Source organism: Pseudorasbora parva, chromosome 20 (assembly GCF_024679245.1).
Source record: "Pseudorasbora parva isolate DD20220531a chromosome 20, ASM2467924v1, whole genome shotgun sequence".
Lineage (NCBI taxonomy): Eukaryota > Metazoa > Chordata > Actinopteri > Cypriniformes > Gobionidae > Pseudorasbora > Pseudorasbora parva.
Window position 1 is genome coordinate 7,538,449 of NC_090191.1, and position 144,179 is coordinate 7,682,627.

The 144,179-nt window shown below is 42.8% G+C and overlaps 1 protein-coding gene across 2 annotated transcripts; it reads left to right on the plus strand.

Moving 5' to 3' along the window:
* The first annotated feature begins 6,478 nt into the window (after positions 1–6,478).
* LOC137049209 (NACHT, LRR and PYD domains-containing protein 12-like) lies at positions 6,479–85,709 on the plus strand. Of its 2 annotated transcripts, XM_067427670.1 has the most exons (14): positions 6,481–6,645; positions 26,138–26,215; positions 26,291–26,425; positions 33,483–33,530; positions 35,775–37,596; positions 37,770–37,943; positions 44,045–44,218; positions 45,145–45,312; positions 45,417–45,587; positions 45,691–45,861; positions 45,967–46,134; positions 70,112–70,285; positions 73,294–73,340; positions 85,031–85,709. In XM_067427670.1, the coding sequence occupies exons 2-14, from the start codon at positions 26,158–26,160 to the stop codon at positions 85,549–85,551; spliced, it is 3,831 nt and encodes a 1,276-aa protein (XP_067283771.1). In that variant the 5' UTR covers positions 6,481–6,645; positions 26,138–26,157; the 3' UTR covers positions 85,552–85,709. The 2 variants fall into 2 exon arrangements, with proteins under 2 accessions (XP_067283772.1, XP_067283771.1); XM_067427671.1 differs by lacking the exon at positions 44,045–44,218 and having other exon boundaries at positions 6,479–6,645.
* Positions 85,710–144,179: the final 58,470 nt, after the last annotated feature.

Sequence of the window (144,179 nt, forward strand, 5' to 3'; positions counted from 1 at the left end):
ATGGTGTAGTAAAGTGTATGTAGAAGAGATGGAAGTAAATGAGTTTAAGATGAGTCAAACAGTGGTGATTCCTGAAAATGAACCATGGAGTTATTCAACTCCCTTTGTAGATTTACATTTGTTGGAAATAAAAAACAAAAAAAACAAAGGGAGAAGTAGACATGTCTTCAGCTTTCTCTCTACATCTTGGAAAAAAATATTCCCAATACTTACAAATATTTACAGATGGCTCAAAAGATCCAGAGCTATATGTAGCTATATATCCAGAGAGATAACTGGAGCTGCTTTTTTAGTTCCCGTTTTTTTAGTTTTTAGTAATCTTGAATTATTGCGGTGCAACATGTGATTGAATTTGTGCACTCACACGTGTCCACTGTGGTTTCGGACACTACAAATGGCTGTCCCCTCAAATAATGCCCTAATGAGGGTATAGGGGCGATTTCAGCCATACACATTTCAAAGACCCTTTTATCCTCAGCAGTCTGAGGTAAGGGCGCAGAAAATAAATGAGCCAATTTCTCAAATGCACTGAAGTTCAGACAATGTAGCCTATATTCACTTTTCTATTTTTATTTTTTTATTTTTTGGAACCAGTCATTTTTATGCTTCCATTCCATCTTTAAGTTCAACTCAGCTCAGCCTTTTGAGATGTCATTTGAGGTTATTTACGTTTTTTCTGGATTTAAAGTTTAAATAAAGAGATACAATATTTTGTGCACTTTTTCATTTTTCCAACACTGGTGGCATTTGATTTGTGCCTGTTTGTGTTTCTGGATGATATTGCTGATGATTTTTTACATGTGCAATTTAAAGCACAGAGAGAGCAGTGCTGAAGATAGCCTACATTTAGTTAGGTAGAGACTAGGCCTATACCTGTAAATGAACATAATATTATGTTATGAGATTTCTCTTTTGTTTTTTAACCAGGAGGGTTTGTGTTCATTGATTGTTACTGTTTATCTCAGTTCAGCAGAAAAAGCACTTTAGTTGCTAGTAATGTTGAAATTAATGTATTTTCAGTGCAGATTAGTGATGTTACGTTCGTGAACAAATCGTTCATTTTGAACGAATCTTTTAGGTGAACGAATCGTTCTCGTTCACGTAGTCTACTGACTCATGTTTCTCGTTCACTGAAATTCCTCCCTCCACCGCAGCATGGCGCTATTAGCAGCGAGCGCATGCGCAGCTCTGTCGACTGTTTCATTCTGTCAAAGAATGACAAAACCTCAAGCCAATAGCGTTCGAGTATGAGATGTGACGGAGCATGTGATTTGTTGAATTCAGTGAACGAATACGCCCTTTACTGACCGAGAGGCTTTGAGTCTGACTCTGAACGAGAAATGTCGTTCGTGAACGAATTGGTAGGCTATATGTCGTTCGTTCGTGAACGAAATGAACAGCTCGGCTCGTGCAGGTGGCATATTTGCAGCAAAGAAAGAAATGTACACTTTACCACTGTAATGAAAACAGTGTAATAATGCAGGTTGATGGTTAAATGATTACTACAGAGTAAAGTAAAGTGTGTTTATATTTTATTTTATGTTTGAACCATTTTCTTCATTACGTTTGAGTCATGTCATGCACTTCTCTAAAAACTTAATAACAAATAAAAAATGTGACAGTGGCCTATGGTTAAAAAGATCTCGTGTGTCACGTCAGTAAATAGCATTCTGAGCTACTGAACGAACTTCACTGACCGAGTTGCTGTTTTGAGTCTGAACGAGAGAGAGATCTCGTTCGTGAACGAACTGGTACTTCTCGTTCGTGAACGAAATGAACCAGCTCTGAACGAGAGAGAGAGATCTAGTTTGTGAACGGTCATTTGGCATGCGTGTCAGTCTCGTTCAACAATCAGCAGATGCAAAGCACAGTTATAGACAAACCTCATGTTTATAACCCCATGTTTACCATAATCCCAGATATATGAATGTCTAAATGTCTGGGCAAACAATTAAATGTTAATCATGCAAGAAAACATGCTTTGGTCATCTGAACCACTTATTTAGACTTATTTTATTTAATGAGTAGATTATGTACATTTTAATAAAGCCAAATCAGTTTTTTTGTAAGTAAATACGTTCGTTGACTTAAGACATTACACATAATACACTCTTTTTCGTCACCTGCAGTCATATTTATGTAATATTTAAACGAATCAATGAACGAATCTGAACGAATCATTTTGGTGAACAAACTGAAAATGAACGACTCTTAAAAGAATCAAAATTTCCACCACTAGTGCAGATTGATGAAGGCATTTTTTCATTCATCATATTTTTTGTCAGACATGGCTACTGGTTGAATTAGATATTTTGTACCAATGCAACTTAAACAGAACGACCTCAAAATGAAGTACATTTTGTGAAGGTTTACCTATGTTTGCTTTAACAATATGAAAAGACATGTTTAGTGTTTTGTACACTAATTTCTTTAGTCTGGCAAAAAGACATCAATTCATGTTTTTAGGTATATAATTGTCTGGACCTCGGCCGGTGAGGAAGGTTTTTTTCTGGACCCCAAGCTATTTTAGTTGAAGACCCCTGCTCTAAAACATCAAGAGTTTGATACTGACACATCCACTCACACACACACACACACACACACGCACACTTATACACACACACCTATGAAAAATTTAACCTATGAACCACATTTTGAATTTTTAAAAATCACAGTTTCATCTGAAAATTATAAAACTTGGTGACTTTTCTAGCATTAGATATGTAAACACACACAAAAAATGAGGGCATGATTCGGGCATGCTAAGTGGTCATAAAAAAATTACTTCCACTTGTGCTCTTCGGTCAAAAATGACCCCCATAGGAAATGAATGGAAAATCTGCAAAAACACAAATATTTGCAGAATATTTGTGTGTAATATCTACAAATCGGCCACAATGCTGAAAAAAAGTACACAGCAGTATAGGGATGACACTCTAACGCCCATTTCACACATACTCCGTCTGCAGTGCGTGTGCGGTGCGTATTTTTTCCGTACCCATGTTAACGGATTACAGCTTTCACACTGCACCCGGATGCGGTCCGTCAGTCCGTTCCAGGTGCGTTGTGTCTGCAGCAGTGCACGGATCGTTTTCGTACCGAGTCTAATTTTTGCTGCGCTGCGCTGCTGCATTTAAGTGATAGAACATTGTTTGCATTAAAATAAACATGTACTGACGCGAAAATCTAGTAATTTCACCACAGATGCATATCATTTAAAATATACTCTTGTTTCAAAGTCAACAAATGCCTTTTTTTTCTCAAGTAGGCTAAGGAAGGAAACGACACCTTACCTGGCATTTAGGTTAAAAAAAAAGTGCCATAATGAATAGCACTCGTAGGCCTACTTTCTTGGAGGTGGAAAGCAAATGACCTGCAGGATTTCTTTTAAAAGGGTTTAAAAACGAAAGAAAAGACAAGAGTCGGCTGTTTTTGAATAGCTTATTGTAAGTTTCTAATTTAAAATGTTTGTGATTTTAGGCTATAACCTATGTTTAAATGTTTTGCCACTTGTGTGAGCTAAATCTAAAGTATATAAATATGAATAAATGAATTGAATAAAATGTTGTTTAAATGTGGTAGGCTAGCCTACGTTAACCTGACTTCTATAAAGAGTAAACAAAGAGAATTGCAATTCTGACGAGTAACAACTTTTGGATTTTAAATAAAAAAGAATCAATGCTGTGTTTGTGGTGTGCAACAGCGGATCAGTTGCGGACTGCAAACGCAGCATATGTGATAGCACAACAGGGCATGCGGATCCTCCAACGCATACGCGACGCAACACACACCGCACACGCACTGCAGACGGAGTATGTGTGAAACGAGCGTAAAACATCAGGAGTGTGATATTGACACATCCACTCACTCACACACACACGCACACACACACACACACACACCCATGAAAACTGAACCTATGAACCACATTATGAATTATTAAAAATCACATCTTCGTCAGAATGATATGAAACTTGGTGACTTTTCTAACATTAGTTATGTAAACACACAAAAAAATTGAGGGCATGATTCGAGCATGCTAAATGGTTGTAAAAAAAATACTCCCACTTGCTTCTTCGGTCAAAAATGAACACCATAGGAAATTAATGGGAAATCTGCAAAAACACAAAATCAAAGAAAAAAAATTTCCATTTCTAAACATAATATTTGTTTTTTTTAATATATATTCAAATCCAGCTAAAAAAATGTTTATTGAAAGTGTTGAAAATTGAACTTGGGAATTCACAAACCCCTCGATAGAGACCTCTAGTGGATTACACCCATGGTTACATAATTTCTTAAATAATTCCAAAAGAGGGCACTAATCTGTCTTCAAAATAAGAAGACAACCAATGTAACCCCTAAACGACAATGAATACAGTTATGGTGTCTTTACTTAACCATACAATAGTTCAAAGAGCAAAATAATACAATTGCATATCTTACTCAATATTTTACACCTGATACAGAAAATCTTGGATTTCAATAGGTTGTCCTGACTTTTTTTCACATGACTTTATCCTACACAAATATACATATACATTATAAGTAACTCTATCATCTATTAAAAGAAAATAAAAAAATAAAAACATTCTCATTCTCATTATTACACAAAATTACCGTTACTATGTGATTACAAACATCACATGATTTGACATTAAAAATACATAATGGATGGTTACATGATTTTTAATGAATATAGCCCTCACGGTGTAAATCATGGAAATTCTAAAAACATCAATAATTTATCAGAATAATTAACAAACATTGAAAGAGAAATGATTGTCAGAAAGTTTTCAACAAACGTTGCAGACATGTTGAAGAATATACCAGTAGATTGACAAGCCGGGAACAGTTTCCAAAACATTTGCTGTTCTCGAAGGCCACCAATGGAAGGGAAACACTCAGAAGGGATTGGCTTGCTTACAGCAAAATCACAAATGCTTTGAACTGTATTTCGTGCTTGCTTTACATTCACAGCTCTCAGCCTGTAGAAGCAGAAGTTCCTTGTCGGTTTGAGGTGTTGAAATTATTGATTTCTGAGCTCAGAAGAAAACTCCACCCTCCACAGTTCTATATGAAAATGCAGAACTGAAAGGAGTTTCAAAACAACTTCTGCTCAAGGCACATGTTCAGTGGGGAAAAGGACAAGAAACATCTACATCGTCATTATTAATGGTATGTGAATACTGCTTGATATAATATTGGTAGATACAGGTTCAAAAGTGTCATTTATCCATTTACATTGATCTAGACTTAAACATTAGTCACGAAAGGAAAATTACTTGGTAGCCAAAGTTGATGGTTGTGTACTTTTAAATCAGTTGGTTATCTTTGTTGTGTTTAAGTGATGTAAGTATGGCCTAGAAATTTTTGGGAAAAGTTGATGCTCGAAATAAATGTATTGCTAGATATGCTAGTTTTTTTTTCCAGAAAGAGAAAGTTTAATGGTACTTGCTACAGGCCTAGTACAAAGTCATCTTGAGTATGTGTGTAGTTCATGATGAGCGATTTATCCAGTATGTGGATGGTAAAGTTACAAAAGTCAAAAAATAAATAGTTGAGAATAGTTTTAAAATTCCATTGTTTGAAATTGTCATTGTTAATTTTTCTAATGATAAGAAATGGACATTATAATAGATATAGTATTATGGTCTTAAACTATGTAGTTGAAAGACTTTGTATGGTCAAAGGTCATTTGCACAGGAGTACAATAAGGAGCCATAAGGTCTTAAAGGACAACTCCGGCGAATTTTTAAGTTTATCTTGATCGTTATATCTTTGTGGGTACAGTCTATAGAAAAATAAACAAACCGGATTGGTGTGCCAGAGCCCGCGGTCCGCTAAAACGGCAGCTTTGGGGGCATAAACGTAAAGGGTGTCTTTGTGCCTCTTAACAGACACAAAATGCAATTAAAATGTTTGTTCAACATGAACAGGGCCCTTACATTACAACGAGATGCGTTTAGCCACTTAGCCATTGTTTAAATTCACCTGTTTTAGGCACTAGCTGTGTCTCGCGCTGAAGTCCCGTGGGAACTCCATTGTAGCCGGAAAAATAGTCCAGTGGGGAAGAGCGTTGTGTGTATGAAGAGGCTTTGCTCATCAGCTCGTCGGTTCTCAGTATTGAACATGTCCAAGAGAAATGGTTTTCAATTCTGTACTGCTGATCCAATGACCGCTGCTCATTCAGTTACACGCACATGCTCAGAATCAGCTGCTGCTGAGTTCATCAGTTCTCTCAGCAAAACATGTCTCAGTTCAGTGAATGGTTGGAGTTACAACATATAATTCAAGACATTGGTTGATTTCTATTCGGAGGGACTTGTCACTCATGTCAGAAAGTGAGTAACTAGAATAACGTGTGTGGTCAGCGCTGATTTGAGACGCGAACCGTTTAGAACGATTCAGTTCGCCCGGTTCACTAAAAAGAACCGGTTAAAAAGAATGATTCTTTCGTGAACCGGACATCAGTAATGATCCGATTGGGCTCACAAGTGAAGAAGAAATTGTTCGTGTTTGTGCCTTTCCAAATTGTGAAAATTTTCAGCAAACACTTGACTAACTTACACAGACACAACACAGCCGGGCCAGTTGAAGAAAAATGCCATTCCAAGGTTAAAGACGGGTGCAGCCACTGTGGAGGTAATGTAAATTTTATTTATCCTTCCATTTGGGCACACACAGCTTGAGGAAAGATGTGCAGTAGCTTAATAAAATAATTGTGCTTTACACACACGACGCTCTTCCCAACTGGACTGCCTTTTTTTCCGGCTACCGCTGAGTTCCCACGGGACTTCAGCGCGAGATACAGCTAGCCGTCTAACACACTGTTTAGGTGAATTTAAACAACGGTTAAGTGGCTAAACGCATATCGTTGTCATGTAGGGACCTGTTGATGATGGACAGACATTTTAATTGCATTTTGTTTTTGTGACATATGAGGACACAAATGTGTATAATGACAACAGCCAAACCGTATAGAAAGTGCTGCTTTTTTTAAAATTTCTGTGTTCGTGTGGACAGGGCCTTAGATTAGGGTGGTCACAATATCAGATTTTTCACTGCACAATTATATTTATAATTCAGTCTGTCCACAGACACGCTCTCTGTCAAACTTAGGCCGGGGACACACTGCAAGCGTGCCGTGAGCGCCTCGGCTGCGTGGCGTGTCCGTTTTTATTTCGGCTCCCATGTTAACTGGTTAGCGCTTGCATACTGCCTGCGTCAGCCGCTCGGCTCACGCGCGGTCCGAGCCGCGCGGAAAACGTGTGCATGCTTCAAATAGAAGAGACGCCTATTTTTCACGCGACACGCGAGCGTGTTGGAAGCGTTTCTAGGTAAAACAGCATAGGAAAATATGTTTATATGCCATTTTGACACGAATACATATTAATAAATGACATTTTCATGTTTGAAAGTCTTTAGGTTAACATAAATGCAGATATAGGCCTTCTTGTAATAATAAAAAACAACATAATTATCGATTTTGAAATATTAAACCTGTCAATACAGAACGAAATATTCTGTAGCCTATTTTGCCGTCAATACCATATATATGTATGGTCAAAATAGGCTACTGCCGACGTTGTCTTTGCTGTATCAATAGGCAATATATTTATATTTAACATGAAGTATAGGGCTTCCCAGCAGCAGCAGCGCCGCATCAGACACGCTTCTGGTGTGCAAAGACAGAGAAAACGCCAGGCAGCCGCCCCGCGGCTGACACGCAGCAAAAACGCCACGCTTGCAGTGTGTCTCCGGCCTAAGATTGCACATTTGACTACCTCACTTTGAGCTTCTTGATGTGAATCGCTGACTGTTAAAGGGGTCCTTGTCCCAGGTTAACCTGTTGATTTAAAAAAACTTAAACAAACATACACCCATATCACTTTTACTGTGTATTGTTGGCAATTTAACATCTGTGTACACATCAGTTTTGTTTATAGTTTGTTTTCTTAAAGTTTGTCTCTAATTTTCTAAAAATAAAAAAATGTCAGCACATACAACAGTTCATTAAATAATTACATCCTCCACAAACCTAGGAGTTAAACTTCCTGTTTTACACTCTGTACAACCAAACCCATGATCTAGTTTTTTAAAACAACAGGGCAGGGCTGAAACTGTAGGAACTCTCAAAAGGCTTGCAAAAACTGCAGGATATTGTTGAGAACCTTGAAAATATCCTTGCAATGCCAAGAAGATCACTGGCTGCTGTATCTCTGACAGTGACGGAGGAATTAGGCCATCCTGGAAAAAAAAAACCATGGGGTTCGCCGAAGTGCAGAAACTTCAGCTTCTTAACACAGAATTGGGAAATAAATAAAAAAGGAAGAAGGTTGTATTACATATGCAAGAAGCTTTAACAGCATGTTTAACAGTAATGAGGAACACCGAAAAAAATGTGGCAGATGATGATAATAGTAGATTTTCAACTGGTGAAAATAGGGGCAGGTTCTTAACCTTGGTGCAAAATAATGGATTCTATTTACACCCTAGCAACCTACAGTTCCGATTTATCCAAATATAGATATAGTTCACTATGGTAGGCCCCTTGTAATAGAACTGATTTGGTTCTGGAGTTGTGTCAGGAATAAACACTAAATTCCAGGGTGAAACTGGTGCCAAATGCACAATTTTGAACCATTGACAATGTCAAATTCTTACAGATGTCTCTTTAGGGTGGTTGATTATTCCTGGGACAACAATCTTCTGTTAATGAGCAGTGTACTAAAGAAATGATTCTCCTTAACATAATAGTTCACACGTCAGTACTGACTCTAGCTATCATTTATATCTTAGGCCGTGTCAACCAAAGTGTTTTTTTCACATGGCTGGCTGGCGTGTTCAATTGTTTTCAATGGGAGCGCTACGTTTTAACGAACACCATGAGCCTTAACGAGGTTCTGAGCATTTAGAGTAAAAAAAAAAAGCTCATTATGTCACTTTTCACTCAGCCACCCAATCACAGTGGAGTAGGAGTGGGACAAAAACAACACCGACCAATCGCCACATTCTGCAACGTCAATAGATAAAAACAAGCGGCATATAATATCAACAAAATCATTTAAAACAAGAGCTAGAGGAAACACTTTAAAATGTATATGTATTTTTTTATATAGAATCCATACAGAAACAAACTATCTGTGAAATTCTAGTAATACTTCTGCAGATGTTCCGTATCATAACAAGCAAAGAGTCTGGAACAACTGGAAGAAAAGAGAAGAAAAATCCTGCGCTGACAAAACACTGTCAAGCGCCGACAGTGAGGCGTTTTCTGCAGGGCACCTAGTGTTTTCAGCCGGCTAAAAGGCTTTGGTGGACACACGGCCTTAAAGCAGCACTAGGTAACTTTTGCTCTCGGGGTCCCCCTACAGTTGAGAAACAGTACTGTCCTCTACTACTGTCCTACGTCAGGGGATGAGCATGTGCATTTGTTGACATAACAACCATTATAGGGCGGGTAAAGAAATTGTCACTCTATTTGTGGCGCAGGTTGGGGCAGGTCATTAAAAACAAAAAATCTGTGTATGTTGCATGCAATTCCTTATAGCCTATATTAAATATTTGGGAATATCTATTTCATATTTTATTAGGTTCTTTGATAAGGTTACAATACGACGGCTGTAGCAATGTAACTTGCGTGATGTCCCCAAACCTTTGGCGTCACATTTGCCATTTTGGTGGCGTCACCAAAGCGGGTAGCTAAGCAGATCCTGCCAGCCAGCCGAGCGAGTCAAACATAAATGAGTTTAGTGAGTGGGAGAAAGATAGTGAAGAAGTTGCCGAGAGAGACGACTTTTGTGCTTTGTAAATGTTGAAAATAGGGATGCACCGAATCCAGGATTCAGGTTCGGATTCGGCCGAATATTGGGCTTTTTGACTGGGTTCGGTTTCTGCCGAACCTTAGAATTTTTTTACACCGGACCGAAACGTACTGGTCGAACATGATGCCGCGGTTGATTATGGCAACGTGTTTACTAGGTGGACCGCTCGAATGCAGTAGGCTGTGAGAGAGTGAAAATGGAACTTGTGAACAGAAAATGTGTTGTTTGGCAGTACTTTCAGTCACAAGAAGGCAATTCAAGTCGAGCTATATGTTCAATTTGCAATGCCGATTTGTCTCGTGGTGGCAAAACCCCTAAACAATAGCCGCTGGATGTCCGGTTTGCGAACGAATCGTTCTTTTTAACCGGATCTTTTTGGTGATCCGGTCGAACCAGTTCACCAAATAGGACTGAATCGTTCTAAACGGTTCGCGTCTCAAATCAGCGCTGATCTCACAAGTTACTATAGTTACTCACTTTCTGACATGAGTGACAGTCCCTCAGACTAGAAATAAACTAATATCTTGAAGTATATGTTGTAACTCCAACAGTTCACTGAACTGAGACATGTTTTGCTGTGAGAACCGGTGAGCTGAGATACTGCATGCGTGATAGCGTCGTCTTGAACCGAACTGTTTCTCTCGGAAAACGGATGCTGATAATATATGAGCACGGGTGAACCAAGGATTTGTGTAAATTTATGTTATGACGATGTAAGTTTATTTAATCTGTGTAAAACATCAGTGTTTGCACGACAGTGGCTGAGTGCTTTTGCAAAACATGAATTAAAAAATGTATCCAAGATGATAATGATTACAATAATAATTATTACTATACTAAGTTTTGATTACAAATACTTTAGATGAATGTGTTTGAGTGTATTTTCATCCGCTGGGATGATAGAAATGACATAATTACGTAAGGACGTAAAAGAAGCGGTGATCGGTTTTTTTGTGCATGAAGGAATCTACAGACAGCAATATGGCACAGTCATCCTGGCTGGCATAATGTTGCCTTTTAAAAAAAGGCTAAATTAAATAAAAAATACACTGCTGTGAACGTTGTTTATGTCAATAATGTGTTTACTGTGATAATGGACTGAGGATGGGATTTGGATTCGGTATTTGGTTTTGGATTCTGCAGAATCTTAACCAGTGGATTCGGTATTCGGCCAAACCTCAAAAATCTGGATTCGGTGCATCCCTAGTTGAAAATATTTATCATTATCTTGTTAGTATGACCTGATTTACGGTTTATATTCGTTTACAGGGCAATGTTTCGAAGCACTTTCAGGCTGACATAAAGGCTGTTTTCATTTACATTACAATGCCTAGTATGTCTATTTAATGGTCGCAGGTGCGGAGCGTGGCGGGTTGTAAAAATATATACAGTGGTGCAGGCGGGCTGGGGTGGGCCAAATAATTTCATAAAAGCGGGACCGCGGGATACAAAAAAAGCAGGCCTACTACCCGTCATCCAGTGCTGATGCCCTGGAGTACCCCCTCAGGGGAAGCCAGAAGAGGCCTGCTGTGTCCCAGCAGGCCCTCAGGGAGGCCCCGCGAGGCCTACTACCTGTCATCCAGTGACTGAAGCCCAGGAAGGCCTACTAACTGGGCTTGTGGCCATGCCAGCGACGAATGCTCGCTGGCAGGTTGGATGAATGCTGGCCGCTCCAAGTCGGGCTGACAGTGGCTTGTCTGCTGGCTGACGAAGAACTGGACATCCAGTAACCACCTGGGGATTCATCCCCAGGGAAGCCATAAGGGGCCTGCTACAACTTACGTCACCTGCCTCCAGGGCGGCCGTCTGATCATCCAGCGGTCCGCCGTCCGTGCAAGGGCGTCAGCCATGGCAGTGTTTCGGCTCCAGGCGAGCATCCTACCAACCCATGCTAAGCTGATGGTTGTGAAGTACAGCTCGACCCGAGCCCTAAAAAGGTAGAGCAGAAGACACAGAGCAAGAAGTGAAGCATTCAACACATGCTACCAACCGGCCGTCCCTCCCAGAATAAGGCCAGGGGCCGCCTAGAAGTGGCGGCCACAATAAGCTCTGGGGGGTGGGGTTAGCAAAGCAAGTCTAACTGCGCACAAGCGAAGAGATGCCTACCCCCTCCCACGACCCCTGGCAAAGTCGCAATCCATTCTGCTACACACCATTCTGCATTAATAACAGCCCCCAAATGCAGCGAAAGGGGGGTGGGCATTGGCCGGACAACCCTGAACTGAGAGGAGGCCGGGTAGGGATATAAGCTCCTGCAGATCTACTGACAGGAGCCCGGGGCAACTTGCCGGAGCAGCTTGCAACCGCAAGACCCTGCCGCCATCCCACCAGCAGCCTAGGCCAACTTGATGCAGTGCCCTTGTGAGGGCCAGCCAGCATTGATCTGAAAAAACACAAAAACCAAGGCCCTAAAAAGGGCTGGGACAAACCTTACTGCAGTTCATGCGCTAGCCTGACCTCATACACTCTACAATCTAGATATTTCACTAGCAGAGGTGCTAACGCTACCCAGGGGTGGCTATGGGCCTAACAGTTCGACTAGGAGAATGCACATAAGTCTATATCGACGCTACATGCCCGCGGGCATGCGCGGTGGCCTCAACTGTTCATATTCACATATCCAGATGAGAAACTGCCTACCACAGACCACAGTGCTGCACTAGCAAAACATACAGCCTAACATAAACACACTGTGTTTATCACAAACATCGTTCTAGCCACCCCACCGGGGAATAACAGGCCCAATCTTCTCTGTAGAAACTTGTTTCCCACATCCATCATCCCACAAAACCCCTCAGGGGAAGCATAGAGTCCAAACATACGGGAAAGAAAGAATGTTTTCCCTATAAAGGGGACTCACCCGCTCTCCTTCGGTGCCTCATCGCTTTCATGTATCATGCATGCTTCGTCGCACCAAACCTGAGGGGGGCGCTTCTCACATACCTGCCAGACGGGACCTAGAGTATTATCACTTCACGGCCCCACCACAGGCCGATTGCAAGAAGTGCCTTGGAAGATGCTGAAGAAGAGGAGAAAAAGTCAGTTGTAATTCTTAACTCACCACCAGGGGAAGACCATATTTTCATCCATATCATCCATGCCAACCGCGTTGTGATAAACCTTTCCTCTTCTCCGGGAGTCCGCCTCTTTGCGCCCTGCCCTCAACCACGGGGCGCAGGAGAGGCGATGTTGGCCCTCAGGCCCCGCCACTGGTCTATAACCGCGACGCCTCCCGCCTGCCTGGGACCGGGATCTCAGCGGCGTGCAGGTCCTCAGACACCATCGCACACACTTTCTCGATTCTGGCCCTCGGGGCCTGCTATCGCTGGAGTGGCGTGTGTCCGCCGCCCTGCATCAGGGTTTTTATTTATTTTATTTTATTTTATTCCCTGATTGAGATCCCTCAGCAGACCTTCCCAGTATACTTGTAGCACCGACATTGTGTATAGAGTAGCACCGGGCTGACCCGCTGCCATGTATGCCCTGCCATCGAAAAAACGTATCGTTAAAAAAGCTCAGATGGCAGGGTTGGAGCTCTCAGTTTTCAAACTGGACATGGGTTCTTCCATGCCCTCCCGATCTCAGTAAGGAGATCAGAAAGGAATGGAAAGCTCAAATGAGCCGATGATTTTATGGCGGGGAGAAATCGATCGTAAGTCTAATACAAGTGATCTCTCCTCTAACGCGCCCACATGGCAGCCGCAGCCCTTGCAGAGCGTACATAACATTCATCGGCTCCGCATACACTTTCAGGATGGCTGCTAACTAGTTTATCTTCTTCCCAGCCATCCCTAAGAGCATTTCTCATAGATCTCGTCAGCCGCCAGATCGCCAGAAGGAACCGACCTCTTGTGATAATTGGCAAGCCCCATCCGAGGAAACATGACGTGCGTCCGCGCTCAGCCTCGGCGTGAGTGGGACTATGTCACTTAGTCTCAGATGCAACCATCCTCTTACCTCAGGAAGAGAGTTAGATGAGATACTGTGTTTAACAAATGCTCCCGTTGCACACAAACAAACAAACAACTCCATAAGAGCTTGCCTGTGCATGCTCTTAATCCCAGGCAGAAATCAAATGAATTTGGATTACCTTTGACTTGAAGCATTCAGACAAAACAGTCCCTGAAGACGAAAAAGCTAGTGTCATGGTTGCAAGGTGTCGCCGGTGAGTAGGATTGCCATGACCATAGTTGCCAGGGTCGCGGTTTTCCTGCACAATTGGGCTATTTTATTGTCCTCTCAATTGGGTGAGAGTGTGTCTGGGCTATGAGTTGCGGGTAAAATTACGGAGCCGCGGGTTGCGGTTTTTTGGGCTACAATTATAAAGCACCGCAGCCGCGGAAAAATATAAGAGTCAAAGAAAAAATAAAATGGAAAGGTTTATTAGTGTGTTTTGATCCCCGGGAACGAATTAACTTGGCAACAATCGCTCCGCGTGAGGAGACACGTCACTTGAGTATTTCACAAATCAAGCATCATCACGTCACATGAGTTATTTTTTTTACGGTGTATGGTTATGCTTTTGGTGGTTGAAGCATCGGTTCGGTTGTCCGTGGATGAACAAGCAGCACTATAAAATATCAGATAAATGGAGAAAAATCATCACCATGAATGCTTTCTCTCTTTACTGCTGAAATCTATTCAGCACATGAGAAGGGTGGGGAAGAGAGCATAAGGTCCAAAAGAAGACAGCCCTGAGATTGTAAACTGTAGCCTACACACACAATTTTTTTTGGAAACGACTATTTTGATTGTTTTTTAAATAAGTATCTTCAACAAAGCTGCATTTATTTTATTAAAAATAAAAAAAGTAATGTTGACTGTAATATTATGAAATATTATTAAAATGTAAGTAACTGTTTTCTATTTGAATATAGTAAAGTGTAATTTATCCTGTGATTTAAAGCTGTTTTCAGCATCATTACTCCAGTCTTTAGTATAACATTATCCTTCAGAAATCCTTATAATTTGATTATTTGCTCCTCAACAAACATATATGATTATTATCAATGTTGAAAACACGTTTAGGATAATTTAATTAATAGAAAGTAAAAAACAAACAAACAGTATTTATCTGAAATAGAAAGCTTTTGTAACATTGTACTACCGGGGGGTAGGGGGTGGGTAAACAAAGAAAGGAATACATTTATTCAGCAAGGATGCCTTAAAAATTAATTAAGTGACGGTATAGACATTTATAAAGTTGCAAAAGCTTTATATTTCAGATAAATGCTGTTCTTTTGAACTTTCTATTAATTAAATAATCCTGAAAAAAACAGTTTTCAACATTGATAATAATCATAAATGATTCTTGAGGAGCAAATCATAATATTACAATTATTTCTGAAGGATCATGTGACACTGAAGACTGGAGTAATTCAGCTGAAAATTCAGCTTTGAATCACATAAATAAATTGCATTTTAAAATATATTAAAATAGAAAAATTATTTTAATTTGTAAAAATATTTCACAATAATACTGTTTAGCTGTATTTTTGATCAAATAAATGCAGCCTTGGTGAGCAGAAGAGACTATCAGTTTTCAAAACCAAAAGTTTCCAAACTTTATATATATAATTTATATATAATATAAATATAATATAATTATATAATAATAATATAATTTATATAATTTTATATGTAATATAGTTTATTTGTAGGCCATTTGTGGGAATCCAGTGGTTGTCTAATTTGATTGGACACTGGAAAATTGGGCTAGTTTTCATTCCATTTAGGTGGGTTTTGAGTTCTCATTGGGCTAGAAATATTTCTGGGACCTGGCAACCCTGGCCATGATTTGATAGTAGTTCAGACACCGGTCACGCTGGAGGCGTTTCCCGTAGCGTCAACTGACACAGCTCGAGTTCCCTTTCGAAAGGGAACTATATGATACTTCAATTCAATGTTTGAGTAGTAGGTAATAAACATATATCGTCAATATTATAATATCAAGCTGCCATAGATGAATCTGCAAATTTGAAAAATCGATTTGCATTATAGTTTGAGGCAAGACAAATAAACAAATATCACAGACATGTTAGGTATTCTAAAATATGATATGATTTTGTACATCTTATGTATTTACTTGTGTTTACGTGGGGGTGGTGGTGGAAGTGACGTATATGCCGTAAAGCAGTCGAATTTTGTTGTTCTTTTTGTTCTCGGGTTACTACCCGAAACCTGAAGTTTAAAAGTATGAGTAAAAAAGATACAGACCCCGTCAGGCTATGGCAGACATGTCTTTCAACCCATTGTAAGTCGATGTATCATCATAAGAGTCTTGAAAATATATTATGAAGGTTGAAAAGTTATCTAGAGCTACTTTAATGTGAAATCTGAAGGAAATAAGGGAATTCTTCCTGGTGTGTTCAGACACGTTGCTATTTTGAGGCAACTGAAAACAACTGTGCCACTGACCAACTATAACCGGGTCTTCAGTCAATAGCGCAACTTTAAACTTCCTCATCTCATGATCGAACAGAAGATCAAGTGTGTCTTTGTGTTGGTACACAATACACTCTGCGCATGTGAAGGATGCTATTTTCTGTGGATATTAGAACATGAGTAAATTACAAAGCCTGGGTTACATAATGAACAATAATTTCACGGCAAATATAGAAGCGTATTTAGATTCTTGCGAAATGAGAGAGAGGAGTCTAATGCTGTTGCATTTTCTTTTTAAATGAATTAATTTTGGCTTGACATGTTTATAATGAATGCCACTGTGAGTGGTGGGGGGTTGTGTCCAATCTTAGATCTTTGAGGCTTAAACAGTTCAGATAAAGCGCTCAAGTTCAAGATGTTACCCGTAAACAAATTCAACATTACGTTTGGTTCGTCACAATCGATCTGAAAGATTCATTGCTCTTGGGGACAAAAGCTTACCAATTTCGCGTTCTCCCATTCGGCTAGCCTTGTCACCGTATACAAAAGATGCAGTAGATGCAGTAGTGGCTCCACTGGGACTTACATTCACATTTTGAATAACAAAGACAATTGGTTAATACTAGCACAATTGGTGAAAGATGGTGCTTCAACACAGAGACAATGTGTTAGCTCATCTAATTTCTCTAGGGTTGAGATTCAACACCAAGAAATAATAATAAAAAAATAATAATACATTTTATTTACAAAGCACTTTGCATTTTAAAGAAAATCTCAAAATGCTACAAAGGGAGGGAAAAAAATTGTTAGAAGCAATAAAGAATTAAGTTAAAATCAACACAACAATGTAAACACAAAGAAATGTAAACATTGGAAAACGTTCTAAGTTTTTAGTCCCGTTTTAAAAACGTCAGTCATTTGTGGAGCCCTCAAATGTTCAGGGAGGGCTTTCCACAGGCGTGGAGCAGCGGCACAGAAGGCTCTGTCCCCAGTGGTGCAGGTTTTAATCCAAGGGAGATGGAGCTGATGAGCGCTTGTGGAGTGCTAATAATCCTCAGCGTATCTGTCCTCTGATGACATTAAAGAGACAAGGGCGCAAAGCTGTCCAGATAGCAGGGATGGTTTCACCAGACCAGGAATAAACAAACATTCGTTGAGCACTTCTGTGGATGTAACGAGGCCGTCGTAGGAGTCAAAGTTATTGAATGACTGATAAACATGATGGAGCATCGTTGGTGATGTAGACTGCTAAAAAAAGGCGTTGGCAGCCGAGTGAAGTCATCTGAGATGGTAAAATCCATACAACAGTCCCAATTATATCTCTGACTGATTTGATAGGTCACGGTAATAAAAAAAAATCATAAAATTAAATAAATCTAACATTATAGTTTACTTGATTCAGGTGGAGAAGCGGCAAACAGATAACACCAGCGTCCTCTCCCCCTCGTTGCTAGGCAACAAAAAGAGAAATGTTTTCTGGGTAGGAGTTTTCCTTCTCCTACCCAGACAACGACTTATCTTAGGTTTGTTTGGGATTCGGTCACGATTTGGGCACAACTGCTTCCTGCTGAAACTGAGACCATTTAGCATACCCTGAGCAAAATGTTCTTGTATCTTACTGATAGCGCCACATTGGCCAAACAGAGTGTGGTTTTCAGAGATAATGGCCCTCATTTATCAAAAGTGCGTACACCAAATTTCCAGCGTACACCTTGCGTACACCCAAACCCACGGTGACTTTGAGATTTATCAATATGGACGTTGGCGTACGGCACGCTCAAATCCTACGCCAGCTCAGGAGGTGGTGTACGCACGTTTGAGTTAGTGGGAAAATGCGCAGAAAAACAATTCCTAACACAAAACGCACTGACAAGATATGCTATATGACCCACTGTTAAAAACCACAACAACAACATTCAGTGTTTATTTTTGTGCAACATGAACGTCAATGTTTAATTTGTGTGACTTTACCAAAGAGTTTGATTTGTAGGCATATGTATTCCTACAGTCGCGAGCCTGTGCGCTTCACCGGCCCGCCTGGCCCAGCAGCTGCGCACGGACTGGGACTAAAATAATTCAGACTGACAAAATAATAAAAATGACCTTCTTCTTTTAAATAATAATAAAATCAATAAAAACGACATTCTTCTTCTAAATAACAAGCGTCATTAATAATAATAAAAATAATAATAATAATAAGAAGAAGAAGAAGAAGAAGAAGAAGAAGAAGAAGAAGAAAAAGAAGAATCTTACAAATTGTCATGTAATTATTAATGTGAATGAATACTCCACATCACATCATCATCACTGTCGTACACCCCAATACATGCCGTGATACGAAATTAAATGCTAATTGTTTCAAAACGTGCTGTAAAATAATGCATTGGGATGGTAATTTCTTATCCAAACAGCTTTAAACTGCTGGGGTGCGCTTCTCAACCCCCACACTATTAACAGCTCGTAATGTTATAACGTATTTCAAACTACTCATATTATTACTCATATGAGCTCGTATTTCAGCTCGTAATTACTCGTAATTTGGGTCCATATTTTGTTTTTGTGGGTGCCTTTATTCCCACTCTTTATACTCTTAAATAAAACAATTTCGTTTTTTTTTCCACTTCCCTGGTGATCTCGATGGGTGCGTCTCAATCATCTCAATAGTTCAGTAGTCAGAGCACTGATCAGGGAGTCAGCCCATTGACTTATGTCCTAATCAGTGCCCTGACTAGTGGACTAGTGAGATGATAGAGCGCGCCCGATCTCCACGTCGGAGAAGTTTCGCTTCTTTGCCGTCTTCCGTGTGTTCATGGCGTAAAATGAGGGCGTGCGGGAGGCGGAGACTTGACTATATAGGGGCGTGTTATTCTAATGACGATCGTTTTCAGCCGCGGGATTTATCAAGGGCAAGTATTGCGTACACCTGAATTGCAGAGGTGCGCACAGTTTCATAAATCAGGCGGTGAGAGGAGTGTAAGCATAATCTTACGCCAACATATACGCCTGTTTCTACGCAAGATTGATAAATGAGGGCCAATATCTCTCCTCAGCGGCTCCCACATACCACACCGTCAATGGTTCGTTTCTTTAGCTTTACGAACCAATCAACATGCGTGAATACACTGCGTGATTGTATAAAGGCCTCAGAATTATCTTGTCTTAATAGGTTTAATAAGACAAATGACACAGTACTCGTGTTGTATTACAAGGGAACTAACAGGCTTTTTATAACCTTTGTTCCCTTTCGGGGAACTCGAGCTGCGTCGAAACGCTGTGAGAACGCCTCTGCGTTAATGCGTCGTGAAGCGCCTGTAGAACCATTCCATCGGAAAATCGATCGATCGTCGGCGTGATGACGTCATCGACCGGAAGCTATAAAGCGTCCGCGAAAACAAACAGGAACTAGCTTCTGAGCCTTCAGCAAGCGATCTGTGTGAACCTGTCTGTCTCTTTGGTGTTTTTGTCTGTCTATTGAAGAGTTTTCATCCTTTTTGTTAAATATTCCATATATATTAACAAAACAAAGAGAAAATAAAATAGATAGAGATTATGGGAAGTGAAAGCAGTTTTAAGAGGTGTGTTCATCCCTGCCCACGCTACATCACGGGTGGGTATACACACTCTCTTTGTGTTGCCTGCTTGGGAGCGCAGCATGCCCAGGCAGCCCTCGAGGGGGCTGCTTGCGAGCATTGTGAAAAGTTACCGCTGAGAACGCTGCGCTCCCGTCGGGCACTCTTTGAGGAGGGTGCCTCGGCTCGTGTTCCCCGCGGCTCTGGTCCCGTTGCCGCCGAGGCGGAGCGGAGGCTGCAGTCGTGGGGATCACAATTGGATGTTGCAAAGGGGTTAGAGACGGGCGCTGCCTTATCTCTGCCCTCACCTGCACCATCCAGCGGCTCTTCTCGGGGCATGGAAGCATGCATGGTGGTTTCTTCCCCCCTGAGTCGCCGGTGCTTCAACTGTCCAGCTCTGAGGAGGTGGACGTTGAAAGCATCGAGACTGAAGACTCGCCACTTCAGTCCCCTGCATGCGAGGAGCTCGTTGAGGTTCTGACGCGAGCGGTGGTCAGGCTTAACATCGACTGGCCAGCTGAGAGATATGAGGCAGGAAGCAAGCGTGCAAGCAAGCTAGACGAAAGATTCCTGCCTTCTCACGCTTCAGAACCTCAGCGACGGGGCCTGCCGTTCTTCCATGATTTGCACACTGAGGTGGCAAGATCATGGAAGAGACCGGCATCGTATCGTGTTTTCAGCCCGCAGACTTCGGTCTACAGTAATATCGCCGGGCTGAAACAGTACGGTTATGGGGCGATGCTGAAGGTTGAAGAGACGCTCGCGAGCCATCTCTCGCCTTCCTCGGCGTCGTCCCTTAAGGCCCCGACTTTGCCCACCAGACCTCTTAAAACAACGTCGGCGCTGGTGGGCAAAGTGTACTCGGCAGCGGGTCAGGTGGCTGCATGCCTGCACACGATGGCTATCGTGCAGGCATATCAGGCTGACCTGCTGAGGGATTTGTTTTTGGCCTTGTTTGTTCCGTTGCTTCTATTACTCTCCCCTTTTTTGTAAGTCGCTTTGGATAAAAGCGTCTGCTTAATGATTAAATGTAAATGTAAATGTAAATTTGGAAAGTAGTGATGTCGTGGGGGGTGATATAGTAGCTGAGTTACGTACATCCGCTGATTTAGCTCTCCGGGCCACCAAGGAGACGGCCAGATGTGTTGGCCGCTCTATGGCAGCCTTGGTGGCCACGGAGAGGCATCTCTGGCTGAACCCCACTGACATCAAGGAGAGGGAGAAAGCCTTCCTGCTTGATGCGCCGCTTTCTCCTGGAGGCCTCTTCGGTGACACAGTTCACACTGTCACCGAGAGGTTCCAGGAGTCGAAGAAGCAAGCTGCGGCGCTCAAGCAGTTCCTCCCTCTCCGTGTCCAGGTCCCTGGGGCTGCTGCTGACATCAAGCAGCCCAAACCGAGTACGAGCGCCTCGCACAGGGCAAAACAAAAGCAGAGCGTCGCTACCCGAACTCCCCCTCAGCGTGGGGACGAGGGGCGGCGCTCACAGACGAGGCCTTCGAGGGGCAGGGCTGATCTGAGGACAGTCCTGATCGCCAAGAAGGCCTCGTCTAAGCGTTCCTGACGCCAGAATCGTCAGGACGCTGAGGGTGGTTCCCCCCGTAGGGAAACGGTGTTTACCCCTGCCAATGGTACCCGTTTCCCTGCGGCACCCTCTGGGGGCCGCGCTGCCAACCCCGCCGCAATGCCGGGGCGCAGTCGGTCTCCGCGGGCCACCCGAGGGTGGTCCGCGCCCCTCTCGGGGGGCCCCCGAGCAGTCAAGTCAGTCGTTCCCTGCCGGTCCGCCGCTTCAGGGCACTGTGCTTGTTGCTCAAAATACACCAGAGGCCAGCCTCGAGAGGCTGGTTCCCTTAGTAGATTTTCTAGACGAGTGGAAACGTCTATCGAACATATCTCGTTGGGTCCTGCAGATTATCGAAAGGGGGTACGCCATTCAATTCAAAAGGCGGCCACCTCCTTTCAGCGGTGTCCTACCTACAGAGGTGGGCCCGGAGCAGGCTCTGGTAATGGCACAAGAAGTAGAGACACTCCTGCAAAAGGGGGCTATAGAAAGGGTTCCTCCTCCCGGCAGGGAGTCTGGGTTTTACAGCCGTTACTTCATCGTGCCGAAGAAGGATGGGGGCTTACGCCCGATATAAGATCTGCGTCTATTAAATCGCTCAGTGGCCAAGCTCAAGTTCAAGCAGATCAAATCAGAGGATTGGTTTGTCACCATAGACCTCAAAGATGCGTATTTTCATGTCTCCATCCTTCCACATCACAGGAAGTTCCTGAGGTTTGCCTTCGGGGGAGAGGCATACCAATATCGAGTACTTCCTTTCGGTCTAGCTCTGTCACCCCGCACATTCACCAAGTGTGTGGATGCAGCTCTGGCGCCGTTGCGTCTGCAGGGCATCCGCATATTGAATTATATCGACGACTGGCTGATTCTAGCGAATACAGAACAGATGGCGGTTCAGCATCGAGATGCTGTTCTCGCGCACATGTCGAAGCTGGGGTTGAGGCTGAACACCAAGAAGAGTGTGCTTTCTCCGGCTCAGAGGACCACTTTTCTAGGTGTGAACTGGGATTCGGTAATCATGCGGGCGCAATTATCGCCAACACGCATAGCATCGATCCTGGCAGTAGTCAAAGAACAGAAGCTAGGCCGGGCCGTCACTGTGAAACAGTTCCAGAAACTGTTAGGTCTCATGGCAGCAGCGTCCAACGTGATACCTCTTGGCCTACTGTACATGAGGCCACTGCAGTGGTGGCTCAAAACAAAGGGATTCTCCCCGAGGGGAAATCCACTCCGCACGATCAAAGTCACGCGGCGATGCCTAAGTGCTCTGGTCATGTGGAAAAACCCGGGGTTTCTATCTCAGGGTCCCGTGTTAGGGGCTCATGTTCGTCGCGTAACGCTAACGACAGATGCCTCTCTCACGGGCTGGGGGGCGACCATGAGTGGTCGCTCATCCCAGGGTCTATGGCAGGAACATCAGCGGCACTGGCACATAAATCGGCTAGAGATGCTCGCAGTGTTTCTGGCATTGAAACAGTTCCTGCCCGACCTCAGGGGCCACCATGTGTTAGTCAGGACAGACAACACATCGGTGGTCGCCTATATAAATCATCAGGGGGGACTGAGGTCCCGTCCGTTGGACAAATTGGCACATCGGATCCTCCTGTGGGCCCAAGGGAAATTGCTGTCAATCAGGGCAGTATATATCCCGAGGGTCCTGAATCAGGAAGCAGACAGCCTGTCGAGGCAGGGGCCCGAGGCCTGGGGAATGAGGTGGTGGAGCTCCTATGGAAGGTATATGGGAAGGCAGAAATAGCAGTTTTAAGAGGTGTGTTCATCCCTGCCCACGCTACATCACGGGTGGGGATACACACTCTCTTTGTGTTGCCTGCTTGGGAGCGCAGCATGCCCAGGCAGCCCCCTCGAAGTTTTCTCTGTCAGCGCAGCATGCCCGCAGTGGTTTTCTCTGTCCCATCCAGCCCCGCTGGGGTTGGATGCCATGGTACAGGAGTGGCCGAGGCTACCCCTGTACGCCTTCCCCCCGATTGTCTTGCTTCCAGGAGTTCTGGAGAGGGTATGCCGGGATGGGGCCCAAGTACTTCTGGTGGCTCCGTACTGGCCGACCAGAATATGGTTTTCGGACCTGATATCTCTCCTGGAAGGCTCTCCGATGGAGATTCCGACCAGGAGGGATCTACTCTCTCAGGCGGGTGGGAGATTCCTGCACCCACGCCCAGAGTTGTGGAAACTGTGGGCCTGGCCTCTGAGGGGGCCAGGCTCATAGAGGAGGGTCTCTCAGCCGAGGTTGTTGAGACCATCCTTCACTCCAGAGCTCCGTACACGAGGAAGATGTACGCTTTGAAATGGAAACTTTTCTCAGCATGGTGCAGAGAACGCCAGTGGGACCCAGTTAACTGCCTGGTTGGTACAGTGCTGGAGTTTCTGCAGGCAAGGTTCTCGGCAGGGTTGACCCCCTCCACAATAAAGGTGTACGTGGCAGCCTTGGGTGCCTTCCACGTCCCTTTGGGTGGAGTGTCTTTGGGAAGACACCCTTTGATTACACGTTTCCTCCGTGGTACTTTAAGGTTGAGGCCGGTTATGCACTCGAGGGTCCCAGCATGGGACTTGGCCATTGTCTTGCGGGGCTTGTCTGAGCCTCCGTTTGAACCCTTGGAGGAGGTTTCGGACAAGTTCCTCACCCTTAAAACTATCTTTCTTTTGGCCATCTCATCTCTCAAAAGAATAGGAGATATTCAGTCCCTGTCAGTAGGGCCCTCATGCCAAGAGTTTGCGCCGGGGATGGTAAAAGCTTTTCTACATCCCAGGCCGGGTTACGTCCCCAAGGTTCCTACGCGCCCACGGGGCCCCATTACTCTCCAAGCCTTTTGTCCTCCTCCTTTCACGACGTCAGACCAGGAAAGATTAAATCTGCTGTGCCCTGTTAGGGCGTTAGATACATATGTCCACAGAGCTGCCTTGTGGAGAAAGACCGATCAATTGTTCATCTGTTTCGGAGCCCCTAAGAAGGGGGCTCCGGTATCTAAGCAGAGAATGAGCAAGTGGGTGGTCGAGGCCATCTCACTTGCTTATGAGGCGGCCGGGCAGCCGTCTCCACTGGCTGTCCGGGCGCATTCTACCAGGGGTATGGCTGCTTCTAAAGCACTTTTGTCGGGGGCTTCCCTCCATGATATTTGCAATGCGGCAGGCTGGTCGTCGCCGCTCACCTTCGTCAGGTTCTATGAACTAGATCTGGCATCTACTGTTGGGGCGCAGGTACTCTCGTAGTCGTGTGCGCTTCGGCTTCATACATATGAGACACTTGGTCCTATGGCGATGTGGGTATAAGTGTTCTCACAGCGTTTCGACGCAGCTCGAGTTCCCCGAAAGGGAACGTCTCTGTTACGTATGTAACCCTAGTTCCCTGAGGGAACGAGACGCTGCGTCGCTTTGCCATACTCCCGGCATGTCCGTGATCACTTACTTCAGGCTTTATCAGAAGCTAGTTCCTGTTTGTTTTCGCGGACGCTTTATAGCTTCCGGTCGATGACGTCATCACGCCGACGATCGATCGATTTTCCGATGGAATGGTACTACAGGCGCTTCACGACGCATTAACGCAGAGGCGTTCTCACAGCGTTTCGATGCAGCGTCTCGTTCCCTCAGGGAACTAGGGTTACATACGTAACCGAGACGTTTTCCTGTTTCATTCTGTCCATTTCCATCTGACACAGGTATGTGTGACTCGTGTGTATGCATTTTGTAAGATTAGTTTTGTTTGTGAGTTAGTTAAAATTTGTGCACAATAATACATTTCTAATGTATTAATGAGTATCATAATGAGTTATCAATCACTATAAACATTTCTCCTTTGAGCCAATTACATACAGAATGCTGCCTCCATTGAAAGTGTGAGTAATGTGTGAGAAAAAAAAACCTTTAAGAAAATGTCAGTGACATTACTACATTACCTACACTACTATATATAATGTTGAATATAATGTATAATGATGCAATTGGGAATAAAACAATACAATAATAATAATAATAATAATAAAGAAGTAAAAAAATGTTTTTTAAATATGGTCTTTTAATATTAATATATATATATATTGTATCGTGAGTTTAGTGTCATGATATATATTGGATTGTGACATGAGTGTATTGTTACACCCCTAGCATTCGCACAAAATGTGTAAGCATGATATGTGAAGCTGAAGGTGTCGTTCTTTATCAGTGCTGTCACACGGCATGCTTGAGCATCTCAGGTGAGAGTGTGTCTGTAGAGAACACGATGTTTGATGAGAGTAGCGAAAGGAAAGGTTGTACATAAGTACATGAGACCTTTTGATATAATACATACAATATTACTTCTATACAGAGACATTTAATAACTATATTTTATCAAACCCGATTCCAAAAAAGCTGGGACACTGTACAAATTGTAAATAAAAAAGGAATGCAATAATTTACAAATCACAAATTGTATTCACAACAGAATATAGATAACATATCATATGTTTAAATTTCTCAGCTTGAGCGTCTCCTTAGTCCCCAGACATTTGCAGACTGCCACACAGTGGTAAACATGGCCATATCTCAACTTTTTTTTAGATGTTTTGATGCCATGAAATTTAAAATCAACATATTTTCCCCTTAAAATTATAAATTATCTCAGTTTAAACATTTGATATGTCATCTATGTTGTATTCTGAATAACATATTGAAAATTGAAACTTACACATCATTGCATTATATTTTTATTCACAATTTGTTCATTGTCCCAACTTTTTTTGAATTTTTTTTTGGAATCAGGTTTGTTCTTAACAGTGGAGCTAAAGCTTTTTCTTCATGTCAAACAGCGGTGAGTCAGTGAAGGACGATGGCATCTGTTGATCAGCATCGTGACCTACTAGATGAGCTGAAAGACGATAAGAAAGGTAATGAAGGAAAGAATATCAGTAATGTTAAAGTTGTCATTTAGGAAATGTGATTAATCTCTGACTCTGTTTCAGTCGAGATGTGCAGCAGCGCTCACACTGGAGTCTTTGTTGATCTGAATGCTCAGACGGGGGCAACTGTAAATGCTCCTGTACTCGCTGGAAACACCATCACATCAGTAATCTTCAACTACAACACTGCAGGAAACGGTACTGTCACTATAGCTGTGCTTCTGTAGTGTAATGAAATGATGTAATAATACTTTGTTACATTACTTGAGTATGTTTTAGGCATAAATCTTTATTCTGATTTCAAAATGCATGCTTTGACATTTGTAATACATATGCTGACATGTCTCGTCCGCCTGCTAAGCTGATGTTCACTACTATAATAAATATGAACATAACTTTTTAATCAGCAGGGGAAATTCCTGACATTAAACAAATAACAATTTACATGTTTAGGACCTTTGTGTTGTAAGAATGTACAGATATAAAAAGATATAAACTTCAGATATAAAAACGGTGTCTCCTTAGGTAGTGCTTTCTCAGTAGAAGCTGTATTTTACTTGAGTTTTTATATTTCTTTCAACTTTCATGAGATAACAAGAAGGGCGGGGTCTAGACAGAAGACAAGAGCAAATAGCCCAGATACAACCCAAACCAAAGGAGTGGTTACCAGACGCTCCTTAAGGACACAAACAAGGGTGGGCCGTGAGGGATAGACCAGGGTGGGACAGACCAGGGAAAAATAGGAGGGACAGACCAGGGTGGGACAGACCAGGGAAAAATGGAAGGGAAGAACAGAAGGGAAAAGACAGACCTGGTAGAGACAAATTTCATTAGGCCAAGGCGGCCCTACAGAGTTTGATAAGCAGAATCCTCTCCAGACTTGGTGCCATCTCTGGACTCTGGTGCGTGACTGATTATAGCAGAGCAAGATATCTGGGAGGCTCGGGCAGAGTAAGGCACCTGGGCAGCGTGGACAGAACAAGGCGCCTATGTGGCACCGGCAGAACCAGTCGCCTGGGCGGCGCAGGCAGGGCAAGGTGCCTGGGTGATGCGGGCAGGGCTAGATGCCTGGGCAGAACGTCTGGGATGGCATCAACCTCCGGGATGGTCTCTGGGCTTGGGACCACCGGACTTGGGACCACTGGATTGGAGACCACTGGATTCGGGACCACCGGAACTTTCACAGAGGGATCCTTCCTTCTCTTCATCCGTTTCGGGACCACCGGACTCAGGACCAACGGAGTCGGGACCACCGGAACAGTCACAGAGGTGTGCCTTCCTTCTCCTCCTCTGTTTTGAGACCACTGGACTGGGATCACCGAAACAGGGACCACCAGACTCACGGAAACAGAGGAGCCCTCTGCTCTCCTCCTTCGGGTGCACTGATCAAAGGTTTAACCATAGCTGCATTCTGAGGAGATGGCAGCTTCATTGACAACCCTCCCCGCCTTCCGAATGACCAAGTGTCAAACAAAACAAATGTCCCAAAATCCAGGTGATCTATTCCTCTCATGTACCATTCATTGATGGGCTCATCAAGGGGATAATTGAAAAGGTCCTTAAGAGCTCCATCGTTGAGCCCCAGCCCCTCAGCTGCACAGCTAAAGTCCAGGGCAAACTGCTTAGGATCCTCCAAAGTACCCTTATATAGGGTCTATGATTCGATTTCAGTTTTATCGTCACTATAACATATTTTGATTATATAACTGTTATATGTAAGTGTTCTAAAATAGAAGCAAATAACATGTGAAATTATACATATAATATACATATACTGTGTCTAGATTCAATGCTCCCTCTCAGTCTATGGTCTGCGTCTGGACGGCTGTGGGAATAATCGCCATATGAAAGAGTCCCAAATCTTCAGTCTTTATTAAGAAGTTAACAAAATGTATACTTCTCTTAAAAAGTGACACGCTCATCCCTGATGCTGCCTTTCAGCGGGCGCTCAAATATAAAACCATAGAAGGAAAAATTTCACTGTTGGAAAAAACAAATATGGAATATAACCTTGAAATAAGAGGAAACATATAAGGAGTTTATTTTATTTAACCTAAGTTATGGAAAAATACAAAAGAAGCTATGTGACATTTAGTCACCCATACATATTATCTATGGTGATTGAACATAATGAAGTGAGTTGTGACTTGTATTACACTAAAGAGAATTAAAGGGAGGGCTATATGAGGCAACTAAATCTCAGTTTGTTTTATGGTCAAGTGGTTCATAGGAGACATCCTTTTGTCAGGGTTCTGTCACTTCTGTGTAGCGTATTCATGGGTTTGTGACAGAGCTTTGACAATCCTGGTTTGGTCTTGTTTTTGTATGAGCACGTGGCTGGTATTTATCTTTGCTGGCCAAACATTCCTTGTGCCATCCCAGCCAACATTGCCATGTGGGCCCCATGTGGGTTTTTGATGGGCTGTCACTTGGCCCCTGCATGGGCAACCCAAGTGGGGCCCGTATAATTTTGTCCATCGGCTCCACATGGGCCCCATGTGTGTTAGCCCACGCTCTAAGTGGGGCCCATTTGTGTGTTCATTATAGGGGCCAACATGGGTCCCATATGGGTTCTAATAAATGGGGCCAATGTGGGCCACATACAGATCACTTATGGGGCCTAAATGGGTTGATGACGGTCTCTTGATGGGCTCATACGGGGCCCATATGGGTAACCCAGGTAGCACCCATTTGGGGCCTTCATGGGTCTGCCCATATGGGTTGATGACGGGATCCAGATGGGTGTTATTTAGGGCTCTTATGGGCCACAATGGGAATATAGATGGGCTACCATATTTTCTGTTTGGGTTATCTTATAGTAAACCCCTAAATACAAATATTACACGTAATCCACTAACTACACTAAATGTTAAAAGTATTCAATGAACAGAAACCAGTAGTTCATGCTTTAGTTTATTATGAAAGGTTTATTTGGAATAATTTGAAAATGACAACATTTACAACTTTATAATACAAAAGTACAGTCTAAAATAATGTATTTCACAAACAAATAAAAGAAAAACAGTGCAGCTCCTCGCTCCTCTGTCAGTCATCGCTCTCCAAACAGCCCTTTGAAAAGACGAAACAAATGAATCAACCATTGTGCCACCTTTTGGTACCCCACGTCAGACAAAAACAGATGGCGAAGAAACGACACACGCTAACTGCAAAATAATTCAGAATTAAGGTGAAGAATTAAGTGTGAAGCCATCAGAAACCCTTTAGTCTCCAGCAGCACAATTTTCCAGAACTGCAACCTACCTGGAGTCTCCAGAAGTGAAGGTGTCAGGATCTCAGAGACTTCAGTTAGCTAAAGAATCCTAAAAAAAATTACCCCCACTTAATAAGAATCACAAGCAGATGTGTTGTAAAATACATGATTATGGTTATGGTTATGGTTACAAACCTGTCTTGGAGTATCACCAGCCCTGCAAATGTTGTATGTCTCCCTATACCTGACACACCCATTTCAGGTTTTTCAGTCTAATGAGCTCATGAGTTGAATCAGGTGTGATAGATGTGGGAGACCATAAATAATTAATTATAAAGTGAAGATCGTGGTGTAACCTACTAAAGCCTAGTTCACACTGCCCGATTTTTGCCCCGATTTTGAGTCGCAGACAGGTTTTGTGAAATCGCCGACAAATGCCCGAGATCACAGGCAAATCGGTGCTCGTGCACGCGAGTGACAATCACGCAGTATGAATGATCAAAGACGCGATCAGAGAGAATCGCCGACGAGTCGCAGACGCCGGTGAGATATTTGGCATGCTAAATATCTGGACCTGTCGGCGATTCAATCTCCTGCTGTGTGAACAGCGTTCTGACTGAAAATTACACCGACAGCCAATGAGAGAGTGAGATACAGGGCAGCAGGAGGTTCAGGGAGGAGTTATAAAGCAGAATTTCAGTATTTTAATAGATATATTTACAATTCTATCAAACAGAAACAAAGGCCAAACATTTGCACATCCAGCCACAGCAGCAGCACATTATAATAATAATAATAAACTTTATTTTATATAGCGCCTTTAAATGTTACATCTCAAAGCACTTTACATAGAAATACACATAACATTACAGGCATTAAAAAATAAAAAATAAAAAGACAGCAACAAAGTAGACAAATGAATCACATAAAAGCTATCCTAAAATAATATGTTTTGAGTGATGATTTAAAAACACTAAGGGATTCTGCATTCCTAATCTCAGAGGGCAGGGAATTCCACAACTTAGGAGCCAAAGTAGAAAAAGCCCGATCACCCATAGTTTTCAACCGTACTGTTTGGACAGTTAAAAGACCAGCTTCAGAGGAGCGTAAAGCACGTGTTGGTGTATAGAGAGTTAAAAGCTCACACAAATAATTAGGGGCCAAATTATTCAAGGCCTTATACGTGAGCATTAAAATTTTAAAATCAATACGAAAACTAACAGGAAGCCAGTGCAATTTTTGCAGGATTGGAGTAATGTGCTCCCTTGCATTGGTCTTAGTTAGAATTCTAGCAGCTGAATTTTGTACCAACTGTAATTTATTCAGTGTAGCTTTAGAAACTCCAGCCAGCAATGCGTTACAATAATCAATGCGTGAAAAAACAAAAGTGTTGATTAACTTTTCTGCCACAGAGAAGGTCAACATGGGACGTAATTTTGCAATGTTTTTTAGATGAAAAAATTATGTTTTGACTGTGTTACGAACCTGATGGTCAAATGTTAAGTTGGCATCAAATATCAGCCCCAGATTTTTCAGTTTAGTTTGAAATTGTAAAGCAGAGCCATCCACACTTAAGGTTATGGACTCTGCTTTACGCAACTGATGAGGTGAACCAATTAACATTACTTCAGTTTTGTCACTGTTTAGACAGAGAAAATTTTCAGACATCCATTGTCTAATCTCAGTAAAACATTGAGAAAGAAAAGACACAGGCATATTGACATCAGGTTTTGAATGTATATAAATCTGAGTGTCATCGGCATAAAAGTGAAAGTTAAGACCAAGAGTTCGTAAAAGTTGGCCAAGTGGAAAGATATAAATATTAAAAAGTAAAGGGCCCAAAACTGATCCCTGGGGAACACCAGAGTGCACTACACCGACCTCAGACCTGCAATCACCCATCACAACAAACTGCCTGCGATCAGAAAGATAGGACCTAAACCACTGTAATGCAGTTTCAGAAACTCCAAAGACGGTCTGTAGACGGGTGATTAAAATGGAATGATCTATAGTGTCAAAAGCGGCACTAAGATCAAGAAGAATCAGTAAAGACAGACGACCAGAATCAGAAGCCATTAACAAGTCATTAGTGACCTTAACTAACGCTGTTTCAGTACTGTGGAGTTTGCGGAATCCAGACTGTAGTGGCTCAAAAAGGTCATTGGAGGAAAGATGAGAAAGCAGTTGAGAAGCCACAGTTTGTTCTAAAATTTTGGCGAGGAATGGAAGATTTACACAATTATTTATTTACCTCAAACTGTCTTTGCAGAACAAAATCCTGGCTCTCTCTGTCTCTCCAACAATTTCTTCCGCCATAATCTTTTTTACTTTTTAACAATTCCAAGTCTCGTGCGAGAACTCTGGTCTGACGCACGTGTGCTCTCGCGTTGTTTACGTGTCACATCGCACGTGTGTTTGGGAAACGTAGTTTGCACACCGGAGAGCGAGAGAGTTGTCGGCGATTCTTCCTCTTGTTCAGTCATGCAGTGTGAACTCCTCTGTCGTCAAACCATCGTGCAGTGTGAACACAGCAGTGACTGAATGATACCCCAGATAGTCATGCAGTGTGAATAGAGCAGTGACCCGACGAGTTTGAAAATCGTGCAGTCTGAACTAGGCTTAAGAATGAGTATTACCAAATCCTTCTGAAGGCACTACAAATTATTTGTAACAGTATTCTAAAGTGTTACTATATTTGGTATCTTTTGTGCATTTGTTATTTAAATTAGCACTAAATAAAAAGGGGAAAAAGCACAGGCAGCTGAGTGAGGAGATGGATAAAGCTCCTCAGATCTCATTTCTCAGTGGAAACTAGTTTTTCTGTGACAAAATAAACATTTATTAAAGATCTATTTAAAATGAAACATTTGAGAATGGAAATATTTCCCTCAATGTGCACACTTTTTGAATAAAAGCTAAAATGGCCCCTGTATGGCGCTTTTCTGTGATCACAATACACTTTTTTATTGCCTTTTTTCTCTGTATCCACAGGCTCTTGATGCCTGTTACCACTAAATGGCATGATCTTTGGTCAAATTGCAATTGTGCTGGCCTTTTTAGATTTTGATTAGATTGACGTCACATTGTGTCAAAATAACAATACAAATTATTTCAAGGGTGATATTTGTGTGCTATCTATCCAATCAACCTTTGGAACTGACTGTGTTTGCACTAGTCTTGACTGTGAATGAATTAGACCACTGAGTTGCCCATTTTCAACCCATGTACTCTTTTCCCATTAGTGAACCATCTAGGTCCCACATAGGGAGCCCAGCTGGGTTTGTGGGAAGAACTACATTTATTAATATACAAAAAATCTCAAAGTGCTACAGACTTAAAACAATCAACAAAAAAATTTAAAAAATAAAATGGAAAAATTAAGAAGTTATGTATAAACTTATGAAATACTTAAATTGCAATAAATGTAATCAGTTGTTAGGTTTAGGCTGTGACCCATGATTGTACAAAAACAAAACCAACTGCAAACAATAAAACATTACAATTCTAAATATAGCCCAAATGTGGCTATAACTTTAACAACTTTATCCAAGATGGGGCCCACATTCAGCCCATCAAACTGCCCACCCTGAGCCCATGCCCAGATGACGCCCATGTAGCCCAGCTAAACCCCATGTGGGGCCCACATGGACATGTTGGCTGGGATGTGCTCTTGTGTCTATTGTCTTGACCCCTCCCCTCATTACCTGAATATTGATTAATTTGCCCCTCCTGTAATTTGCCCCTAATTTGCCCCCCTGATCACAAGCCTTGTTTGTACCCTTTTTATTCTCATTTTGTTTCCAGTCCTGTGCTGGATCATTGTCTCCTGTTTCTCTGCCCTGCTTCATGTTCCTGACCCTGGTGTTTTGTCTTAGTTTAGTTTAGTTTGGTTTGTTTTGGTTTAATTTAATTTACTCAATCTTTATATCCTCCTGCATTTGATTCCTCACTCCTTTGTATTGGACCCAACCGCGATAGCTTTAGCTTCAGTATTTTCTTTTGTGTATCTGTATATTTGTCTAATTTTTATCTCTCTCCTCACAGAGCCACAAACAATCCCAGAGACAGCAGAGAAACTCACAGAAGAGCAAGGTACAGTCTTAACAGTGTCGACCAACACCAATAGACATGAGCGCAATGTTTTGTTCTGATAAGCATCTGTTATTGTTGGTCTGTTTATTTTCACCCAACGTTATCTTCATTCACCATTTGTCATGAGCAGGAACATGATCTGGTGATTACTCAGTGTCAGTCTGAACTAGTCTGTTTAAAATGTTACAGAAGTGATTTAAACAGGTTGTAATTTAGCTGTTTGTATTTTGAATTTGGGAATAAGTCCAGGGACTTAATGTACAGAAATCTGTGTGTTTCATCCTAAATTTTTGTGTACGTCTACATACTCCAGGCAATTACCGGATGTGACTGGCAATGACCAAGGGAGCCAGGCAGAAAAACTTTGGGAACCACTGCCTTAGACACAAGCACTCTAGACGAATAGATTCCTTCGAACACATGTCTCTGTACTGAGTTTAAATTTCAGGCATTACAAAAATGTATATGAATGCCTGGATAGAAAAAAAAAACTCTGATTTTAATACCCTTCCATGAGTGTAATATATTTGTCACAGGGTTATGGGGTGTTGGCTTCTTGTTTTTAGGTTTTCACGTTCACAGTCATGTTTTGTCATGCACTTCCTGGTTTGTGATCCTGCCATGTGCTCCCTTGTCTTGTGTTCTGTTGTGTCATTGGTTTATTGGTTTATCATTGTTCACAGGTGTCTCTTGTCTAGTCATTAGTCTGTGTATTTAAGCCCTCATGTTTGCTATGTGTCTTTGTCTCTTATTGTATTTGCAACCTGCTGTTGGTGAGTTTATGTTAAGTCCATTTCAAGTCTTTTGTTTGTTTTTTGCCAAGCCAAGTCTGTTTCACTGTTTTTTGAATTTGTTAATAAAACTGCATTTGGGTTCATCAACCTCGCTTGCAGTGGAAATCCGTTACAGAATAACAGACAGTTCAATATAGACCCAGAGGTTTGTCTCCTGCGTCTCTGCCAAGGCCATCGATCCATTGAGGACTTTGTATAGGAGTTTTGTGATCTCTGATACTTGGTGGAGTTTAATGATGCTGCCTTAAAAGGCATGTTTCTTAATGGACTGAATTAATCTTTAAGTTATCTGATGCCTGAGACCACAGTGTCATGGACTTTGACCCAGTATATAGACTTTGCTCTGTTGCTGAGTGGGTCGTCCTTCACTGTGGGTACTGTGGATGAGGGACTCCACGGTCCCACAGCTCCAGCTCCAACCCACGAGCCCACAGATCCAGGTCCGGCTCCAGCCCACGTCCAGGCTCCAGCCCACGAGCCCGCTGCAGTCTGACAAGAGCTCGGTCCAATTTCAGCCCAAGAAAATGTTTTGGGGGGGCAAGGGGCGCATTGAGGCCTCGAAGGCCACACCGTCGTGGCCCCTTGACCTGCTGTTACCGCCATGGCCCCCTGACCTGCTGTTACCGCCATGGCCTCCTGAACTGCCTTTACCGTCATGGCCTCCTGAATTGCCTTTACTGCCATGGCCTCCTGAATTGCCTTTACCGCCATGGCCTCCTGAATTGCCTTTACCGCCATGGCCTCCTGAATTGCCTTTACCGCCATGGCCCCTTGAATTGCCTTTACCGCCATGGCTGCCAATGTCTGCGCCTGAGGGTCTAGGACCATGTCCACGCCCATGCCACAGGGTCCAGGCCCGCCCACGCCACAGGGTCCAGGTCCATCCACGCCCCGTGCCACATGGCCCACCATCCCTCCCCCTATGATGGGGGGGGGGGGGACTGTCATAGGGTGTTGGGTTCATGTGTCTTGTTTTTAAGTTTTCATGTTTTGTCATGCACTTCCTGGTTTGTCATGTGATCCTGTCATGTGCTTGCATTCAGGTGTAATTGGTTTATTGATTTATCATTGTTCACAGGTGTCCCCTGTCCATGTATTGGTCTGTGTATTTAAGCCCTCATGTTTGCTATGAGTCTTTGTCTGTTATTGTATTTGTAACCTGCTGTTGGTGAGTTTATGCCAAGTCTTTGTTTCATTGTTTTTAGATATTGTTACTAAAACTCCATTTGGGTTCACGAACCTCGCCTGCAGTGGAAATCCATTACAATATTTATTAAGATGTAGTATATTAAATGGAAGATCTGAGGCCTTGGGGCTGTAATACTTTCAACAGTAATTCAATTACAATATGTTGAATTAATTTTCAGATCATGCTGATGTGAAAGCTTTGTTAGGTTTCTTTTTTTAAATAAAATATGTTTTATTAACTTACACCAATCTTTTATAACAGATGATTTAATTCTAAAAAAATTCCTGGAAACTCACAAAACCAACATGAAGAAGAAAGCAGAGCGTATCTTTGAGTGCAAGAAAGAAAATGAAGCACATCTCAAGGCTGTTTACACAGAACTGTTCATCACAGAGGGAGATATGAAAGATGTCTATCAGGAGCATGAGATTCTGAAGATTGATGATGCTTTCAAGAACAAACCAACACAGGACAAACCAATAAAATGCAATGATATATTTACATTATTACGGGGGGAAAATGAAGAAAAGATTGTGCTGACCAAGGGAGTCGCTGGCATCGGAAAAACTGTCTCTGTTCACAAATTCATCCTGGACTGGGCAGAAGAAACAGCCAATCAGGATATAGACTGTGTTTTCCTGCTTCCATTCCGAGAGATTAACTTAATGACAGATGAAGATTTCAGTCTCCATGAGCTTCTCCTGGAATTTTATCCTGAACTGGAGGACCTGGAGAAATCAAAGTTATATAAGAATTGTAAGCTAGCATTTATATTTGATGGACTTGACGAGAATCGTCTGCCTTTGAATTTTAAAAGCAGAACATTGAACAATGCTGAGAAAAGATCATCTGTAGACATGCTGTTCACAAGTCTGGTCAGAGGGAAGCTGCTTCCATCAGCTCTCGTCTGGGTGACCTCACGACCAGCAGCAGCCAATCAGATCCCTCCTGAGTATGTGGGTTTGTTCACAGAGGTGCGAGGATTCACTGACCAACAGAAAGAGGAGTATTTCAGAAAGAGATTCAGAGATGAGACCCAGGCCTCCAGAATCATCTCACACATTAAGTCGTCTCGTACTCTCTACATCATGTGCCATATTCCTGTGTTCTGTTGGATCACGGCCACAGTACTTCAGAATATTCTCAAGGATATCACAAACAATACAGAGAATATCAGCACAACACTCACTGAAATGTATATCCACTTCCTACTGATACAGATGGACATGAAAAACCAGAAGTACAATGAACAAGAAGAAAGAGAATGTTCAAAAAACTTGCAATCAAATAGTGAAATGATTTTGAAGTTAGCCAAGTTAGCATTTGAACAGCTGAAGAAGGAAAACATTGTGTTCTATGAGAAAGATCTGAAAGCATGTGGTATTGATGTGAGTAAAGACACTGAGTTCACAGGAATGATTGCTGAGATCTTTAAGAAGGAAGATGGACTTCATGCGAAAAAGGTCTTCTGCTTTGTGCATCTGAGTGTTCAAGAGTTCCTTGCCGCAGTGCATGTGTTCCTCTGCTACCTGAAGAAGAACACGCAGGAGCTTCAGTTTTTCTTTGACGATTCACAAACTACAGCCATACAAAAGCTTTGGTTCTTCTGTAGAAATGTCACATTTCATGACTTAACAAAGAGGGCCACTGATAAAGCAATGCAGAGTCAGAGAGGACATCTGGACCTATTCCTGCGGTTTCTGATGGGAATTTCACTGGAATCCAGTCAAAACCTGCTCCAATGCCTACTCACACAGACTAAAGACACCAGTGTGAGCATCAGAAAAATAAGTGCACACATTAAACAATTACAAAAAAAGGACATCTCAGATGAAGCTTCAGTCAACCTATTCTACTGCTTACTTGAGCTCAAAGATCATTCAATATATGAGGAAATCCAGAGATACCTCAGTTCAGATGCACATCCAGGAAGAGAACTCTCATCTTCAATGTGCACGGTGCTGACCTATGTACTGCTGATGTCAGAGAAGGTACTGGATGAGTTCAACCCAAAGAGGTTCACATCATCACAGGCCGGCTACACAAAACTCATTCCAGCTATGATATGCTGCAGAAAAGCCCTGTGAGTAATTTCACTGATCACTGTTTAATCAAAGTTTTTTTACATTGTTAAACAACTGAATGTCAAAATACTGTGTGAAATATCTGGTTGTTCTGGTTATGAGGGGTATAATGTGTTATTGCAAAACAACTGAACATCCAAAAATAATTTGGATAAATGTTGTGTTTTGGCAGATTTGACAGCTGTGGTCTTGATGAAACATGCTGTGAAGCTGTTTCTTCAGCTCTACAATCATCAAACTCCCATCTGAGAGAGTTAGACCTGAGTAGCAATCACTTGAATGATTCAGGGGTGAAGCTGCTCTCTGATGGACTGAAGATTTCACACTGTCAACTGAACATACTGAGGTTTGGCATTCACTCTTTTACTATGTTCAAATATGTGTATGAATAGCTTTATATATCTGACTAGCAGATATTTTCCTCAGTCTATACTTTAGTATGAATGTATCAGTGGTGTTTTCTCCAAGCACACAAGGCAGTTTCGGTTTTCACAAAAACAGCATGCATAAAAGAGAAAATAATGTGTGGGACATACTTGATGTTAAAAAGGATTATTTAAACACAATAAGCCACAAAAAAGATCTCAATACATTACTCGCTCTGACTAACACACAGCCAAAGAGTGTGCACAGAAAGATGCCTCTTAGACACCATGCAATCCTGAATTTAGTTCTGTTTAGTTAAAACCTTAGATTCTATACAAATAGAGTAGAGTTATACAAATCATTTAGTTTAGTTGGAGAACACATTATTATAAAAAATAAATAAAAGCGTCTGTGCAATGCAGCACTAGTCAGATTTCACCTCGCTTCGCCCATTTCGCCTCACTCTTGACTGTCAAGATGATGGCGGAAAATCTGGATATAAAGCAAAATTTAAAAGCACCTATTTATCAATATTTTGGATTATTTAAAACTAATGCTAATAGGGAACCTGCAAATGATTAGTTTTGTTTTCTAGTTGTTGTATTTTTCATTAAGAAAATTAATGAACCCATTGTCACAGTGTGCCACGGTTTGTTTCATGCTCTTATTTTGTCATGTTCACTGTAATGTTTCCTGGTTGTCATGTGATTCCCATGCCCTCATGTGATCTTGTGTCAGGTTGCCATTGGCCCATTTATTTTCGTGGTTTCTTAGTTCGGGGGCAAGTTTAAGCTCAAACTGGTGTGCAAAGTTTTGTTACAGTTTCCGGTTTGAACGACCGGTTGGTTTTCTGGAAGCCAAATCAGCAGCAACATGTATGTACATAAACCATGCAGTATTAAAGAGACAGCTTGCACGATGGTTCCAACTAAAGTAATCTCTAAAGTGTCTGCTGCAGCTCAGTATATGTAACAATTGAAGCTGTTAGAAGACATGTTTGTCATAATAGTTTTACAGGAAAAACATATCAACATGATGATGTAGTTGTTTATATATTTTCCTTAATTACAATTGCAAGTTTATTTATATATCAAATTGCACTGCAAGGGCAGTAACTGTAACATCCAGCGTATATTTTCGTAAAAATATGTTGGGAGATTAAGCACCATGGGTTTTAAAAGTATAACATTCTTAAAAGTATAACGGTTTTTTAAATCTTATGTTTAACAAGTTACATTAAAACTCAGGACTCATACTCAAAAAGTGATCAAAAGTCCACAAAAGTCAAAAAGTGCACAATTTAAACTAATGGTAAAAAAACAAACAAAACAAAAAACTAACAGGCAAATCCATAAAGATGGAGACTGTAGGACAGGGGTCGGCAAGTACATTTGGCAACGGGCCCCAAAAAATTTGCCACTAGATGGCGGGCCAGAATATAGTTAAAGGATATTTTGATAAAAAAATTAAAAGAATATTTGAATAAACCCATTAATGGCATGTTTGAGTGCTCTTAACGAACTATGTTTTATTATTTACACTTTCCATATTGTGAATAATAAATGTATTTTAATGTGCTTGTTATACATGGAACCTATTTATTGTAATAATTATTTGATGTCATGTAGCAAACTTTTACTCTCATAATAATTCCTTGGCATCCTCACGTAGTAAACTGCATTTTTTAAATAGTTTGCATGCTGGAGGTAATAAACGAATATAATAAATAACGAATAATAAACGATTATTTAATCGAGTGCAGAGTGATGTTAACATTAAGATAGCACTATCAAAGAGTCTAAATTGGGAAGTTATCAGCGAATAAAGGGAATACAAAGAAGAATGGGAAGACATCTGTGCATGCATCCTACCTGGTTTTGTGAATGCAAAGCTAGTCTGTCTAATCTGCAACAAAGTTGTCACTGTTTGTAAAGAATATAATATCAGACGGCACCACGAGGCGAAGCATGGCACCTTTTTTGTTGGTTCTTGTCAATATTTTTTGATAAAAAGGAAGCTGAATTTGAGTTGTTATTGTTCACGTGTTGTGCTGATGCCCCGCGATATAGGCAAACGTTTCAATGTGTAGTGGACAGCACATTCCAGGGCCCAGTTTATGGCCGGGCCCCTCTTTGCCCGTAAAAGTGGACAAAGGGTTGCTCCATTTTGATTGGATCCTGTTGGACTAGCACAAACAAAATGTCCAACGGCATCAGATAAGGATGCTTGGACAACAGCCAGACACCGCTTTGAGGGCAAGAAGAAGACCTCTAGTACCAACCCCAGGAAGGACAGGACTTCTCATTGGTCCACATACAGTTTCTGCCCTTCACCCATCTAGAGATGGATCCCTAATGACCTGGTTTGTGACGGCCATAAACATTCCTCAGGACCTCAGCAGTAGTGGGTGAAACAACTATTGTGATAGCTATTTGTAATGCAACATCTTACACAAATTCAGCTGTTAATGAACAAATTAATGAACACATGACAAATTAAAGTTCAATTTTTTCCATCATGTTTGGTGTCTATTTGTTTAGTATATTGCCAAGGGTATTCTGATGGTGGTTTGGAAAGTGAGAAATGCATTGATGAACTTTAAAGACACTTTAAAGACTTCTAACTGTGTACAGTATGCAAATGAGTTCCACAGGGGAAATAAGGATGGGCCACATGCCAGCAGCCAATAGCAACACTGGAGTGGAGAAGCCCCACATTGCAATCTCCTCCTATTCGGAAAAGGATAAAGGTTTCAAAAACCCTTTCAATAGACACTCCTTGTTCTGAGTCTCCATGTGAGAGACAAACAGTTCACCAGGTTCTGAGTCTGTCCACTGAGGATTAGACTGTGACAGAGCAACCAGGTACTGAGTCTCCTCATCCGAGAGACAAACAGTTCACCAAGTTCTGAGTCTGTCCGCCGAGGATTAGACTGTGACAGAGCAACCAAGTTCTGAGTCTCCATGCGAGAGACAAACAGTTCACCAAGTTCTGAGTCTGTCCGCCGAGGATTAGACTGTGACAGAGCAACCAAGTTCTGAGCCTCTGGTTTAACCAGAGAGACAACACAAGATCCGAGGATCTGAATCTACAGTTTGTGAGGCAGTGACAGATACGACAACGTTCTGAGCCTCCAGCCTGTGAGGAAAGAGACATTAACCAACACTACGTTCAGAGTTTTAGTCCAGCGAGACGACTACAGCACGTCCCGAGTCTCCATGCTAAAGAGACCAGAGCAGATTGACCAACTTCTGAGTGTCTGGTCCAAAGAGGCAGAAGACACACAGAGACATTTGCAACAAGGTTAAGCTCAGGAGAGCAAACTTTCACTTCAAGGTTCCTTCGTCTGCGTGTTCCAGATTAAGGAACTTCTGCACCTACTTCAGGGCCTCATCTGCGTGTTCCAGATTTTAGGACCCTTTGGTGCCCCAGGAGATCAGGATCCCACAGATCTTCGTGTTCAAGGCTGTTGAAACAGATTCCAGCTCCTTTCTTCACTGCACTGTCTCCCAGCAAAACCAGTGGAAGAAGTCATCACCATCGGACTGCTTACTCAACCACGTGGAACGTAAATATCACTTAACCAAACCTCTTTCTAGAGTCCTTGGCATTGTTGTATATTATTAGTATATGATTTTGTAATTTACATTACAAGTAATATGACTGGTGCTAGTTAATAACAAATAATCTTTCGTTTATTTGTTTGATACATAATAAGGTTCTTCACCTTAATTTCAGAGAAACAACAGTTTATCTTTCCATAAGATAACGTAACTCTTCTATAGCCACACTTAACTTACTCACATGTATTTCATGCATTTTACGCACTTTATTCCTTTATCATTCATTGCATTCATTTAGTAGTTGTGTTAATTGTTCTGTTTATCTTTTGTTAATAAAAGCGGTGACGTGAGTACCAATCACTACCTTACTTAGTGTCCTTGGGTGGACAAAAGTAAAAATCACTACAAATGGTTCACTGTTCACTTTATCATACCACACATTTAATGATGGCTCTTTATGAGGCGTGTATAGCGATCTACTGCACAGACTCTTGAATGTCTTTCAGAACTTTTCAAATTGAAAACTCTCAACTTATTCCAAAATAAAACATTGCTGCATATTTTTCACTGGCCACTAGATGATCCGAGCATCTCTTGGAATGTCTGGAGTTTACCTGCACAGTTTTCATTAGCTCGCCTCCGTTACCCTGCAAATATATTTCAGAACCAGCCGCTATCAAAACAACCAGATTCAGCAGATGCGGGCGCGGGCGCGGGCCAGATATTATCGCTGGTGGGCCACTTTTGGCCCGCGGGCCACCAGTTGCCGACCACTGCCGTAGGATCATGGGCGGGGAGATTTAAAATGCTCTGCACATGCACAGATCTTGATTATATGTGAACATCCAAAGTTAACACTGTGCTTTATTAATAAACAAGTGATAAAGCATATCATAAATGAATATGAACAACATATTTTAGCATTAGTTGCCCAACACCAGGTTTTTATCCCTCAGTAATTTGCTGTGTAACCTCTGTTAGTAAGTGTCTGTTAAGCTTGCTCATGGTTCATGTTCAAGTCTGTTCAAGTCAAGTCATCACTGGATTGTTTTTGCATCACCTTTAAATAAAATTGCACTTGTGTTCATCTTCGCTTGCTTCCAATGGATCATGTTACAAAATATTACACACCATGAAACCAGCAGTTTGGCTTTTGCGCCTTCGTCAGGGTGACCTCACTATTACAGATTATGATGTGAAATCTCTCACCGTGTGGAACTGTCTACGCTGCCATGATCCCTTGAACCGCCCACATTCCATGGCCCAGGTCCACCCAGGCCCTCCCCAAGACCCCCTTCCCCCAGCTTTTTGTTGAAAATGTTGCATTTTTAATGAAATTTGCCCATATTCAAGTGTTGATAAAAAGAAAGAAAGAATGAAGTTAGAATAAAACTGTTTTTTTTAAGTAGAGGCCTGCTCTTTTGATATATTGTTATATATATTCATACAACAAAATATTTGATGGGCCATTACATTTTTGAGAAAATGAAACAAAACCTGGTTCAATAACCATGGATTACTGTGCTTGGTGGACCAGCAAACTCGCCTGACCTAAATCCCATAGAGAATCTATGGGCATTGCCAAGAGAAAGATGAGAGACATGAGAGCGAACAATGCAGAAGAGCTGAAGCGATTTTGTTAAGCGATTCTTATGCATAGTTTTTTTTAATTAACATTGTTTCATGTCATAATAATTTTAAAACGTATTCCCTTTCCTTTTACATTTGATTATTATAGTAGCAAATCCTCAACACACCCTCACCACATAATATTACTCCGGGTTGTTGCCTTATTTTAGTAGAACAGATTCAGTGTTTATAACTTGAGAACCGCTGTGACCAGATCATTAAATAAGTGAGTTGAACTGTATTAGTTTAAAAAATGCATAGATAAGTTATAAACTTAACCCTCAGAAGTTGACCCCGAGGTCTTTTTGTGCTAATTTAAGTTGCTCATAACATTTTAATGGCTAAAGCTTATTACACTGTGTATAGTGCCAACATGCAGTCCAAGGCCCTTATATAAAATAAGTCCAAGGCCCTTGTATAAAACTTTCTGCAGATTTCGTCCTAAAAGTCCTTGTGTGCACATAAAAGCTATATTTTGTTTATGCACAAAGGTTTTCAGATTTATAACACAATGTGTACACCAGAACTTGTGCAAAATTCCCTTTATAAAACATTACTGCATAGCACAAACATTAGTGATGCTACAATTAGTGCATGGTCAAGAAAACCCAGTGCATTGCTCTGGTTACAGTCAAGGCATAGGGGTGCTACATACATTTTTTTGTAACTTATGGATAATGATTTCATATAACTGAATTGCTTACCTCCATTAATGAGTGTGGCATATTTCATCATCAGATGTAAAACAGAGTTTAAATCATTAATTTAGATTTATACAATGTTTAGATCATTAATTTACTTTTATGGAATGTTTATACATCAGGCCCCATATTATAAACCCTACCTAATACACATATTAAAATCACTGTTTGTTCTATTTTCTACTCAGGCTATGTGGATGTAATCTCACTACCCAGTCATGTAAACATTTGTCTTCAGCTCTACAATCATCAAACTGTGTCCTGAGAGAGCTGGACCTGAGTAACAATGACCTACAGGATTCTGGATTGAAGCTTCTTTCTGATGGACTGAAGAGTCCAAACTGTGAGCTGTTGATATTGAGGTTTGAGTTAAATAGCCTAAAAATAGTACCAAAAAAAAGTAATGAAACTTTGCCTTTAGCCTAAATGATTTTCCAAGAAACAAATTATAGATCCATGAGACCAAATATCGCCTGTTAACTCAAGGCTGCTCTCGAGAGGGTTAATGAGATGAATTAATATACTCTCGTATTGTAAAGCATTACGCTAGAGGACGCAATACATTTATTATAACTGTAATGTAGTTCTTTGTACAGGAAAAGAGGAGGCGGGAACTGGTGAATATTTAAAGACTTTAATAAAAATAAATAAACAAAACTAAAGTAACGCGGGCAGCCGCTCACGGACAACTGCCCACACACACATAAGAAAACATAAACAAAACACAACGTAAAGTCCAGGCCTAGTCTTCTCTCGTCGTTCACTGGTGTCGGTCATCCTTATATGCCTCCGTGCTCCTTCATGAGAGGAGTCGAGACCAGGTGATGCTCATTCTCACTCACCCCCCGGTCTCACTCGCTCCTCCCATGTCTCTCGCTCGTCTACTTCACCACAATAACGTTTATCATGTATTTTTTTAGGACACTTTTTTTTTTTTTTTACTCGGACCCCTTTCGTTTGGCAGCTTCCGCCATGTTTGCCGCCAACTGGCAACCCGGGTTGCCAAAATACAATTGGATAAACTGACAGTGGGTGTGTTACACAGACCAAAACAAAGACAGAAGTTCTGACACGGACAAACATTTTCACAGGAGAATAATTTACTGTAGCACTGTTTTTCAGATAAACAAGTATGTTAATTTTGCATGTTTCTTAAATATCTGCAAATATATTATGGTATTTTTATGCTTTAGTAGAGTCGAAATCTTACATAGAGCCCCTTTAAGTTAATTTCTAAAAATCTCACTGCTGAATTTATTCAGTATGCAATTACTCTTTTCTTGTTCAGATTTTCCAGATGTAATCTCACTGATCAGTCTTGTGAGAGTTTGTCTTCAGCTCTACAATCATCAAACTGCGTCCTGAGAGAGCTTGACCTGAGTAGCAACGACCTGCAGGATTATGGGGTGAAACTACTCTCTGATGGACTGAAGAGATGTAAGCTGGAGATACTGAGGTTTGAGTTTCATATACTATCAATGTTTTTTCCCCATTAAGGTAATTACTAAAAATCACATTGCTTAATTTATTCAGAATGCAATTACTGTTTTTCATATTCAGATTTTTCACATGTAATCTCACTGCTCAGTCTTGTAAGAGCTTGTCATCAGTTTTACAATCCTCAAACTCTGTCCTGAGAGAGCTGGACCTGAGAAACAATGACCTGCAGGATTCTGGAGTGAAGTTTCTTTCTGATGGACTAAAGAGTAACTGTAAGCTGGAGATACTGAGGTTTGAGTTTAATATACTATTAATGTTTTTCCCCATTACGTTAATTACTAAAAATCACACTGCTAAATGTAATCTGTATGCAATTGCTGTTTTTCTTGTTCAGATTTTCCACATGTAAGCTAACTGCTCAGTCTTGTGAGAGTTTGTCATCAGTTTTACAATCCTCAAACTCTGTTCTAAGAGAGCTGGACCTGAGTAACAATGACCTACAGGATTCTGGAGTGAAATTTCTTTCTGATGGACTGAAGAGAAACTGTAGGCTGGAGATACTGAGGTTTGAGTTTCAAATAATTTTAATGTTTTTTTCTCCATTAAATTAATTAATAAAAATCACACTGCTGAATTTATTCAGTATAGAATAACTGTTTTTCTTGTTCAGATTTTCCACATGTAATCTCACTGCTCTATCTTGTGAGAGTTTGTCATCAGCTTTACAAACTTCAAACCCCGTCCTGAGAGAGCTGGATCTGAGTAACAATGACCTGCAGGATTCTGGAGTTAAGATCATTTTTGATAGACTGAAGAGATGTAAGCTGGAGATACTGAGGTAAATTTCCTTATATTTCCTTAAATAATTAACAAAATGCTACCACAAAACAATTTCTCAATCTATTTGACACATTTCTTCAAACTCAGGTCACTGTTCTCAAAATAGTTAAAGGTGGGATAAGTGATATCTGGTAACCGTTGTTGTTATTTCAAATCACAAAAACAAACACGCCCCTACCCCCAAAAAGGGTCTCGGCCCTATATCAGTAGCTCCGCCCAACACATGTGTAACCCAGGCAATGACTACAGCAGAATCAGTGTGCAACTAATCCAGGTCGAAAATTTAATGAAAAAGTCACCCCTTCCATCGCAAAAACACAAACTGTTCTCATGAACAAATAGAACACGAGCCGACAGTCCAGCTAACGACATATTACAATTATGACACGATTAGAGTTATAGCAATCACAAAACACAAACAGTTCTCATGAAAAACTCGATAAAGTTAGTAGGCTATACAAGCTTGACAGTACAGCTAATGACAAATATTACAATTAGGACCGGATGGGTAATATAGATGTAAAGAGGAAACAAACATACCGGTATATTAGGAGTATAGTATCTTACCTGTTGCTGATTGGCTACAAGTTTGTTATTCCACTTGGCCGAGTACTTTTTCTAAAGCGGTTTTGAAATCCCATTATCCCACCTTTAACACAATGATCTGAACATCCGTTTTCATCCATTTTATACAAATTATAAATCATGTGAATCATTTTCTCAAAACACTGAGCACAAAACTTTCAAATGTTTAATAGTTCATACAACCAACCAAAACTTTAATATATCAAAAACTGCAGCTCTTTAACTTTACAAGGGTATGTATTCAAAGAGCAAGAAAAGAAAGGAAAGGAAAGAGGTCTGGAAGTAGAGGAATGGGTGTAATGAGAGTGGAACGGGTAGAAAGAGTGGGGGTGTAAGAAAAGAATAGAAGAGGAGATGAAGAAGGTACAGATCAATTTCAAATGAAATCAGAGTCATCTTTATTGATCATGTAAGAAATCAAAGCCTCTCCTTTAAAGAAGTTGTGAAACAGATCTAAAGAGTTACTGTCAATCTACTTCTATATTTATAGCTTTTGTACTAATTTTGTTGATAGTGCACATTTGTAGCCCTCTTGAACAACTTCTGTTCTGTAATGTCCCAAAAAAAAATTCAGAATTAAAGTTGAGAACATTCAGTTTATTTCCAATGGGACATTGTTAATGCTCATGGTGGTCCAGAACAACACACACACACACACACACACACACACACACACACACACACACACACACACACACACACACACACACACACACATATATATATATATATATATATATATATATATATATATATATATATATTATCATAGTTTTTCATTTTTGCCATAGGGAGATGAATTATTAAAGAACTTTTAATTGAACTGTTAATGCGCTTATTTTATGTACTGGTTATATTCCTCCAGTTGTAGTTAATTTTGAATGTTTTTACTTGTATTGCATTTTTGTTACACTGTAATCATTACACTGTAATCAAAACCCTATCTTAGCACCTTGCCCCCCCCCCCCGCAAATGGGGTATTTTGACATACCCATAGTAAAAAGACAGCTGCTCACAAGTTATTCTAAATATACACATAACCAATATATATTTAGAAAAGCCAACATTTGAGAGTTTAAAGCTGAATACTCAGAATTACTCAGTTATTAATATGTAGATATATATAGTCTAAAACATAAAAATTAAATTAAATATTTATATAATATAATGTGGGGCAACAGTGGCTCAGTGGTTCATGTAGATCAGCGTTTCCCAACAGGGGTGGGTGCCGTCTGACGTGAGCGGGGGGTCCCGTGTAAAAGGTGCCGGTAACGCACTTGCACAGTGGTTCATCTCACATTTGATGGCGCATCTTTAATATGGGTTGTAACTTGAAAATAATGATTTTATATATGTTTCTGTCGATGGATACACGTGCTGGCTCCTCAGTGTCTACAACAGTAATAATAAAAGAACAACGTGGGCAAAATGGTCTCTCTTTGTAAACTGTGTTCGATGCATGCGAGTGCTGCCGTATTTCCGACTATAGCCAGTCAGGTGTCTGAAGCTACTATCGAATTACGTCAATTCTATTGACCGGCGACAGCCCATGACATTATCAATGTGCGACCAGGAAGTATATAAGGGCGCCTTGCAAACATGACACCATCTTTACATCTGAAGGGACTGTTTGGCAGGCAGGCCCCGAGGGATGGAAACAAGACGCAGTGTCTCATTCCTTGTTCTCAGGGAACAGAGGTTACATACGTAACCTGAGACGTTCCCTTTCGAAAGGGAACTCGCACTGCTTCCTAGAACGCTTCGGGGAATGATATACCCATGCCGCCATGCTGAGGGGAGTGCATGCCCACCTAGTGAGGCCTCCCACCTAAAAGCCAGCCCTCAGGGAGGCCTGGTGAGGCCTACTACCTGCCAGCAATGCATGCTAACTTCCCAAGCAGCCGAGTTTACCTTCCTGAAGGCCTGATGAGGCCTACCACCTGATAACCTGCCTCTAGGGAGGCCTGACCTGGTGCCCTTTATCTTTGGACAGCTCGGTTTGGCCATCCCTGTCTGTTCACAAAAACAGAGTCTCCGGAAACTGTCTCGGCGAGGCATCCAGACTGAGAGACTGAAACCTGGCAGTCCTTCTCAGACCAAATCTCAGAGATGGGTATCCCAGAGAGCAACACTTTGCATAGTGTTTTACAACCCTTGCTAGCGAGGGGAGTCTAACTGCTCAATCCAAGGATCTACAAAGCACTTACGTTTCAAAGCACTAAGGAGGCTGGACAGGACTACGGATTGATCTAACATGGAGGCCTCACGAGAGGCCTGCGACCGTCTGATCTGACTCAGGCGGCTGTGTGCTCATAAAACGACCTGAGCCTGCCTGGTGGGTGACCCCCAGCTGTAGGATAAGCTACCAAAGGTTCTAATTCCATAAAGAACTGGTAATAGAAGTGCTTAATCCTGGGAACTTCGCCTTCAAGGAGGCCCAGAGAGGTCTACTACCTGATAGCAAGTTTTCAAGGAGGCCTAAGAGGGGCCTACCACTTGATAGTAATTCATGCTGTCAGCCAGAGCATCCAGACTCGCCTTTATGGAGACCTTGAGAAGTCTACCACCTCAAAGTAAGCCCTCAGGGAGGCCTGGTGAGTCCTACTACCTGCTGGCAATGCATGCTTGCCCCAAGCAGCTGAGTTCACTTTCAGGGAGGCCTGATGAGGCGTACAAACTGATAGTCCACACATTTCTAGGCATTACGGATACTTCACCTTCAAGGAGGCCCAGAGAGGCCTACTACCTGATAGCACGTTTTTCAAGGAGGCCTACGGGAGGCCTACCACCTGATAGCAATACATAATAGCCAGTCAGGCTAGCTGTCCAGTTGCCCTGCATAGCAACTGGCCTTCAGGGAGGCTTGGTCAGGCCTACTACCTGATAGCAAGCCTTCAGGGAGGCCTGGTGAGGCCTACCAGCAATACATTTTCCAAGATGACTGAGTTCAACCTCAGAGAGGCCTGGTGAGGCCTACTACCTGATAGCCAGTAAGTCTATGTGTCCAGATGTCATATGTGTGACTTAGCCTTCAGGGAGGCCTAGCGAGGCCTACTACCTAATAGCGAGCCACGCTACCTTCAGGGAGGCCTGGTGAGGCCAACCACCTGATAGCAAGCCTTCAGGGAGGCCTGGTGAGGCCTAACAACTGATAGCAAGCCTTCAAGGAGGCCTGGTGGGGCTTATTACCTGCTAGCAATACCTGCTAATGTTGGAAATTTTCTTCTTGCAAAAATCATTTCCCAAAGATCATTTGATTTCAGAAAGACTTTATTCACATTAACAAAGCCGAGTCTCTCCTGCAGGAGACAACTCCAGTTCTTTGGTTTACCTAGGATATATACATAGCTGCTTTCCCAAAATGGTAACAACCTTCAGCTAGTTTTCCAGTTGGTTTCCTGGCTCACGGCATCACATTCCAAGATCTTTTTCTGTCGATCATGCATCTTCTACATGTCACTTTGAAGCATGTTGTCAACGTCCACACAAACTTAATACAGGCCAAATGCAACCTCAGCATACATCTGATATCTAATAGTGTCTTATATACAGCTTATTTTTACATTAATTTAAATAATAAAATCTTCTACATTCCCCCCTCTGGGGCTTATCTAAGACCCAATTTGGTATCCTTCTCCCAGACATGTAGCTTCAAAATCTAGCTTCCTTAGTTATGCTACCTTATGACTTAAATTAAGTCACTCACACTTCATTGCGAAAGACCAGATTATGCAACCACACTCTGGATAGGCATCAGAACCAAACATCTCTTTTCAGACATTTTTCTTTCTTTTTTAGGTGTATTTTTTCCTTTTAAGTACAAGCTGAATGGCGCCTTGCATGGCTGTTGGTGTCTGAATGAGAGAGTGAGTGGGTGAATGTGAGGCAACATGTAAAGCGCTTTAGATGGCCAGGGGTCTGTTAAAAGCACTATATAAATGCAGTCAATTTACCATATGACACCAGTAATATCATTTAGTGTCGCTGTTTTTAAATAAAGACAACTGTGTGTGGAACTTTAGGATGCGACGCTGAACATTTCATTCGCGGCAGTTTGCTCGTCAGCTGAGGAGATACGAGCAACTCCAAACACATGAATGCAGCTTTGCACATGGATCACCGTCATTGTGTTGTGTGAAATCTTTAATGAGACTTTATATATCCTACTTGATAATATCTTCGAAATACACCATTAGAATGTTCTCAACGCTAGGCGCAGCAAACATCAGAACAAGCTGTAACACGCGTGTGTGTGTGTTTGTGATGAGCAGCGCTTATGCTTTCAGAGCGCAGAGCTGCGTGCTTTCATTGATTTATGTAATTTAAATATTACACTTTAATCAGATTTATAGCTACTAACTTAAAACAAGCTGTATTAAAATAGTGAATGATTAGCTCAAAATGTAAATCTGCATGTGTCATGTACTTTATCTGAATTAAATACAAACATATCTCGCGTTTGATCAAGTGCTAGCGGTTATTCCATGTGTTGTATAGGTTGTAGACCCTGGTTTAAATTTAGAAATGTAATTTCGCCAAATAAGATTTTTTTGTTAAGCAACCTACTTCTGTGTAGCTAATATGTGACGATAGCATCGCGCTTACACTGAGGATTTGAAGTTGTGATGATCGGGTGCAGATGAATGGTTTGTTTTTAACAGCCGATTCAGTGACGTTAGAGCTGGGCCCGTTCTTCGTACCTCGCTTTAAGGTGCACTATGTAGTATTTTTGCAGTAAAATATCCAAAAACCGCTAGGCCAGTGTTATATATTTTGTTCAGTTGAGTACTTACAATATCCCAAATGTTTCCAACTATTTGTAAATTGTGAGAAAATTGCTATTTTAACTAAGGACCGGGACGTTTCAGCATAGCGTTTGAGCGAGTCGTCTGTCAATTGCGTCATATCTGTGTTACCCTCGGTTTTATTCTGCAGAAGCGCTTTTCTCTTAGCAGTGTGAACAAGTCACAGCAGGGCCGAGCGAACACACAGAGTAACGTCATAACATCATTTAAAAGACACTTAAAGGTATATAATATGATAAACAGAGCTGCTTTACCTTCAGAATAGTTTCAATCAAGACCGGAAAAAGCGGAAGTGTCCCGTCCCGTCATAATACAAGTCCCGGTACTCGCGAGCCGTGTGTTTGTATAACAATCACTCCAGTGGCCGTGCTCAGCTCCACAACACTTGGTCCTGCTCTGCTTTACACTACAGTAATGTTAATAACCACCTCCATGAACATGATTTCTGCCCGTGTCCTATTTTCCACCGGCGGTGAGGTGAAGACCACATGTCCCAAGATGCTGCGCTCACACTTGGCGTCATCAAACTACCCCTTTGTTTTGAATAGGCACCCTCCAGTGGACAGAAAGTTGCATAGTGCACCTTTAATACATCCGAGATGATTTGACAGATCCCAGATCTTTTAATCCTGATAACTATTCTCTGGCTTATTTGGTTCTTCAAATGAATTTGCAGATTGTATTAAAATATCTGTATTAAGTTATCTGAGATCACTGCTCATGCCTGTGTTCCCTGAAGAGGGCAGATGCGTCGATACTCAAAACCATGATCAGCAATGCAGCGTTTGGCTGGCGTCAAGACAACGTAATGACATCATATTAAAAAAGCCACCTGGCAAAAAAAAAAAGAAGAAAAAACTAATTCCTGGACCTTTAAAAGGAAACAAACGAACAAACAAACATAAAAGTTAGATAAATGAAATGTGCACTGTTTTGATGAACATGATTCCCAATTATTTATATTCATGATTTTATAATATTTGTACACAATTTACATTTTTATTTTAATGTTGTAATAACAATAAGCATCATTAATAATAAAAATCATAATAGAATAATCTTACAAATTGTCATGCAATTATTAATGTAAATGAATGGTACTCCACATCACATCATCATCACTAGCCTACATGGGCCGTGATACAAAATTAAATGGCTAAAATTATATATAATTCAAAAGCTTACAAACTCAAGATTTAGCCTGTGAAAACCTTTTTGATATCGGACCTTGCTTTACCATAAAAATGGTACTTTAAATTATTTTAGCAAGCTCCTCACCTAGTGGGTGGTGTCAGGTTTTGTCAAATTTATTTAAACTACTTTATAAAAAAAAGTTTTTTAATCTTGACAAAACATATTATTGGGAAAGGTCTGAGTCTCACCGTTTCATATCTGCCAACTGTTTTGTGATATTGAGATGGAAATGTATAAATTTGATACAGGAGAATGCATAAAAAACACCCGGTGGCTATTTTTGGTACAGCACCTACGAATCTCATGGGAACTTAAATTTTGTGATATCAACTTAAAATTTGGAACACAAATTGGCTAGACTAGACATATGACTTTAATTTAATAGTAATTTTAGACCTAAAATTACTTTGTAAAATATATATTTTATATAAAATATTTAGAGTACATTTGATTTACAGTCAATTTAAACTTCCATAACTTTTAATAAGTTCATAAGTTACGTTTTTTTTTAATGAGACCAAACGTATGTCTATATTCCAAAACATTCATTTACAACCATTTAAATTTGCATAATAAAATGTTAAATAGATTCCTAAAAAGGGAGTGACAGTTTTTTTTTAAATTGATTCTTTTTTAATTTGCAGCAGCAACAAAAAAAACTGTGATTATGGCATTCCCTGTTATTTTAAACAGTGTAAACAACAGATTTCATCTAAACAAGTAATTACTGTCATGGTCGGGAACACACAAAGGAAATGGTGAGGACTCAAGTGCAGAAATTAATGATTTACTTACAAAAATAAATGAACACAAAACAAAACCCACGAGAGGGGGAAACACATAAACTGTATAGTCTGTAAACATAAACATAAACTGAACGCAACAGAGTCCACCGGCACTGGGACCACCTGAATTCGGACCACCGGCACGGGGACCACCGGCATCGGGACCACCGGCACACGATCCACCGGCACAGGGACCACCGGCACACGATCCACCAGAACTGGGACCACTGGAACAGGCATGGAGGGAGCCTTCATTCTCCTCCTCCATTTCAAGATCACTGGAACAGGGTCCACCGGAACACGGACCACCCGAAATTAGTCCACCGTAACACGATCCACTGGTACAGGGACCAATGTAGAGTCATTCTTCCTCCTCCTTCTCTCCGAAGGGGTCATCGAAGGTCTGGGGACTTGGCAGTCTGTGCGGAAAATTGGGGGAGGCCCGAGAGGTGGAAGACCACCCCTCCAGGGCACTCCTCCACCATCACGATCGTACATATACCCCACAAACTGCCAAAATGATAGCGTACCCAGCATTCCCATCTCCCAGGCGATGATTGGCTCATTAAGGCAAAGGTTAAAAACGTCCTTGAGCTCTGCCTGACAAATGTTGAGCCCCTCCGCTGCAAACAGATACCGGTAAGCAAACTCCTTTATGCCAGCTCCCTCCTGCCGGAGGGAAAGGAGTCTGCTGTGTTAACCTTCTCCTGATGCAGTGGAAGGGCCTGGGAGATGGGAATAGGAAGATGCCCATTCTGCTGAGTTCTCTGATGGTCATATCCTTATGTCACAGTCAGGAACACACAAAGGAAATGGTGCGAGGACTCAAGTGCAGAAATTAGTGATTTATTTACAAAAATAAACATAAACACAAAACAAAACCCACAAGGGGGGAAAACATAAACTGGAAATATATAAACTGAATACCATACCAACATGGGGAAACGGGAGACATAGACAGAAAAAGGATACGACACAGACTGACAAACAAGGAGCTGATAAAGGGAAGAAATTAAGAGGGAACAGGTGGGAGAAATCAAACATTAATCAGATTAGGGGGAAGGATCAGACAATTGCATGAGCACATGCTCAGAATAACAAAACCCACATGTGCACACAAGGACAGGCATGTGACAATTACTCATTTTCAATGACTGCAGTTGGAAAAGCTCTTCGTCAAAAAAACTTGTGAAGTAGCTGCAAGGAGATGAAAGCTGATCAGGCATTCTAAATGTTTTCATTGGCTGCTGACTGGTGCTCAAACATTTTTTTCTTCCTCCAGCTGCAAAAAAAGAAATAAACAAATCTTTTAGATAATACACTAACAATTTGATAAATTAATTAGAAATTTATTTAGTTTGTATCACATACATTTCAAAACCTGCTAAATTACAACATGAACAAAATATGACTCAAAATTATTCGGCACCTTAAGACAATGTTTACAATGAATGTTGGCAAAATTATCATTTTTCTAAAAGAAAAGTAAGTTTAAAGGGGTGATGAATTGAGAAAACTTTCCCTTGAGCTTTTTTTTTTATATAAAAGGTAATATAGGTAATATCCTGTACGTCAACAGAGCTAAAAACGTTCTTGTTAGTCAAAGAAAAGCTTTTATAGACACCAGGCCCAGAAAACGATCGTGTCCGCATCTATGTATCATCGCACAACGAAACACCGCCTCAACAGAATATTAAGCACGTGTAATTAAGTAGCTCCGCCTACCAACTGATGGCGCTGTTGAGATTGCGCTGGCCTGCAGCAATAAACATGTCGAAGAATATAGCAAGATATTGCACTATTCATGGTTATGGAAAAACACAGTCGCTGCATGCTTCCTTCGGATCTTAATATTAGGAATGTGTGGTTGAAGTTCCAGCTGACGTGGGGAAGACATGGTGCTCACTTAATTTCACTGCAGAATCATTTGTAAATAAATCTCAGGTCGATGCTGGATTTGCAGACATTTGACATTAAAACACAATGCTACTTCTTCTATATTGGATCCGACAGGAATGGTGCAACACACTTATGTGAGTAAAACATGTTTTTTATATGTAATAGTATTGCATTGTTATAGATCGTTTTACTTATGTGTACGTGTCTAACAGAACATACCTTTAGCACGCTGGACTCAGACATGTATGGCCCAGGGCTAACAAAGCCCAACGGCCTATGTTTTCCAAAACGGAAGCCCGTCAGCAGGCCGATGAATCTCATAATATAATATCCCTTTCTTGTTGTGCGGTGTTCTCTCTCTCTGGACTTGACATTTGAAGGGCGCTTGGGCATATGTGCATGTAATTCGCGTTTATATCGACCGATCGTGCAGGCTATGTAATACAAAAATAATAGTCCAATCAATCGCGGATGGATGATAAATAAATCATTGTGTTTGTTTGATAAAGACGTTTTTTCCAGTTGTTGCTTTCAAAACAACCCCTCCCTCATGCTAACAGAACTAAACAGAGCAGGGGAGCTGAAGCTCATTAAATATGCAAATCTTATCCAATCCTAGCCATGGGCGTTTACTTCCAAGTCTCCAGTGCAGCACGCCCATCAGAACCTAGCGTTTTGGAGAGAGCTTCAAAAGCAGTGTAGAAAATAGCCTTTTACTTATTAGTTATGATGTTTTTGAATGTAAAACCACACAAACGTCATTAGTTGACCTCAGACAATAGTATATGGTAAATGGACTGCATTTATATAGCGCTCTTAACAGACCTTATGGCCATCCAAAGCGCTTTACATTTTTGCCTCACATTCACCCATTCATACACCGATGGCGATGTCAGCCATGTAAGGCGCCATCCAGCTCATCGGGAGCAGGTGGTTAGGTGTCTTGCTCATGGACACTTTGACACCTGGTCAGGTGGAACCAGGGATTGAACCACCAACCTTCCGGTTTGTAGACAACCTACATGAACCACTGAGCCACTGCCGCCCCTAGGCATGCCGTATACATTTTTTTTAAAAAGCCAGTTCATGAAACCTTTAATATTTGAGCAATACAATTGTTCCTTAATCATTCATGTTAGTTCATAGTGCATAAAAGGTTAACAGATAAAACTAACAATGAATAATACTTCTACAGCATTTATTAACCTTACTTAATGTTAAAAATGTAATATTATTGTATGTAATATTATTGTATTATATTAAGTGTTATCATGTCATATAAATCCAAATAATATAATATAATATAATGCTTTTTTAGAACACTTGACAGTTTACTAATCAAAAAATAACAAAATGTATTGAACTCAAATGCGTTTCTGATACGTTTATATTTCTGTCGGATGCAAGACCTACTAATATGAACTAATATGATGTATTGAACTTGAATGCGTTTCTGATTTGTTTATATTTCTGTCGGATGGTCATGCATCTGACAGAAATATAAACAAATCAGAAATGCATTCGAGTTCAATGCATATTTTGTCATTTTGATTAGAAATCTGTCAAGTGCTCTAAAAAAGCAAACAGTTTGGATTTATATGAAATGATTGTTGTTACATATTTTAACTGCTTGAGGTATCCGTAAGCACATACATACAGCTGTTTTTTCCGTACTAAAGCATTATAATGATTTGGCAAAATGTACTGAAGTGTTCTGTATTCATACCGTTTCCCTTTCGGTGTTTTAAACGCATCAGATATGTCGGCGCACTCTGTGCAGCTTGTGCTTCCCTCGTTTGAAGCGCGCAGCCTCACAAATTAAAGGGATCCTTTGGTGTTGAGACTTGTATGGCTTAATATAACAAATTAAGTCTCTTACTAAAATATGTAGTAGAAAACCCATGAAAGATCTACGTTATTTAAAAAAAAAAAAAATCGATTTTATACTTGGACCATGGGCAGCGCCATTTTGTTTGCGTTCTAGGTTGATGACGTAGAATGGTTGCACTCCTCAATCAGCTGACATTACCCGTAGCTATTTTTACAACAACGCAACTCGAAAATTGTTTCAGAGTTAAACAAAACCAGTTAATTGCTTTGTAATTGTACTTAAAACACACTCAAACATACATGTGCACACAAACTCACCTACACAAAGTCACAAACAGATCGGCGGGCGCGCACACACACCTGACAGACTGTGCTGTATCAATCGAGATATTGGGCTGCTTAGACTCCACGACAGGGACTGAATCTGAAATTGACCCCCTATACCCTGAAATAGGGCATTATTTGAAGGGACAGCAATTTGTAGTGTTGTCCGACACCATAGTGGACATGTTCATTCAGTCTCACGTTGCACCGCGATAACGAGTGTACAGCTGATTTAGACACAACAGCTGTCCGACTTCACAAACTCGTCTTCATTCACTCCTTCAAGTTGTATTAGTGAACAAAAGTAGGGAATGTTATTCGTGTCTTAAAACCTCAAGTTGAAAGTTTTAGGTTTTAATTCACTGAGCTTGTGCTCAAACTTTAATGCACGAACCAACATCACCAAAACATCCTGCCTCTCTTCCTCATGTCCCCTATCCCATGTTCCTATACCTAGATAGGACTCTGCTGGTCACATTAGGCATTACAGTTAATCTACTGCATATCAGCCGTTTATCTATGATATCAACACAGGGAATAGTGAATGAGGGGGATGTATGCACGCAGGTGTGTGTGTGTGTGTGTGTGTGTGTGTGTGTGTGTTCGCGCCGATGTGTTGGGTTGTGTGTGAGTCTGTGTGAGAGAGTGAGTTTGTGTGCACATGTATGTTTGAGTGTGTTTTAAGTACAATTACAAAGCAATTATTTGGTTTTGTTTAACTCTGAAACAATTGTTGAGTTGCGTTGTGGTAAAATAGCTAGGGGTAATGTCAGCTGATTGCGGAGTGCAACCATTCTACGTCATCACCCTAGAACGCAAACAAAATGGCGCTGCCCATGTTCCAAATATAAAATCGATTTTTTTTAAATAGTAGGCTCGTAGGCTACTGTGTAATGACAGCGCACCTTTCTCAGCCGCTCCTGCAACGGATGCGAACCGGAAAAACTATAGGTATTGATTTTTGACGATAACTGATTGTTCTACTAGAAAGACTTGGGAGATAGAATGATGAATGAAGCATACATTATTGACAGCCCAACAAGCATAATAAAGTTTTGGTATAGGCCCTGTAAATAGTTTATAATCCGAGGGTAGCAGATCAGCATATTCCTGCCTGAAGATGAAGGCAGGGGCGCAGCCGACCCCCAAAAGTAGGTGGTTGTAGATCCCCCCCAAAATGGTAGATGAAAAGAATACAGACTGGACGTGAATCCTGAGGTTCCTGAAAGATAGAAAAATGAATAAATAAATATATAAAAGAAAAAAGAAGGGGTTCCCATGACTGTTTAATTAAACTGATATATATATATATATATATATATATATATATATATATATATATATATATACTTTTTTTATTTATTAACCTTACATAGCCAACATAGACAGGCCTCGATAGGCCGACAGATATACCCATGTTAGGCCAGACATAGGCAGGCCTCGATAGGCCTACAGATATAGCCACGTTAGGCTGGACGTAGACAGACCTCGATAGGCCGACAGATATAGCCACGTTAAGCCGGACATATACAGGCCTCGATTGACCAGACAGATATAGCCACTTTAGGCCAGACATAGACAGACCTCGATAAGCCGACAGATATAGCCACGTTAGGCCAGACCGGCCTCGGTAGGCTGACAGATATAGACAGACTTTGACCTTTAAAAAATAGAACAATAAATAATAAAAATATTTATATAAGGTCGCGTAAGGCCATTACCACCATAAACCACCAACAGTAATTGCATAAAATTTACCTGATTGTTACTGATGTAGAGATTCCTCGTTTAGCAGCTGTTGTAGCTGCCCGTATTCTGAATGAATGGCCGGTATAGAGCGAGGGGGATAGATTGCAGGGGGGTGCAAAGGGGTGCTCCGTTAGGTAATATAAATAGCGGTGCGTATTTGGAAGTTCTAGGATGGATTTTAAAAAATTTCACCATAGCTGTAAAGGGACAGAAGTTATTATTGATTTTTGAGAACATTAGGGTAACGCCGGAACCTTGAACATCAGTTTTGGAGTTCTTATGAAAGGGTCTGAAGAATTTTGGTCCAAAGCGTAGATTGGAAAAAAGACATGCCACAGGCAGGTGAATGTATTCATTTCTAAAGTGAAATCGCCTGGACGCATAAACCCCTAGAAGGCAGATAAAAACGCTGCCTCTAGAAGAATATTAAAGTAAGTGGAAAGAAGGCCATAACGGACAGAATTAATTAATCTGTGCAGTAAAAGCAAGGTAAGGCGTTTGTCTGCTATTTTACCAAAGGATTTAGCTAACCCCTTAAGTAGTAATTGAACAGAAGAGTCTGAAAAAAGGCTTTGGAAATTAGGATTATAATATTTAGCGTAGAATTGGATGCCGGCAAAAAGTCTGGGAATAGAAGAGATTTTAAGATTGCGATTTTCGAAATTAAAGACAAGAAAGGAGCAAAAGGTCGAAATAAGAATAGGAAAAACTGAAATTTGTAAGGAAAAGCAAAACATTAGAAAAGCAGACCACGCAGACGTATAGGCTTTAAGTGTAGAGGGAGCGACACCCTTAGAAATGTAATGACTGGCTGACGTGAGCAGTTCGTATAATTTAGTATTATATCTCCTAAGGGAGGGCAGGTTAAAGGATCCTGGTTGGCTGAAGGGTACAGCTGTCTGAAGGTCTGAAAACGAAACGGAGAGAGTGCGTCAGCAATAACATTTCAGTGGCCGGGTATGTGTTCAGCTTTAATGATGAAGTAAAAAATAACGGGTTGCCAATTTTTTTATTTGATTGTCTCAAAAAAGGCATAATCGAATGACAAGATGATCTGCCATTGTTAATGATGGCGACTGTGGCTTTGTTTTTGCAGAGCATCGTGATATGTTTAAGTGACCACTCTGGGTCCCAGATGACGCTGGCTACAGCTATAGGAAATATCTTGTAAAGCGCGGATGAAACGGAGTCTGATGCTGTTTTAAGAAAATCGTTAGGCCATTTTTCTGCGAACCACTGCCCTTGGAAGAACCCCCCGAACCCGATAGAAGGGGCCACGTCGGTGAATAAATTAAGTTAGAGTGATGATTCAAAATTGTTGTTGTAAAAAAAAAGAAATACCGTTCCAATCGTTCCGCAATCTTTTCCAGAATTGAATGTCAGATAAGCAGCCTTCGTCTAGTTCTCTAGTTCAGTAGATCTGATCGCTTGGCTTTTCCACGAAATGGGCCAGAGTTAAGAACCGTGAGATGAAAGCCCTGCCTAAAGGAATTATTCTCATGGCGAAATTTAAGTGACCCAGTAGCGAGAGCAAATTGCGCTTTGATATAGAATATAACGAGGGAAAAGATTCCAAGAATGACCTGATCCTTGCAAGCTTTTCGGGGGAAAGGGAAGCTTGCATGAGAACGGAATCAAGAGAAATCCCGAGAAATTCTAGAGAAGTAAAGGGTCCCAAGGTTTTCTCGGCAGAGAGGGGAATGCCGACATCACTAAAGATATGTTTGAGTATGTCTAGAACAGAAGATTGGTGAGATGGAAAATCGATTAAAAGAAAGTTGTCGAGCAAGTGCAGAACAAAGGGAAGCTTGCTGATATTCAGCAAGATCCAGCACATCGCTTCAGAAAGGCTATTAAAAATACGAGGGCTACTTCTACACCCGAATGTAAGCCTAGCGGCAAAATAGAATTTGGAATCCCATTTAACGCCAAAAACTGTCCAGTCAGAGGGATGGATTGGCATGGTTTTAAAAGCATCTATTATATTGGCTTTAGCTAGCCAAGCACCTTGCCTGGCTATCTTAATTAAATGAATAGCATTGTCAACTGAGGCGTTCTGTAGAGAGAAAGGTGCTAACGGTATGCATTCGTTTACACTCGAAGTGTAGGCGGAATGAGTGGAAGACATATCAAAGATCATAGTTTTTTACCAGAGTATTTCCGTGTTGCAATGCCAATAGAATTAATGTGGAAAGGCAAAAAAGGAGGGGACGCAACAGGGCCAATGACATAACCTTTATTTACCTCTTTCTTTATTCACGAGATCACACTTACATCAATTAAATAGAGTAAAGATTATGCATATTTGGCGTGCTGTCTGGGGAGGGCTCCGGGCTCGGAAAATTTGCCCGAACCCAGAGTATCCCCCCAAAAAGCAAAGAGACAAGGACAGCCACCGAGACCCCCCAAATACGCATAAAAATGGTGGGCTGTCTGATTACTTAGCTAGGAGGGCCCGTGTTGCTTTTGATGGGAGCCGCTCATGGCATCGGCGGACCAGCCTACTGGCTGAAAATTTGGAAGCATTCTTAGTTTAGAACACCTGCCGGGAGGGCTCTTTCAACATCCGATGGGAGGCCAATGCTCACGGTATCCGATGGAAAAACTCTACTGGCCAGTAACTGGGAAGATAGATGGTTTTGAACGCCTGGCTGGGAGGGCTCTTTCAACATCCGATGGGAGGCCAATGCTCACTGTATCAGATGGAAAAGCTCTACCAGCCAGTAACTGGGAAGCAAGATGGTTTTGAACGCCGGGCCGGGAGGGCTCTTTCAACATCCGATTGGAGGCCAATGCTCACTGTATCAGATGGAAAAAACCCTACCGGTCGAAAGGGGAGCACATGATTTAGTCCGTCCAGCTCAGCCGGGAGCGTCCTGGCTGGTGGACAGGGGGCGCGCTGTTTGGGACGGCCGATCGGGAAGGCTCAGCCCTCATCTGAGAGGAGATCAATACTCGTGATGTCAGGTGGGTGAGTCCTACCGACCGAAAGACAGGACGACGCAATTAAAAGAAACGACTGACCGAGGGGGCCCACCCAGCCTCTGCCAGGAAGAGAGGAGTGGGTCCTATCGGCCAACGGTACGGTAGAACACCCGGCCAGGAAGCTCTTGCCGACATCTGATGGGAGGTCAATACTCGCTGTATCTGATGGGTAAGCTTCGCTGGCAGACGGGTGGAAGGTAAAGCTTAAATGATCGTCCAGGAGAAGTTTTGCAAGCATCAGGAGATCAATACTCACGGTATCGGGTAAGCATTGCTGGACGATGAAAAGAAAAGGGGATAGGTATAGATCTGGAGAGCTCTGTGGTGTCCAAAGGGAGATCAAGACTCACTGTATCGGACGAGCGAGCCTCGCTGGATGGAAAATGAAAAAAGGATTGACAGCAACCTCGAGGGCCCTCGCGGCATCCGATGGGAGAACAATTCTCAAGGCATCGGAAAGGGAATCCTTTACCGGTCAGAGAAAGAGAGGGAAGAGTGCTGGCCTAGAGGGTTTCACAGCATCCGACGGGAGAGCAAGCTTAGGGCGCCGGATGAGTGAGCCTCGCCAGACAAAGGAGGAGGGAAAAAAAGGGGGCGTTAGCCATTGTCCAGGAGAGCTCTTGCAAAATTCAACGGGAGATTGAACTCGCTGTATTGGATGGGTGAGCTTCGCTGGATGGAAAAAGAGAATATAAAGAGTTTTTTTTTTTTTTTTTAAAGGAGGGTTAGTGAATTCTCTGGGGAGGGAGGGCGGTAAATCAGTTGTGAAAAAAAATAAAAATAATAATAAAAAATAATGAAGGACACTGCTCAAGTAGCCTTTGATAGAACCAACTTGGAGGCCCTTTACAGTATTTAAGGTAGGAATCGAGTGAGGTGATTCAAAGGAGGGAAAATATGTACAGCATAAGAGAAAGTGGAATGCTTTGAACATTTCCAAGTGGTTACGTAGGATTGGAAGGTTCTGGAAGGGAAGAGCATTGCTGCGGCAGTAGAGAAATTAGCCAGAGAGGCTGAGCTCCAGAGGAAACAGCACTGCTGCGGCAGTGGAGAAATTAGCCAGAGAGGCTGAGCTCCAGCAGGAGCAGAGGAAACAGCACTGCTGCGGCAGTGGAGGAAATAGCCAGAGAGGCTGAGCTTTAGAGGAAACAGCACTGCTGCGGCAGTGGAGAAATTAGCCAGAGAGGCTGAGCTCCAGCAGGAGCAGAGGAAACAGCACTGCTGCGGCAGTGGTGGAATTAGCCAGAGAGGCTGAGCTCCAGCAGGAGCAGAGAGAACAGCACTGCTGCGGCAGTGGAAAAATTAGCCAGAGAGGCTGAGCTCCAGAGGAAACAGCACTGCTGCGGCAGTGGAGAAATTAGCCAGAGAGGCTGAGCTCCAGCAGGAGCAGAGGAAACAGCACTGCTGCGGCTGTGGAGAAATTAGATAGAAAGGCTGAGCTCCAGGAGGAGCAGAGGAAACAGCACTGCTGCGGCAGTGGAGAAATTAGCCAGAGAGGCTGAGCTCCAGAGGAAACAGCACTGCTGCGGCAGTGGAGAAATTAGCCAGAGAGGCTGAGCTCCAGCAGGAGCAGAGGAAACAGCACTGCTGCGGCAGTGGAGGAATTAGCCAGAGAGGCTGAGCTTCAGAGGAAACAGCACTGCTGCGGCAGTGGAGAAATTAGCCAGAGAGGCTGAGCTCCAGCAGGAGCAGAGGAAACAGCACTGCTGCGGCAGTGGTGGAATTAGCCAGAGAGGCTGAGCTCCAGCAGGAGCAGAGAGAACAGCACTGCTGCGGCAGTGGAAAAATTAGCCAGAGAGGCTGAGCTCCAGAGGAAACAGCACTGCTGCGGCAGTGGAGAAATTAGCCAGAGAGGCTGAGCTCCAGCAGGAGCAGAGGAAACAGCACTGCTGCGGCTGTGGAGAAATTAGATAGAAAGGCTGAGCTCCAGGAGGAGCAGAGGAAACAGCACTGCTGCGGCAGTGGAGAAATTAGCCAGAGAGGCTGAGCTCCAGAGGAAACAGCACTGCTGCGGCAGTGGAGAAATTAGCCAGAGAGGCTGAGCTCCAGCAGGAGCAGAGGAAACAGCACTGCTGCGGCAGTGGAGAAATTAGCCAGAGAGGCTGAGCTCCAGAGGAAACAGCACTGCTGCGGCAGTGGAGAAATTAGCCAGAGAGGCTGAGCTCCAGAGGAAACAGCACTGCTGCGGCAGTGGAGAAATTAGCCAGAGAGGCTGAGCTCCAGCAGGAGCAGAGGAAACAGCACTGCTGCGGCTGTGGAGAAATTAGATAGAAAGGCTGAGCTCCAGCGGGAGCAGAGGAAGCAGCACTGCTGCGGCTGTGGAGAAATTAGTCAGAGAAGTTGAGCTCCTGCGGGAGCAGAGGGAACAGCACTGCTGTGGCAGTGGAGGAATTAGCCAGAGAGGCTGTGCTCCAGCGGGAGCAGAGGAAGCAGCACTGCTGCGGCTGTGGAGAATTTGGTCAGAGAAGCTGAGCTCCTGCGGGAGCAGAGGGAACAGCACTGCTGCGGCATGGGAGAAGTTAAGCCAGAGAAATTCAGCTTCTGCCAGAACGGAAGGAACGAAACTTCTGCAACAGAGGAGAAAAGGTTAGATGAACAAATGGAGAAACAAATTGTGTATCCAACTGGGACTTTTATTTTGAAATGTATGTTTGATTATTGCGGGATGCTCCTTCAGATCCATATGAGGGAGATACTGCCTGCGTCCCAATTCACCTACTTTTACTACGACCTAAAAGTATGTTATCTTTTTGTGAAAAAAAGTACATCCTTTCGAGTGTGTAGCAGAAAAGTGCGCAATCTTTGGGACATACTACTTTTTTTTTTTTTTTTTTAAACAACTCTGTCGCTTAGTTACATGTATCCCATCATCACCGTTTGACTGCCCTGACAATCGTCGTCAGATTTGTCACAGTTAAAATCCTACACATTCAGTTTCATTTCCTACCGCATCGGATAGCTGCACGTTGATTGCCATGTGTGGGTCTTTAATGCAGAGACTCCTCTCGTGTGTTTGCGGTTTAAATATAATGATGCATTTAAAGCTACTGGCCAAACGTGAAGACTATCATCGGAATGTCCAAAAACTATGATTTTTTGCATACATCACATTATTGTGTAGTGGCCCCTTTAAGAAATTGATCACTTGACTTATAACGTGCACTACGTGTTGATGACATAGAATGGCGGTATCTTCAGTGTGATGGCAGCAATGGTGATGATACGTGTTGCTCTACCTTATAGTGATAATATTTGATTACTTTTATTTGAGACGCTGTGAAGAGTGAATCCCTCATGAGGCAGCGCGTGTCTGTGTACCTATCATTAAACGTGTGAAATACGGACTTTTCGCCTTCACGCTCTTTATTTTCATGATTCAACGACAGTTATCTGGGTCAAAGCGTTACACATTGGTCATGAGAATTTGCCTAGCATTATAATGCACGGTATTCATTGACTGCACACTGCTCTGAACTTAAGACAGTCTTAAATATTGTAGTGTGCAGGCTGTAAAATCCTCTGGAAAGTGAGCTCATGTTTATTTAATGAAATCATGGCCTTGGGGTTTACAGAATGAGATGACTAGAAACAGTGCAGCTTACTGTAAGGTATTGATGTTATGTTTAAAAACGGGGTTCTCTAAAATACATTTTACAGTTGATCCTGATTTTTTTCTTCTTTTTTTTACGTTCGAGAAGAGCATGACATGACTCAAACATAATGAGGTCGTTGGATTTAAAAGAAGAAACTGTTAAAACATTGAATTAAAATAATACGGACTCACTTCAATTGTGAGGTAATCATTAACCATTAGTCTGTGTTGTTACACTCTTTTAATTACAATGGTAAGGTGTATATTTCGCTCTTTGCTGCAATATGCTACCTACACGAGCAGAGCTCCACCTTTTTGCTATCGGTGTGTTCAACGACTGGTTTACTTCGTTTAAGTCACTCGTTTCACGAACAAAATGCACCAGTTTGTTCAATTCGTTTGCTAAGATCTCCTGTTCAGTGTCAGACTCAAAGCATCTCAGTCAGTAAAGGGCGTATGTGATTAGTTGAATCAATGAACAAATGATCCGTCACGTCTCATACTTGAATGCTATGGCTCGAGGTTTGTCATTCTTTGGCAGAAATGAAAAAGTCAGGGGCTGCGCATGTGCTCGTTACCAATGGCTCCACGCTGTTTGTGGAGGGAGGATTTGTTTTTTTTGTTTTTTTTGGTGAACTAAATGAGACCATGGACCACACGAATGAGTGATTCGATCACCTAGAAGATTTGTTCAAGAACGAACATGACTTTCAGACCATTTACAGACAGTTCCTGTTTATGTCAATGTTTCTCGTCAAAGTTATCCGCCGAATGACAACACGCTGACATCAGACGCACGTCAGTTAAGCCAATCAATGTCAAAATGCAGCCCAGATAGATGAATATAACTTACAGGACGCAAGTATCCATGTAAAATGTTTTAGTGTGCTAGCCTAGCGGCTCGCATGATTGCAATGTGAAACCAAAACACTTACCAAATGTATCAAATCAAATATGAACTTCGGTTCGGACGTTGGGGCAGACTTTCAGGTGTGAAAATGCCCTTAGTTGAAAATACTAGCAAGATGGTAGTACTCACTGAGTCAAGCCATGTTACCAAGCTTACACGAGCCTCGAGTTGAGAAGTGTTGAATCAAAGGCAATGCTGAGAAACTGTCAATGACAGGAAGGTAAATCGGCTGTCTATATACACCTCCTATCATTGATTAACTGATTAGTTTAATATGCTCCTCTTGTGTTCCAATTGGGTTAATTATCTGAGCCTGCTCCACCTGTGTTTAATTAGATTTAATTGTTTGCGCGTGCTTCTCCCGAAATTAGTTTGTGAAACTTCAAATAAAGTAGAACCCACGTCTGGTTCAGTAATGGCTGATTGCAGATTTTTTGCTATGATGGAGGTGGTGAGATTGGAAAACATGCCCACCCAATACCCTTGAGACAGACCGGTGATTAGATAGTCAACAAAAGTCAGATCAGGGTAAGAGGAGAGGTAGCTAGAGAGATTAGGAACATTAATAGGAGTAGAAGGATGGCTTTTCATAATTTTCTCCGAATTGGGGCTTTTCCTTGAATTTGAGGTTTGTACCGGTGTGGCCAGATGGATTTCGGGTGTGGATCCTTGCAGAAAATTATCAGCACCGTGGACAGCATCTGGCTCTTGTTTGTTGAATGCTTTGGGTCAGAAAGACGCTGTGTGTCCGTGAGCAAGCCAGTGTTTTTGCACTGCCGAAATGACGAACGAGCAGTTCGGTGTCAGTCACAGACCAGTCTAGTCTGGAGTTAAAAAGCAAAATAAAGGAAGCTGATTTGGCAGAGAATGACTTATGATATTCATAGAATAGGGTACCTCTGTATCATTGATTAAAGTCCACCATCATGGCTAGATACAAATCCAACTCTTCCCTTCGATCTGGGAAAAGCTGACACAGAATATCTCTGAAAATGCTGAAAGCAATGACGAATTCTGCGAATGTATGATTCCGTTGTAATCTGGGATCGGAAGTTTTAAGCCACGTCACCAAAGTTAACCACCTTCCTGTCAGCAGCAGGCGAGGGGAGCAGAAGTGAAGCAAGGTTTATATCCTTACCTTGGATGATTTTTGTTCTGATGTGAGGAGATACCATAGCAGCAGCTGGAGAGACAAACCGCCTGTCGAATGTCTGGGCAGGAGTTGCTGGTGAAAGGTTAAAGGATAGAGTTTTCGGTTGGAGCAGGAACATCCTAAAATGGTGTCTGAGCCAGTTGTTGGAGAACTAGTGGGGCCGAGGAAGTGGAAGCGAAGCCCGGGGATCACTTAATCCGCTGGCAGGAGGACAAAATTGAACCAAACAGAACCACAAGGAGAAGCCAAAAAAACTCCTAAATCAACTGCTTTGACTGCAAAAACCTACGATTACTAAACACAACAACGTCGCTCCCTCCACTGCATGCATGCTCAGTATATGATATCATCGGCTCTGCTGCTCATTATCATCATCGGTTCTCTCTTAACAGTAGGTTAGGTCAGTGTACTGTTAAATGAATAACTATGGGATGTTTGTTTATTTCGAGTCAGAGGGAGAGTCAGACACGTCAAAAAGTGAATAACTTTAGAAATGTGTGGATTAGTGCTTAGAGATATGAACTGACTAACGTTCAGTTAGTCATCACTAACGTTCACACATAACAAATCAAACATCCTCCCTGAGTGTGTGTGTGGAAACAACGCGGATGTACTGAAATGTACATGAATGCTGCGTGAGGTCAGTGACCGAGAGTACGCGCACACGTTCTCTGTGCATCAATATAACAGACTCTCACATGCTTACTGCATGACACCAAAATTGCGCTCTTCAGAAACAATTGCAGAGTAAGACAGAGCTCGTGTTTTAAAGCAAAGCACACACTGAAATGAATAATTCACTAAAAACGCGCTGTGAGTCTCTATTCTCTCTGATGTAGCCCAATCAGCCTGGCCTTCTTTACACTGGCACTATTTTAGACTGTTTGAATGAATCAGATTACTGGATCACTGAACACTTTCCCAGAGTTTAACAGCTTAAGCTCACAAACAGAGAATCGCAGTTGTGATTGTAAAATTGGGGTTAAAATAGTTAGAATGGAAATTTCCTCCTACCAGGGTTACAGGTGCAGATGCTCAGTGTGACTGTGATAAACTCCAGACTTCTATGATCAACTGCGTGATGCAAATTACGTTAATATCATAGCTTCACGTACTTATGTAATTTATTTGCGTTAAATTATTTTAACGCATTAACGACTTTAAATTAATCGCATGCGTTAACGTGTGTACGTCGACAGCCCTTACATAGACTGTAATATACATATATGGGCTAGTTTTATATGTCAATATATGAAATTGTTCCATTTTCTAATAGGTTTTATATATGGGCAGATATATATGTACATATATGTTTTCACTTTCTATCTGGATATATTTAATATATGTATATTTCATATGTGTACTTATATTTCATTTCCGTATGGGTATGCCCCCAAAAAAGACAATAAAAACTGTGACTCGTGGGTCATGTTGCCTGTTTTAGGGTTAATGTCACTGCAACCCAGTTTTATCATAAACAGTGTTCAAATATCGAAACTGGAGTCATAGCTGGAGATCAATCACAGATGGAGTAGATCAAGTCGATCAACACCCCAAAGCTTTACAGTCCTGTAGCTCGTCCTGGGTCCACAAGTAGTGGGCGGGGCAAGTAGAAAATGATTCTCAATAGCTAATGAGTTTTTGATTGATACAGCTTTTAGACCTAGATTTCAGTGTTGTGTTTATAAGTGTATGTGAATCTGTAAATGGCGTCCTATTTTATTTTAGTAACAAAGACATTTTGTTTTTTAAATGTTATATTTATATTCTTTCTTTCAATAAGGTTTCTGCCACGGTTGTCTGTGTGAGATCAAATTATTTATTTATTTTTCATTTAAATACAAGATATAATGTCCAATGTTTGGGGGAATATTTGTTTCTTACTGATAATGATTATTGACCACAAAATTATCTTTTATGAAATGACAGTAAACTCAATTAAAAATGGCACTTTAAGTTTTGACCCCTGGCGCTTAGTGACAGTGTAGAAATACTTTGTTTCTGTTCTAAAGTATATCTCTACTTTACTGGAGTATACATTATTCACTTTTTTACTTTTGTGTCTGAAACTACAGAAAATAAAAGCTACCACCCAAATAACTCTGTTAGCGACATCTGACTGCCAAACTAATGTGATGTGGACTGTTGCGGTGTGTGTTTGTAGGTTGTCGGGCTGTATGGTGACAGAGGAAGGCTGTCATTATCTGTCTTCAGCTCTGAGGTCAAACCCCTCACACCTTAGAGAGCTGGATCTGAGCTACAATCACCCAGGAGATTCAGGAGTGAAACTACTCTCTGAGACACTCACTCATCCAAACTACAGACTGGACAAACTCAAGTATGTTGGGCAGGAAGAGTGTATAAGTTCTAGTGCACTTCCATAACTCACTGAAATCTAATTAACATTTTTGCAGTATATAATAATAATAATATTAGAATAAATAAATGACCAATCTGACATATGAAATCATTTATACATTAAATGATTTCATATGGGGTGGGGGGTGCACAATTTACAACCTCATTGCAGCTAGATTCCAATAAAAATCACACACTGCAACCTAAATGATAATCAAAATTAAATATTTAAATTGAGTTATTTCTGGATATTGATCTTAGGTGCCATCTGCAGTTTAGATTTTTTTTTTGTGGAGATAATACTAGCTGTGTCTCATTTCAGAAGGCTGCGTCCTCCGGAGTAGGGGTCGACCCATATATGCGTTTTTCAGGACCGTTACCGATTATAACAGATCAATTGGACCAATAACAAATATTTTGAACCAATATGTGTGTAGTGTAAAAATAAAAATTGATGTCAAAATTAAGAATTAAAAGGCCTCTGACAAAGACTATTTTTCCATAATTTTAAAGGGTTAGTTCACCCAAAAATGAAATTTGTTTAATTAATGACTCACCCTAACGTCGTTCCACAGCCGTAAGACCTCCGTTCATCTTCGGAACACAGTTTAAGATATTTTATATTTAGTCCGACAGCATATCCAAGTGTATACACCCTATAATGTCCAGAAAGGGAATAAAAAGATCCTCAAAGTAGTCCATATGTGACATCAGTAAGTTAATTAGAATCTCTTGAAACATCGAAAATACATTTTGGTCCAAATATAACAAGACTTTATTCAGCATTGTCTTCTCTTCCCTGTTTGTTTTCAATTCTCAAACCGATTCAAGATTCAAACCGTTGTAAATCGGTGTACTGAATCATGATTCGGATCGCACGTCAAACTGCTAAATTGCTGAAATCCCGTGACATTGGCGATCTGAATCATAAATTGCTGCATGTAAACACATCCATGAAATAAGGACAAATATCACAAACGCAGAATCTTTTAAGATTTGTTCTCATCTCATGCAGCAGAAGTAGACGACGTTCAGTCAAAACATTGCATCTGTAACTGCATGAGGGATAATATGAGCTGTGAATCTCCCGCTGACACGGTGCACGCTTTATTTAACATCAAAACTGACGTAACATTTGGAATACTCCGAGTCAGATATGGACATTATTATGTTTTACGTCACTACAAGGAAATTACCCGGTTTATTAATAAAGTCAGTAAACGCGGTTTACTTGCATTAACAATTTACTGGTTTGCATGTAAACGGAGAAAACTGGTTAATCAATAAGCTGATATTTGTGAATAATCGGCTTACTGGTGTGCATGTAAACACACCCACCGATTTCACCCCATCTTACAGCTCTTCTGTCAGAAGTTGATTAAAAATTGAGCTTGCGCGTATATATTGTGCGCGTCTAGTGTGAGATACCTGAGAAGCAGCTCTGACCTTCGTGTCCAGTGTGCGACCCCCTTTAGCTCATCAGATCGCATAATTCAATGAGAAATAATATAAATGGTATTCTGTATTATGAAATATTTTGCAATTATGTGAGAACAAAGCAAAATTTCTAATGCATACTGTTCAGTGAAGCTATTTGAACACAGATAACCCGCAGCGGCAGCAGATGTGATTGAATTAATTTGTTTTGATAATCTATTCAGTTTATAACGTTAAGATGGCTGAATGGCGAGCAGCTAAAATCGGTTTTAGTTACACTAGCACCGATGTGAGGCTATTTTCAACTCTCAGAGCCAGATCGCGCGCATTTCACAATATTTTTTTAAATCAGCAAATCGGTTTTGAAAATTACCGACACCAATAACCATAAAAATGCTTAATATCGGCATCGATAATCTGCCACACGATAATCAGTCGAACCCTACTCTGGAGGTCGCATTCGGAGGCTGCACGAAGGCTTTCTCATTTCAAAAAAGTGAGTAGCACGCTCCAAATGCAACCTTCGAATGCGTCCTTCTTTTACAGGAATTCAGAGTGTGCACGAGGCGTAGAACGTGTAGAACAGTACATTGCTGTCAAGGCAAGAAACATTTCATAGTCATCTTCAAGTTGTAAATAATTTTCATTCATATAACTGGCATGAGAGCGCAGTGAGGCTGAATGTGTTTGCATAGCAACGTGATACTTCCTGCCTTTTTCTCCTACAAAGGACGTCTCGTTTAATTCTGATTGAGGACACTCCGTTTACTGTATCCTTCACAGGATGTGTCCTCCAGAGGACGCAGCCTTTGAAATGAAATGAAATAAGACACAGCTAAAGTTTTAGAAAGAAAGTGTAATTACCATATCTCTCCAGCCGAGGCCCCATAGAGTTCCATTATTTTTTATAGATTTGGCCAACTATAACTTTTCTGATGAATGTTGTAAATATATTTAAACATTATAAAAATTCATAAAATCAGTATTTTTTGTAAAGTTTAGATTTTTTTGTTGTTTGAGATCTTTTGAAGTGTAATAATGCCACATACATTTACAATAATGCCAAAAAAATTATAGATTGCCACTGCCATTAAAAGAAAACACTTTTTAATAAGATCAAATATGTATTTCAAATATCCAAATATATAAAACAATTGCTTGCATGCGTGTGTGATCATTTGTTCATATTCCTTTTGTGCTGTAGTACCAGGCTTTCATTTCTGTGTGATTTTTTTTTAAATTTATCTCTGAATTATTGATTTTATTTGCCAATTTCTATAAAAATGCTCTCTACTGCAGTCACACCTGTGTTGTTTGTGACAGAATGTGTGTATGAAATTGTATGTGTGTGTGTGTGTGTGTGTGTGTGTGTGTGTGTGTGTGTGTGTGTGTGTGTGTGTGTGTGTGTGTGTGTGTGTGTGTGTGAATATGTTGATTGAGAGTGTGAGTGTGTGATAGTAAGTGTGTGTTTTGTGTGTGTGTGTGCGTGCGTGCGTGCATTGTGTGTGTTTAATGATTAACTGTCACTGTAACTGTCTGTGTGTTTTGTAGTGTTGATCATGGAGGAGAGATCAGGATTACAGCAGGAGTACGAAAATGTATGCCTACACACTCTATCACACACAACACTATCACACACTCACTTAACTTCATAATCCTATGGTATGTGTTTGGTAACCATGGCCGAACCTCATTGTTTTATTGTATTTCAGCATAAACATACATCATTAGACTAAAAAAAGTAAGTAATGGTAATTTTAGTAATTTTAATAAGTAATTTTAGGGCTAAAATGTTGCACATATACTGTATGTAACAAGCAAAGTATTTATCATAATGTACTTTTTTTTTTTATTGTCAGCCACCGTCAGGGTTTTTGCCCATTTTCACCAAAATATAATAGCCCATAGAATATCTTGTTTAATGAATATCTGAACATGCGATATATCAAAAGAAATAAACAACTGACCATTAAACAACAAAAAATATTTTATTTAAATATTAGAGGTGTGACAAGACACTAATCTCACGAGACGAGACTAGACAAGATTTTTACATAGTATTTTTAAGAAATCCACAATGATGAAATACATGACTAGAAATTAAAACTTGTTTGCAGATGCATTTGAAATGTTTTAATATTTTAACTAATCATCTTGTAATCAATGTTATTTTATTTCTACTTCTGAATTATCATATAAAGTAAAAGACAACAGTGTATATATATTGATTTAACGTTTAAAATAATTTAATTGTGATTAATCACACGATTGTCATGAGTTAACTCACGAATAATCACAATTTAATCGCAGATTTTTATATGTTGTAAATGTATCTTAAATTAAGTTTGAATTCAGTTTTTAATGCTCTAATCAACATGGGTATGGACAAACATGCATTTTTTATGCAAATGTACGTTTATAATTAGTGAGACCATACTTATTCAATAATAATCAATAATACAGCATGAAGACTAGATATGTATCAAAGGTCATAGATGTTTATCAAAGAACTTGTTCATGTCTTGTTCATGTCCTAAGCTTAAAAATTCAGAATAAGCAGGGATTTCCTCATTTTAAAAATACAAATAAAGGTAGTTTTACTGGCAGTTTAGTTCAGAACAGGGCACAGTTCGTATGAAAAACTGGTAATGTAAAAGCTGTCATGCGGACCTGTGAGCGCAACAGTACCACACCATACCTGGAGTAGGTCCATATAACACGAGTAGGAATATAGTGTGGCCCCTTTAACAGATTTGCACTCACTATTGTACTACCGGTATTTTGCATGTGCACGCCAAACTGTGCCGCAATTCATGTCAGTGTTGCCAAGTCCACGGTTTTCCCGCGGAATTGCTCTCTTTTAACACTGTTGCCGCAGGCTGTTTCTCATGTCCGCGGGTTAAAGTGACTACAATTGTTATATTTAGCGCCAGAAATACTAATTTTTGCAGGGAACCCTGACAAAAAACATATATTTTACCCCCTGGAATGAATTTTTTTTTGACCAGGGAACCCCTAAAAACGTGATTGGGCTTGTTTTGAGCTAGTTTGAATTGCAATTGGGCAGGTTTTGTTGTGAAAACCTGGCAACCCTGATTCACGTGAACAGTGTGAAGAACACGGACACAGGAGCGCTCTTGTTCAGAAAAGTAACCTGTGCATTCGTTTTAGACGATTTTAATGTATTTAATTCAATAAAACACATGTACTGTAAGTGGTGATGTGTAAATAATTTACCTCAAAACATGAGCGAGAGTGAGCTTCAGTGTAATCGCACATCGTGCTCGGACTGCAGAGAATGTGTTCAGTGTAAACAGACTTTTCTTTCGACCTGGTGTCTAATATGGTTAAACAGAAAATATGGTAGCTTAGGCAATAACTGCACTTTAGGTTTAGAATAATAATGTTAACCATTCTCTTTCCTTATTAATGTTTGCTGCTGCATCCTTTTCTATTGCTGATTTCGATTTCTCCAACTACGGACCATGGATCAAAAAGAAAATGCGCACTGCGTTAACGAGTGTTAATAAATTTTGTGCCGTTAAAACAAATTTGCGTTAACATGTTATATATATACACTCACCTAAAGGATTATTAGAAACACCTGTTCAATTTCTCATTAATGCAATTATCTAATCAACCAATCGCATAGCAGTTGCTTTAATGCATTTAGGGGTGTGGTCCTGGTCGAGAAAATCTTCTGAACTTCAAACTAAATGTCAGAATGGGAAAGAAAGGTAATTTAAGCAATTTTGAGTGTGGCATGGTTGTATGTGCCAGACGGACCGGTCGGAGTATTTTATAATCTGCTCAGTTACTCGGATTTTCACACACAACCATTTCTAGGGTTTACAAAGAATGGTGTGAAAAGGGAAAAACATCCAGTATGCGGCAGTCCTTTGGGCGAAAATGCCTTGTTGATGCTAGAGGTCAGTGGAGAATGGGCCGACTGATTCAAGCTGATAGAAGAGCAACTTTGACTGAAATAACCACTCGTTACAACCAAGGTATTCAGCAAAGCATTTGTGAAGCCACAACATGAACAACCTTGAGGCGGATGGGCTACAAAAGCAGAAGACCCCACCGGGTTCCACTCATCTCCAGTACAAATAGGAAAAAGAGACTACAATTTGCACAAGCTCACCTTAATTGGACCGTTAAAGACTGGAAAAATGTTGCCTGGTCTGATGAGTCTCGATTTCTGTTGAGACATTCAGAGGGTAGAGTCAGAATTTGGCGTAAACAGAATGTGAACATGGATCCGTCATGTCTTGTTACCACTATGCAGGCTGGTGATGGTGGTGTAATGTTTTCTTGTCACACTTTAGGCCCCTTAGTGCCAACTGGGCATCATTTAAATGCCACGGCCTACCTGAGCATTGTTTTTGACCGTGTTCATCCCTTTATGACCACCGTGTACCCATCCTCTGATGGCTTCTTCCAACAGGATAATGCACCATGTCACAAAACTTGAATCATTTCAAATTGGTTTCTTGAAAATGACAATGAGTTCAATGTACTAAAATGGCCCCCACAGTCACCAGATCTCAACCCAAAAGAGCATATTTGGGATGTGGTGGAGTGGGAGCTTCGTGCCCTGGATGTGCACAAAATATATATATATATATAATTGGTCATATATATTAACCTCTTGCCTGTCATCCCTCCATTTGGCAAATTGAGCATTTAGACATACTCATAGTAAAAAGACAGCTGCTCACAAGTTATTCTAAATATACACATAACCAATATATACTTAGAAAGCCAATACTTGAGAGTTTACAGCTGAATATGCAGAATTACTCAGACAGATGTTAATAATGCAATGAACTACCGATCTCAATTCGTGCTGCCGAGTCTGTAGCCATTTTTAAAAAACATCTTAAGACACATCTCTTCCAATTGCACCTGACCAATAAAGAATAGCTCTTAACTATCCATTCATTTTTGTTTGTTTGTCCCAAAAAAAAAAAAATGGTGTACTGTGCTAATTAACTGAGACTTCTTACAGCAATTACAGGCTGTTGGCCTTGTTTGTTTTGTTGCTTCTATTGCTCTCCCCTTTTTTGTAAGTCGCTTTGGATAAGAGCGTCTGCTAAATGATTAAATGTAAATGTAAATATAGAGATATATTGGCTATAAAAACATTAAAAAAAAAATGTAAATATGTAAAATATTTTTCTTCATGTATAAAAATATGATGTGAATGTAGTATAATGACTTATAACTACAACAAAATTGAAGGCACAAGTGTGGTCATGCTTTATTTAAAATATGAGGCTGTTATGTCCAAGACTATGAATTTAATGAAATATTTTCTGAGACCATGTTTGGATTTTTTAGAGATTCTTTTATCAAATAAGTTTTTTGGCCTTTTGCAGTCTTTTGTCTAATATCTGGCAAGGAGAACAGCTCAATTAATGCTTCAATGTGCTCACTCATTGATCGTTTCACACTTTTGAATGTATGAGACATAATCCTCATTATTCTTTTATGAATCTTTTGTTTAACAGCCATTATTCAAATCCATTATAACATGTATGCCTGCCTAAATGGCCCATTAACAGTGCAGTACTTCATTTAGTAAGCCACAATTATCTAAAGTCTTTCTAAAAGAAAAAAAGAAAAAAAACTAAATTATGTACACATTATGTGAATTACTGTAACAAAATAGACAAAAGCTCCTGGTCCAACAGGTGCATTAGAGCTTCAGTTAGCAACAAGCTACACAACACAATTTAAAAGTTTAAAATTACACCTTCATTCTTTCTGTCACTTTAGACCACCATTAAGTGTTTTTATTAGTTTCCTGTCGCAATATAATGGGTATTTCATTCATATGGTGATGTTAAAACATGTCATATTTATAATTTTATATGGAGCTGATCGCTACACCTGTTCGCAGTCATAATGCAAACATCCATTATTGATATAAAATAGCCGAAATCACATGAAAAAATCACACAAAAACCTTATTCCATAGTTATCGTGTGTTTATTAGCTTCTTAGTTCACGCGTAGAGATGTAGAATAGGTTCATTCTTCACAGAGACAGAATGAGGAAGTAAACACAGGAGGAGCCCGTCATGAGGAGGGCAGTGTTGAGCATGTCATATTATTGACAGCTCAGTGAGCAAAGGAACGCCTAATGAGTCATATCTCATTAAGAGGAGACCCAGAGAGTGCCATGTGCATGTTTTAGCTCTTTAAGATAGCATAATTCAGTGAGAAATGAATAGAAATGGTATTCTGTATGACAAAATATTTTGCAAGCATGTGACATGTATCAATATTTCTCCAAATATGAGCACTTTTTTTTTTAACTAAGAGCTAAACTAAAAGCTGTTCTTTGCGAGCTGTGTGAACACAAATGTGCCAGTGCAGACGAGAGATTAAATGTGCGTGTGATATTCCATTCAAAATTATAATGAACTCCTGACTTAAATTAACAAAGAAATTAATGTCACTGCAACCCAGTTTTATCATAAACTGTTAAAATATGGAAGCTGGAGTCTTTTATCTGTCTGATGATACTGAGTTTGTCCAGATAAATTAAGAGCATGATGTTTTAACGAGCAGTGATTGTTGAACAATAGTAATCTGGGCCAGAGTATGTGAGCGGAGTGGAGTGGGAACGGAGCGAGGAGTGGAGCGGCGAGATTTTGAATGGAGTGAGGAGCGGATTTTTAAAAGTCGGAGCGTTGTGGTTTTCACTTGTTCCGAGAGCGCTCCATTACCGCTCCATCACGAGTACAAATCATGCCAACGGGCCGGCACATAATAACTCATTTTTAAGCCGGAACTAGAGCTTAGATCGGCTCAAAACATCAAGCCCGACATACCCATGCACCCGAGAGACCGGCCCTGCCCGACACATTAACTGTAATTATGAGCCAGAGCCCGATTTAAACCCGACCATTTTTGAATACGTGGGCGTTCTGACGAGAACGAGCCTGTAATGACTAATGAGCGGAGAAGCCGGTGTGACTCAACTCAATAATCCGCTCATGAACCACTCACCGGTAAAATGATGATCGCAAATCCAGCTTAGACATGACATAAATCTGTAGCTTACTTGTTGTAGCCATTAAACAATGTTTTTTTTCTTTCATATTTATGTTTAAATATTATAATATTATCCTAAAATTTCATCTGATTATGATAAGTGAAAAGATGCGAGTGGGTCAGAAATGATTTTGGTGGTTATATTTAGTTAATATTAAGTTTTGTTTTGTAAAAAGCCTTTCTTTCATTTTGTACAAATTGTCTCTTAATTTTAATAAAGGTTTCTTCGGCCAATTGCGCGTCTCATAAATAAGCTGAAACTCAGCAGTCTTGCCTCACAGACATGAGAAATATATAGCCTAATACAGTCTTGTTCAAAATAATAGCAGTACAATGTGACTAACCAGAATAATCAAGGTTTTTCGTATATTTTTTTATTGCTACGTGGCAAACAAGTTACCAGTAGGTTCAGTAGATTCTCAGAAAACAAATGAGACCCAGCATTCATGATATGCACGCTCTTAAGGCTGTGCAATTGGGCAATTAGTTGAATTAGTTGAAAGGGGTGTGTTCAAAAAAATAGCAGTGTGGCATTCAATCACTGAGGTCATCAATTTTGTGAAGAAACAGGTGTGAATCAGGTGGCCCCTATTTAAGGATGAAGCCAACACTTGTTGAACATGCATTTGAAAGCTGAGGAAAATGGGTCGTTCAAGACATTGTTCAGAAGAACAGCGTACTTTGATTAAAAAGTTGATTAGAGAGGGGAAAACCTATAAAGAGGTGCAAAAAATGATAGGCTGTTCAGCTAAAATGATCTCCAATGCCTTAAAATGGAGAGCAAAACCAGAGAGACGTGGAAGAAAACGGAAGACAACCATCAAAATGGATAGAAGAATAACCAGAATGGCAAAGGCTCAGCCAATGATCACCTCCAGGATGATCAAAGACAGTCTGGAGTTACCTGTAAGTACTGTGACAGTTAGAAGACGTCTGTGTGAAGCTAATCTATTTTCAAGAATCCCCCGCAAAGTCCCTCTGTTAAAAAAAGGCATGTGCAGAAGAGGTTACAATTTGCCAAAGAACACATCAACTGGCCTAAAGAGAAATGGAGGAACATTTTGTGCACTGATGAGAGTAAAATTGTTCTTTTTGGGTCCAAGGGCCACAGGCAGTTTGTGAGACGACCCCCAAACTCTGAATTCAAGCCACAGTACACAGTGAAGACAGTGAAGCATGGAGGTGCAAGCATCATGATATGGGCATTTTTCTCCTACTATGGTGTTGGGCCTATTTATCGCATACCAGGGATCATGGATCAGTTTGCATATGTTAAAATACTTGAAGAGGTCATGTTGCCCTATGCTGAAGAGGACATGCCCTTGAAACGGTTGTTTCAACAAGACAATGACCCAAAACACACTAGTAAACGGGCAAAGTCTTGGTTCCAAACCAACAAAATTAATGTTATGGAGTGGCCAGCCCAATCTCCAGACCTTAATCCAATTGAGAACTTGTGGGGTGATATCAAAAATGCTGTTTCTGAAGCAAAACCAAGAAATGTGAATGAATTGTGGAATGTTGTTAAAGAATCATGGAGTGGAATAACAGCTGAGAGGTGCCACAAGTTGGTTGACTCCATGCCACACAGATGTCAAGCAGTTTTAAAAAACTGTGGTCATACAACTAAATATTAGTTTAGTGATTCACAGGATTGCTAAATCCCAGAAAAAAAAAATGTTTGTACAAAATAGTTTTGAGTTTGTACAGTCAAAGGTAGACACTGCTATTTTTTTGAACACACCCCTTTCAACTAATTGCCCAATTGCACAGCCTTAAGAGCGTGCATATCATGAATGCTGGGTCTTGTTCGTTTTCTGAGAATCTACTGAACCTACTGGTAACTTGTTTGCCACGTAGCAATAAAAAATATACTAAAAACCTTGATTATTCTGGTTAGTCACATTGTACTGCTATTATTTTGAACAAGACTGTATGTGAAACGATTCGAAACGAAAATATTTAAATAAGCAAAGCGCAGTGTTCAGAACTCACATGGTAAACAACTAGCTTGATACAGATGGATCACGGCGATGATGTCCGCCAAGCGGGTTGTTAAAGTTTACATACTGGTGAAAGCTCATTTTAAACAGGTAGCACTTATTCACACATGTAATCGTTCTCTCTAATGCATTCAAAGACGTTTTCTTGTAGTGCTTACCTGCTTACAATTATCTTTATCAGATTTTGACTGAGCAGAAATCTGTATTGATCCATAGATAAAATAATTGATGAAAACGTAGGCTATATTCATCTTTCCAAACAAAATTTGCACTGCAAAAAGCATCAATGATATTTAATGTATATTTTTATTATTTTTTTCATTTAATGCAGGTTATAAACCAAACTTTGTAGTGATATTTGAGAGCTTATTTAAATACTTTAGCAGTTATCCGCAAATTTCCTCTGAGCAAAGACAGAGCGGGTGTTTCTGATAGCAAGGAGTGGAGCGGGGAGCAGGAAATTGTGAACCCGGAGCGGAGCTGGAGCGGAGTGATTCTTGAATAGATAGAGCGTGGAGAGGAAATTGCTGCCGCTCCACTTCGCTCACATACTCTGATCTGGGGCCATCCACGATCTTTGACAGGCATTGGGTTAAGTGCAAACAATAACCATAATCAAAGTACTCAATATTCAAAGTGCAAATAGAGACCACTTTTTTATCATCAAGCATACAGATACAGAGCTACGAGATGGTTACAAATATATAGCTTTATTATCGGGAGAAATTGGCATGCCTCAGGGAGCCGCTTTCAAACAGTGGTAAATTGTTGAAATCGCGTTTGAATGTGCGTTCCCTTTAACTTTCAATTTCAAGATGGAGCGTGTACTCTGTGATTAGGGAGCGGTGGTGCTGAGCGCGCAGTTTAAAATATAAATCTGGCACTTCTGCTGAGAAACGAATCCTTTGCCACAGTCTAGTCCACTAACATGTAACACAAACTCATAGCACACACTCGTAACACATGCTGAATGCGAGCGCTTCACTAACACTTAACACAACACACTCAGAACACACGCTCGTCTTCTCGTCACCCTATCACTACTGCGAACAGCTCGTTCTAAATGAGCTGATGGAATTAAAGTGACTGTTATGATCCTCCTGAATTAAATTGTTTTTTATTCTATAAAAAGCAAAACTAGAGTGGAGCCATAATATAAACTTCACCCACACACTCCTTCATGACCTGGTCTTGAGAATATGACAAGACAGCTTTTCACCTCGACGAGAAATCTCGTCACAGTTTAGTCTCACGAGATCTTGTCACACCCATATATATTATATATATATATATATATATATATATATATATATATTAGTGCTGGGCAACGATTAAAATGTTTAATCATGATTAATCGCAATATTTTCTGTGATTAATCGCGATTAATCACAGTATGCGCAAAATTCAATAATGAATACAAAAGTAGTGTATTGCATACTTATATTTTAAAAGTGCTACTCTATGAACAAAAGTGCAATAACATATGGTTTGCAAACACTTTAAACAAATAAGGTGCTTTTTTTAGAGCAGTTAAAAGTTAGTAACAGTTGAAACAATATTTCTTGTAAATATCAACTTAAACATTATTAAAATTAAATTAAATATAAAACCAAAACTATTAGCCACTGCCAGGCCATTAACATTTGGTTTGGTTTGGTATCTTAAAAAAAACAGGTTATGTCTAGAGCCTCAATCATAACGTTATAACATTTTGGTGCACTCTGACAAGAAAATAAAGGTAAAAGATAACATTTGATTAAATAAAATAAAAAAAACAACATTTACACTAAAGCGCTGGGCATTGTCGCAAATTTCACAATTTGGCCTATCAGGTAGAGTACATAGCAAATTGTATGTACTTAACAATGCATGGGGGGGGGGGGGGGGGAGAAGATACATATATTGTATACATTATATTGATTCTGAAGTAATACTCTCATCAGTGTTCTGTCAGCTTTTATATAGGCCTACTTAAATCTGCATATTTGTGATATTCACCCCAGGGTGTTATTTCATTTTATGAAGGCCATTTTTTTTAAATCGTAAGCATCATCTTTCATGTTAAATTCTTACATTTGATTAATACATTTAGTTATAATAGTAAAGACACTATAGGGCTGTTACCAATAAAATAAAATAATTTAAACTGCGAAAATACAGCTGCAATAAATAATGGTATAAGTTTGATGTTCTAAATTAAAAAAAAATGCAATCATACTTTTAAACATTAAACTAAACCACCAATAGTTGGCAGCAAGTGATCGTCTTCATAAATGAGTCATTGAGTCGTTCATTCAAATGATTCATTCAAAACGCTGAATCATTCAGTAACAAAACACCGCGCTGAGTGTTGCTTTCCTTTGGAACTATTTTCGTCGGTGAAATCATGGGTGAAATAGAACAAAAAAGGTTGTTTGGGTCTAAAATGTAAGTAACTTAATATTAATTAGGCTACTTCTTTATTGAACTACACCATTCATGCTACACAATTCACGATTGCAAAGTCGACTTGTTATTAACAATATCATAAATCATAAATATCAACAACTACAAAAAACTCAGTTTTACCCCAGAATGTTTCTTCTGTGAGTTTATATTGTTGCTCATTTGTTTTGATTCCTCCACGAATGTCTCTCGCAAAGAGACAAGCAGCGTGAGTCTAAACGCGACTTTGTTACCAGAGGCAGAGATACACTCATCAATCACTGTTTACATTGAATATAATAAAAAAACAAAAAAATCTGAATCATTCTCGCGTTTCTGGTTATTTTAATATTTTATTTGTCCAGTCGGGAAAGTAAATCTTTCATCTTTCATTTGTTCTAGACAAAGAATGTCAAGCCATTGGCTTACAGACAGACAGCCCTGTATTCTCCTGTTACCAATGGTTTGTCTGTATGTGTATTCAGAGGCAGTGAGCAACGGGCTTTCAATATAATAATAACTACGTTAATGCACGATAAAATAATTGCGTTAACGCGATAAAGCGTTAACTTGCCCAGCCCTATATATATATATTGTGGTGTGACAGGCAGCGGGGCGAGGGACCGCGAGAGCGGGCCGGTGATTAACGTTCATGAGTGCCAGCTGCGTGGCACACCGGTCTCGTCTCGCGGCCATGTGACGGGAGCATATATAAGGAGGAGCAAGAGCTGCGGAAGAGGAGAGAGGACCAGGCCTGGAGTTTATGTTTAGTTTTGTTTATGTGTTTGTGGGCAGTCGTCCGTGAGGGGCTGCCCGCGGTTTTTCTTTCATTTTGTTTATTTCTTTTGAATAAAGTTTGTTGAACGTTCGCCGGTTCCCGCCTCCTTCCTTCCCATGAACGAACTTCATTACATATATATATATATATATATATATATATATATATATATATATATATATATACACACATTTATAATTCTTAGGGGTGTAACGGTTCACAAAATTCGGTTCGATACGATACACTGGTGTCACGGTTCGGTACGGTACGGTTCGGTACATTTTAGATACAGCAAAAATAAGCGCGTACTGAGTAAGCGAGCACCTGACTGAGCAGCCTAAAACATATTTGTTTTTTGTTTTTTTCTCTTAGTCAGGGGCATTGCCTGTTACGTCGTTTTGGTTATTGGCTTCCTTGTTGAACGCATAATATTATATTTTTCATACTTTTTTATTTTCCAAATCTAATTAATTAGACCAAGAACTGTTCGGTACAACGGTTCAATACGAATACGCGTATCGTTACACCCCTAATAATTCTAGCTTCATGCATTCCTTTTTTTTATCAACCCTTGAATATGGGTAAGTTTCATTTAAAAAAGCTACATTTTTAACAAAAAGCTGAGAAAATCACTTTTTTGTGAAAGACAATATTCAGATCAGATTCAGAGTGATGATCAAACGCTGATGGAGTAGTTTGAGTCCACCTGCACAGTCCTGTAGCTTGTCCTGGGTCCACATTTTATTCAGTAACATTGGATAGTTTTGATATATATGTTTAATGTTGATGATCATGTTATTTTTTATATGCACCTGTTTACATGCGATTGCTTGTTTTACTGCGTCTTCCTCACGTGTTTTGATCAGGAGATTCTGTGCTCATTCAGAAGATGCGTAACAGGGCCCTCTAGCGTCCGACAGTGAAAACATGGAAACCTGGAAAAAATCCGTTTTTGGCAGGGAAAGAGTTAAAATATCAGACAGATTCTTAATTCCTGATTCTGTGTTTTCTCTCATCAGATTATCATCGGCCCACTCTGGATCTGAACACAGTGAATAAACTCCTCCTTCTGTCTGAGAGGAACAGAGTGATTACTACCACTGACGCAGAGCCTCACTGGTATTCTGCTCATCCAGACAGATTTGATTATTATGCTCAGGTGTTGTGTAGAGAGAGTGTTTGTGGACGCTGTTACTGGGAGATTAAATGGAGTGGTGAATATGTGTTTATATCAGTGTCATATAAGAGCATCTGCAGGAAGGGACGGGATGATAAGTGTTTTTTGGGATTTAATGATCAGTCCTGGAGTTTGATCTGCTTTCCCTCACGTTACTCATTCATACACAATAGGACAAAGACTGATCTTCCTGTAAAGCCCATCAGTCATAGAGTAGGAGTGTATGTGGATCACAGTGCAGGAACTCTGTCCTTCTACAGCGTCTCTGACACAATGAGCCTCATCCACACAGTCCAGACCACATTCACTCAGCCGCTCTATCCTGGGTTTTATGTTTATAATGGATCGTTGAAACTGTGTTGATGAATCAGAATAGACTATAGCATAGGTGGAGAGCCAATGATTTTGTCTGATCAATGAATATTTTACTGTCATACATCTTTCCACAAACTCTTGTAGTGTGCGTGAGAGTAAGTAGATGCAGAAATGTTCAGCTACCGACAGTAATAGACTGTAAACCACTCAAATTTTTGTGAAATTTCCCTGTTTTTGAATTGGAAAAAATGCTTTCATGATTCATGTAATTAATAAATGAATGTGATGACGAGGCAAAAAACGTTTGCATTTTCTACATATTAGACATATGAATAAGAGTGAACTCTTTTAAAATAAAATGTTTGCAAATTGTTTAAATTGATTACTTCATTAGCCTACTACAATTAGACCTAGAACTTTACCACTCTTTTATTTATTCCTTTAAATCCCTTTTAATCATTTCATTATTAAAGTCCTTTATTATTATTATTATTATTATTATTATTATTATTATTATTATCAGGGTGTGATTTGTGGGGGAAAAACAGAAGGGGGATGCATTGAAACGTTTTTTTCTCTTTAAAAAGAAATCACAAACCACAGTGGAGCTATAGAAGACTATTTTTTTGGCAGCTGTTACTCAAAGCTCCCTCTCATTTGGGGAGAGGATTTCATTTTAATTTCACCCTCTTCATTTCAATGGGAGAGAGGATTTGTGACCAGTCACGGAAAGTAGGGACACAAGTCGGTTCTGGGGCATTTTGAGTTATTCGCAGATTCTGAAAGTGTAGTCTCCAAGCTTTCTAACGATGTGTAACACATGGAAATCTGATAATATTGGGAGAAGTTGTGTCCATTTGAACGTAGGCATTTAGAAAAGTTTAAACGAGAGAAAACAGCCTCTGAAGTTTTGCAGTTCTCACCTGTTCTCACCTGCTGGGAGTGACAATAGGGCTCATTTACATCTCATTTAGATAAGCCATACCCCCTGTAAAGCTGCATGGTTGCTAGTAACGACAGACGCAACATGAAAAATCAGACCGCATACTATTAATAATAAAAATGCTAACATTACCATCTAAAAGCCCATTATAGTAATGGGTTTTTTTTGGCAAGTGATATGATGCTAACGATTAAAATTAAAACGACAGTTAAGAACAATTGGTAGGTATGGGAAGGTCTAAACATGAGATAACATGTATGTGTTCTTAGAATGAACACAAAATGACAAACTTCTGTGTTTATGGAAACACACCCCATAAGAAACAGAAAAGTATTCTTGCAAATCTCGTTGCCTCCAATGAAATAAGTCGTTAGAGCAGATTTTTGAAGGGGATAAAGATAGAGAAATTGGTAAAGTCCATAACCGTGGCTATAGTGTAGGGGTAAGGTGCATGTCATTAAGTTTTGACGCGAATCGATCAGAGGTTCGAATCCGCCTTTTGCCACACACTCTAACAGAGAAACACTTATTAATAAACACATGTTAGATGCTTTATTTCCACTTTTCTAATATTTTCTCAGTTCTTTTTGAAAATAAATGCCTTTCCAATCTGATATGTGATGGGAAAAGGGAGTAGAGAGAGTGTGGCAAAAGGCAGATTCGAACCTCTGATCAATTTGCGCCAAATCTTGATACCATGCGCCCTACCCCAACACTATAGTCACAGTTACAGAGTTGATTTATCTCCGTCAAATGTAACTATCGATATAGCCTCTGATTTCTTACGGTCCAACTCGTCTGACGCCAGTCTGATACATTCTTCCTCTTCTTCATCTTCGCTCAGTTGTAGATTAGGGTATTATCCAGTCTTATTATGCCACTTTCATCGTCGCTTGGATCATCTCTACAGCCGGCCAGAGCGCTGCATAAATAATTAGCCACATGTCCCTTGGAGGGCGGGGCAATAACAAAAGCCAGTATAGAAATACACAGACAAAACAAGACGATTTCAAACTCAAAATGTACGCTTTTAAAAATACCATTAATGCCATCTCAAACACGGAGAGGCTTCTTTGTGATTTCAACTAACAGATTGTGAACAGAGCGACAATCACATGATTTGAAAACAAAAACAAAACGCATCTTTCTCATTTTGCTCGAAAGTAGAGCTGCCGACTTGTGTCCCTGGTTTCCGTGACGGGTCACATTTTTCAGGTGTGACTTTTTACTGCGCCGAGTCGAAGTACTCTCAAAAGTGCTATTCCGCCATACATTATAGTTATCCTTTTTAACCCACTTAGAAAAGCGCCACGTTTTATTTTGTGTCACCATACTTGGTCATTCAACTATTGTTTATTGTTTATGTAACTGTGTTTAAATAGGGGAAACGTGGAGGTGTTTGGCTTCTAACTGGATCTCTGTTTGGTACCTAATGAATAAACTGGGTTTAGTGTGCTAAGCTGAGTGCTATCAAAATGTCACCGCGTGTCAAAGCGATTAAGTACACGCACTGAGATGAGAGAGGTATGTATCTACTCATCTAAGTTAAGGCAAAAACATAGTTTAATATGAAAAAAACGGTGGACTAAAGAGCACGAATGTCAAGAAGCACACTGTGTTGCTGTGAAGTGGACATTAGTAGTCAAGGGAAAGCTACCACTGACCGACATGCCAGCACAGAAAAACATAAAATTAACAGACGAGCCGCAGGTACGTCACCCCTTTGGTCAATGTAACAAAGTTTGTTGGAGAAAGAAGACATGGTCGGCATGACTGGGACTCATGTTTATTCAGAACTCTCATGGTACAAACAAAATAAGTTTGCGCACACAGCGCACTCAACAACTCAGGTCAATATAACTTGTACATAGCAATCTTTCTCCAACACTCTGTTTTCGTGCAGACCTCGCTAAACCATGCCCCCTCTGCCACGGTCATGTTACACTGCAGAGCTTTGTAAATTCATGCAGTCAAGCATCACCAGTCATACTGTATACCAGAAATACTTAATACTTAATAAACAGATAATGAAAGTGAAAAATAAATAAATATACATTTCAGTTCTTAACAAAGAGCTCCCTGAACAGCTGCAGAAGGTGTACTTTGTTTGTTAAAGGGATAGTTCACCCAAATTTTTTAATTCTGTCATCATTTACTCACCCTCAAGTTGTTCCAAACCTTGTTTCTTTTTTCTACTGTACACAAAAAATATATTCTGAAGAGTGTTTGTAACAAAGCAGATAGAGCAACCACTGACTACTATAGTATTTATTTCCCTACTCTGGTAATCATCTCCTTGCTGAAATGTGTACTTATTTAATTTTCACATTCATTATTTGTTTATTTATATATTTCTGTTATTTCCAAAAGTCCAGAGGTTCATCTCAGTGGTCAGTTTTTGAAACAGACATCACAATAAAAAAAAATGTTTTGCCTCTTACACATAGGTCTACATTAAGGTATTGACAGAGTTGCCAACGTGTCCCGTTTACGGGCCCTGCTCTGTCCTCCCTGGTAGATGCAAACAAACATAAGCACACCCGGACCAAACAGTCACTAGCTTCTGGAAAAGCTAAACCAATCGATCACAGGCATGCCGAGAGTATGGCATAGGGACGCAGCGTCTCGTTCCCTCTCAGGGAACCATGGTTACATACGTACAAACGTCGAGCTGCGTCGAAACGCTAGGGGACCTCAATACCCATGCCGCCAGAGTCCCAAATGTCTGTATGTGTGAATCAACCCAGAAACACCTGGGACCCTGGTGTAGAGGCTACGTCTAGATTGTAAAACCTCACAAATGTATGCGGAGAGGACCACCCAGCCGCATCACATACCTCTGACAATGAAACTCCCGAAATAAGAGCCATAGAGGCAGCCATACTCCTTGTGGAGTGGGCGTGGACCCTCATAGGTGAAGGATGTCCGGCCGACTCATAAGCGAGCGAAATAGCCTCGACTATCCACTTGCTAAGCGTCTGCTTTGAAGCCGGTTTTCCCTTGCTCGGGTACCCAAAACACACGAACAACTGTTCTGACTTTCACCACAGGGCAGCTCTGTGGACATATGCATCTAGGGCCCAGACCGGACATAGCAAATTTAGCTTCTCTTGGTCTTGACTAGTGAACGTAGGCAGACAGAAAGCCTGCAGCATTACCGGTCCCGGCACGTTAGTCGGGACCTTGGGAACATATCCTTCCCTCGGGAAGAGAAATGCTTTCACCATTCCTGGTGCAAACTCAAGGCAGGAGGGTGCCACTGATAGAGCCTGTAGGTCTCCTACCCTTTTCAGTGATGAAATCACTAGAAGAAACACTGTTTTTAGTGTGAGGAACTTTTCTGACACTTCCTCTAATGGCTCGAAGGGAGCCAACATAAGGCCTTCTAAAACTATGGCCAGGTCCCAAGTAGGCACCCTCGAGCGTGCCGCAGGTCTGAGCCTCAAGGTACCACGGAGGAAACGCGTGACCCACGGGTGTCTCCCTAATGATGCGTTATCTAATGGATTATGATAAGCAGATATCGCCGACACATATACTTTCAGAGTAGACGGGGATAACCCTGCGGAGAATTTTTCTTGTAGGAACTCAAGAACTGAACCGACCGGGCAGTTAACAAGGTCCAAAGCCTGGTGCGTACACCAGGCGACAAAAACTCTCCATTTGAGTCCATAAAGTCTCCTTGTGGATGGTGCTCTGGAGTGCAACATGGTCTGTATCACCTCAGTAGATTTGAGATAGATAGTGTTTATGAACTGGGCCCCCTCAGGGGCCAAGCCCACAGTTTCCACAGTCCTGGGCGCGGGTGCAGTACTGACCCCCGGGCCTGCGAAAGAAGATCTCTCCTGACTGGGATTTCCCAGGGAGGACCTAATGTCGGTGAGCCATACTCGGCCCGGCCAGAACGGGGCTACCAATAAAAGCTGAACCCCGTCCCGGCGGACTCTCTCCAGCACTCCTGGGAGCAACGCCAGAGGGGGGAAGGCATACAGACGCAGCCTCGGCCATGTCTGTACCATTGCGTCCTGCCCCAGCGGGGCTGGATGCGTAAGGGAGAAATATACTGGACAGTGTGTCGTCTCTCGAGACGCAAACAGATCCACCTGGGCTCGCCCAAAGCGGATCCACAGCTCCTCCACCACCTCGGGGTGGAGCCTCCATTCTCCCAGCACCACTCCCTGCCTCGACAGGGAGTCTGCCGCTACATTCAGGACCCCCGGGATGTACATCGCCCTGAGCGAGAGCTTGCCTTGGGCCCATTTTAGCATGTGATGCGTCAGCTTCCACAACCGACGCGATCTCAACCCCCCCTGGTGATTTATGTACGAGACCACCGAAGTGTTGTCTGACCGAACTAGCACATGGCGGCCCTGCAGGTCTGGGAGGAAGTGCTTGAGTGATTGAAACACAGCCATCAGCTCCAACTGGTTTATGTGCCAGGAGAGCTGACGGCCCCGCCACAGACCTTGGGCCGAGCAGCCACTCATAACCGCTCCCCAGCCAGTTATGGAGGCATCCATCGTTAGCATTACGCGACGACAAGGAGCCCCCAGAAATGGACATTGGGAAAGGAACCAAGGATCTTTCCACTTCACCAAGGCACGTAGGCAGCGCCGCGTGACCTTGATCAAGTGAAAAGGGTTTCCCCTCGGGGAGAACCCCTTGGTCCTGAGCCATCACTGTAAGGGTCTCATGTACAGCAGGCCAAAAGGTATCACGTTGGACGCTGCTGCCATCAAACCCAACACTCTTTGAAAGTGTTTGACAGTGAGTGACTGGCCTAGCTTTATCTTGTTGACGGTATTCAGGATCGTTTTTATCCTGGGCGGAGATAGCCGAGGCGACATCGTTCTCGTGTCCCAAACTACCCCCAGAAAAGTAATGCTCTGCTGAGGTCCCAACACACTTTTCTTTTCGTTTAACCTTAGCCCCAACACTCTCATGTGGGCAAGAACAGCATCTCGATGCTGAACCGCCAGTTGTTTCGACTGTGCTAACACTAGCCAATCGTCGATGTAATTTAGCACGCGGATGCCCTGGAGTCGCAAAGGAGCCAGAGCTGCATCCACGCACTTCGTGAAAGTGCAGGGCGATAGAGCTAGACCGAATGGCAGCACTCGATATTGGTACGCTTTTCCCCCAAAAGCGAACCTGAGGAACTGTCTGTGCTGCGGAAGGATGGAGATGTGGAAGTACGCATCTTTTAAGTCTATCGTGACGCACCAGTCCTCAGACCTGATGTGACACACGATCTGTTTTATCGTGAGCATTTTGAATTTTAATCTTTTTACTGCTCTGTTTAGATGACGCAGATCTAAGATAGGCCTTAACCCCCCATCCTTCTTTGGAACTATGAAGTACCGGCTGTAAAACCCTGACTCTCTGCAGTGGGGAGGGACCCGTTCTATAGCCTCGCAGAAGAATCTGTACTTCTTGTTCCATTACCAGAGCCTGCTCGGGGCTTACTACCGTGGCAGTAACCCTGTTGAACATGGGTGGGTGTAACCCGAATTGAATTCTGTACCCTTTTTCTATTGTACGCAGGACCCATTCTGAGACATTCGGCAGAAGTTTCCACGCTGCCAGAAAATCTACTAAGGGAACCAGCCTCTCGAGGCTGGTCTCTGGATTTTCCTGGGTGGTCAGCCCGGTGTCCTGTAACGGATAACCGGCAGGTAGCAACCGAACTGACCACCCAGGGGCCCTCCCGAGAGGGCGCGAACATCCGCAAGCCGCGGAGATATATGTTCGCCGGGGACCGCCGCGCCCTGAAGCACCAATGGTGGCAGGGTTGGTAGACAGGCCCTCCGATGGCACCGGGAAAGAGCGGGCGCCTCGGCGAGCCGCACTTTCCCGGAGGGGACTGCCATCGGAAGCCCTGCGCTCTCGGCGTCAGGACTTCTTTGCCGAGGCCTTCCTAGCGATAAGGACGGTCCTCAGATCCGTCCTACCGATGGAAGGTCCCGGCTGAGCGCGTCGCCCGGACCCCCGTTCTCTCTGCGGGGGGGCCCGAGCGGCCACGCTCTGTTTCTGTTGTGCTCGATGCACTTTGGAGGAGGACGTACTCGGCTGGGGCTGCCCCCGCCCGGCAGCCCCTGGGGGATATGATTTGCGGGGGAGAAACTTTTGAAATGCTGCCGCCTGCCTCCTGGTAACGGTTGACGACCGTTGTTACAGCGTCACCAAAGAGGCCAGTAGGTGAGACGGGCAAATCCATAAGAAACTTTTTATCCCTCTCTTTAAAGTCTGAGAGGTTTAACCACAGATGTCTCTCCGTGGCCACCAGGGTTGCCATAGAGCGGCCGATGGATCTGGCCATCTCCCTGGTGGCACGGAGAGACAAATCTGCCGCCCGCCTAATTTCAGCGATTGTTTCTCTCCCCACTTCCTCTGTTTCTTCATTAATATCCCCCAATAAATCAGCTTGATATGCTTGCAGGACGGCCACCGTATGTAGACAGGCGGCCGCCTGCCCTGCTGCCGAGTACGCCCTGCTGTCGAGTACGCCCTGCCCACCAGTGCTGATGTTGTTCTCAAGGGCTTGGTGGGCAGCTGCGGGGCTTGCAGCGACGATGCTGACTCGGGGGAGAGATAGCTCGCGAGCGTCTCTTCCACCCGAGGCATCGCCGCATAACCATGAGCCCTCAACCCGCTTATATTTGAGTATTCGGATGTGGACGGGTTGAAGACTCTGGCAGATGCTGGTCTAGCCCAGGACCTCGACACCTCGGTGTGGAGGTCCGGAAAAAATGGCGGGTCAAGCCCCGCCTAGGAGGTTGTGTGTCTGAGGGCAGAAATCTTTCATCTAGCCTGCTTTGGTGCTTTTGTGACTCATACCGCTCGGCCGGCCAGTCTAAACTTAATCTGGCAACGGCGCGAGTGACAACCTCCATTAGCTCCTCCTGAGCATGTGTGTGTAATGGTGGAAGTAGTTTGTCAGTTTCATTCATGCTTACAACATCCAGTTCCTCAGAACTGGAGTGCTGCAGCTGATCTTGTGCCTCAGCGCGAGCGGAAGAAACCGCAGAGCGTGCTTCCAACTCACGAGCTGAGGCTTGAGATCCAGCGGGTAAGGGCAGAGATAGGGGATCACCCGTCTCTAACCCCGCCACTAGATCTAACTGCGATCCCCAGGACGCAAGCCTTCGATGCGCCTCGGCAACAGCGGGACCCGAGCCCTGAGGACCGTGAGCCAAAGCACTCTCCTCGAAGAGTGCCCGGCGTGATCTCAGTGTTCGCATTGGGAGACTCTCGCAATGCTCGCAGCCAACTCCCTCAAGAGCTGACTGGGCATGCTCAAGCCCCAAACACATTACACACAGGTCGTGTGTATCCCCACCCATGATGTAACGAGGGCAGGGAGTAACTCATCGCCTGAACTGACTAGACATTCTCTTTTCTTTTTCTTTGACACACACACAATAAATGGACATACAATTTCACACAGAGCGCTTTGTGAAGGCACAGAAGTTAGTGACTGTTTGGTCCGGGTGTGCTTTATAGCTTCCTGGTCGATGACGTCACCCGCCCATGATGTATCTTCCCGCTATTGGACTGATTACACGCGTGCTTCATGACACGGTACGCAGAGGTCCCCTAGCGTTTCGACGCAGCTCGAAGTTCCCTCGAGATCGGGAATCTCCATGATATACTCGCTCATTATATACATTTAATAATTTATACAGCATGTGTGATACAGATTAAACTTAAGAACTCAAGGGCTTTTTAAATGTAGTATTAATAGATCATTTTGCGATAGCATTTTTGAGCCCTGTGGTATCGGAATTTTTCGTTTGATACCATAAGAGTATCAAGTATCAAGAGTACCAGCCCTAGACTTCTTGTTGCTTCAAGTGCATCGTGAAGTGAATAAAGTCAATCTTTTATAAAAATGTATAAAATATTTAAAATTTATAAAATTATATAAAATTTGTCTTTATATACTACAAGACACATTAATTATATCATTACAAGGTTACAGCCTTTTTTTTTTTTTTTTTACATTCCTTTGTATTAAAAACCTTTTTAAATCTTAGCCATGTTTCTCAGTCATATCACTCGCCAATATGGCGGTGCATTAGTGAATTTTCTGACTTTTACTCTTGAAGAATATCCTCTTCCCCAGGCTTCTTAAGCAAGGCCTTTTCTAACATCTACTCGCAAAACAGGAAAAGGGAAAAAAAGTTTTAATGTTCAACTCTTTTAGTTTTTCTAACAATTAGATAAAATTACTAGGAAAAAAAACATATTTTATGATACCGGTGCCAAACCGATACTTTTAAAAATAAAAAAGAGCCACAAAATGACGGGGTGACATTAAAGAATGGCTTTTTATTGAAATATTTACTTAAATTCACAATAAATCCAAAGCCACCTAACTCAACTACAACAGGCCTAATTTAAAACTAAATAACAGTTACAGTACTTATAACAGAAAAGTAGACTGTATTCTTGGTATGCTACAAACCAGCTTCAAGTTTCAGCAGCTTAGGCTATATATTTTAGAACGCAATGCATTGCCTTATTGCTTCCATGGCGATGCATCATGCTTCTCACATGATAGCAGCCACAACAGTGCTCCCCCCCCCCCCCCCCCCCAAAATATCCACAAACGTAATATTACTCATGAACTATCTGCTAATTTTGATTTTCAAATATGTGTAAGTGAATGTTTTGTCATTTAAACCCCTCATGTTAGTCTATAATGCACGATGGGCGCCGCCATGTTAGTTTGTGCTGCAATTCAGCAAATCGGATCTGTCGGATTTACATCACATAAATTCACCCACATCTCATGAAATATGTGAAAGCAAGTCCATGGTGAATTGAAAGATGAATAGAGTAAACTATTTGGATTATTAGGGGCTAAGCACCGAGAGTGCGTAGGCACCTATTGAAACCGTTGGCATTCCTATTATTATTATTCTTCCGTTTCTTCTGCTCACAAGTCTATGGCAGCCCATAGAACCGTTTGCGGGAACATTTTGAAATTTGGCACACAGATAGAGGAAAGGCACAACTGTCAATAGAGCAAATTTTGAGTCTCTATCTCAATCCATCTAGCGCCACCAACTGTCCAAAGTTGCACACATGTTTATGCTAATAACTCTTGAACCAAAAGGGCTAGAAACTTAATTCAAATTTCCTCTGACTCCTTGGCTCAAGCTGGTTCGAATGCGTCATGAAAATCTTCCCGCCATTTTTTATTTTCCGAAAAACCTACTTTTGTGAACTCGTCCTAGACGGTTCGTCTGATTTGCATGAAAATTAAACCAGATCATCTATAGACCATGGAATTCAAATTGATTCTTAAAATCGTTTTTCGATAAACTTGCGAACAAATTTTACGTTGAGGTTGCAAAAACACACTAAAGGCTATATCTCCGAAACGCTTTATTATATTCAAACCAAACTTTACACAGACTCGCTCATGATGCTCCTTATTGGCAGGGGATTGAAGTGGCGAGTCCTCAACCCCTGCATCGCCGCTTCAGACATCCTCCTCGGAGGAGGAAGATGGCGGGAGAAACCGCAGTGCGGGTAGGGTTGTGCCGATGGACGATATCATAAACACCATCATGATGCCACGCCCCGCCCCCGCCCCGCCCCGCTGCGAGTCAACACCATGGTCAACACCAGAGTATGTGAGCGGAGTGGAGCGGCGGCAATTTCCCCTTCACGTTCTATAAATTTTATCTACGGATCAATACAGATGTCTGCTCATTCAAAATCATATAATAGAATAACTGTATATTGTAATTACAGTACTGATAACTGTAAGCAAGCACTACAAGATGTTTTTGAATGTATTAGAGAGAACGATTACGTGTGTGAATAAGTGCTACCTGTTTCAAATATGCTTTCACGCAATCATATTCAGTATGTAGAAGGTAAAAAAAAAAAAAATGCCTTAAACTTTAACATCCCGCTCATGCCCATCGCCGTGATCATCTGTATCAAGCTGGTTGTTTACCGTGTGAGTTCTGAACACTGCACTATGGTTATTTAAATATTTTCGTTTCTGCACATATTAGGCTACATATTTCTCATGTCTGTGAGGCAAGCCTGCTGAGTTTCAGTTTATTTGAGACGCGCTTCAGTTCATGATGAAAGCGATGGCTTCCGCGACCGTCTACTTATTTGCTTTTTATGAATTAAATATGCAATTGGCCGAAGAAACCTTTATTAAAATTAAGAGACAATTTGTACAAAACGAAAGAAAGGCTTTTTACAAAACAAAACTTAATATTAAACTAAATATAACCACCAAAATCATTTCTTACCCACTCGCATCTTTGCACTTATATCATAATCAGATGAAATTCAAAAAATAATATTATAATATTTAAACATAAATATGAAAGAAAAAAAACATTGTGTAATGGCTACAACAAGTATAGTAAGCTACAGATTTATGTAATGTCTGAGCTGGATTTGAACGAACATAATTTTACCGGCGGGTTCATGAGCGCGCGCCTGCAGATTATTGAGTTGATCACACCGGTTGCGCTCCGCTCATTAGTCATTACAGGCTCGTTCACAGTTAATGTGCCGGGCAGGGCCGGTCTCTCAGGGTTTGCAGGGTCGGGCTTTATTTTTTTGAGCCGATCTAAGCTCTAGTTCTGGCTAAAAATGTAGTTATTATGTGCCGGCCCGAATTGTACTCGTGATGGAGCAGTGGAGCGCTCTAGGAGCGAGTAAAAACCACAACGCTCCGACTTTTAAAAAATCCGCTCCTCACTCCATTCAAAATCTTGCCGCTCAGCTTCCACTCCACTCTGCTCACATAGCTACTGGCCCATCTCACACCCCTCCATCAGATCCATATGCGAACCCTGCGATCTGAGCTGCCGCTGTGCCTCAGCAGCAGCGGAGCCCGTACCGCTGGGAACGCGAGCCGGTACGCCCTCCTCAAAGAGTGCCTGGCGGGATCACAGCACGCGGGGAGCTAGAGCCTCATAATGCTCACAGCCGGCACCCTCAAGTGCCAACTGGGCATGCTGATCACCCACACAAATAATGCACATAGAGGGTGTATCCCTGTCCGAGATGTAGTGAGGACAGGAAGGAACACACTATCTGTACGATCGTTCGCTTGCCATAATCTCCTTCCTCTAATATCAGTGTAAGTGCAAACTTATGAAACAAGGGTCAGACACAAACAGATATTAGGACAGACAACAGACAACAGAAGCTTTATAGTTTATTTATATTATATTATGCTTTATAGTTTCCGTGTCCGTGACGTCACCCGCCTATGAAGTTCCGTCTTCCTATTGGACTGATGACATACGTGCTCCACGACGCAATCACGCAGAGGTGTTCCCAAAGCGGTGACGCAGCTCGAGTTCCTATGATAGGGAACATCCTGCTTTAAAGGGTTAGTTCACCCAAAAAAAAAAAAAAATTCTTGTTTTTTTCTCTTCAGACACAGTTTAAAATATATGCACACACTATACTGTCCATGTCCAGAAAGGTAATAAAACATCCTTAAAGTAGTCCATATGTGACATCAGTTGGTTAATTAGAATCTCTTGAAGCATCGGAAATACATTTTGGTCCAAAAATAACATAAATGACGACTTTATACAGCATTGTCTTCTGTTCCCTGTTTGTTTTCAATCCTCAAATAAAGATTCAAGCAGTTATGAATCAGTGAATTGATTCATGATTCGGATCGCCAATGTCTTGTGATTTCAGCAGTTTGACACGCGATCTGAATCATGAATCAATACGCTGATTCATGAACCGTTTGAATCTTTATTTGAGGGTGTGGAACGACATTAGGTTGAGCCATTACATCAATTGCACTTAAAAGGATCTGCAGCAAAAGTATACTACTAACTAATGCTGATGATTCTACTAACTGTCATTAAAGGGGGGGGGGGGGGGACACTCAGTTTCAGTCAATCTCATGTCAATCTTGAGTACCTATAGAGTAGTACTGCATCATAGCTCCAAAAAGTATTTAGTTTTATTATGTTTATAAAAGAAATATAGGCTGTACCGAGTCTTTCCGGAAAAAAAACGACCGGCTGGAGGCGTATCGTGTGGGCGGAGGTAAAGAATCACAAGTGACGTCCTCAAGCGTGGAAAAGAAAACGTTAACCTAATAAACAATGGCTATCAATCAGATTTAACTAATACATATATGATCCAGAATCAGATCTGGAGGCTGAAATAAATTGAACAGGAGAAACAGCAACATCAGGATGTCCGTCTCTGTGTATGTAATGTATTTAGTGGCCTGTCAACATTTGTATGGGTTTACACGTGGTTTATGATGACATGATTTGGTTTATGGACTATTGTATGTGACTAAACATTAGCAGTAGCAAGCAAAACAGTTTTGCATGTCAGACTAGTGTAACGTTATACATAGAACAACAATGGAGTAGTGCATTTGAATGAGTCGCTTTGTGAGAACCTCAACTAGGTTTATGTTTGGGTGGTTTTACAATAAACAAACTGACACCTATATTGGTCAGCTAAGCAAATATATTTAAACACACACCATAGATCGCATGCTCCATTGATAAATTAACTGTAACTTTACACGATTGTGTTGTTTACTGATGATAGCCAACAACATAGATATTTGAAGCAGTTTTACTCACCGCCTGCTTCCAAAGCAGGACCGTGAACCTTTATCGTTGGGACAGCTCCGTCAAAAACACACTTATTTGGTAACATTGTTGATTTGGTGAAGTCCTGTGCAGTGTTGGCACAGTTACTTTGAAAAAGTAATCTGATTACTCCTTTAAAAAGTAACTTAGTTACTTTATAGATTACTTGATTTTAAAAGTAACTAAGTTAGATTACAGGTTACTTAATTAGTTACATTTAGCAATTGCCGACAACACCCCTGCCGCCTCAACATAGAAATGACAACAGTTTTTGCCAACACTCACTTTATTTTAATAAAGTGCATTAAAAATGCACTTTATTAAAAAGTGCATTTTTAACAGTAACGTGAACAATGTATCTCCTGACTAGAGCCCTGCATTTATGCTCGAGCCCGACGGCCCTTACTTTTTTACACCCCTTTTTTTAGGCTTCTCCTTTGTTTTATATTTATTTTAATAATTAAAAGGAACAATGAGATGTGCTGTGCTGGTGGAAACAACATGAGACCACGATAGCTTAAGCGACAAGACATGACATGTCAAGACATGGCTCGCACAAGGTTATAAGAGTCCATTTATTCAGGGCAGCTGTAAGAGTTATTGGCTTTTTACAACTGGTTCCTTCATTCGTTTTCTCTGACCAGGTATCTATCTGATTGCGAAATGACCAGGAGTAGGCCTAAATGCCTTCCGAAAGTTTTCGAGACGTATTTAATTCCGTTCACTCAAACAAACCAATTCAGAAGGTAGTCTGCAAGCATTTCAGACGAAACACATGTAAATGTATCTGGCTGTTTAAACCACATGTGTAAATTTTACTCCTGGCAAATGATTAAAAAATAAAAGTATGAGAGCATGTTATGGGCTTTGTTGTAGTCAGATAGATATGATGGTGCTACTGCAACAATATCGCTGCAAATAAGTAGACTAAAGCAAGCCAACGCAAATGGCCATAAATGAAACTTAAAATAAGTCAGAAAAAAAAAAATCACAAAACACACAAAACACAATAATCTTCAATAAAAATTAATGAGACTAAATTATCTTACCAGTGCTTATAGGTCGCTCTTTCTCATATTGCGATCTTTGAATTTGAAATGACCTGCTGAATAAAATGCATCTTGAATCTTTTGCTTTGATGTCAGCTCCGTTAAATGAGCATACTATGCCGCGGGAATTAAAGATCGGATAATATTCATTTTGCGGAAGTGTAAGGTAAGACACCTGCATGTTCTTTTTTTTATTTTTTTTTATTTGTTTAGATTGTGTAGTTTCGTTTTTTTGAGCGCTGTTGCAAGCAGTAGGCTAGCCTATATCAGCCTGCCTCAGCTCGTCAAAAATGCCTTGAAGGTATAATAATTACTTTGTTTTTAAACTCAAAGTAGTTATAGCCTATTTCGTTTAATTTCTTTATTGAGTTAATTTAGAAAAATGTTTAGAGCAATTTTTTGTTTGTTAAATTAAAGTTTAAATATTTTTGATGACCAAGCGGCCAGCAGCCTCAAACCAACTCTTGACTTGTCTTGCCTATATAAACTTTAATCTAACAAACAAAAAAATTGCTTTAAATATTTTTTTTAATTAGCTTAATAAAGAAACGAAACAAAATATAACTACTTTGACAGAACTGAACGTCTCGGTTACATATGTAACCCTCGTTCCCTGAGGAGGGAACGGAGACGTAACGTCAGTGACTGACGAATGGGGGTTTTACTTAGAAGCCTATCATCTCTGAGACTAGAAAACGCTGTGGCAGTGCCAATGCCATGGGCATGCGAGATTTACATGCGTAACTCCGTCTACCCACGTGGGTATATAAGGAAGTAGCTGGCATAATCGCATTATGTTTTACCTGCTGAGTAGCCAAGTTGAACTCCGTTCCAGCGGTACACCTTATGTGGCAGCGGAACGTTACGTCTCCGTTCCCTCCTCAGGGAACGAGGGTTACATACATAACCGAGACGTTCCCTTTCGTTCAGTCACCCCGACGTAACATCAGTGACTGACAAATGGGGGTCCCAATGTAATCACGCCACTCGCTGTCTTCCAGTGCCCTGCGCAAGCGTGAGTGCCCTGATGCACGAAGGATGGTCAACGGTCAAAATATTCCATTTGGAGATATGCGCCAAAATGCCTACCCGTAGGGAGGACTTAGGATACACGTATGACCCAAGGGGGCTGCAAACAGAGAACACTGGGTTACCAGCCGCAGGTGGATTTTTAGCAAAGGCTCAAATGGGGCCCTCTGCAGAGCACTTAGAACTACTGAGAGGTCCCAAGAGGGTACGAGAGGAGCACGAGGAGGATGTAGTCTCCTCGCACCCCTCAGGAACCTGATGACCAGGGCGAGCTTACTTACCGGTTTACCGTCCAAGAGGTCATGGTAGACGGCGATAGCGGCAACATAAACCTTCAGGGTGGAAGGAGACAGCCTTCGATCCAAGAAATGAGAGCACAGACTCGATCAGGCATTTCCAGGGGTCTTCTTGGCGGTAAGAACACCAACTGACGAAGAGTTTCCACTTCAATGCATAGGCCTGTCTCGTGGACTCGGCCCGAGTGAAAGTGATGGTAGCCACCACCGTAGGTGGTAGGGTACTCAAACCTGCCGTGTCCTGTCCAGGAGCCACACGTGGAGGCTCCAAAGATCAGGACGCGGGTGCCACAGGGTGCCCCGTCTCTGAGAGAAGAGATCCTGTCTCAGAGGAATCGGCCAGGGAGGGGCTGTAGCAAGGAGTACTAGTTCTGGGAACCAGGTCCGGCCGTGCCAGTACGGGACGACCAAAGTGACCTGCTCCTTGTCCTCCCTGACCTTGCACAAAACACGTGCAAGAAGGCTCACTGGGGGAAACGCATACTTGCGTAGGCCCTGTGGCCAGCTGTGCGCCAGAGCATCCGTGCCGAGCGTGCCCTCGGTCAGGGAATAGTACAGGCTGCAATGGGACGAGTTGTGGGAAGTAAACAGATCTACCTGTGCGTCCCCGAACTGATCCCAGATCAGCTGGACCGACTGGGGATGGAGTCTCCACTCACCAGGGATTGGCTGAATCCGTGAGAGCTCGTAGGCTGCACGGTTCAGGATCCCCGGGACATGGACAGCACGAAGGGACCTCAGGCGCTTCTGACTCCATAATACAAGATGGCGGGCGAGTTGGGACATGCGGCGGGAGCGTAAACCGCCCTGGTGGTTGATGTACGCTACAACGGCCGTGTTGTCTGACCTGACTATAACGTGTTGACCTTTCAGCAATGCTAGGAAGCGGTGCAGGGCGAACCGTACTACCAGCAACTCGAGGCAATTGATATGCAGGCGGCGCTGGCTCTCTGTCCAGGAGCCCGCGGCTGCATGTCCATTGCACATGGCACCCCAACCTGTGGTGGACGCATCTGTTGATACAACAACATACCTGGAAACTCGTTCTAAGGGCACACCTGCCAGTAGAAAGCTGAGGTTCGACCACTGGGTGAGTGTCTGTCTGTAGGCCAGAGTCACTGGGACCCGGAGCGTGCTAGACTGCCATGCCCATCTTGGGACTCGATCGCAAAGCCAGTGCTGAAGCAGTCTCATATGAAGCAATCCGAGCGGCGTCACCGCGGCTGCAGATGCCATATGCCCCAGAAGCTTCTGAAACAGTTTTAGTGGAACCGCATCTCGGCTGGAGGGACGAGCTCGATCGCGCCCTTCGCCAGTAGGTTAGCGATCTCCGCACGCATGACAGGGGCATTGGGCCCCACCATGGTAAACCGCACACCCCGGAAGCGGGGAGGAGCTCACGCGAACTGAATCGCATAGCCGAGCCTGATGGTCTGCGTGACCCAGCAGGACAGTCCCGGCAGCTGTAGCCACGCTCCCAGGGAGTGTACCAACGAGGTCATACGGAGCACCGGCATACCCTCAGTGGGGCAGCGAGGCAGTGTTACCGGCCCGGACTCGGGTGGCATAGCAGCCCAGTGTCGGGGCGCTGGTAACGGCTGCGCCCTGACAGAGGAGACCAGGGAAGGACTCGCTGGCGACAGAGAGGGACGAGAGCGGCGTGGCCCGTGGGTGGTGCACACTGCCGTCACCGGTTTCTGGATGCTCAGAGATGGGTATGTCAGTTCTTTCTTTAACCATAATAGAGTGCTGCCACCCTGGGGGGTGGCAGCGGAACGAAAGATTCTCCCCCAGCCCTCCACCGGGGGAAGGAGGGGTCCTGCTACCGTCTCCTGGAAAGAAATGCCCATCTCTGAGCTGTCCGCTTCAGGAGCGCTGCTTAGCCTGGCGTTTAGCGGGCTGCGGGGCTGGCACGGACTGGGGCGGCTTCTTGCGGCGCGCTCCACGGCGCGGCCCGGGTGAAGGCTACTGCTATGGCCGCGCGGGAGCGGGGGGGGGCGCAGGAGGCCGCCCTCGGCGGCGAAGCAGCTGAGGCGACTGTCAGTATATGGTTGATAACCTCAGTCTGCTTTTGGGCGGCCGAGAACTGTTGGGCGAAGCTCTCGACCGCACCGCTGAATAGCCCAGCCTCGGATATGGGGGCATCGAGGAAACGAGTCCACTCGGCGTCCAACATGTGGACATCACCCGGCCCAGGGAGCGTGCGGTAACCTTCGTTGCCCAGAGGGCAAGGTCGGTCGCGGCGCGCAGCTCATCTCTGAGCCCTGGGTCGGCTCCACCCTCGTGCATGTCACACAGCAACTTGGCCTGGTAGGCCTGAAGAGTTGCCATGGCATACAAAGAGGCGGCAGCCTGCCCCGCAGCTCTGTAGGTCTTCGACACCATAGACGATGTGAATCTACAGGCCTTGGAGGGGTGCTTAGGATCGCCACGCCAGGAGGAGGCACTCTGGGGACACAGTTGCATCGCCACAGAACGCTCCACCGGGGGGACCCCAGTGTACCCTCTAGCCGCGGAAGAGGTTGCCAAACGCTCGCGAGAAGACACGAGGGCCCTCCACGAGTGCGCAACCTCCTCATGCACTTCCGGGAAGAAAGGAATTGGGGGCACGGCAGGACTGCTGTCCTGACGTGGCGCACCCAAAAACCAATCATCAAGCTGTGAACGCTCTGGCCGGGGCAGAGGGTTCCACTCCAGACCAAGCGCCACGGCCGCCCAGGAAAGCATGGCTGTCAGCTCCGGGTCCGACTCGGACAATGGCAGCACAGCCGAATCATCATCCTCGGGGGACTCTAGCCCACCTTGTGAAGCGGTCACCGACATCTCGTCATCCTCTGGAGCGCCGAACGAAACCTCCATCACAACGCTCGTGGGTACCGGTGCAACAGAGGGGGGTGTGGGCCGAGGCATGAGCGTCGGAGCTGTATTCCACACCAGCACCCTCAGGTCACCCTGGCCACCAGCCGAAGAGATGCCCCGCGGACCAGATGACACCGAGGCCACGGACACGTCAGATCGGGGGGTTACGGAGGGGACTCTCACTCCGGCAGCCGCACGGAGATCGTTGAGTCTCGACCACAACACGGAGATGGCCATAGAGAGGTGGGAACATGACGCATCCACAAGCGCTGCCTGAGCCTGCTGGACGCCCAAACACGCCAGACAGTGCGAGTGCCCATCAGAAGACGGCAGAGACTGGCCACACCAAGAAGCACATGGGCGAGACATCCTGAAAAGGACGTGCCACGTGTGAGCTCTTTTTGTGAGACAAATAACCTCGCAGTCGATGCCGAAGCGCCCAGGGGACCACACACCAACTGGAAACCAATCGACAGACCAGCAGGCAGGAAGTATGTGACCGCTGGAACGCGCCGTACACCAACACCGACTGATCGTCTCGAAGAACTGACAGTAACTCAGAAGGCTTATAGGAGTGAAAGGTATGTAACCCTTGGCTCCAAAGCATTAAAACATAATGCGATTATGCCAGCTACTTCCTTATAAACCCATGTGGGTAGGCGGAGTTACGCATGCAAATCTCGCATGCCATGGCATTGGCACTGCTATTGGGCGTTTTCTAGTCTCGGAGATGATAGGCTTCTAAGCGAAACCCCCATTCGTCAGTCACCGACGTTACTTCGGAGTGACTGAACGAAAGGGGACTATTTTAATGGCTGCAACAAAGTAATATTAATAAATAAAAACATGGGCTCCAGCCAGACTCGGGTTGAGAATTTTGATAAACTGTCGGTTTTTACTAAGGAAAATGACTAAAATAGTAACTCACAATGACTTGGATAAGTAACTTTAATCTGATTACTGGTTTGGAAATAGTAATGTGTTAGATTACTCTTTATTGGAAAAAAGTAGTCATATTAGAGTAACGCGTTACTAAGTAACGTGTTACTGGCATCACTGGTCCTGTGACAGCAGTGACCATGGAGATCCACTCGAGTGAATGTAAAAACGTGGTTAAATAACGACTAACTGCCTTTATACATTGATAAATGGGGTTCTTCTTACTTTTTAAATTAAATATTCCTGAGAGAAATGTTCTCCCCTACACCTTAACCGTCCGCGAAATAAAAAAATGAAGATTGACTGCTTCACAACCCAGTTAACGTTAAAACATGGTTTAAATAATGAATTACTGCCTTTACATTGATAAATGAGGTTCTTCTTACCTTTTAAACTAATATTCCTGACAGAATTGTTCTCACACACCTTAACGTCGGCAAATTACAGAAAAAAACGACAATCGACTGCGTCACACTCCAGTGAATGTAAGAACATGGTTAAATAACGACTAAGTGCCTTTATACATTGATAATGGGGTTCCCTTTCGAGAGAGGTTCCTCGTATTGTGTATGGGAAAAACTCCTTTTCTCGAGAATGTGAAGCAAAACTTTATTAATAAAGGTATCTATGTAAAGCGCAGTGCAGCTGCACAGCCATAGCCCGGCGCGAGGAGCGCTCTGATTGGCCGGGCCACGGCAACTGCAGGAACCTATGGTGAGGCAGCTGAGAGGAGCGAACCAATGGGGGCGCTCCAGAGAGACTGCCGAAAAAGGGGGCTTATATTAGCATACAGGAGGCTATATAAGACCCTGATTCACCATAGGTGTCAGATTTTTTCTCCTTCAGCGACACCGTCGCTGACCTCCAGAATCAAGCAAACCGCCATTGAAAAGCAACCAGCGGAACATCCCTGCAGCCCTGAGGACGCCGGATTCCCTCCAGGTCTCCGCCTTCAGCCACCTGCGTTCCAGCTGCGCCATCCGGCGTTTAATATCCTTTATTCTGTGTGTCTATGTTGAGTGTTATGTGTGTGTGTGTGTTTGTTGACGCTGCAACGCCACTTCTAGAGCTTACAGGCTTGTTCTATGCGAGGACTCTCTCATTCCGCCACGCCGTATAAGCGCCGCGGAAATACGGAGCTCTTCTCTCTCCCTCTTCTCTCGTTCCGTCGCGCTGAATAGCGCCGCGGAGAGAGAGAATGTTAGAGGACATGAGCAAACTCAAGCCGAAGCTCTCTTCACCCTGCCGCCGCCGCGGACAGAGATTACTAGAGTGAATAGGCGAACTCGAGCCGAAGCTCTCGTCACTATGCTGCCGTGCTGAGGAGGCGCCGCGGACAGACAGAGTTTTTCCTCACTCTCCCTCTTCTCTCGTTCCGTCGCGCTACCGCCGCGGACAGAGAAAACTAGAGTGAATAGGCGAACTCGAGCCGAAGCTCTCGTCACTATGCTGCCGTGCTGAGGAGGAGCCGCGGACAGACAGAGTTTTTCCTCACTCTTCCTCTTCTCTCGTTCAGTCACGCTGCCGCCGCAGACAGAGAATACTAGAGTGTATAAACAAACTCAAACCGAAGCTCTCGTCACATTTTGCCGCCGCCGTGCTGAAGCGCCGCGGACATACGTAGCTGTCCTCACTCTTCCTCTTCTCTCGTTCCGTCACGCTAAGAACCGCCGCGGACAGAGAATACTAGAGTAAGTTAGACGAGAGAGCTCGGGCTGTTGGGTATGTCAAGAACGTTCTCGCTGCAGTGGGCGCTTACTGCCAAGGAAGTTGTAATGGCTGCCTTGTCATGATAGCGCGTGCCCCTTCCAGAGTGCGCGTTTGCTGACTAGAGCGCGACTTACGTCATAGCACGCGCTCACTGTCAGAGCGTAAGGGCGTCGGAATATGGCTGCCAAGCTAAGCCTTTTTTCACTCTATCACTTCCAGTCCCCTTTATTCAGACGGCTGGAAAGGTTTTTACACTGTAGACAAAGTGTCCACTACACAGTGTGCACCCCTACATAAGCGCTGTTAATTCAGCCCAACAAAATCACAAATAAATCCCGCCGCGGCCGGATTACACCATGTAAAGTCAACTAGCCTTATTGCAGTCAACTAGCCTGTGGTCAAACACGCTTTCAGTCTAGACTAGAGCATAACAGCATTGTGGAATGGCTCCCATACCACCCGCACTTCCTTACATTCTCCCAGTTCCCTTAGTTAAGTGACTGAGATGAAATATTGCAGTCAACTAGCCTGTGTTAAACACGCTGTTCTGCACACTAATGCTGTGTGCGTTTACCCCTGTGGACTCGCTCACTGGTTTGCACCGTGGGTATTCTACGTAGGTTGCGCCCACTACACAGTGCGCACCACTGCACATTGTTTACAACTGTACACAAAAGAGCTTTTCTATGTAGGAAATGTGCCCACTTTACAGTCTGCACTCCTGCACCCAAGCACTTTTCACAAAGCCCACTCTCGCACACACAATATAAATGTGAGGCGCGAGCCCACTGCAAAGCCTGCACCGCCAAAACCTAACACTATCCCCACAGTGTTACAAACAGTGTTACAGCACAAGCAACCGGGTTAACAGGCCCCTATTACTAAGCGGCCTGCCCCTGTTTCAACCCCTGGCTTCACGAGCCCAGGCCTTGCAGGCCATTCCTGGTATATAATATTGGGTGTTGAACATATAAAACGAGGTTCTTGCTACAGTTTTGCTCGCAGACCCCCACGATCCAAGCCGTGGTTGAGCCCTCAGTAAGAAGCAGTGTCAGTCACGTGGTTCTCGCTGAGGTGTTAAAACTGTAAAGGAAAGAGCGGTGGAAACAGTGCACCCGACGCTAGCGAGTCTAGCTACTGTCGCTAATCCCTCGCTATCTGGCAGCTCTGCTTTGAAGTGGTCAGTGGTTTTCTAATCAGTGTGCTGCGCGAAACATCGATGCACACTCATGCGAACTGGCGTAACTGCTCGCTTTCTCCAAGAGCTAATGTACGCGGGTCGTTCCCCCTCCACGCTCAAAGTAAATGTCTCCGCCATAAGGGCTAACCATGAAAAGTGATCTTATTGTATGTTTTCTTAAAGGGGCCAGGAGATTTAACCCACCTTGCCCCTTCCTCAGTCCCTATTGGGACCTCGCCATGGTTTTAGAAGCCGTGAAGGGTCCCCCCTCCTAACCACTTCAGACCACGAGTTTGAAGCACGTATCACTCAAAACTGCTTTTCTGCTGCTATTGCTTCGGTGGCCGCACTAAAGTTTGTGCTGTCATGATACAGACTCTCACACTGGATAGTGAATGCAATCCCACTAGCATATAGGTCTAAGAACCTAACCTGTCCTACAGGCATTAAAGCCCACTCCACTAGAGGCATGGCCTCGTCTTGGGCTTGGTCATGTGGCACTTCCATGTAAGATATTGTGCGGCGGCAGGCTGGGCCTCTCCGCCCACTTTTATTAGATTCTATAATTTGGAGGTCCCAGCTTTACAACCAGTGCTTTTCTCCGTCTAGGGCTCTTTCTGCAGCCCTGGCAACACGATTGCTTATTGCGTTCCGCTTATACTCAATCGTTCATAGCACCTTTACACTCTACCATAGAACCGACTATGTCCGGTCCGGTCCGGTCTGGTGTTCAAACGAACCGACTCTTCCGGTTATTTCACTCTCCTTATGAAGCATATAGACCGCCTGTGTCGGTCTAGGTTTTTTGACTTTCCTTCATTCAGTTGGGGATTTTGGGTCATTCAGCACACACAGTGTTTTACATTGTGTTCCCATACGCAATACGAGGAACCTCTCTCGAAAGGGAACGTACTCGGTTACTTTCGTAACCTCGGTTCCCTGAGAGAGAGAGGGAACGAGTATTGCGTTCCGTGTTCGTGCTTCTCAGGTATCGCTTCAGTCGATTTTAAAACCTGACACCTATGGTGAATCAGGGTCTTAAATAGCCTCCTGTATGCTAATATAAGCCCCCTTTTTCGGCGGTCTCTCTGGAGCGCCCCCATTGGTTCGCTCCTCTCAGCCGCCTCACCATAGGTTCCTGCAGTTGCCGTGGCCCGGCCAATCAGAGCGCTCCTCGCGCCGGGCTATGGCCGTGCAGCTGCACTGCGCTTTACATAGATAACTTTATTAATAAAGTTTTGCTTCACATTCTCGAGAAAAGGAGTTTTTCCCATACGCAATACTAGTTCCCTCTCTCTCAGGGAACCGAGGTTACGAAATTAACCGAGTACGTTCTTCTTACTTTTTAAACTAAATATTTCTGAGAGAAATTTTCTCCCCCACACCTTAACCGTCCGTGAAAGACAAAAAAAACAAGAACGACTGCTTCACACCCCAGTTAACGTTGAAACGGGGTTTAAATAACGACTAACTGCCTTTACACATGGATAAATGGGGTTCTTCTTACATTTAAAACTAAATATTCCAGACAGAATTGTTCTCACACACCTTAACGTCGGCGAATTACAGAAAAAAACGACAATAGAATGCGTCACACTCCAGTGAATGTGAAAACATGGTTAAATAACACATAATTGCCTTTATACATTGATAAATGGGGTTCTTCTTACCTTTTAAACTAAAAGATTTCCTGACAGTACTGTTCTCCCCCACACTTTAACCATCCGTTAACCATGATGTTTTGGATGATCTTTCACCATTAAAAACTAGGACTGTTCCTTCTACCCACTCCTCTCCTTGGTTCACTTCAGAACTAAGAGTTTTAAAGAAAAATTGAAGGCGTCTCGAAAGACTTTTCAAAAAAACCTCCCTTCTTGTGCATTCCATGGCTTTTTCGGACTCCGTAGTGGAATAAAAGAAAGCACTTAAGATTGCACGCTCTGACTAACTTTCTACTGTCATTAACAAAGCTAAATGCAAACCAAAAGCTCTCTTTTCTGAAATAAGCAAACTGGTCAAACCCTCCTCCGTAGCTATAACTGGCTCTGTTAATCTGTGTGAAAGTTTTCAGTCATTTTTTACACAAAAAATTGATAACATTTATAAATCTTTTTCTCCAATTTCCTCTTCCTGTTTAGATCCATGTCTGATAGGTCCTTCACTAGACACTTTTTTACTCACTAATACATCTGTGGTTGAACAACTGATTATCAAATCTAATTCTACCACCTGCACACTTGATCCTATCCCTACTTACCTTCTAAAAACACTTCTGCCTTCACTTATTCAACCCAATACCCATATTATAAATAGATCTCTCTCCACTGGTTATGTTCCGCATGATCTAAAAGTAGCAGCTGTCACTCCAATACTAAAGAAGTCTGGCCTTGATAACACCATTCAGAATAATTTCAGAGCAATATCTATCCTCCCTTTCATTGCCAAATTGCTTGAGAAGATCGTCATAGTACAACTGCAGTCTCATCTAGAGCAAAATAATCTTTTTGAACCACTTCAATCGGGTTTCCGTCCCTATCACAGTACTGAAACAGCTCTTTTAAAAGTGCTAAACGGCCTACTCCTGATTTCTAATTTTGGTGCACACAGTGTACTTGTTCTGCTCGATCTCAGTGCGGCCTTTGACACTGTGTGCCACTCCACGCTCCTTTCCCGACTATCTGCGATAGGCATCACTGCTGCTACTCTTCAGTGGTTGACCTCGTATCTATCAGATAGACAGCAGTTTGTAAGGATAGGTAAAGATCGATCAAGTACCGTTACTATCACCATGGTGTACCTCAAGGTTCTGTACCTGGTCCGCTCTTATTTCTCATTTATGTACTGCCACTAGGTCAGATAATCAGACGACATGGTCTTTACTTTCACAGTTATGCTGATGATATTCAGATTTATTTCACAGTTAAACCCAATTTAACTCATCCTTCCGCTTCTGTTAACTCATGCCTTCAGGAACTTAAAACCTGGATGACTGATAACTTCCTACAATTGAATTCTGATAAAATGGAAATCTTGTTGATTGGCCCTAAATCTCAAAATTTGTAACTTGATGACATTTTCATTAATATTGATGGTGTACGGATTAAACCTTCAAAGATTGTGCGTAATCTGGGAGTATTGCTTGACTCTTCATTGACTTTTGACTCACATATTGGTCAGACAGTTAAGACATGCTTTTTCCACTTGAGAAATATTGTACGTATCCGCCGATCCTTCAACTTTAATGATGCTGAAACCGTTATTCACGCATTCATAACCTCACGACTTGACTACTGCAATGCTCTATACAGCGGCTTACCAACAAAGGCTATACATCGCCTCCAAATGGTACAAAACTCTGCTGCCCGAGCACTAACGTTTAATAAAAAATCTGTCCACATCACACCCATCCTCAACCAACTTCACTGGCTTCCTGTGGCCAGCCGCATCCAGTTTAAACTGTTAGTTTTAGTCTAAAAAGCCATTTATGGCCCTGCACCACTATACCTTGCTGAGTTAGTTCACAAATATGTTCCTGCTCGGACCCTCAGATCCAGCAATGATAATCTGCTTGTTGTACCAAAGTTTAAACGCACTACTATGGGAGGTAGGGCTTTTAGTGTTGCTGGCCCTACATTATGGAACAAACTGCCCTTGACTATCCGTAACGCACCGACTCTACAGTTGTTTAAATCCCAACTTAAAACTCACCTGTTTTCTCTGGGCAGTAAATAATTATCTCTCGCACAGCCTCAGCCTTTAAAGTGATCTTACACCTTTTCATGTTACATGACTAGTTGCTGTTAATTGTTCACTTTGATTATGTAACTTCTTTGTTGTTGTTGTCTATCTTGAGTTGATTGTTGTACACCTGCTTGTTTATGTGTTATCATGAATAGGCCTATTGTTTTTGTACAAAATTGTAAAGCGACCTTGGGATCCTGAAAGGCGCTATAAAAAATAAACTATATTATTATTATTTATTTTATAAATATTATTATTATTTATTATCCGTGAGAAAAAAACAAAAAAACAAAGGTCGACTGCTTTACACACCAGTTAACTTTAAAACATGCTTTAAATAACGACTAACAGACTTTATAAATTGACAAATTTGGTTCTTACCTTTTAAATCGAATCTCAATCCCACAGTTTTCTTCTGTCGCTTAATTCACTGAAGAATGAGCGAAAAAACGGATTTGGAAAGTAAATTAAAATTAGTGTATGCTCCTATCCTGACTCCTTGAAATGACGCCCAACACAGAGCTTTTTCAGCACTGCAAGTGTTAAAATAACAAATCAACACCCATTCAGAATAATTTACACTGGGAACTGAACTCAGATTAACACTACAGATTTTGCTGTGTGTATTATAAAAATGTCAGAGATTACATTTTGTGTGTTTATATACCATTCATCCTTTTGTAATTTTTTAATTTAAATTGCACTGTGAAGGAAAAATTAAAATAAACAAGTTGATGGAATTATTTTGTGTACTAGGGGTTAATTTAAGGATTTAATTTTTTTTTTTTTAACCAGTGTTTTGTATGTTTTTTCGAGACTATAGAGTGAAACTAATTCTACCCACCTCTGAACAGTGTTGTTTTTCTGTATCCCTTTGAGTTATTTTAACACTTGTTAAAGGAAGGAAAGGAGAGAAGGAAAACGCCTCGGTTACGACTGTAACCTCGGTTCCCTGAAGGGGGAACGAGCGTTGCATCGAAAGACGCTTATGGGAACGCTTGCGTGATGAAGTCATGAAGCACATGTGAAATCAGTCCAATAGTGTGAGGGCACGTCAGAGGCGGTGACGTCACCAGGAAGTATAAAGCCTGCCCAAAACACAACCGCGCTAGCTTCGAAGTCTGAAGTAGTGCTTTGACAGGCATGTAGGAGATATGGCAGTACGATGCAACGCTCGTTCCCCCTTCAGGGAACCGAGGTTACAGTCGTAACCGAGGCGTTCCCTTTCAGGGGAACTCCCGTTGCATCGAAAGACGCTTATGGGAACGTCATACCAACGCCACCATAGCGAGACGTGCCTGTCCAGTGTGCAGAAAACAGCACTTAGAGAGACAAGACCCCAGACCCTGGAGTAGAGTCTAGGTCCAGAGAGTAAAACCTAACGAATGTGTGCGGTGAGGACCAGCCCGCCGCATCACAAACGTCTTGAAGGGCCACTCCTGAAATAAGAGCCTTAGAGGCCGCCATACTCCTCGTAGAGTGAGACCGGACGGCCAAGGGGGAAGGCCGTCCGACCGACTCATAAGCCAGTGAGATAGTCTCAACCACCCACTTGCTCATTCTTTGCTTAGATGCCGGTGCTCCCCTGTTTGGGGGCCCAAAGCACACAAACAGTTGGTCAGTCTTACGCCACAAGGCAGCTCTGTGGACGTAAGCATCTAAAGCCCTAACTGGGCAAAGCAAATTACTGTTCTCCTGGTCCGGATTGAGAAAAGGTGGAGGGCAGAAGGCCTGCAGTACAATAGATCTAGCTACATGAGTAGGGACCTTAGGAACATAACCTGGCCTAGGATGAAGGAAGGCCTTGACCATGCCAGGTGCAAATTCCAAGCACGAGGGTGCCACTGACAGAGCTTGAAGATCTCCTATCCTTTTAAGAGAAGAAATAGCGAGAAGGAATAACGCCTTTAACGTAACAAACTTGTCTTGAACCTCCTCCAAAGGCTCAAAGGGAGCCTGGGAGAGGCCCTGGAGGACCGTTCCCAGGTCCCAAGCCGGCACCCTAGTGCGAACTACAGGCCTCAGCCTAAGAGTACCACGAAGGAAACGAGACACCAGTGGATCTTTACCCACCGACATACCACCCAGAGGAGTGTGGTAAGCACCAATAGCCGCCACGTACACCTTTAAGGTGGAGGGGGAAAGACCTGCATCAAACCGTTCCTGCAGGAACTCCAGCACTGTACCCAGAGGGCAGTGAACTGGATCTTGGTGACGGTTCCTACACCAGGAAGTGAACACCGTCCACTTCAGGGCATAGAGCTTCCTCGTGGAGGGAGCCCTAGAGTGCAGAATGGTCTCTACCACATTGGTAGAGAGACCCGAACTCATGAGCTGGGCCCCTTCAGAGGCCACGCCCACAGGTTCCATAATTCTGGACGGGGATGAAATATTGATCCCCCTGCTTGGGACAGGAGGTCCCTCCTGACTGGCAACTGAAGTGGATGCCCATCGAGGAGAGACACTATATTGGGGAACCAAACCCTGCCCGGCCAACGCGGGGCTACTAGAATAAGGCGCACCTGGTCCCTGCGAATTATCTCTAGAACTTCCGGGAGTAGAGCGACCGGGGGAAAAGCATACAGACGCAGCCTCGGCCACCCCTGTACCATGGCATCCACCCCCAGCGGAGCTGGATGCGTGAGGGAAAACCAGAGTGGACAGTGAGACGTCTCTCGAGACGCAAACAGATCCACTTGGGCCTGGCCAAACTCTCTCCAAATCTGCTCCACCACGTCGGGGTGGAGCCTCCATTCCCCGGGCCTCAACCCCTGTCTCGACAGTGTGTCCGCTCCTATATTCTGGACCCCAGGAATATAAGCCGCTCTGATAGAGAGAAACTTCCCCTGAGACCATAGGAGGATCTGGCGTGCCAGCTTGCATAGCGGACGTGAACGCAGACCCCCCTGGTGATTTATATAGGCTACCACTGCCGTGTTGTCTGTGCGGACTAGCACGTGCTGGCCCCTGAGGTCTGTGAGGAAATTCCTGAGGGCAAGAAAGACCGCCAACATCTCCAGGCGATTGATGTGCCATGAGAGATGACGGTCCCCCCACAGACCTTGAGTCGAGCGACCCTCCAGGACCGCTCCCCACCCCGTGAGAGAGGCATCTGTCGTTAGCATCCTGCGACGACCAGAAGCCCCTAACACCGGACCTAGGGCCAGAAACCAAGGTTTTTTCCACATAGACAGGGCCCGTAAGCAGCGCCGCGTGACCCTGATCATGCGAAAGGGGTTGCCCCTCGGGGAAAACCCCTTGGTTCTGAGCCACAACTGTAGGGGTCTCATGTACAGCAGTCCTAGAGGTATCACGTTGGATGCTGCTGCCATGAGACCCAACACTCTTTGAAATTGTTTTACAGTAAGTGACTGGCCTAGTTTTACTTTCTTTACTGCTGACAGTATGGATTCTATGCGTGCTGGTGACAGGCGTGCCTGCATCAGCACCGAGTCCCACACCACTCCCAGAAAGGTGGTCCTCTGAAGTGGAGAAAGCACACTCTTCTTGGGGTTCAGCCGCAAACCCAGCTCCTTCATATGAGCGAGAACGACATCTCGATGCCGAACCGCTACCTGATGCGAATGCGCTAAAATCAACCAATCGTCGATGTAATTCATAATGCGAATCCCCTGGAGACGCAGAGGCGCCAGGGCTGCATCTACGCATTTCGTGAAAGTGCGGGGTGAAAGTGCTAGACCGAATGGAAGCACCCTGTATTGGTACGCTTTCCCCCCGAAAGCAAACCTCAGGTACTTCCTGTGATATTGAAGGATGGATATATGGAAATATGCGTCCTTGAGATCTATCGTGACAAACCAATCCTCGGATCTGATCTGTGGCACGATTTGTCTCAGGGTTAACATCTTGAATTTCAGTTGCATGACCGCCTCGTTCAGCACCCGAAGATCCAAAATGGGACGCAGACCCCCACCCTTCTTCGGAACTATGAAGTACCGGCTGTAAACGCCGGCTTCCCTGTCTGAGTGAGGTACATATTCTATGGCCCCTTTCTCTAACAGGGCTTCCACTTCTAGCTCCATTACCAGAACCTGCTCGGGGCCCACCACAGTAGGTAAGACCCCCGAAAACCTGGGCGGGCGAGACCCGAACTGTATCTGATACCCTTTCTCTATCGTATGCAGGACCCAACGAGAAATATTTGGCAGTAGCTTCCACGCCGCCAAAAAATTTTTCAGAGGTACCATCCTCTCGAGAATGGCTTCTGGTTTCTGTTGAGCTGCCAGGACGGCGCCCTGTAACGGCGAACCGGCAGGGAACACCTGAACTGGCTGCTCTAGGACCCTCCTTGGAGGGGGCGTGTTCCCCAGGACCACTACCTTTCGGGGTGGACCCTGGGACGCACGCTCGTCGGAGACTGCTGCGCCCTGTAACACCAGAGGTGGCAGGGTTGGCAGCACGGCCCCCGGAGGGCGCCGAAGGGAGACAGGCACCGTATAATGAGGTGTACTCTGCCTCCCTTCGGGGGAGAACGCCCCCATAATCCTGACCCCTCGGGCGTCAGGACTTCTTTTTAGCAGCCTTCTTGGACGCAATGACGGTCCGTAGATCCGTCTTACCCCTCGAAGGCTGCGGCAGACTGCGCTTCCCCTGTCCCCAATCTTTTTGAGGGGGAGCACGAGAAGCCACACTCTGCTTTTGTGTGGCACGGTATGAAGAGCCAGCTTTTGATGTTTGGGGCTGCTCTCTGTGCTCAGCAGCCCCAGTGAAATGTGAGCGGCGGGGGAGGAGTTTCTGGAACGCTACCGCTTGTTTGGATGCCTCCTGGAACCTGTCGACAACCGTGTTTACAGTGTTGCCAAACAGGCCCGAAGGAGACATGGGCGCGTCCATCAGAAAATTCTTATCTTTCTCCTTAATAGAGCTCAAATTCAGCCAGAGGTGTCTCTCAGTAGCCACCAAGGCTGCCATAGAGCGACCAATAGATTTGGCCGTCTCCTTGGCGGCCCTGAGAGACAAATCTGTGGCCCGACGTAGCTCACACACTACTTCGGGCCCAATACCCCCGCCCTCATCCACATCGCTCAGTAATTCAGCCTGGTAGGCTTGTAGCAGCGACATCGTGTGTAAACATGCCGCTGCCTGACCAGACGCTGAATAAGCTTTACCCACTAAGGCAGAGGTGGTGCGTACTGGCTTAGTGGGTAATGCCGGGGCCTTTAGGGAAGATGCCGACTCAGGGGATAAATAGCTTGCTAAATTATCTTCTATTTTAGGCATCTCCCCATAACCGTGCTCTTTATAATTCATTATAGTGGAATAGTGTGATGTTTTTGCACTATACACCCTATATGAAACCGGTTTTTCCCATGATCTTGACACCTCAGTGTGAAGATCAGGGAAAAATGGTAGACCCCGGCGTTGAGGCTGTGACCGGGTTGGCAAAAACCGTTCGTCCAACTTGCTTTTAGAACGAACGTCCTGCCTGTCTGCGGGCCAGTCAATGTTTAATCTCTCCACAGCCCGAGTCACAACCTCAACTAGCTCTTCAAATGCTTGTGATTGAGGAGGCGGATCCTCTACTTCTCTGACACTAACACTCTCCAGCTCCTCAGAACTGGAGAGCTGCATCCGAGGTGCCTCCCTCGGGGTGGAAGTAACCGCAGTGCGTGCTTCCAACCCCAGAGAAAAGGCACTGGATCTATCAGGTGAGGGAAGAGATAAGGCTGGGCCCGTCTCTATCCCCGCTGATAGATCCACTTGCGAACCCCAGGACTGTAATCGCCGCTGTGCCTCGGCAGCAGCGGGACCAGAGCCCCGGGGAACGCGAGCCCGAACGTCCTCGCGAAAGAACGCCAGGCGGGATCGGAGCGTCCGTAAAGGAAGCGCTTCGCAGTGCCCACAGCCAGCGCCCTCGAGCGCTGACCGTGCATGCTCCTCTCCCAAACAAGCAACGCAAAGACTATGTGTGTCCCCACCCGAAAGGAAGCGAGGGCAAGGGTGCACACACACTCTAAACTGCTGCTTTTCCGCCATAGTGTTGAATAAGAGTTACTTTACTAACTATCAAAACACTGTTTTCACTGATCACAAAGCGCTACTGAAGACAACAGAAGCTAGCGCGGTTGTGTTTTGGGCAGGCTTTATACTTCCTGGTGACGTCACCGCCTCTGACGTGCCCTCACACTATTGGACTGATTTCACATGTGCTTCATGACTTCATCACGCAAGCGTTCCCATAAGCGTCTTTCGATGCAACAGGAGTTCCCCTGAAAGGGAACTGCCATAGTGATAAATATTTAACTATTTAAATATGTTAATTTAACTCTGGAGAGTGTGGAGCTATATAAACTCTGAAAAAGTGTTAAAATTCACTCTGTGAGAGTTAAATCAACACTGGACTTTTTGCTGTTGCTGTCAATGCAACACCCAGGTTCTTAATTGTAGAAAACATTTTTTTTTTATTTGTGGAGAAAAATGTAGTTACATCCAGGGCCGTTTGAATGAATTTAGGGGCCCCAAACAAAATGGAAATGGTCACTACCGTATATCCCGACAATAGAACATTAAGATAAGCTATGAAAAAATCATGTTCCTCTGCCTCTTTCTTTCTGGTTAAATAATGTTTACAATAATAGTTAGCATGCTATATTAACTATTCCAGTTTATTTATGAACTGCTGATTGCTGGCAGCCACTGAGAGGACGTTGTTCGTCGTTTCGCCGTTTTTGTTTGAATTTCTGCGGTTAGTTCTGGTTTGAAGGACATTTCATGTTGCTCGCTGTGGCTGCTCTCTCTTCTGGGTGTCGGCTGCTCACTGGTGGTCTCCCTCGGGATTGAGCTGCATGGTGACTGAAGTTTGCACCGGGCCAGCATCCTCAGCGTCCAGCATGATGTTGGGATGCTCCGCTTCTCGGCTGCGCCGCTGTACCGTCTTGCATTGCAGCCATGGAGCGGCTTGGACTTCTGCGTCGACCCCGGCGTGTCCACAGAAGTGCCCGGAAAACTTAATCTGCCTCCTGCATGGTGCTGCGCCGATCCCCATCGTCTGAATCGTCATTAAGACCCATCATCTGGTCTTCAGCTGTCATGGACTGCATTTATGGACTGCATTTATATAGCGCTTTTATCCAAAGCGCTTTACATTTTTGCCTCACATTCACCCATTCATACACCGACGGCGATGTCAGCCATGTAAGGCGCCATCCAGCTCGTCGGGAGCAGCTGGGGTTAGGTGTCTTGCTCATGGACACTTCGACACTTGGTCAGGTGGAACCGGGGATTGAACCACCAACCTTCTGGTTTGTAGACAACCTACATGAACCACTGAGCAACTGCCCCGTCATGCCTCGACGACGTCATGAGGACACTGCCTCTTCCGCTGGGAGAAATGTAAAACATGGAGTGGACCACAGTATACTGGAGCTTAGTGTACTGGAGTTTATGTGGTAGTTGGTTGATTGTTTGTAGTATTCTATATTTTTACTTGTTATTCATTTTTTCTTGTTATTTTTTCCCTTTGTTGCATTTTGAGATTCTTCGGAATGAAAAGTGCATTATAAATAAAATCTGTTATTATTATTATTATTATTGCTATGCCACTTTCATCAAGCCCTACTACAAAGCTATAGCAATTTCATGTCATTAAATACAATAAACAGTGATTCAGCAACAGATCTGCATCTTATTCCCGTTAAAAAACATATTACAGTATGTAACCATATTCCGTCCGTTTGGGGAAGAAAAGTTGCACTAACTGTTCGTTACAAGCAGCATTTGCCGTCAGGCAGGTAACGTTAGCTAACATAAACATATTTTTGCTAGCCTACCTGCTGAAAAATTACACCATTTTTGTACAAGACAAGTACAACTATTTTATCCAGTGTAATTTATCATTTATCACCATCTTGTTTTTTCTTATCCTCCTCTTCCTTTCTCTTTTTAATTTTCTGGCCTCCTAAAACATAATTATTTTAAAAAGCATAACTTTTTAAAAGTTGAATTTGGTAATCGATAGTATTTGTTTCTGTTTAGGCTGTTACCCTGCATTATTTCAACGTAGTTTTAAAATAATCATGTTAACAGAAGAATTTGTGGGGAAAAACTACATTTCTCATGATACATAATTCCACCAATCAGAGAGCCGAAACAAGCCAAACATCACTTTAGAACTAATAACAAAGGAATTCTGAGCCTCTTCATTGAAGCTCATTGTATTACGTAAAGTACAATGAGCGAGAGACTGAATAAATGAGTGTATCACCTGCATCTGATATAGCATTCATTCTTCAGGTCGATGTCCATAATATTATATTTATTATATAAAAAAAATCTGTTTATATGTCCAATGAGGAAAGTCACTCATAAAGATGGTCTTTGCTGCCATCTAATGGCATAATAATGAAACTATCATTTTGGTTCATTTATTATTATAATTAAATAAATAATTAAAAATATTTAAATTAACAGGGTCAATATATAATTGAGGGAGTTTTCATGTCCATGAGATTTATTTCACAAACGTGCTTATTAAAATAAAATTTAAAAAGTCTCCAGTGTTCTTCATGATCTTGTCTTTACAGATTCCATAGTTAATAATTCCATAGAAAATAATTATTTATTTATAAAAATTTACTAGATATCCCTAAAATGTCAACTAAATAACCGTCCGAAATGATTTACAACCACAATCTCATTACCTAAAAAAAAAACATTTAAAAAACTTATTCAAAAACAGTTTTAATTATATTATTTACATTAAGTTGAGGTAAATGTGAACAATGTGTCTTTTTGGGCAATGTGTCACATTTTCAATAGAAATTGACAAATTGAATATGTGTCCGAGAAGTTGCTGCCATCTAAGTTACCCATAGCAAATACACCCCTCAAGGAAGAGTGTGTTTTCCAAATCACATGACCTGCTCCACATTATGTCATTTTCTCCTGAAGAGAAAACTAGAAAGACTCCAAGGTATGTTCTCCCTCCACATTTGCAGTTATTTCACTTAAACTAGTGCTTGGGGCAAATGTGTACTTATCATATGTCAACAATGTTACTACAATGAATTCATAAATAACTTTGAATTTCAATTTTACTCAGTTGTACATCTCCGTAAATCTCCTCTCCGTAAAATGCCATTTGGTGTCTGGTCCTAGGCAACCATTTTGATTTTATCCCTAAAACCAGCAAAAATGTCAACAAGGTTACCAGTCACCTATGTTACTCTGCAAATGTAACTTAGTTGACCAAGAGTTGACATAGTTGACATTCATGACATGTTCTTATAGTTTTCAGGAGTTCATTTAATATTCTAATTGTACAGTAACTATAAAATACTTTTTAATAAATATTATAAAAGTAAACTTGTTTTTAAGCAAATGCCACGATTATCTGCTGCAGAAAAGCAGCACCGTTACACAATCGTTAATACTGGCCAATGCGTGATGATGCGCTCTGGTATCCATTTGAGGATGTGCTCAGGTTGATTCCTGCCCCACAGCTCGTGACAGCACGTCATGTTGAAATAAAAAGAGATGTGTGGGAAGATTTTGCCAAATCATATCTTTCTGGCTAAGGACATGCGCACACACACACACGCTAACAAACACGTGGCACAAGCATACGGTCAAGCACACACACATAGACACCATACTTGTATAGTCCAGGTGACAGAAAGTAAAAATCCTGCAATGTTTTTGGATCTGCCTCTACATCTAGAAGAGTTGTTTTCACTAACGAGCTCATCTATCTGGTAGAGGTGATGGTTGGAACAGCGGCTGGAAGGGATTTCTGGCACCTGGGCTACTTTCTGGCACCTGGACTAACACCTCTGATATACACACACGCACAGATAAAGACACATTTTTTTTTTTTTTTTTTTTTTTTTTTTGACATATGGGGACATTCCATAGGCGTAATGGTTTTTATACTGTACAAACCATATTTTCTATCCCCTTACACTGTCCCTACCCCTAAACCATGTCACAAAAACATGCTCAAAACAAAACACACAGAAATCCGTTAACCATTTCAATAAAACATGATCCTCCTCTTCTTCCCTAAGCTTCAGGCGCTGATATAGATTCCCACTTTCCTCTGTATGCCCTCTTAGGGCGTTTTCACACCTACCTTGTTTGGTCCAGATTTTCTGACTTTTCAGTTTGGTCCAAATCAAAATTACAGGTGTAAAACCTCCCTCGGACCACAGACCAGACAAAACAGACGAAATTTGGTCAGACGAAAAGAGGTAGTCTCAGTCCGTATCAAACTTACCAAAGGTTCGGTTCGTTGCTAGTATGGACGCATTGTCTGTATGGTTCGGACTTTCGGACCATTTACAGGAAGTTCCGGTGGTTCCCGCGTACCCCAAACAACAGAAGAAGACAGAACTAGCAGTACTGTCACAAAAAGATAGCAGGAAAAATTAGCTGTGGTAGCACACAGATTGCTTGCAGTCTTGTCCTTTCCTGTCGGCGGCGATAAAATGTTCGCACAAAGAGGACGTTCGTTTAGCGAATTTGAACTAGCCTCGAATATAGTTGGTGCTGCAGATAGTAATGCCATATCAATAATAGCATAGTGGCAACAATATACATGTGTTCATTTATCTTGGCAAAGTTACCCACCGAATTGACAACACGCTGACGTCAGACACACGCCCGCTAACAAACCAATCAATGTTAAGATGCAGCCCACATAACTGATGACGACAGGACGCCAGTGTGTCAAGCAAAGTTCTTTAGTGCTTGCATAATTGCAATGTGAAACCAAACTAAAACGAACCAAATGTATACAATGTTTCAAAACATTAACTTTGATTCTGACCTTTGTGCGGACTTTCAGGTGTGAAAATGCCCTTAAAGATTGTCCTTGCCTTGCCACATCGTACAGAGCTAACAATTATGTTCAAGCAAGGTCTTGCCACCTCCTGCTGTTTACCCCATGCACTGATTGGTTTTGACTGATGTGCAATCAGGTCTGGTGAGCTGTACATTTTCAATGGCTTTTTTCCAATTTCAAAAGCCTGTACTAATAAAAGCAGCATCAGCTCTATGACCTAAAGAGGACTAGTTTGAAACACCTTTACTGCAGAAAAAAACATAAGACCCCTTTCACTAATGGACTGTAATGTAGCCATGGAAAGTCTTGGTCTCATTTCTCTTGAAATGCCAATGACTTTTGTATTTGTCTTTCGATACACTGGGGATGGGGATGGTACGGTTTTGTGTACCACTGTGCTGATGCTGGCAATATCATCTCTCTGTGCTGCAGTCTCTGGCTCTCTCGCTGGTTCTGATCCTTCCTCTACTCTCAATGTTTTAGAACAGTCTGACTCCTGGAACAGAATTTTTTTTTCCCCATACTCATAATAACTACATCAACCAAACCAATAGCAAAACTTGGTTCGAAAACCCAGCTCTCCGTCTCTCTCTGCCTGGACTGGCAGTGCTGCTCGCCTCACTAAACCACGCCCCCTCCGCTACTCATTTCAAATGCAAAGATGCTGGCCAATCACAACAGTGGTCTCACAACAGACACGCCCCTTAAAACAAATACCTTTAATTTCTAAATTATGAAATTTTTTGATGTAAACACCATACTAACAATATAAGTGCACCTCAGGAAACATTATAAAATAATAAAAAAAATCCATGCCATGCGACCTTTAAAGTCAGCTGGACAGTGTCAGAGCACCAACAGATAACTGACACGAAGGCAGTTGATATTTTTATTACCATGAAGTGAGTTTCTTCCTGTATAACTTTTTTGGTGAAAGGAGACACCTTGGGAATGAACCATTTTTCCAGTTAACCAAGTGTGATCTCTCAAGAATACAAGGTTCCTATCAATTCACATCAAAAAACCTAATGTCACTCTTTTCCAGGTAACCGACAATTAAATATTGCATCAATATTTCATCATCTTACATAAATCAGAAATCGTGTTGCAATGCCTCATGATCTTGGCAGCTGTAATAGTAAAAGTTTTCAACTGACTTATTTCATAGGCATATTACTCAATACTCACAGATATCACAATCATTTAAACCAGAGTGCCAAAATCAGGCTAGAACTTTTCCTTCTTTGTATAAATGATGACAAATTTGATGTACATGAAGATACAGAAATTAAGCTGAAATCAGTAAGTGAACTAAGAAAATATACAGGACAAAAATATTTATTACAGACATTAAACAGAATTAGCAGAATGTTTTCTTATTTTATCAGTAGGCTGGTGTTTTGACTGACTTATTGCTTGAATCATTACTGCTATTCACACTTATGTTCATGTATATTAATATGATCATATTTGCCTTGTAACCCAGTAGCTTTCATGTGCATCACATACAATACAAAAAAAGTATTCACTGATGACTCTCATACTGCCACTTTTTTCAATATTATTTCCTTTAAAAAGTTAGTGAAAAGTTAGGTGTTTTGAATCAGTCCATCTTGAGGAAAAACTAGTGCTTACAAGACACCGGTTTGATATAGACAACGCTTGCTTCTAGACAACAAATATAATATCGATCACAGATTTAACAGTTCACTTTATGGCAAATAAACGTTTATGTTAGATACTGAACAAAATTAAGTGATAGAAATTAATAATAATCATTGTTTTCAATTCAGAGGGTTATTTAGGTCTAATGTAACCCTAAACAATTAGTTTGGGTTCCTTCTGAATTATTTTTCCTAATTTAAAAACATTAAGTCTTTTATCCTTAACTAGTGATATCAGAAAGGTAGAACTTCTTCTGCCTAAGCATGTTCAAACGTTCTGACATCCTTGCACTATTCCACTTTATAATCTGTTGTTTCACTGCATTGCATCACAACGGTTGACATTTACCTCTTCTGCCAGTAAAAACACAAAATTTGTTGTGACCCCTAGGCGTTCTTTAACATGTGGACAGATTTCAACACCTGAAACTTTATCACGCATTCATACAGAGATGACAGGCAGCTTTACCTACTGTACAACAATCTTAAAAATGAGGAGAAAAAAAACATCACAGCGAACAAAATATTTGTTAAGATAACCATATGTTTACGTTATTCATATTTATAATTATTTCGAATTACTCGTAAGCTGGCATGTGTGATGACATAGACAGAATATAAAATAGAAAGAAAGTCAGAGAGAAATTATAAAATTCACATCAAATGCACGTTTCTTATCATTTTACTTACTCATTTAGCTTATAATGGGAAAGAGATCTGAAGAGAACTTTAAATACTTTTCCTCTGCTGTAAAGCTGATCGTAAATGCAGACCAGGCCGTAAGGCCTAGAGACTTGAAACTTGGCCAGATGGTAGGTCTTAATTTGGGGAGAGAATGAGATCACCCCAATCGGATGGATGGATGGATATCACCCAAATTGGCCCAATCGTGCTACAGAAATCAAAAGTTGAACGCATTGTTAACTTCACAATAATAATTAGAAATGCTAATTTTGTATAGACTGCAATATAATTTGGTGCTAATATATATATATATATGTATATATATGTTTTTTTTAATTATTTTTTTATTACAGTCTATTGGCGTGATCACTATAGCCCTCAGTTCAAGCAAACGGCAGGGGACACCTTCAGCATGACAGGTGTCTGAAATTGCTATCAAATCACATTCATCCTATTGACCGACGACAGTGTCACGTCACAGACTAGGGAGAATGGTGCGAGGACTCGTGCAGGAGAAAGATGATTTATTTACAAAATAAAACAAACTCAAAACAACAACCCACGAGGGGGAAAAACACATAATAGAATAATAAAATATAAACTTAAACAAACCAACAGAATCACGGGGAGGACGGAAGACGCAGACATTACACAAGGATCCAACCTAGACTAACAAACACAAGGAGCTTATAAAGGGAAGAAATCAAGAGGGAACAGGTGGGAGAAATCAAACACTAATCAGATAACAAGGGGGGAGGGATCAGACAATTACATGAGCACATGCTCAGAATGACAAAACCCACATGTGCACACAAGACAGGACAGGCATGTGACACTACCCCTCCTTAAGGAGCGGCTACCAGACGCTCCACTAGGGACGGGAGGGACAGACCAGGGAGGGACGGGAGGGACAGACAAGGAAGGAACAGACAAGGGAGGGGTAAACAAGGGAGGGACAAGGAAATTAAAAAGTTCAGGAGGCCATGGTGGCCCACAAAGTTCAAATGGCCAGGGCTGCCCACTGAATTCGGGAGGCCCACCGAGTTCAAGTGGCCGGGGCGGCGCGGGCAGAGCAGGGCGCCTCAGCGGCGCAGGGAGAGCAGGGCGCCTCAGCGGCGCAGGGAGAGCAGGGCGCCTCAGCAGCGCAGGGAGAGCCGGACGCCTGGGAGGCGCGGTGAGAGCCGGATGCCTGGGAGGCGCGGTGAGAGCCGGACGCCTGGGAGGCGCCAGAGCAGCATACAATCGGCCGGTACTGGGACCACCGGCACAGGGACCACTGGAACTGGGACCACAAGAACAGGCACGGAATGAGCCTTCCTTCTCCTCCTCCTCTTAGAGACCACCGGAGCTTGGGCCACTGGAACTGGGGCCACTGGAACAGGAACCACCGGAGCTATCCAGCCCCTGGTCCTAGAGGGACTGGAGTCCAGCTGTTCCACAAACTCGCAAAAGTCCGGGGTTCTCATTCTCTCAACCTCCATGGGGCTGAGAGGCATGTCCAGGCAGAGGTTAAACACCTCTGCCTTCTCTGTCTCATTGAGGTACAGGTGATGCACCTCAATAAGGAATTGGCAGGCGAACTCTCTTACACCCGCCCCCTGTTGGCAGATGTATTTAGAGTTCACCTGCCGCATCACCTGTACATGCCTGGTTAGCTCCACAGTTCAAAGAGCAAACAAACAAAAATAAACAATCCTCTGGCTGAGTCCTCTAGGGTTGGATCCTTCTGTCACGTCACAGACAAGGGAAAATGGTGCGAGGACTCATGTGCAGGAGAAAGATGACTTATTTACAAAATAAAACAAACTCAAAACAACAACCCACGAGGGGGAAAAACAAATAATAGAATAATAAAATATAAACTTAAACAAACCAACAGAATCACGGGGAGGACGGAAGACGCAGACATTACACAAGGATCCAACCTAGACTAACAAACACAAGGAGCTTATAAAGGGAAGAAATCAAGAGGGAACAGGTGGGAGAAATCAAACACTAATCAGATAACAAGGGGGGAGGGATCAGACAATTACATGAGCACATGCTCAGAATGACAAAACCCACATGTGCACACAAGACAGGACAGGCATGTGACAGACAGCCAGTAACGTCATCACCGTGCGACCAGGAAGTATATAAGGGCGCCATGCAAACATCACGCTATCCTTTTCGTCTTTAGGGACTGTTTTGTCTTGAGAAGGCAGAATGTGAAGACAGAAAGTGTGCTGATCCTTGTCCTAAGATCCTCACGCCTGAGGACACTCATACACTCTGTCTTCTGCCTGAGGGAAGAGCACCTGTTGGAGGTTCTCGAGGGTGCGTCCTGCGTGAATTGTGAGCGTTTCTCCATGAGGACGGTCCACTCTCGTTTGGGCCTCTACTCGAGGGAAGAGTGTCCAGCATCTGGGAGCGGTCGTTTGAGCTGAGCGGCGACTTTTGTCCTGGGGCTCCCAGATGTATCGAACTCATCGTCTGGAGACAGGTGCAGTTCGCGCGGATGATCAGCCAGATCGCGAGGGGAGGCTGTTGGAGGAGGAGTCAGATGGGGACTCCTCCTCTTCGTCAGCCATGGCTCTTCCACCTGTGAAAGGATGACTGTGGATGAGGAGGATGATGCGGTCGAGGCCGAATCTTCCCAGCCATCGTGCCCCTGTACGGGTTGCTGCTTGAAGTTATGGGGCGCGCCACCCACAGGCTTCAGTTGCCATGGCGGCACGCTAGGGGAGGTGCCGCTCACCCAGACCGGTTGGGCGATCGGTTTCTCCCCGACCATAAGAGAAGCACCGAGAAGCCTTCCATTTCTCCCTGATCTCCATGTGCAGATCGCGGGGGCATTGAAGGACCCTTAGGACCCCGGATTCATCGATATAAGCGGTCTAACTTCACTGATGTCGAGAGACTGGCCGTTGCGGGGTTCGTGTCGATGCTGCCTGTCGACGAGACATTTGTGAAATATCTCACGGACGGCCATCGACATTAAGAGCTCCCACCCTGCCATCGAAACCGCTCAATATGACTTCTTGTCTTAATGGCAGGGCTTACACCTCAGCGGGTCAGGCGGTGGCGGCTCTGCACACTATGGTGATGTTGCAGGCTTATCAGGCCGACCTGCTGAGGGACCCCGATCAGGGGGAGGGCTTACCCCCTGATGTGATGGCCGAGCTTCGCAGCACCACAGATCTTTCTCTCCGGGCCACCAAGCAGACAGCAGTTGCCATCGATCGTTCGATGGCGGCTATGGTGGCCATGGAGAGGCCTCTGTGGCTGAACCTGGTGGACATCAACGTGAAAGAAAAAGCCTTTCTCCTCGATGCCCCAGTTTCGCCCTCTGAGTTTTTCGGGACCTCCGTTGAGGCAGTGGTGGAAAAGTTCAGGGAGGCGAAGGCACGCTCAGCGGAGTTTAAGACCGAGGATCAGCGACAGGGCCAGCGAAGTGGTGTCCCCTCTCATGAGCCCCCTCCATGGAGGAGTAGGGCACAGAAGAGGTGGGACACCCACAATAAGAGTAAGGAGGCCGGTGAAGTAAACCGGTTTCAATGTTGGAAGCAGCGCAACAGGTCCCCGCCCCCTAGGGCACGTTAGTTCGGGGACCTTATCCCTTCCTCTTTCCCTTTTTCTGCCTGGGTGTTTTTACATCAGGCCGGGCAGGGCCCATGATGGGCAGATATGAGACTCTGATGTCCCACCTGGCTTGGTCCATGAGAACGCCCCCCTCAGGTTGTTACTACAGGGTCTGTAGTTCCCCAGTGGGGTGGCTAGAATGATTTACTATGATAACCCCGGTGTGTTTATGTAGAGCTTTGTTATGGTACAGTTTTCCTCCTCTTGATGTGGAAATATGAGTAGTCGAGGCCACCATTCATTCCGACGGGCATATAGTGTTGTATTAGGTGTTTGTGTTCTCCTATTTGAACTGGAAAGCTCATAGCCACCTCAGAGTTAGCGTTAGCATCTCAGCTCTTGGATAGTCTAGATGGGTATGTGAGTTCAGGCTGACACACGAACTTCAGTTAGATCTGTCCCAGCCCTTACCGGGCTTCGGCTGTTGGGATAATTCAGATCTACAGTCCCTGACAAAAGTCTTGTCGCTTGTGTACAAATTGACCTAAAGTGCCGCTGAAATATATTTCTAATCAAGATATTTTTACAAGAAATGGCTCATTTTAATCCCACCAGCTTTTGTGATAATGTTTCAGTGAAAAACTAAACTTTCAAAAAGTATTCTAATATTCACAGCTTGGTAAAGCCCATTGAGTCAATTTTTGCAAAGACATAAGTGTTGTCACCTTGTCATATGAGCTTCACCTGTGACTAATAATGGATCAATTAGGTCTCAAGTGTGTATAAAAAGAACCCCAGTACGCTAGACCTTCACATCAACTGCAACTAGACCTCTGCAAACATGCCTAAGATTCACCCAGAGACTAAAGTTTTGATTATCAAGAGGCTGAAGACCAGATCCACTGCTGATGTGGCAGACACCTTCAATGTGTCTCAGCGTCAAGTACAGAGGATAAAAAAATTATTTGAAGAGACTGGAGACGTTTTTGACAAGCCCAGGTCAGACAGACCCCGCAAGACAACTGCTCGAGAGGACCGTTTGTTGGCTCGAAAATCCAAGGCCAGCCCATTTTCCACTGCAGCAGAGCTCCACGAGACCTGGTCACCTGAAGTCCCTGTGTCAACCAGAACAGTTTGTCGGATTCGGTCTCGAAATGGCCTCCATGGTCGAATCAGTGCCCAGAAGCCAGCACTAAACAAAAGACAATTGAAAAACCGTGTGACATTTGCCAAGGCCCACAGCCTGCTAAAAGGATGGATGCTGGAAAAGTGGCAGAAGGTGGATTTTTCAGATGAATCTTCTGTTGAATTACACCACAGTCGCCGCAAATATTGCAGGAGACCTACTGGAGCCAGAATGGATCCGAGATTCACCCAGAAAACAGTGAAGTTTGGTGGCGGAAAAATCATGGTCTGGGGTTACATCCAGTATGGGGGTGTGCGAGATCTGCAGGGTGGAAGGCAACATCAATAGTCTAAAATACCAAGAAATCTTAGCTACCTCTTATATTCCCAACCATAAAAGAGGCCAAATTCTGCAGCAGGACGGTGCTCCATCGCATACTTCCATCTCCACATCAAAGTTCCTCAAGGCGAAGAAGATCAAGATGCTCCAGGATTGGCCAGCCCAGTCACCAGACATGAACATCATTGAGCATATGTGGGGTAGGATGAAAGAGGACGCATGGAAGACGAAACCAAAGAATATTGATGAACTCTGGGAGGCATGCAAGACTGCTTTCTTAGCTATTCCTGATGACTTCATCAATAAATTGTATGAATCCTTGCCAAACCGCATGGATGCAGTCCTTCAAGCTCATGGAAGTCATACAAGATATTACATTTGGATCTCACAGCACCACAACTTAATTTGCTGACATATTTTTGTATTTGCAGTAAATTTGTTCCATTTCTGTATAGGCGACAAAACTTTTGTCTTGCCAAAATTTGACCTTTCTGTCTTGATTTAAATGATAAATATTTTTTCTGTGAAAATTATTTATTTCAGTGCATTAAACATCATTTGGGAGGGTTTTAGCTTTTCATATGAGCTATTTCTAACACCAATGAATTAATTAAAAGTCAGGTTAATATCAGGTATTTCTAGAAAATAGATAAGCGACAAGACTTTTGTCAGGGACTGTATGTTGGCTGGCCCTCACTAGGGCGCCATATCATACCATGTCTTCTCTCAGTTAAGAGTTGTCCGGCCAAGGCCTGCCTCTTTCACTGCGTTTTTTTTTTTAATAATGCAGGTTGGTGTGAAGCAGAATGGATAGCGACTTTGCCAGTGGTCGTGGGGTGGGGTTCGCTATGCGCAGTTAGACTAATTTTGCTAAACCCCGCCTCCCAGAGCTTATTGTGGCCACCACTGTCGGGCGACCCCTGGCCTCATCCTAGATGAGAACAGCCAGTGGGTGGTTTGTGTTGTTTACTTCACCTCTTGCTCTGCACCTTCTGCTCCACTTTTTTTGGGCTCGGGTTGAGCGGTACTTTGCAACCTTCTTCTCTGTGAGGGTTGGTCAGATGCTCCCCTGAAGCCAAAGCATTGTCATGACTGATGCCTTGCATGGATGGCAGGCCGCTGGATAAGCAGACAGCCGCCCTGGAGGCAGGTGATGTAAGTTGTACTCCCCACGCTTTGGAGGGTTCAGCGCATTCTTTTGCTGAGTACACTGCTCTTGACAATGTGTTTTAGGTCCATGGTTGTAGGCACTGCCAGGGGGATTGCGCCGTCACACTGAGCTCTTTGGGCCTCTGGGATGCAGAAGAATTGACAAAATGTAAAATGTGTGCCTTGAATTTAATGTAAGTTGCTTTGGATAAAAGCGTCTGCCAAATGCATAAATGTAAATGAGGTGAGGTGAAGCATCGATTGACTGAGAGACAACTACTCTGTAAGTGTTTGTAACTTTTCTCGTTTGGTTGTTTGTACATTTGTTGTTAGATAAGTGTGTCTGTGTAGTGCAGTGGTGTGTATTAGTGGTTTTGGTGTATTCTCGCGGTGTGTGTGTGGATGAGTATAGGCTCGTGTGTTTGTAGCATTAGGCTAGAGGTAAAGCATCGATTGACTGAGAGACAACTACTCTGTAAGTGTTTGTAACTTTTCCCATTTGATTGTTTGTACATTTGTTGTTAGATAAGTGTTTCTATGTAGTGCAGTGGTGTGTATTAGTGGTTTTGGTGTATTCTCGCAGTGTGTGGGGATGAGTTTGCCTTTGTTTGGTCATTGCCATGTGTCTGAGTGAACGCTTTTGTTGGGGGCATTCCCAGCTGCTTTCAATAATGATACTCATGTGAGTATAAATAGAGTAACAGTCAGTGGAAGCGGCAGCCCTCGTGTGAAGACCGACGAGTGTAAAGACTTCAACTCTTCCCTGTGCAACTCCTCCCGAGCAAGGACCCCAACAAGGCACTTGAGTATCATTTTCCTTTTCATTATTTGTGTTTCCTTTTCATTATTTGTGTTCAGGTTTTTTTTATTTCTATCTGGCCTTTCCTCTGATCTGTATTTACCATGTGCTTTCAAATCTCTATTACTATTACTACTAGCACTCGCAAATCACGCTCTGTACGCGCGAGACGCCGCAATCCTAATAATTTGCGCAGTTATTAGTAGCAGAGGACCTAAATCCTCTGCTACTTTACTCTCTATTCCAATTGGTCTCTGGAATTGCCATAAACAAAGCAGACTTTAGTTCATCTGTTGGGACTCATTCTCAGCTCAGCCTCATGGCCCTAACTGAGACCTGGATCAAACCAGAGGACACTGCCACTCCTGCAGCCCTCTCAACTGATTTTATTTTTTCACACACCCCTCGACCAATTAGGAGGGGTGGGGGTACTGGTTTGCTTATCTCAAATGATTGGAAATTTGATCCCTTACCATCTCTATCAGCCAGTTCATTTGAATCAGACTCAATCACTATTACTCACCCTGTTAAAATTTATGTTGTAGTGGTCTATCGTCCTCAAGGTCACCTGGGTAACTTTGCGGAGGAGTTGGATGTGTTACTTTCTAGCTTCCCTGAGGATAGCACTCCTCTGATTCTGCTTGATGACTTCAACATCCATCTTGATGAACACCTAGCCACAGACTTCACCATTCTACTGACTTCATTCGAGCTTAAGTTAGTATCTACTACGGCTACTCACAAATCAGGTAACCAATTATCCCTTGTCTACACACGCTACTGCTCCACGGGCAAAACTTTAGTTACTCCATTACACACCTCAGACCACTTTCTCATCACTCTTAACCTCATACTGACTCTTGACACAACACACACTCCTACACAGATTAGCTTTTGGCGTAATATACATTCACCCTCTCTCCCCCTGACCTATCCTCTATGGTTTCATCTTCACTCCCTCCACCTGCTCAGTTCTCAGCACTAGACACTAACAGTCTAACTACTGACACTCTTTGCTCCACCCTAATATCCTCCTTAGACAGTTTTTGCCCCCTTTCATCCAGACCAGCCCACCCCACCCCATCTGCCCCCTGGCTGTCTGATGTTCTCCGTGAACATTGCTCTGGACTCAGGGAGGCAGAGAGGAAATGGCGGAAATCTAAAAACTCTACTGACCTTACCTTGTATGAGTCTCTTCTCTTTTCTTTCTCTACAAATGTCTCCACTGCTAAAACAACATACTTCCACAACAAAATCAACAATTGCTCTGAAAAATCAACAATTGCTCTCTCGCACACTCTTTAAAACATTCTCCTCTCTTCTTTGTCCTCCTCCCCCTCCTTCATCAACTTTTACAGCTGATGACTTTGCATCCTTTTTCACAAACAAAACCTCTCTCATCAGCAACCAGTTCTCCACACCACAAACTGACACTCACATCTCAACAACTAACACGAACACGCTTCCATCCTTCTCTCCACTCTCCGAAGCAGATATTTCTAAACTCATCCTTTCCAATCACCCTACTACCTGTCCACTTGATCCTATACCCACTCACCTCCTTCAGGCCATTTCTTCTTTAATCACTCTTGCACTTACTCACATTGTCAACACTTCTCTTCACACAGGAACCTTTCCCACAGCATTTAAGCAGGCTCGGGTAACCCCAATGCTTAAGAAACCCTCTCTGAATCCTGCACTTTTAGAAAACTACAGACCGGTATCCCTTTTGCCTTTCATTGCAAAGAAACTTGAGCGAGTTGTGTTCAATCAACTCTCTATCTTTCTTGAACAGAACAACCTCCTGGACAACAACCAATCCGGCTTCAAAAGCGGCCACTCGACTGAGACTGCCCTACTCTCGGTCACTAAAGCTCTGAGACTGGCAAAAGTAGCTTCCAAATCCTCAGTACTCATCTTGCTGGATCTGTCTGCTGCTTTTGCTCTTTAACGAGCCGAAGAGAGCGCATGTCACGCCGCCTCTCTTCATCAGACTGCACTGGTTGCCAATGGCTGCTCGCATCAAATTGGCTGGCTCTGCACCCAAAAAAACACTGGCTCTGCACCAGCATACCTAGACTTGCTTGTTCAGACTTACACACCCTCAAGAGGCTTGCGTTATGCGAGTGAACGGCGCCTCGTGGTTCCATCCCAAAGGGGCATGGAATCGCTCTCACAGACATTTTCCTGGACCGTTGCCATCTGGTGAAATGACCTGCCGATCTCAATTCGTGCTGCTGAGGCCTAGTCCACACGTACACAGGTATTTTTATTACTGGAGTTTTTCTTCCAATGGCACATGTCACTATGCGCAGATATGTATACGTATAGCCTACATATCTATGACTATGCACGTATTGGCACATCCGTGGCACATGTGGTCTTCATTGTCATGTCACTGACATTATCGCGACAAACACTGACTTGACACCTGCATGACACAGAGTTGCGGAACATGTTGCCGTGTGTCGTGCGTTTTTTACAGTCGTGACACCTACACTTACAGACTCGAGCACCTATACTGACTTACTTATTGCATTCTGGTGCCTTTGTTCTACAATACAATGAAATAACTGAACATGTATCTGTAGGCTATAGCTACATGTGATAAGCGCTATTAGTAGAGTCCATGCACCGCATAGACTCGACTCACGTAAATCAAAAGGAGATAACGTGGAAAATCTGACGTCAAACAAAGGAGAGAACAGCGCCCGCTTCGACTTAAAAAGCAGAAATCTCCGGTTTCACCATCTACACGACAACGCTGTAACTGGAGTTTCCCAAAACCTACACCCTGGCCGGAGTTTTCAAAAGAGTCCGGTTTCAGTAACCAGATACAGCGTTTGCGTGTGGACGAACAGCCAAACCGCGTAGAAAAAGCTGCGGTTTTGAAAATACCATAAGTTACAAAAGTAGCCATTTTTAAAAAACATCTCAAGACACATCTTTTCCAAATGCACCTGACCAATAAAGACTAGCACTTAACTATCCAATTAAATTTTCTGTTTGTCTCAAAAATAAAAATAAAAATTGTGTACTGTGCTCGATTAACTGACAATTCTTACAGCTCTTGCAGGTTTATTGGCCTTGTTTGTTTCGATGCTACTATTGCTCTTCCCTTTTAGTAAGTTGCTTTGGATAAAAGCGTCTGCTAAATGACTAAATGTAAATGTAAATGGGATGGAACGGCCCCAGGAGGTGCTCATAAGGTGCTCATCCAGGCAGGTCGTAGGCCTCAGCAGGCCTCCTTGCAATAGATTCCCGACAACGTTCTCCCCAACGATGTCGGCTGCAGCAGAAATCTCATCAACTAGTAGGACCTTTATGGCCTCCCTGGGAATGAGTCCCCAGGTGGTTACTGGATGTCCAGTTTTTTGTCAGCCAGCAGACAAGCTACTGTCAGCCCGGGGTCACAGCGACTGGTCTTTTCAACCGGCCAGGAAGACAAAGAAGCTGCTAGCAGGTAGTAGGCTCCTCCAGGCTCCCTGTAGCATCGCTGCCGGCGCGCTCCGCCAGCTGGCGCGCTCTGGCAGCAGGCACATCCCCTAAGGGGGTGTTCCTGGGCATCAGTCTATGGATGACTAGCATATTCTGAGAACAAGACCCTTAGTTGGGATGCTCAGGTCATTAGCATGGCCTGCTACCAGGTAGTAGGCTTCTCTAAGCCTCCCTGAGGGAAGGAGTCCAGGGTTCCAGCTACCTCGACAACTAGCTTTGACTGTTATTAGGCAGTAGGCCTAACCAGGCCTCCCTGAGGATGAGCGCCCTTTTTCTGGGCACTCAGGCAGCTAGCATGGATGGTTATCAGGTGGCAGGTGGCCTCCCTGAGGGAATGAATTCTTGGTTCTCAGCTGCCTAGCAGTCAGCTTTCATGTTGTCTGGCAGAGGCCCCTTCAAGGCCTCCCCGGGGAATGGGTCCCCAAGGTGGGGACACATAACTGGCTTCATGCTGACAGCTAGTGGTTTACCTGCTATCAGGGTTGCGGCCCTAGCCAGCCGCACCTGAGGGCAGGATCATACCCTAGCGCAGTGCTTTTTTGCTAGTGTCGTGGCAAATTCTAAGTTCTTGATTGTCTCCGGTGCTTTAAAGAAAATCTTTCAGAGTCGAAGTTCCAGGTCTCAGAAGAAATTAACTTTATTGTATGAACAACAAAGTGAGATGCCAGCTGAACATCTGACCATCTCTTCCTCAGCTCACACTTTTATACAGTTCTAGCTCAAGGTTTCATGGGAGGTGCATTACTCCCCACACTTTTTGCAACAGTTGCTCTATTCATAAACTTATCTAGTCTTCTTTGTAATGGTGGCCGACTGCCACTAGTTTCTCGTTCTCATCCATTAGGCACCATTCTTTTTACAGTCACCTCCTGTTTTTTCCACAATTATATATAAACAATGTAACATATTTGTCTGTGGGCCTTCCCCGCCTTCCCAGTACATGACAGTTTCCCAACGCTTCTCACCCATTTTCCCTTGCAACTAATGTAACAACTCCTGTTTCTCACGCTTTGATGTTTCTTACAAGCGGCAGACCATGGTTTCTTGGTGCCCAGCTGAGGCCAGCTTATACTGCAACTAAGGCCTGGTGAGGCCTACTAAGGCCTAATGAAAATGAATTTCTTCTACACTAGCGCGAACTTTTTTGGCCACGCCCCCCTTTCAACCTATGAAAAAATGTGCCCGTCTATTCTGCTTCAAACGCTCGTTTCATATGCGCGTCCAGTTCGCTGTGGACATGAAAGTGGATTCATGTCACAAACACAAAGGAAAATGGTGCCGAGAAATCAAGTGCAAGGAAAGGTAATTTATTTACAACATAAAACATAAACTCAAAACAAAACCCACGAGGGGGCAAAATACATAATCAAACATAAGGGGGAGGGATCAGACAATGACAGAAGCTCAAATGGCCATACTGACAAAACCCACATGTGCACACAAGACAGGACAGGCATGTGACAGATTCAAAATGTTCAAGCATCCAACTAGACGCAATAGACGAGAATTTGACGCTCTATTCATATACGGTGTGAACGCAGCCTCTCCTCCTCTCCAACCACATTAACACTGAAGCCGCGAACAAGGTATGCCTCATATTTTCTGCATTTAGCTTTTTAATGACCAGCACCTGCCTGGGATGTCTGTGAGATATGTCTGTCTACTGCTTTTCTCTTGCCTTTTATAAACAGATCCCTTTTCCATGCTACGTCACTTAACTTGGCAGTTGCTGTTTTTTTATGTCCCGTGCCCCCCTGCAGTACCAGTACCTGTACCCCACACTTTGATAACCACTGCGCAACGAGGCTCAATTTCTGTTACGTGGTCCCTTCAGGACAGGGACATGCCAGCCTACAACATGGGTTACCTACCTGCAGGGAGGGTCGTCTGTGAGCTTACATCTGCCTGAGCCTGATAAGACGGTCGCAGGCCCCTCTCGGGGCCTCCCAGTTAGATCAGCCCATAGGCCTGTCCGGCCTCCTGAGCACCCCTGGTAATGTATGTGTTCAGTAGATCCTAGGATTGAGCAGACAAGACTCCCCTCGCTGGCAGAGGTTAGAAAGCACTTTGCTGAGTACCTTTTCTCCAGGATACCCGTCTCCAAGTTCCGGTTTGAGGAAGACACTGTCGTTTTGCAGTCCCTCAGTCTGGATGCCTTATGAGCAGGCAAAGGTTCGGAGGCTCTGTTTTCAAACAGACAGGGTTGGTTTAGCCGAGGTGTCCCACAGAAGTGATGCAAGGTCAGGCCTCCCTGGTGGCATTTGGTGAAGGAGTTCCCGAATAGTGGCTGGCTGGGGCGCCCTTGGGCCCCCTAGCCACATTCCCTTAATGGGACCTATTCTTTTGAAGTAGTCCGTCGCAGGCCTTTGAGCAGCCTGGAGTAAGAGATCTCAGGTGAACCGTTAGGCTTATAGCTTGGGCTATGTCTGTAAGGAATGCTGTCACTGACAACCTACGGTGACCAGAGGGGTAGTGGTTCAGGCATTTCAATTGAATTTGCTTGTCCTGACAGTCGTCACTGCCAGTCGGCAGACTCTCCCCTCAGCATGGCGGCATGGGTATATCGTTCCCCGTAACATCAGCTGACGCAGCATTAGTTCCTTTTCGTAAGGGAACGTCTCAGGTTACGTATGTAACCATTTCTCCCTAAGAACAATGAAACACTGTGTCGCATTGCCATGCCTCAGTCCCTTCAGACGAAGTGGATAGCATCATGTTTGCACGGCGCCCTTATATACTTCCTGATCGCACGGTGATGACGCCACTGGCTGTTACCGGTCAATAGAATTGATGTGATTTGATAGCAATTTCTGATACCTGTCACGCTGAAGGCGTTCCCTGTAGCATCAGCTGACGCAGCATCTTGTTCCCTGTTCTCAGGGAAAAATGATTACATACTTAACCTAAGATGTTTTCTACCTACAATCCATTTTTCCTGTTGCTTTAAACACTTCCCAACTTTAAAAATAAATAAAAGTTTTTCTAGTTAAGCCGTTTAGGATTATAAGAAAGGATAAATAATCTGTGCCGATACAAGCAGTGCTAAACTATGCTGGCATCCACCTTGACCGTGTCAAGTGACTCTTTTAAGTATATTTCTGAGAAGTGCATAAAGTATACTTGTTTTTAGTTTAAAAGAAGTATACTAATGGCACACTTGAACAAACTTGTTTTAATACAAGGCCAAACAAGACTCTGAAAAACAAGATTAGAGAACCTCAGGCAACACAAGAATGAGTGGAGTAGTCTGAAAGATTTTTAGATGGTAATCAGAGCCAGGTAATTACCCTCTTGTTGAGCAATACACCATCTAACAAGATATATTTAGGTGACAGTTTGTATTCCAGTGAAAATGCTTTAGGCAAGGCAAGGCAAGGCAAGTTTATATTGCACATTTCATACACAATGTAATACAAAGTGCTATATACAGAAAAGGAAAATTATCACAACAGCAAATTCGTTTGAATTAAAAATATCATGCATAAGAAATTACAATAAGAATATAAAGGCTAAAATACTGCCTGAATTGTTCATTTTTGGGTACCCCTTTCTTGGATTTTACATGAGACATCCCCCTTCTAGTGTCTCTTCACTCTCTGTGAGGTGTTTGCACACCGATTCACTAGCTACCCAAAATGGCTTCAGGGTGCGACATTGTTGTCCATCAGAGCGGATCTGCACAGAATCACTTAAATTATGATCTTAAAGGGTTAGTTCGCCCAAAAATGAAAATTCTGTCATTAATTACTCATCCTTTTGCCAGTCCAGACCCGTAAGACCTCCGTTTATCTTTGGAACACAAATGAAGATATTTTTGTTGAAATCCAATGGCTCAAGGCCTCCACAGCACAATACAACTTTAATCTTTCTTTTATTTGTCATTTCCCTCTCTTTCGGTGTGTGTATGTTTGTGTACGTCTTTGTCCTTGCATGTGTGGTGTGTTGTTATGTCTACCCCATCACATGCATTGTGCATTTTTTTGTCAGCGCATTTGTCTATTTGCTAAAAAAAATGCCCCAGACACCTGTGTGTGTACGTGTACTTGTTTATATTACCAAATGACCAAATGTCCCCACAGTGTATATAAACCTGAGATCACCTACATGGATTTATAAACATACTAAAGGTTTTTTGGGGGGTTGTTATAGGGTTGTTATCATGGTATCAAAATCCAGTGTTCTGTATTTTGCGTACGTGATGTTTTGTTGTAGGTGGCTATTGTAGATGACTATAAAAAAAAAAAAAAAAAAAAACTTGTGTACTGCGCTAATTAATTGAGACTTCTTACAGCTCTTACAGGTTGTTGGCCTTGTTTGTTTCATTGCTTCTATTGCTCTCCCCTTTTTTGTAAGTCGCTTTGGATAAAAGCGTCTGCTAAATTATTAAATTATTAAATGATGAATAATTTTTGAAAATGAAAAATGCAGAATGTTAGTTTAGTTTTGTGAAAGTCCCCACAATTCACCAAAACGCAACGTGTTTGTATGTGTATTTTTTTTCCCCATTCATTTTCAATGTGGGGTCAATCTGACCCAGAGGGACTTAATTTTTTTTTATACAAAACCTTTAGAACAACCAAATCAAGCCCAGATTTTTTTGTATGTGTTTAGATAGATTATTTAGGAAAAGTCACAGAGTTAAGTTGACTGAAATCATTGTAATGATCACATTTTTTATGTTTTTGTACGGTTTTGGATAGTAGTGATTCAAGGGTTTTTAGATTCTTCTATGGAATCACTAGTTATTTGGATATCCAAATGAATGTGGTTTCAAATGAAGGGCTTCAGAGGGCTCTGCGTGATTTCAGGCGAGGATTAAGACCCACCTTTTACGATGTGATTACATCATCTGTGGCATGCCACAGAGCAGCACAAGATGAGAAAGTTAGGTTAAAAAAAGTATATAAATGTTCATTTGTTTACAGGGCTCTCAAGTTTTGAACTGAGTTCAGAGTGAGATTTCGGCCGTGGGTTTGGCTGGGTATGGGGGTCTGATATGAAAAATGACAAATTCGTACAAATAAAATAAATATGTATTTAATTAGTGTGTTTGTGAGAGAGAGAGAGAGAGAGAGAGAGAGAGAGAGAGAGAGAGAGAGAGAGAGAGAATGGTTAGTGTTGTTTATTGGTGTTGGTAGCAGGTTTTTGAGGCCTTCAGCCCAGAGGTTGTTGGCACCTTAACATGAGCACGGTCGCGCTGAGGTGAGCTTTGGTTTACAACAGAGATTATTTTACTCTCAAATAATCTTAGTCAAGCTGCCTATGATTATTGTTTGCTATATCAGTATGGTTGTATTTTTTCCTCTCTTTATGACAGCGGAAACAACTCCCACACCAATACACCATCATTTTTTAGCCATACAGATAGACTAAGTACAAGACATAATTATAAACTGTCTACTTTTATTTGTGTACACTCAAAATAACAACAAAGGCTGTGGATTCAGGTAACGGAGCACCCAACTCCAAACAGTCTTTATTTCAAATATGTATTTTGTTTATTAAAAGCAAAGTTTTTAATTCCAAAAGCATTTCTGAATTCAGTTAAAATAACAAAATGTAAAAAAAAAAAAAATGTTTTGCCACCATGCAAAATTTAATTAATGCTTGAATAACACCTATGTCTCCTTTCCATTAAAAATAATGGCTAGTGCGGTGACGTGGCATAATTTTTGGAATTGCTTGAACATGTTAAACACATCTAATTATTTCTGTAATACATTTTAATTTTAATTTTGCAACTTTGCAACTTTGCAACTATAAAGTATTAGCCTACAATATACAATTTATGTTTAAATTTTATGTTTAAACTAGTGTAGGATATAGCAAATGTAAATTATATTATTCATGTAATGTAAATGTAAATTTTGAAATGCATTGCCATTTTACATATTGCATTGCAAATTTTATATCGCTACACTTCAGCTTCCATAAATAGGGGTGAGCACGAATATATTTGATCTGTAATTAATGTTCGAAAAAGAAAAATAATATTGAAATTTTGGTATATTGCTTCGCTTGCCTAAATGCAGTGACTCCATTATAAATCCCTCTAAATCTCGCAGTTTTAACTAAATCCACTGGGTGGTGCTGTGGAGCGGGTTAATAACTCGACTGTATTTGATCACTAATGTCGTTTGCCTCGTGATGTTTGGAAATTACTTCAATGAAAACGATCTTACAAAATTAAGTTACTTTTAATACATTTATTAATGAAAGTGAGTTTAAAAAAAATCACATCCAAACACCAGTCGAATGAGGACAGCTGTCCATCACCGCATTCGCGAGTGCAGGTGAGCACAGATGTTCACTGAGTGAGAGCGCAATAACGTACGATAGCAAAATGCAATTCATGCAAATCATGATTGAGACAAGGCTTTCTTTAAGTTTTGTTGAGGGATTAAGAACAGTAAACAAAGTGCTGTCAGAAACATAACTTGACACCGTTATCTTTGTCTCTGCGCCTGTCATCGGGGCTTTGAGTTGCCAACTAACGGTACTTCAGCGAGCATTTGATTCAATGAGCGAGGCCGTGGCGTGAATCACAGAATGTGACGTTGGAATCAGAATGTAAAAGTTCTTGGGTGGAGGGAATATCTATATCTTACCCAGATATAGCAAATCTGTTTTATGATTGGCTGTTCGGTCTCTATTTTTATTAGATTAACTGGTGCGTGGCAGGGCCGTCAGAACTCTATGGGGAACTCGCTTGATTCCTCTAATAGCGCGCGTGTTACTCTGGCGATTTCTCTGCGTGAGAAATACAAGGTGTGGCATGTGAACGGGTTGAAATGCTTGTGTCTCACGCCCAATGCGTGAGACTTGAGAGCCCTGTGTTTAGAAAACGGCATATGGTTTGTCCAGATAAGACCCTATTCCTAGGCTGGGAACGTGGCCGTTGCGTACATCAACCGTCAGGGTGGTCTACGCTCCCGTCGCCTGTTCCAACTCGCCCGCCACCTGCTCCTGTGGAGTCAGAAGCATCTGAGGTCGCTTCGGGCCATGCATGTCCCTGGTGCGCTGAACCAGACAGCCGACGAGCTCTCTCGGCAGCCAGCACCTCCGGGAGAATGGCGACTCCACCCCCAGGCGGTCCAGCTGATATGGGACCAATTCGGAGCCGCACAGGTAGACCTGTTTGCCTCTCCGGACTCGACCCATTGCCAGTGGTACTATTCCCTGACCGGGGGTACCCTCGGCACAGATGCACTGGCGCACAGCTGGCCCCGGGACCTACGCAAGTATGCGTTCCCCCCAGTGAGCCTTCTTGCACAGACCCTGTGCAAAGTCAGGGAGGACGAGGAGCAGGTCTTGTTAGTTGCGCCGTATTGGCCCAACCGGACCTGGTTCCCAGAACTTACTCTCCTCGCGACAGCCCCTCCTTGGCCCATTCCCCTGAGGAAGGACCTTCTTTCTCAGGGACGGGGCACTCTATGGCACCCGCGTCCAGACCTCTGGAATCTTCATGTCTGGTCCCTGGACGGGACGCGGAGGTTCTGGAGATGGACTACCACAAGCAGTCGTAGATACCATCTCTTCAGCTAGAGCCCCCTCTACGAGGCGCCTCTATGTACTGAAGTGGAACCTGTTCGTTGAGTGGTGTTCTTCCCGCCAGGAAGACCCCCGAAGGTGTTCGATTGGTGTTGTGCTTTCCTTCCTGCAAGACGGGTTGGAGCGAAGGCTGTCTCCCTCCACCCTCAAAGTGTACGTCGCCGCAATAGCGGCGTATCACGACGCAGTCGAAGGTAAGTCCGTCGGAAAGCACGACCTAATCGTCAGGTTCCTCAGAGGTGCGAGGAGACTAAATCCTCCTCGTCCATCCTCGATACCCTCTTGGGACTTGGCTCTAGTGCTCAGAGCACTTCAGAGCCCTCCCTTCGAGTCGTTGGAGTCCATTGAGATTAAAATCCTGTCAATGAAGACAGTGCTCTTGACTGCTTTGGCCTCGATCAAGAGAGTAGGGGACCTGCACGCACTTTCGGTCAGCGAATCGTGCCCAGAGTTCGGGCCTGGTAACTCTCACGTTGTCCTGAGACCCAGGCCCGGATACGTGCCCAAGGTTCCTACCACTCCCTTCCGGGACCAGGTGGTGAACCTGCAAGCGCTGCCTTCGGAGGAGGCAGACCCAGCCCTGGCTTTGTTGTGTCCGGTCCGCGCTCTTCGCGCTTACATTGACCGGACCCAAAGCTTTCGGACCTCAGAGCAACTCTTCGTCTGTTACGGAGGCCAGCAGAAGGGAAAGGCTGTCTCCAAGCAGAGGTTAGCCCACTGGATAGTGGATGCTATAGTCTTGGCTTACCAGTCCCAAGACGTGCCTTGCCCGTTCGGTGTAAGAGCACACTCCACTCGGAGTGTTGCTTCTTCCTGGGCGCTGGCTCAAGGCGCCTCGCTGACAGACATTTGTAGAGCTGCGGGCTGGGCGACACCTAACACGTTTGCTAGGTTTTATAGCTTACGTGTAGAGCCGGTATCTTCCCGCATCCTCGCCCCTGGTGGCCAGGAGCTCTAAGTACCCGTTCTAAGTGTCGGCTTGCAACGCCACTCCCGCCCTCTGGGCCGGATACGTGCGTTTATTGTCTCCAGTTGTGTTCCCCGGGAAACCGGCTAACCCTGTCGAGCTCCTCCGTCACCCCATGCGGTGTCAGACGTTGCGGACCGTCTGACGCTAGGCCTGCACCCGTAT

Excerpts from the sequence above, each read along its gene's own strand:
- LOC137049209 (XM_067427670.1), top strand. The coding sequence starts at position 26,158 with ATGGCATCTGTTGATCAGCATCGTGACCTACTAGATGAGCTGAAAGAC. Across the intron at positions 26,216-26,290 it reads GCTGAAAGACGATAAGAAAG|TCGAGATGTGCAGCAGCGCT; the intron begins GTAATGAAGGAA and ends ACTCTGTTTCAG. Across the intron at positions 26,426-33,482 it reads CTACAACACTGCAGGAAACG|AGCCACAAACAATCCCAGAG; the intron begins GTACTGTCACTA and ends CTCTCCTCACAG.